Source organism: Aptenodytes patagonicus, chromosome 3 (assembly GCF_965638725.1).
Source record: "Aptenodytes patagonicus chromosome 3, bAptPat1.pri.cur, whole genome shotgun sequence".
NCBI lineage: Eukaryota > Metazoa > Chordata > Aves > Sphenisciformes > Spheniscidae > Aptenodytes > Aptenodytes patagonicus.
The window spans coordinates 127,977,171-128,119,050 of NC_134951.1; the positions used below are offsets into that span (position 1 = coordinate 127,977,171).

Here is a 141,880-nt window from a genome sequence, read left to right on the forward strand (position 1 = left end):
ACCCAGAATTTTCTGAGATATACATCCCTGTCTATTCCAAAATGCTCAACCCTTTCCCTTTCAGTCACTTAGAAGACAGTGGAAGGTGAATGGAAAAAAGAAATGTGTGAGATCCATGAGGAGTTGAATATTTTTGTCAGATGCTATAGAGCTGCTTCCCCATACTGGGTTTCTAAATCAGTTTCTCAAATCTTTGGCTTAAACCTTTGCTTACATCCAAGAAACAAGCTTTCTGTGTCAGTTACATTATGATAAATCTGAATACCTGTTCTTGGTGTCCGGCTTTCAAAACCTTGATTCTTCATAAAGAATATTTAGAAAACAGAAGAATGACCCGCTTGAGTAGCATGTACGTCTCTGGCTTTTGTTGCTTGTATTTGTAGATGAAAAATATGGGCTTGGATCATAGGTACAAGATGCAAGGATATGAGGCTACATTTATTAATAGGATTGGTATGTATCATACAATAAGGTGAGCTCACATAAGCCATATGATTCAGCACGGTACATGAAACATCTAGGTAACCTTAAGCAATGGACTGATTTCAGTTAGATCCTTATCAGAGTTACAGTAGTCAATTTAAGGAGTAGAAGCAACAACATGTAACTCCTGTGACAGATTTCACAAACTGAATAATTCATAATTAGTATTATGCAGAATTTTAAGAGGTAGAGCAGTGCACAGAGACTCTGGTCTCTTCTCTGTGCGTGAAATACTCAATACTTACAGTGAACCTTTAATGACTGGCCCGTATCCCACAAAAGTTTCGGTGAAACAGAAGAAGATTCAAAGAAATTGTGAATGCTAATTAACTACCTACAGCATAAAATAGGTTGCTTAAGTAAGGTTTTTGTGTTTTCTGTTAGTTAACTCATCTCGAAGATGTTATCTTAGGCTGGTGTGTGTGTATAAATGTGAGGGCATAAAAGTTCAAACTTATTTGGATTAAAAAAAAATCACACTAATTTAACAGATATAACTTTTTGTCGAGGTGGAAACGTTGGTGCACAAGTGCCCTGTTTCCCCATTGCCCATCCTTATTCCTTCATGGGAATAGCTGAAAGGGATTTGGCCTCAAGTTGCGCCAGGGGAGGTTTAGATTGGATATAAGGAAAAACTTCTATACTGGAAGAGTGGTGAAACATTGGAACAGGCTGCCCAGGGAAGTGGTGGAGTCCCCATCCCTGGAGGTATTTAAAAGACGAGTAGATGAGGCACTTAGGGACATGGTTTAGTGGGCATGGTGGTGTTGGGTCGACGGTTGGACTCGATGATCTTAGAGGTCTTTTCCAACCTCAATGATTCTATGATTCTAATGTCCCTTAATAATGCAAGGCCATGGCGAGGTGCCCTCTCCTGGCTGCCTCTATGCAGGCCGAAGGCTATCTTGCCCCCGGCTGCCGATCACCACTGGAGGTGGCTGGCAGAGCTGTGGAGGCAGCGGAGGCATCGGCACCAACAACCTCTCATCTGCTTCAAGCAAAAGCAGCCGGTCTATCTTAACCAGTCCAAACAGCTGGCTTGAACTCACCTGGCTGATTTGTCTGATGTGTGTTAGAAAGTGAACATCTGATCTCTTCTGCTGACAGAAGAGTGGATGGGGAGGAACAGTTCACAGCAGCACTGTCCTCAGTTGGATTGTGAAGAACTTTTCTGTCAATGGCCTCACTGTCTTCACAGGGTCTTTTGTGATACAATTGGAGCACTACCTCTTGTGTGTGGACAGGGCTAACACAGAGAAATAGATCTGCATCAATCATAGCCACATCTGTAGGGAGAAAGGTATTTCTGCGTTGGACAGCTGGACTGTTAAAAAACCCAGACAAACAAGTGAGAGCTCACTTCGTCTTGCTCTAAAGTTAACCCTTCATTCCCACCCTCTGCAACTCTCTGGTTCAAGCTGTTTTTCAGTAGGTTATCTGCAGAGTCCTTACATAAATCCCTTTCTCTCCTGTAGTTAGCTTTCAACTTTACAAATAGCATTGAGAAACAAACCATTGTAGAAGTAGTAGAGGGCACAGGAATTTCTTTCTGATGTCCTAGTACGTTCCAAGTCGGCTTGATACAAGGTATACAGAGAACAGAGGTGGCCACCAGGCTATGTGTTTTTGCCATGAGGGAAGAGACAAGTTCTCAAACCTTTTCCCTTCTGAAGACAGCAGGAGTGTGCAAGAAGCTTCTAGTTTTGGAAATTCCCAGCCCACCACGATCTGCCTCCTTCTAGAGATGACCAGAATGAAGGGGGAGATTGAAGATTTACTTATCCCAAAGGACAGAGCAAGCTCCATCTGTTTCACAACCCATCGTGATTCACCCAGCCATGTTTGCTTTCTTCTGTTTCATAGAATGGATATATTTCACACTGAACTGTATTCTGAACTGAGTTCAAAGCAACTATATGCGATGGGATTGATTATTTGTAAAAACTATTTTTATTCCACAGCTAAAGCTCCGAATGTCAGAAAGTTACTTCTCTTTCATTTTGGAAAGGCTACCTCTTTTTTTTTTTTTTTTTTCCGGCAGGAAACAAAAGCTTATGGTACAGAACGTGTTTCTTGGAACCTCAACTCTATAAATAACTCTTCTGTAGAGCACCTAAAATACACCAAAATACCAGGTCTAATATGAGCCATGGAGGAAGTTTATGCAGAGCTACTTATTCATCCGACATTTGCGTCAATGCTCAGTGTGCTTCTTCACAATATATCAGTGGAGAAGCCGCACACTTCTAAGTGTGGCATGCCTGCACGTTCTTAATGTTGTGTTCGCAGCAGGACTGGGGTTGTATATCTGAACCTGGGTTCAGAGAGGGGTTTTAACCTTTCTAGGCATGTACCTCCACTGAAGTTATAGCAAAAGGTGGAATAAGGCACAGTATTAGTATGCTGGACTGAAAAAAAATAATAATTAATGTATCTATATCAGTATACAGCAGCCACCAGGATAAAGGAAGTTGTGTTCCAGTCGGTGCATGCAGCAGCATCCTGTTGTGGAAAGAAGTGGTGACCACACTTCTCCGCCTTTTGGGCTAGCTACCTTCAGATGTTTTCTATCAGAATCCATCTTCAAAATGCTTCTTGTCTTCCAGCCTCCTCTGAAGTCTCCCTTGTCTTCAGGTTAGTTATTCTTCACGAAGTTCTTCTCCGAATTTCAGGAAAAACCCAGGGGATAGCTGGCAATCCACTGGAACTGAGGAAAGCTGAAATAATGATTTCACAATCTAGTTTTGAGAAACTAGTTTTAAGGATTTATTCCTTCCTACTGCGGGTGTCTGGAACGCAATCCAATAGGCATAAATGACATACAAGCAATGGAGAAAAGGTTGTACTCCGAAGATGTGCATTTTTCTTTTTTTTTCCTCTTTAAAAAATAGTGGCTGTAACAGGTTTTCAAAATCACTTATACAATTGTGGGATCACCTCAGACATTTTTAGCGTCCAGACGTATTTTTCTTTAAAAGCTTGTTTTTTCAGAAGATAGATGCTTAGCGCAGTTTTGTTTCTTAGCTCAGAAAAATGAGACATTCTAAAACACTTATCACTGTGTTCAGTTGCTCTTTTTGTTTTACCTGCTGTTTATAAATTCTGTGTAATATGGACTGATTGTACCTAACTAGTCAATAACATCTTCATTATTAGCTTCACTGTCAGTTCCTTGTGGATGTCACAAAAGCAACGAGTCCTGTGTTACGTTGTGGAGGAAGAACAGGGCCTTAGATCGGTTTATGGAGGGGGTGAAGGCGAGAGAGGACCTTCTGGGCATGTGGCCATTTGTGTGCGACGCTGATGACGGCTTAGTAGCAGAACTGAGGGTGCTGGGGCTGTATGCTAAGAAACAAGGGTGAGTAAGTGGCGAGGGGAAGCTGGAAGCCCAGAACAAGGCATTTGAAGATGATGTGATGAAACAGTGGGGGATGCTAGAGGAATTCAAAGCTCAGAGTAAAGTGACTGGGGCAAAAGGCAAGGAACACTACCTTCGGAATCTGCGTGGGGTGGAAAGGATCAAGAAGAGCCTGGAGGGAAAAGGTGGGCAGAAAGAAAGGTTATTGTGACATGCTGCCTTGGAAATAGGTGATGAATGTTTTATTCTCTGAAACCAATTACCTTAGAAGAGCCTAAAAGGATGGGAGTCATTTGACTAAATGTGGACGCCTGCCTTGTAGGTATTGATACCTCAGCTTATTATCTAAATTCACTGTATAGTAAATGGGGAGGGGGGAAATACTTCTAGAGCATGCTGTTTTCTCTTCAATTAAGTTGAGTTACACTTCCAAGAGGTTTTTTTCTTGGTCTCTAAAGTAGGCAGTAGCTTGGAGTGGGTGGGCTACTTGCATGCATATATATATACACACATATAGCCATAAACATGTGTCAGTGTATATATATACACTTATAAGACTACCTGAGGAGTGGTGAGATGAAGCCCTCAATCCTACCTGTGAAAAGAAGGCAGTATGAGTCCTGTGATAATTGATGTTTGCTCTAGCACCTTTGCACCCTGGCTGCAACTCAAAATGTCAGTATGGGCAGAGAGTACTTGTGCCCTGTCTGTCAATAGCACCGAGTGGCATAAAACCTAAACAGTGAGTGTAGAGAGTAATGTCTTTTGGGGCCTGTCAGCCACTGCCATAAATAGATGGGGCTTCTGAGGGAAGGGCCTTTACAAAACTCTGTGATAGTTCTGCAGTTTTCAAAGTTTCTCTTCATTCAGCGGGTCCTGTTGCACACAAAAGGTCCTGTAAGTTGCTGGTCAAGGTATGGTACCAGATTGTTTTGTTTGGCAGTGCTTAAATGTAAGCTGAGATCTGAAAATAGGATAACAAAACAAAGGTTACCTAGCACTTTTAAATAGATGGCTACTCAGACCCAAGTTTCACTAGAAGCCTGCAGCCTACCTGAAAATTAGAATGCAAGTGTCTCCAGTTGATAAAACCGAAACCGGAGGAACACGACACTGGTGATGGTAATAGTATGACTGTATTGTGTAATAACTATAATAGTGACAGTATCTGAAAGTGTAACCTTTAATTACTCTGCCTGTTTCTCCAAACTCTTTAGGAAGGAAAAGTAACACCTATTTCACACATGTTGTGAAAATTAAATTTCCCAACAGACAAGAGCATAGGAACGTCTCTACAATGTCAAACCAAACTCCCTTCTAACCCAGTATTTTGCCTCCAAGGGTGACTAATAGCAGGTGCATAAGGGAGAAAAGATAAAATGTGTCAAGCAGAGAGTGACACTGTCTGGATTATAATTTCCTACTTTCAGCAGCCTGCAGATTAGGAATTTTCTGGGTCTGAGGCTGCATTCAAAGCATCTTGTAATGGCCCAGAATGAACCTTTCCCTTATTAATGCATTTATTTGCTTTAAGATTGTTTCTGTATTCTGGCATCCAGGCCTTCCTATTCAGTTAGGCGTCAGGTGCAGTGCATTCCAGTTGACTTAGGAGCCTAACACCCTTTTTCAAAAGTGATATAAGAAACCAGGTCTTCTTAGAGTCACTGGCTGTTGTTGATAATGGGAGTTGAGTTCTGCAGCGATTTTTGGGAAAAATGTTGCCGGAATCTGTGTGGGGTTTTGGAAATGAAGGTAGTGAATCAATTTGAACACTGTTTTTGTTTGGAAAAAAAGACAGTAGAAATGGGATATGTTTAACTTGGAGCTATCCAGGATTTAAGTAGAGAATTTGACATGTGACACTAGAGAGAGAACTGAAATAAGATGGGCAAGTAACTTCTCACCTTTCTTGATGCAGGAGGTGTTTGGAAGCGCCACCTTGCAGAGCTTTTGTATCAATCTGCAACAAACCTTTGACCTGGGAAAAGAGAGTCCTGCTGTCTCCAGGAGAGCAGCAATGATATGGGGGGGTGTGGGGGTGTCACAATCCGATGAAAGAAATTACATAACTGGCTGGTTTGGGATATCAGAACCTCCTGATTCCAAAGGAAAAAAGCACAGGCAATAAGGATACATTAGCAGCACACTCATCTCGCATGAGCCAAGTTACCACTAACTTCTGGCACGGACAGTATCCTGATTGCTGACCAAACACTGACTTATCTGCCCTGCCTAGAAGCCTTTTTTTTTTCCTCTCCGCTGAGTATAACAGATATCAGATGGTGTCTCTAGCAACTTGTCCTGACCATACTTTTTCTGGTTTTTTTATTGTCGTTGCCACTGGTAGTAGATGTCTGTGAAATGCTTACGTGTTGGAGTACTCTAGTACCCCTTTTAGATGAGGTGTAAGCAAATGGAAACCTGTATCCTCTATGCACAAGAGCATAGTACTGTAAAAGATCATTATATATCAGCCAAAACTCTGGCCTGCTGTACCTCTGCCTCTGTTATAGGCAGAAACTTTAGTCTCTAACTTTTGTAGGTGGCTCTTGTCAGAGGACTGGGGGGGGGGGGGTGGGTCCTGCCGTTCCCCTTTTTTCTGCTGACTCTCCTAGCACTAGCTAAAAGTAGCACTGAAATCAGCCCAGGTCCCTCAACTTCTCCCGAGGGGGGATGTGGAGAAAGGTGAAAGTGTCTACCACAAATACGTAATTTTCTTTTCACTTCATTGTTCCCTCTCCATCTGACTTGGCAAGTGTGCTGAGTGGGAATGGTCTGCAAATCGATCCCGAGGCAATCAATGACACGGCAGCTAGCCGGAGCTGAACACCAATGTGTTGATCGCCTCCAAATCAATTCACACACTGCTCTTGCTCAGGTTACCTGCCATTTCAGAAGAGGGGAGGCATGGGGAAGTGAGAAGAAAATTGCACAAAAAGTATTCTGGAACCTTTCTAAATAGGCCGCTTACAACCCTTCCTCTCTCATACGTGCATTTATACTAGATGTAAGTATGTGATAAGGTTACAATGCAATGCCTTGTTTGACGACTTAAGACGCTGCTCAAAGGGAGCAGAGCGGGGCCCTGGAGAATGACTGGCAAATTGTGTGGAAGAGATGGAGCGGTCCTGCATCTTCACTGTCTTCCACCTTGCGTGTTAGGTATTTAAACTAGTCAAGCGTTGCTGTTTGGATGTGTGCAAGCTTAAATAATCATGCAGGGCACTGTGCCATGGGGAGCTGTGGCTCCTAATTTCTGAACACTCCTCAAGGTGAACAGTTTTTTTGTTTTGCTTTAATAAGCCAGAAGTTGTGCATGTCGAAAGTGCCTTTTATACAAAGATCTCAATTTACTTGGCAAACTTCCATGCATTAAGTCTCCCTGCTTTGCTGTCAAGGAGTTGAGGTATTGTTATCTCCATTAAGAGCAAGTGAGCCAGGAATAAATGCCTAGTCTCTTCGTACTGCTACTGCTTCCTTTTTTTCCTTCAGATGGATAGTAGCCCTTAACTTAGAGTGTAGATCATTGGGGCCAGAGATGGTTCTGGCCCCAACAGAACAGGGAAGGCACCTCATCCCCATGCCAACATGAGGACCTCTCCCTTTTTCTGCTCCTGCAAGTGGCTGGCTGTGACCCAATTCAGTGTCATCCTTAGGGATTCTCTTGTCTGTGCCACAGTTGCCATGGTCCCTAGGGAAGCAGTCAGCAAATAATTTAGGGGTAGGACCACCCAGCAGCCCCTTCTCTCTGCCTGTCACTGACGTGACTGTGCCTTTTGCCAAGGTCTTTTGCGTGGGAGCACAGATATGTATGCACAGAGGATAATCCAGCAGGGAACCCTATCCTACGCAAGGGTAGCCATGAATCAGGTCCTTTGGCTTCATACATGGTACTCGTCAATTGGGGGGGAAATATATGCAGTCGGCTGAGTGAATTGCTCAAAGCAATGCTGAAAGGCAATGGCAGATCTGCAAAAAGACTTGAATATCATATGCTCCAGCTCACGCTGCTGCTTACGATAACACCAGTGCTGGATGATTAAACATATTCAGAGACAGTCACTGCGCGGGGCTCTCTGTGTGTCCTTTTGCAGTTCAGGGTATCACGAGGCCTTACGTGGCATGGGAGCCGCATTCCTTTCAGAGCGGAAGGTAATAACAGCATGCTCGGAACAGGTACAGCCATGTCAATAAGGAAGAACTAGCATTCGTTATTTTGTTTATTACCGATTAATTTTAAGGAGTGCTGATGTGCTTGTCTATTTTCAGTAGTCCAACTGCAGCTAATCATAACAGCAAGTAAATATTGGCCACTGCCTTAAGAACATATTGGATTGCAGGCAATTTGTGGCAGAAGTTGTCTTTTTGTTCGGCACCTGATGTGATGAGGCCTTATTTCTAACTGGGGAAGGAGTTCAAAGGTTGCCTGTCACATGTCCTCTCCTGCTCCCAGATAAAGCTGGCAGGTGGAGCCAGCAGGTGACTGTATGGCAGGGCCTGATAGTGAGCTGTTGCTCACTGTGAAGTATTCTGAGTGCAACAGGGAAGGTCCAGGAAGAATTAAGTATCTGAAGCGACACAAGTACAATATTTCTTGCCATTCTAGAGAATGGCGTATTCTGTTGCTTTATGGAAGTTCTAAGAGAACACAAGATAACCTGCTGTTTGTAATCCAGAGTTATGGTGGCTGTTTGTGGTTTTTTTAATTATATTTGGTCATCTTCCATATACTCTTAAAGTTTTAAATCTGTAAATGGGGCATGTATTTAAGGCAGGCATGGCTTTGAATTGATAGGCTGCGCTAGAAGCAGGCCATCTTCACAAACATTGCATGGATAAATTCAAAGTTAGTGACTAGCAAAAAGACTTGCAAGAGTCCAAATACTGTAGGCGCACAATGCGTAGGAGCGGTGCCTGGACTGCGGTGTTGAAGGTAAGGAGTAGGAGCATGCTAATGGAGTGCTTTACTCATCTGGTACTTGTGATGATGCTTTCTATCTGTAACAGTCATCTCTGAATCCCAGATGGATGGATGCTAGCTGGATGTGCAAAGGATTAGTGATGGGCAGTTGAGCTTTCAGAGCCATCTAGAACTCTTTTTGTGTTGGCTTTCACGAGAGAATCCTGTCTATCGTGATTACATCTCGGCACGGGGCTGGCTGGCAGCATCTGGAGAGTGCTGCCATGGCGATGCTTTGAGTTATATGCCAAACTGTTCGCTATAGGTATGGAAAGTATATGATAGACATATATATGGCTTACAGAGTCTCCCAGCCCTTGGAGCACTCATGTAATAGCCCCTTTGGAGCTGGAATTGCAAAGAGGTTGGATTGTCTTACTAAGCTGAGAGTCTGGAGATGCTAATGACCATGGAAAACCAGGATTGGTGGCCTGACCAAAGGTTCTCACAATTGCCTAGTTAATGGTACTCTTTTTTTTTAATGTGCCAGTGTACTTCACACGTTGCTTTGTGTGATAGGGAAACAAAGATGGAAACCTTTAACATCTTGAGAATGGCTCTTGAGGACTCTTGTGTGATGAGACTTGCTCACATCTGGCTTTCATCCAGATAATTCAGGCTCTAGGGCATGTATCCATGCTAAAGTGCAACCTGGACCATTATCACTCTGAGCTGCCCAGCTCTGGTCTCTCAGAAAAGCCTATGGAACTTTACTGAGCAAGCCTAGTGTTGTCTGGAGTTGGGCCAAGGTCAGAGCAAGTAGAAATCTTGTCTTCTGGCCCCCTTCTGACTCTCATGGGCTTGAGCTGCTTTTCTGGGGTCTGCACACTGGAACTGAGGAGCAGCTCACCTGGCATTAGAGCTATTTATTGTAATCACAGTGGCTGTAGATTGGTGTAGGACACCCCTCAGAACTGAGGAACTCCTGTAGATGCTGAATCTAAGCGATGGAGGTACTGTCACGGGGGGGGGGGGGAAACATGGTCATTTAGGCAAAATGAGCACAGTGTCTTTCTGGTAGAGATACTGATGGGGTTTTTTTATCCTATATTGGCTTTCCGAGACATCACTTCTTAGAATAATCTTCTAAGATAGCTGAAGTCTCTCTTGAACTTGAGCCCTTTGGTTATGGCTTTTGTTGGGCACAGAAGGTCTGTTTGTATTTCCCAGCTCTAGGATGTGGGGATGGAAGATAATACAGCCTACTTGATTGCTACCTTCTGATTATGCCCTTAACCATTCCCATGCTTGGCTGTTGCTTGGAAGTAAAGGCCCGGTATTTCCTTGTCCTGGAGAACAGGATCTATTCCTTCCTTCTTGAATGTGGTTCCTCTGCTGTCCCACTAACACGCTTGGCTCTGACCCAGAAAGGTGGCTGTAGTCTTTGTATCTCTTCTGTGGCCTGATGGAGCCTCTCCTCTTGCAGGCCTTTAGTGAATGACTGGGGAAGGCAGGCAGGGAAGAAACGAAAGGAGAATGGGGGGGGAAGTAAAGCCTGATAAACTCACAATGTTCAAGTTCTGACTTTTGGCCTCTAATTTTTCCAACTGGGAGCTGGTCCTCGAACGCTCATAAGGGACCTCTGTAGCTCCTGGATTCTCTCATTATTTCCCCCCCAGGGCTTCTCGGCTTAAATTGCTGCATTTAATTCTTCTTGCTCAATCTGAGCACTGACACAGAATGGAAATGCAATGCCACCTGACCCAGCTGACCGATAATGGCTGGGAAAATTGTACATTCATGCCCATAATCAGACTTAGGAGGTGCGAGCAAATAAAACTTAACCTGCCACAATCCCAATTATTTCTCAGTCCAGTAATCTTACAACCTGGCATGGGAGGGTACACTGATAACTTTAATAGTCTTGCACAATGCATATAGTGTCCCCTGCGCACTGAAGTGTGAGGACCCTGCCAGGACAAACGGCTTAGGAAGTGCGTTGCATGGACTCTATGTAGGACCCCTTGGTGAGCACTTCCAGGGACATCTTCCATGTAAGCAGGTTCTCAGTGAGATGTGCCCAAGTGTGCTACGTTGAGGATGGAGGGCTGGCTCTGTTCTTCCTAGTAGCGCTGAGCTTTGAATCACAGCAAGGTTATGGCTGCAGGCCTGAGAGACCCGTTTGATCTACTAGTGTTTGCTTTGAGTGGGTTTGTGAACCTGAACCCAGGGTGGGAAATGGTCCCAGGGCTCCCTGAGCCCAGCCGTGGGCTATTGCACCATGAGAGATACACCCACATTCTGCATGAGTTCCGCTGGGAAAGGACAGGGTGCGCTGGAGGGGGGAGAAACAGCATGTCAGCGGAGCAGTGTCGATACAGCCTCCTAGTTCTGTTATACTGCTACAAGAGCAAAAAAGGTGGTGGTGGGAAGAGCTTTCCTTTGTAGCAGGACTTGGGGCTTGTTCAGCTCTGGAGGACTTTAGCTTGTCCCTCTGTGTGCCGCTCTCTGACCCGCGTCATCCACCGGAGAGGAAAATTCCTCAACGGTAAGAGCAGTAGTTAAGCGTCCACCGCTTATGCTGACGATTGGCTTGATCCAGATGTAGGTCAGCATCCCAACTTCGTTCTGTCCTGAACTGGGACGCCGGAGCGCTGAGCACTGGCGCTGCGGCAAGGGGCTTACGCGGCCGCGGCGGACCCGCCGTGCGGCCGCGGGCCGGGGCGCAGCGTGCTTGGGGCGCCGGTCCGGCTGCGAGGCAGGCTTGGGAGGCTGCCCCTGAGCCCCAGCCGAAAGCTCAGCGCCGCCCGAGGCTGCCGTTCCCCTCTCCCCGGCGCGGAAGGCCGGGCCGGGGCCGGCAGTGCCGCGCTCCCGCCTCACGGGGGCGCCGCCTGCCCGCGGACGCCGCGGCCGCACCGGGACAAAAGGCCGCGCCGCCGCCGGCCGCCTGGCACCGCCCCGGGCTGGGGCCCGGCCGGGGTTGGGGGGGGGGGGGGCCCGGGGGTGAGACGGGGCCTGGGAGGAGGGCGGGGAGCGGCTCTGGCCGGGGCCGGGGAGAATAGCGGGCGGAGGCTTCCCGGTGATTCGCGCCTAGCGTTTGCAGCTCGCCGGTTACGTTATCGAACCTGCACGCTGGAGGAAAACCCCGAGAGGGACGGAATATATATTTTTTTTTTTTTTTTTTTTTTTTTTCCGAGAGCAAACGAGCGTGATGCTTTTGGGCAGGATCCCATCAGCTGCTTTGCCAGGCCGGAGTGGGCCGGGGCGGGAAATCGCTTGCACTTTCATTCCCCTCTTTGATCCTAGCCGGTATGTAAAAGAATTACAATTATAGTTAGGCAGCACCTTTTACCCCACAGCATCCAAATTCAAATACAAACCTGAAGATCAGCTTCTTTTTTTTTTCCTCCCCCCCCCCCCCCCCCCCTTTTTTTTTTAAAAGAAAGTTACCGAGTTGGTGCTCTGGCTTTTCCCTGGTCTTCCCTTTGCGACCTCCCTTTTGTTGGTTGTATGGGCTGAAGTCCCCTGGGTGGCAGCCCGAGCTACTCATTCATCATCATAACAACCGTTTAGTGTAAAATTAACAACAACTTAACTACTACGGCAATAAACATGGTCCTGCATTACTACAGATTGATGAGGATTACTTAGTTACAATCAGCTGGGGCACAGACAGGGGAGGAGAAAGGCTGCCAAATCAATAGTTTTCCCAAAGTTTAAAACTTAACCTTCTCCCTTTAGTGTTGCTGATGCTCGGGGGCTGCTTGTGGCTGGGTTGGGAGGAGGAAAAGGGAGGGAGGGGAATTCCCCCCTCCCCGGAAAGTTGGCACTTAGACTTTGTCCTTTTCTTCCCACAAAGCAAATACTGTTTCTTAACGTGTGTATCTGTTCACACACTTGATTTCTTCAGCTTGTGTCTTGGAAAAGGTCCGATTGGTTGATTATCTAAATATATTTTTTCCTTTGATTCCTTCACTGTTTAAATTCGCAGCTTAACCTTCTGAAAGGCAGCAGCGGACCCCTAAACGAGCTGACAATCGATCCCAAAACAGCAATGCATGAGAAAGAGAGGCTCTCGGGCAAATCGGTCCGGACTCTGACTAATACAATATGTTGGGTATCTGGCTCTCATTTCCCATGTAAACTCAGAAACGCTCATCACTAGAAACAAAGGACAAGGGGAAAATAGTTAAGGATACCTAGAGCTGCATCCAAACCAAAGAAGAAAAAGCCTAAACAAACCCAAGGTTTTCTATTTCTCCCTGAGCCAAGTAATCCCTTTGATTACATCTAATACCTGCCAAAACCCAGATGGTATGCCCACCCATCTCACAGTGTGATAATGCCACATTGTGAAATCTACCCATTAATATTAATTGTCAGCTAGAGAATGTCTGAACTACTAAAGCTCGAGGTTGCCTCGAGAAAGCAGGGCATGATTTAGCAGGGATTTTAAGGTAATTCTTATTCTTTCATTCTCCATCTCACATACGTAGAATGTTAAACAACAGCCCTAGAACGCGATTCCAATTTCTGCCTCTCACAAATCTGGTCTTAAACCACTGCATAGTTGGGGTCTCCACCTGCTGACCAAAATATTACCTTAAATTACTGTGGGTGTGCGGGCTCCACGTAGGTACACTGTACTGCACTGACTGAATCCTGACTCCCTGCTCAAGACAGTTGTGCCCTACCACGCACATGTGACTTTTCTTCTTTCTTTCCATCGCTTCCCAAATACCCTCTCAATAATGGACTTGGTAATCCTTGAGAATTACTAGAGAAGTCTTTTGGAAACTATTTTTTTCAATTTATCATACACATTTCAAACTCAGTGGTTGAAGGCGGTGGGAGAGAGAAAAGGAGTGCAGAAAAAAGTGAGAGTGTAGCAATGGAGCTGCCCTCCTCAAATTTTGAGGAACTGCAGCTGGGGTTGAGACAAAAAGGTCCCTGTATCTTCTGAAAAAGAGAGAAAGGGAAGTGTGAGTGAGAGGAGGTAGAATGGATATGTATCGCCACACATCATGTTAGCTCTTGCCGGCTCATTTCAAGCCCTGTTTTTGGAATAATAGTCGTTACTTGTTATAATGCCTGGCTCTTGTCATTCACCTGTAGGCCTCGAAAACAGTTCTAAACTGTGGCTATGCAAGAAAGTAACCGTAAGATCCTGCTGTGGCCCAGACACAGCCCCGCAGAGGCAGGTTCTGGTCTTGGACGGCACTGAACTGTCCAGGAAAGCAGTGATAAATTTTGATGTATGCTGTTCTTATAATGGCAGCAGCTCATGGCCTGTCACTAGATATCACCGATTTTACCTGGACAAGGGACGGGCTCTAAATGTTGGACCTGAAGACATAAACATTTGTATTTCAACCCCTAGTCAAGCTGCTTTGTTACCAATCTCTAGTATAGATGCTATACGTACTAGTGGCTTGATGTAAGCTGGCACTTTCAGGATAGAGTAAAAAAAACCTATGCAAACAAGACTGTGGCAAAGCTACCGAGGCCTGGAAATTCAGGTTCTAAAGTCTGCTATTCTGTCCTTCCCTCATTCCTTTGCATCTGGCTATTCTGCAGCAATTTAGGTAACAAGGCTCTTTGAAATGGGAACAGTCAGACATATAAATTTATGAATATGTAAATCAGATTTGTGTTATCAGAGGTTCATATCAGTAAAGGTGCGCATGAGGATGTGTTTCTTTCTTTGTTGTTTTTCTTCCCACCGAAAAGCTTTGTGGCTCATTTGTCTCCTTAGAGTGGGACCTGGTGTTCTCAGGACACTACCAGAAGAGCTTTTTGGTCATTTTTTTGACAGTCGCAGCTCCTTGGAAAGGTACAAACTGCACTTACCCAACACCACCCAGAAAACACATTGACATGGGCTTCATATAATGCCTGAGAACCTGCATTGCTTTCTGTGCTGGTTTTGGCTGGGATAGAGTTAATTTTCTTTCTAGTAGCTGGTATGGGGCTGTGTTTTGGATTTGTGCTGAAAACAGTGTTGATAATTCAGGGATGCTTTAGTTACTGCTGAGCAGGGCTGACACAGAGTCAAGGCCTTTTCTGCTTCTCACCCCACCCCACCAGCGAGCAGGCTGGGGGTGCACAAGAAGTCGGGAGGGGACACGGCTGGGACAGCTGACCCCAACTGCCCAAAGGGATATTCCACACCATATGACACCGTGCTCAGCATATAAAGCTGGGGGAAGAAGGAGGAAGGGGGGGATGTTCGGAGTGATGCTGTTTGTCTTCCCAAGTCACCGCTCGCATGATGGAGGCCTGCTTTCCTGGAGATGGCTGCACACCTGCCTGCCCATGGGAAGGAGTGAATGAATTCCTTGCTTTGCTTGTGCGCGTGGCTTTTGCTTTACCTATTAAACTGTCTTTATCTCAACCCACGAGTTTTCTCACTTCTACTGTTCTGATTCTCTCCCCCATCCCGCTGGGGGGGAGTGAGCAGGCGGCTGTGTGGTGCTTAGTTGCTGGCTGGGATTAAACCACGACAGTCGTTTTTGGTGCCCAGTGTGGGGCTCGAAGGGTTCGAGATAATGACAGATTTGCTTGGAATGTGCTAGATCGAATTTATAGCTGTTATTGCTGTTTAGCTATTAATTGGCAAGCTCCCGTGCTTGCTATGGGGCTTGCTTGCCTTACTGTACGTTAGTCTAGTTCTTGTTAGGGGCTGCTTTTTGCTTTTGCTGCTTGCTGTACTGCTTATCATCTTACTGTGCTGTGCCTGGGAACATTTTGATAACAGCAATGGCGATGCGCCTGGGCTGGCAGATGGCCAGGGCATCGCTGCTGTTTCTGTGCTGCTGTACTGGACAGGCTGGAACTCCAGCGTGAACTCGAGTCAAAGGGACTGTGACCTGTGGATGAGTCCACGCGGGAGTAGGACACCCCAAGGTGTTTGTGGCTGTAGATAAGTCTGCGCCAGAGCAGGTACATCTCGAAGTGGCTGTGGTTATGTCTGTGCCGCAGTAGGTATACCTCTAAAGGGATTGTGGCCCAAGCATGAGTCTATGCTGGAGAAGGTACACCTCAAAGCATGTGTGGCTGTGGATAAGTCCATGCTGCAGCAGGTACACCTTGAAGCATCAGTGGCTGTGCATGAGGTCATGCTGGAGCACCTCAAAGCGTGTGGCCGTGGATAAGCCCTCGACAGAGCAGGTACACCCCTGGAGGGACTGCAGCCATGGGTAGGGCCATGTTGGAGCAGGTTCATTCCTGAAAGGACTGTGGCTGTGGGTAAGACTGTGCTGGAGCAGGTATATCTCTGAAGGTATTGTGGCCCATGGAGAAGGCCATGCTGGAACAGGTGCACCTCAAAGCTACTGTGGCTGTGGATAAGTCTATGCTGCGGAAGGTATACGCCTCTAAAGAGACTGTGGCTCAGGCTCATAAGGTTCCACTTGGAGTAGGTACACCCCTAAGGGACTGCGGTCCATGGATAAGTCCAAGCTGGTGAGGGGAGGAGCTCATTGCGATATTAAACTCTATAACCTGGCCCAAAGGGACCAGGGGTGGAGATTGTAATGGATATGCCTTTAAATTGTTGTAACCCAGGGTCTGAGTTGCATGTTATAGGAAGTACTATAGCAGGAACCCTTTGCTGCTAGCCAGTCAAGGAGCAAGGGGAGGAGTGCATTGCAACGTTAAACCCTATAACCTGGCCCAAAGGGACCGGGGTGGAGATTGTAATGGATATGCCTTTAAATTGTTGTAACCTGGTGTCATGCACTGTATAGTACCAAAAGAAGGGGGGGGGGAAACGACCACTACTCAGACTCCACAGTCAGGCGGGTACTATATGGTGACAGTTTATTATGAGAGTCAGAATCCTTAAGCAAGCATACAGGTTCACAAAATAGTAACATATGACACAACTACATACACAGGGAGGGTAATACGACCTGTCGATAAGGATCAAGCCGGTGGTCACAGACGGTTCGGGGATCTCAGTCCAGCTGAGAGGGAGCCCCAAAGAGCTTCCTCCAGTCCGCGTCCTTTATGCTTTTGTTGCCGCATGGTCTCAGTAGATAAGCCCTTGGTTGGGTCTTCAGGCCCTTGACATAAGTTTAGGCCTCAGGACTGCGAGAGGTGTGGCAGAGGCGGACTTATCAAGGATGACAGTGTCCGAACAGGCGAGAGCTATGGGGCCTTCGCTCCATCCTGTCCCCCGTTTCTGCACAGTCATTGCTCCCTTGTGTCCAGCTGCATGGGGGCACGGGCATCACACCTGGGACTTGAGTTGCATGTTATAAGAATTACTATAGCAGGAACCACCTGAACCAATGGAGGACAAGCCTTGCAAGAAGCAGTGCAAGTGCAGCAGTGACCTGACCTGAGCTGGTTTTGGTGCCCAATAACTCCATGCAACACACCACCGATCCTGCCCTGAGTGACCACCATAACAGATGGAGCCCAAAGTCATGGACTAAATGAGCTCAATGGACATTTTATGGACACTTATGGACAATTTTATAGGGGTGATCCATAGACTGAGGGAATGCTATCTGTGTATTGTATCTTGATGGGAAGGGGGGTGGTGGGTAATGAGAATGTATTGCATAGTGCGAGACCTGAGCATGACAAAAATGGTATGGAAGAAGGGGTGGAGAATGTGCTGGTTTTGGCTGGGATAGAGTTAATTTTCTTTCTAGTAGCTGGTATGGGGCTGTGTTTTGGATTTGTGCTGAAAACAGTGTTGATAATACAGGGATGTTTTAGTTACTGCTGAGCAGGGCTTACCCAGTCAAGGCCTTTCCTGCTTCTCACCCCACCCCACCAGCGAGCAGGATGGGGGTGCACAAGAAGTTGGGAGGGGACACGGCTGGGACAGCTGACCCCAACTGCCCAAAGGGATATTCCACACCATATGACACCGTGCTCAGCATATAAAGCTGGGGGAAGAAGGAGGAAGGGGGGGATGTTCGGAGTGATGGCATTTGTCTTCCCAAGTCACCGTTCGCATGATGGAGGCCTGCTTTCCTGGAGATGGCTGCACACCTGCCTGCCCATGGGAAGGAGTGAATGAATTCCTTGCTTTGCTTTGCTTGTGCGCGCGGCTTTTGCTTTACTTATTCAACTGTCTTTATCTCAGCCCACGAGCTTTCTCACTTCTACTGTTCTGATTCTCTCCCCCATCCCGCTGGGGGGGAGTGAGCAGGCGGCTGTGTGGTGCTTAGTTGCTGGCTGGGATAAAACCATGACACTTTCCCAAGAAGCTGCCACCACCCCCACCACCAGCTCTTATGTCACGAACAGCCAGCCTGGGCCTGCTCTGTGTTACTTTCGCATCCTCTCTCTGGTATCAGCTGAGCGACACCAGGAAGAAAGAGATGCGAAATAAAAAGTGGGACAAAGGACCCCTTTCCTGCTACCGCTGAAGCTGATGGCAAGAGTCCTGCTGACTTCAGCAACACTAATGTTGTTAAGAATAGGTCTATACTAAATCCACTGTTGTATCTGCGGCTCGTGTAGACTTATCTTGACTTACAACATGTGTGCACATGCACGGTGAGGGGAAATGTACAGTTTTTGGCAACTGAAAGTTTAATCAAAAGGCCACTTCTCCCGTCTGTTATTTTTGGGCCCAGCCTCCCGAGGGTCAGCTTGATGGCATTTCATGCTGCTTCTAATCAATTTTATACCAGGAAGCAGTGTGAGAGCTGACTACCAGAGAGCTGGAGTGGCATGGAGCTCAGCACTGGGAACAGAGCTGGAAAAATATGTTGGGGATTTTGGGGCATAAACAAATGTTTCCTAATCTGGACTGCAACTCTGTCAGGCATGTACTGACAAGCAAATGTCGATTGGAGCTGAAAACCAGCAGGTTCTACTACAGTGTAACCTGTAAATCCACATCTTGACAGGCATGTTGTGGTATGCAGAGCTATAGTCTGCGGGAAATAAGGTGACACAGGAATCAGATCATGGAATCATAATAGTGTGATTATCGCTGCTTTTTTGCTTTCTATAGCCAAAGGAAGTAGGTAGTAGTTAGTACTCATTATTTCCCATATGACTGTTTAGATCAGACTTGATATTTTGGAGCTTGCAGCCCTGGAGGATTAAATGATTTTGAAGACGTAGACCTTTTTTCCCTGGCCTGTTTCTCCCTCATACCCTTTCCATCCTGTGAGTCTCTCTTCCATGGCTGGGCAAACACAGATAGGTATGTGCTCACTCCCGGGGGCTCTGTTCCTTGCTCCACACACCTTGTAGAGAACCACGTATAAGACGAGGAAGAACTTAAGAGTAGCGGGGTCAGAGCTGGAGCAAGACTTCTCAGCAGGGCTGGCAAGACTGAATTTTGTTGCCTCAGCCGTGAGATCTTGCTGACCTTGGATCTGTCAGAGGTTAGAAGGTGGGGAAAGACTGCTGCTGTCAGAAGGGAGCTGCTTTTCCAACCTGGGCTGCAGCAGCCACCCCAAGCACTCATTCCACAGCAGCAACAGCAGCAGTAACCCTGGTTTCAGGGGACTTGACAGACCCTGACTGGTTGCTATTGTAGTCAGCTGCTGGTCCTGTCCCTTGAAATACAGGAATCTGTATTTATCTGAAAGACCCTTAAAATATCAGGAAGAATCTGCAGGAAGTATGGTTGAGCTTGGTGCTCACGCTCTGCAGTGTGCTTTTGGCAATGTGAAACTTCCATTTATGGGGATTTCTAGCACGTTTGCAGGCAGAAAATGTGAACAGCACAGCTCCATGGGCTGCACTGATCTCTGCCTTTCAAGTAGATTATCCCTACACGGTTCTCAGTAGAACCTGTAGGCTCGTAAGCTAAAGGAGTCCCATTAAAATAACAACATACAGTTTCCATCGCATGCAGTTGTGATTCCTCCTATGTCCAGGGCTGGTGCTTTTGACCAACAGTTGTTACTTTCTGAGGACAGGTTTCCCTCAGCACAGGCGAAGCTATTAGGGACGCTTACTGGCTGTATCGGCAGTGAGGGATCTGCAGGATGCCGAGTGGCTGACTTGATCCCAAAGCTCGTTTCTGGGGTAAGGAATGAGCTTCTTGAAGAGTTAATAGTGGGTGGTTTGGGATGGAGCTCGCCATGTTGCATCTATTTTGAAAATAAACTGTTTAATCTGATGGGGAAGAGGTAAAATATTAATTTTTATTTTAGCATATAAATGCTACTTTTAACAGTATAATATCTGAAGAGCGTTACCATCGTAGCCCACCCTGCAGGGCAGCTCTGTAGTGATGCAGAGTTCTGATGGTTTGGGCTTTTCTCAGTTTAAGGAATTACTGATTTGTCTGTTCCTCTTTCAGAGCAAAGCTGGGAGAAAGCATCATGTTCCAGCATTTCAGCTGCTTCAGTGCCAAGTATTAGACCAAACTTAACCTTCATCAGCAGTTTGATCTAATGGTGTGGTTCTGTAGCTGATTTAAATCAGTACTGCACTGGTTTGCTCTCTTCTCCGCCCTGCAGCTGTGTGCTCTTGTGTGCTGCTTCTGGCGCTCACCTCTCCCTTCACTTGCTCGATACAGCTTGCTAAACCAGCAGAAAACCATCTCGGCAAAAGGTAGCAAATATTTTTTTGTTGGCTTAGAGACCTGAATGAGGTCAGCAAGGTGGTGGTGCCAAAGCTGGGGTGGAAGCACCTCTTGTGTGGACAAGTGTGATTCCACAAGATGGGTGAGCCACCCTAATAGCTCACCGCTGCTGGGAAAAGTGTTCCCAGAAATGGCGAGCGGTGTGGTGCCACCCCGGTGGATGGTGGACTTGGCCGGCCTGTGGAGTCACAGCTTTCCATATGGAGACCCCCAGAGGATTCCCTGTCGTGGGCCTCAGTCACTTGCCGAAGATTACAAAGACAGACGGCGGCAGAGCCAAAATAACTGCAGAGGAACAAAACCTCATTCCTTTCTGTAGTTTAAATCAAAGTTTTATTTTGATTAACAGAAGCCAAAAAGGAACTCGATGCACCTTAGAATAAAGGTACTTGGAAAGCAACAGCCTGGGCTAAGAACTCTTTTTCCAAGCACCTTTTGTCGGGGTTAAGGTACAACAGTAAACCACAAAACACAGCCTTTTCGCCGGCGGGAAGGGATGCAGTTCCCCTGAACTTCCACTGGGCTCCTCTGCTGTTACAGTCAACAGAAGTGCCAATTAAACGCTTCCTAGTCTGAACCGAGCGAGTTTCCAGTTGAGATCCCAGCCTGTAGACTCGGTATTGTCTCTGTCCGGAGGTCTGTATTACCAAACTGACAGATGTCACGGGGGTTACTCTGTTCTTAGTACTATTTTGAATTAAAAAAATCCTGAAATATTAAAAATATCTGAGAAGAAAAGGTGTTCCTGAGATACTGGAAATCCTGTTAGGTGACACGGTTCTGTCCTCCAGGCTGTCCAGATGATAGGTTATGGATGATATTGAAGCGCAGAATTATACAATGACTATTGTGTTAGACTTATACAATGACTACAGTGTCCTCTGATTGAAGCAGGTTTCTTTTCCTGTTCGTGTTTATTTTATGTCTAAGTGAAACAAGACCTTAGTTTTATATATTTTCTCTATATAAATATTTCTCTATTTTTTCAAGTGTTCATGAAAAATGTGACAAGATGTCCACCAAGGTCACAAATGTAAGCGTAAATAGCTGCAAATTAACATCAGTAGTTGGCAAACAAGATAGCCTCGAGGTAAGGAGGCTGATAAAAAGAGGGCAGCGATGTATTAAAGATGCATTATTTGGGGGTCTATGGATATAATTTAGGCGTCACAATAAGGTCAGACTGATCTAATTCTCTCTGCAAAGGTCAGTCCGAGGCCTGGCTGTACTAACCTCTGTGCTCTCCATCTGTCTGCACTTGAAGCCAGACACTTTCAATAGGTGATTGTGTGTTGGCGACTGGCTACAAACACACTGAAATTACCTCCAGGTCTAGGCCTCCGAAAGTGTTTACTTGGAGCCACCGCTGCCCCTGGAGTAGCGGGTACCTATGGAACCTTACGTTTGGCTGCTGCTTTGAGGTGTTGCGAAGAACATCTGATATTTGCGATTTCCTAATGTTGCAAGTGCCGATGAGTATTCAGCTTCATAAATGTGTCGCTGTAGCGTCATAAACTTTTTACGCAGGTTTATTGTATGACCCTTGAAACGTGATTTTCCCCCCCCCCCAGCACTGGCAAAAGTATAATAAAGTTAAAAGTAAAGGGGAAAAAAAACCACCAAGCTGTACAGCATTCGCTTTCTCCAAAATGAGGAAAAATGAAGAGACCAGTGTTTGTGGACATCTTTATTTGATAGTTGAGGTCTTTTAAAAATCTTCCTCCATAAGCAGGGAATTCTTTAAAAATAATTGACAGGACAAAATAAATACGCAATGTGCTGGTATCTGTTAGTCATTTTCTTGCTGCTTTTTTCACTTCATGCTAAACGTTTCTGAATTCTCTTTTCATTTTAAGTAGGAAATGGGTTTATTAATCTGAATGCAACAACTAGAGAAAATGAGGCCAGTGAGTACTTTGAGCTTTCAATAAATATTTAGCTCACTGAAATAGCCACACGCAGTGAATAGCGCTTGCTTTCATGAAAAAAGACCTGTAAGTTTAGTGGAAGATACACTTACTCTTTTTAAAATTAAGAGGCCTCTTTTTTTACCTGTATGATTTGGACTAGAAGGGTATGAATTGATACCGCTTTCATTTTAGGTAGAGGGTATTACTATTAATGGTGAAATCATATAAAACGGTGTGAAATAATTGAATGTACTATGCTAAAACAAACGAGCAAAAAAGGCTCCACGCAGTGCTCTTTCCCTCTGCAGTACTGTCAGTCTTCCTTATGTACAATGCTTATATACGCCTGGTTTCAGTAATTATTTTACATTCAGACAGTAAACAGTTTCAAAAGTAAAAAAGGGGGGGTCTGTTTTTGAACCAACAACGTCCAAATCAAGGAATTCAGAGCTTAGGATGCAACTCTCCACAGAGTATCTCGTCCTGTGTTGTCTCGAGCCTGCCTACTGTAAAGTCACCTAAAAAGAGAGAACTGCAAGAACAATAATACAGATCATAACAAAGTAACTTTCAGTCGGATTTTCAGATTTCTGCCTGTGTTCCTCAGTTTAAACAACACCCTGGTAAACAGATTCTGATCCTAAATGATAAAGACTTTTTTTTCTTTTTTCCCAGGTATCTTACGAAATCAGCTATTGCTCTTGTGCATGATGTGTGCTGATGAATCAGAGATGGTATTTGGCTCTTGAGGCTGTTTCAGTGGCCCTGCTTTTTTAAATTAGATGAAGACTGGGAGACAATCTGTGTGGATATCACAAAAAGGTTTAGGAAAGTGGTACAGTGTAAAGCCCTATTTTTTTTTTTTGACTATTTGATGTCTGCCCCCCCACACCCTCATGCACACACGTGTGAGTGCGCACACCCCCACGTACACACTTCCATTTACCTTCTAAGAAACCGCACTGGTGGCCAGCTCACCTTTCCACTAGGTTCAAGGGTTCCTGGAATGCCTCTTCTCTTGGAAAGTGTGCTGGTGTGCTTGGATTAGCCATGGGGAATCGCTGGGGAGTGACACAAGAAGTCACCCCCCTGTGAGATGAACACACAGGCTCTGCGGGGTCCTGTCTCCCGCTGGCTGAAGGAGCTGGTATGTGAACTTGGGTTCTTTTCACTGAGTGGGTATGTTTAGAGTAATTATTGTTTGTGGTATTGTTGTCTAGCTACAGGAGTATTAAGGTATTCATTACACCAACTGTTTGCTTTAAAATACTTTGCGGGTGAGCTTTTATTGCTCAGGAATGGCACCAGATGGACAGTCCTGAGGAACAAAGTCCTCACACTATCTACAGAACCGGGTATGGCACAAGCAGTGGCACATTAAGTTTTCCTCCTCTATCTCCCTCTGCCACCAGCCTGATCTCAGGAGGAGGAGGGCATCCCAGAGTCTGTGCCTCTTCAAAGAAACCAAAATCAGGGCCACCTGCTGAGGTGGTGGATTTGGAGACATCGTATTTGACACACCTCTGTGGGGCTTCTCCCAGAGGCTATTTGCAATCAGGCTCTTGGCAACTTAAAGCATCTGCTTTCCTAGAAGCGGAGGCAATTTTTGGAGCAGTTGCTGTCTACTGCATGAATCCACACCAAACAGGCTTTACAAATGTTTCTGACTCCAGCTCCTAGAGCTGTAATATACCTTTTTGAATCGGTTCTATCCCTTCAATTAGGGGAGGGGCGCAGTTTCCAACAGAGATTGAGCACCTGTGAGGAGCTGGCAATGTCCGTCCTTGTGTCAATACTGTAGCTATTCAGGCAGAACAAAATACCTGTTGTGCGTGGTTCCTTAATGACAGTCCCTGTGCTTTGTTTGCATCTCACTTAGAGTGGCATACTGCTTATCAGATGTCTCTTGTGGACGGCTTTGTGATACAGAAGCACTGTCGTACACACTTTCCATCCTGAAGTCTGGCTGGCGGCTTGCTTTCCTGAAAAAGCAAGCTCAGGACAGGCTGAAAAAGCCACCGGTTCTGTCAGCTCTCAGGAGATGTGCTCATCTACCTGGCTGACGCGCTGTTTTCCAGAAAGCCTTAGTAGGGTCTAGGCCTTAGCCACCACTAGCAGAAAGCACGGCTTCTTGAAAGCTGAAATGCTTTCCTGCTGCAGCAAAACAGCCCCCCAGACCTCCTGTGATGAGTGTCCCAAGGGATGCGGGGAGCGTATGGTGAGCGTGGCATTGGAGGCACTGGGCGACAGCATTCTGGGAGTTACGACTGCACCCAGATTTGATATGTGCTATCAAACAAGGCTGTCATGTATCTGTGACAAACTCACACGGCTTAATTTTAATATCTGACTGATTTACTTATCTCCTTACAAAAACTCTGAAGTCCCTGGTTTTATGATGTGGATCCAGGACCTGGAAGAGATTCTGTCATTTCCATGACCCAGGAATACCCACGTGAGCCTCTAAAACCAACAAAGCCCCTCTTTGTTCCTACCTTTACCTAGTTCAAAATAAACAAACAAACAAACAGCTAGATAGAAGATAGGTGATTCCCTACTTGTAATATAAAATAAAACTACCTTCCCCCAGTCTAACTCTGCCTGGAGTTATTTTAACAGCAAAGAATAAGCCTCAAGTAAGAGGCTTTAGAATGGAAACACTGACAAACGCTTAATACGACGCTATTGGCAATTTCCACTGTAGGGTGGTGGTCTGCTGTGGCAACTTCTTCATCAGGGAAGGACCACTCAAAATACAGCACTGCTTCTCGTGCTTTGCTTACATTCTGCACGCTCAAAAAGGAAAACAAAAAAAAATCTGGGAGTGTTATAAAAACGTATGTTTTTCTCAGCGTACCAGGGAGTTCTGCTGTATGGATTGGCCTCACACTGTGCACTCAGGGGCCGTAGGAGTTAGTTTAAGGGTTCAGACTTACCTCATCTCAAAGCTCACGTTTTGCCCTTTGAAACAGAAAAATTTTTATGCCACAAAAATGGGCAGCTACTTTTTGATCATGCATTCGTAGCATTTTTTCATGTGTGAGACTGTATTCAAACTTCCCCTAATATATTTCATTTTTATTAGCGACGAAGGACAGGTGACTTGAATCTTAATACTACAGGGTGATCTGTATGTGAGGTGTAGAACACCTAGGCGTGCGCTCTGATACAGCTATCGCAATGAGCTCGCGCGCTTTGCATGTAAATCCCGAGGCGGTTTGCTGTGCCCAGCCCTACTAGGGGCATTGGTGGAAATTAAAGGGGTGCAGGCCACTTCTATGCCATTGTATTTCCCTTTCCTATTGTTAAGTTTTCGATTCCCCTCTTCCCTTGCTGTGTATTTATACTCCTGCCAAGTTCCAAGGGAGCAGAAAAGCTGCTCCTTGTATTGTTATTATTTTTAAGCAGTGCTTTTGAGAAGTCGGTCTTTTGGGGAGGAGAAGGCGTTAGGCAGATGAAGACAATTTCTGCATTGCAGAATTTGCGCTCGTCTTGTGGGACGGAACTGTAACAATTCACAGCTCCTCCTGTCCTCGTGCTCCTTGCGAAACTTGCTCCAAGTCAAGATCTTCCAGTTCGCGTCCTCCACATGCCTGAACCTGGCCATTTGGTTTGAATGGTGCCCTGCGCTCCAGAAACGCTCTCCCCTCCGATCCATCACTGGTAGGAGCAGAGTGTTTGGGGTAGGTTAGCTGAGCTGCTGTTAGGCAAGAAACGGAATAAACAGGTTAAAAAAAGTCTGGGTTCCCAGGTGCATAAAGCTGAAGGACAGCAAAGAAATAACTCCAGCTAAGTAGGGAGGAAAAAAAAAAAGTTATTTTGTTCTTTCCGTTGTAGCATTTGCGTGGTGAGCCGAGTCTCGGGGAGCTGCAGCTGCCAGTACGGATGGTTTCCCTAAGTGCTCGCAGGGAGTCCTGCTCCCGGCGTAGTCCAGGGCAGGCACTGCCCTGCTGTGGGGCCTTTCTCCTGCGACGGGCAGAGGCCTGCCTGCGCTCCGAGCTGATTTCAGAGCTGTGACCCCCACAGCACGCGGGGCGGTCATGGAGCTTGCAGGCACTGGAGGAATGTTCTTTCGGCACTGGCAAAACTCGATACCAGAGGAAGTGGTCCCATTCGGTTCCTCAGTGACCTCCTTGGTTTTCCTCTGCAAAAAGGGGGCAGGGGCAGAGAGAGGACAAAGATGAATTTCTCTTGTGATGGACACTAGCGATGCAAAGGGCTACATAAAAGCTGGGTAACAGAAACCCTTCCCTCTTCCCCTCCCACGCAGAGAACCAGAACGAGTCGCGTACGTCGCTTTACCCATATTTTGATGTCTCAAGGCACGCACCGATGTCAGGCTAGCTCTCTATCGGGGGACAGTTTCCAGAGTATGGTGTGGGAAGCAGGATCAAACTTTTAATCCCTGAAATTAAAAAGGGCATCTTGTTTAATAGGGGGGAAAAAAATACTTTGGGACATTTGCAGATAATGAAAAGAAACAGCGTTTAACAGCGTGGATAAAGTCCTGACCTGAAGCGTGATGGACTCTACAAACGCCTTTCGTACAGCTAGAAGTTTATAGCGTTCTGGAGCATTGTTTATGTTACTATAAAAAAAGGTGAGAAAATAGATTCAGTTACTTTCTGTTTCCCCCCATTGAGCAGATGGCAATTCATAGCTCAAATTGTTTTTTAAGCCATTTCACATTTTACTAATAAGTACAATATGCTTTTCAACAACAAACCACGCTTAGGTACTTCTGCAGAGGTTACGTGATTGCTCAGGTAGCTCAGGAACCAGAGAGTTTATGAATCCTGCGGCATTATAAGGGCAAATGTTTTCCGGTTACTTCTCACGTGGTGGAAAACACAAGCTAAAAACTCTCCTACTTCTGGTTTCAAATTATTTCTAATTTTGGAGGCCACAAATAATACAGCGTGCTTACTTTAACCGCCTAGATTTGAGATTGTTCCCACCAGCTATGTTCCTGGTAGAACAAACCACGCTTTTTAAGGAGCTGCATATTCTTTATATTTTAAGTGTATAATAATATGTGTAGACGGCCATTGGGAAAAGCAAAGAAATATTCGGCAGTTCTATTTTTGGGAAGTTTTGCTGCTTTAGAATGAAAACTGTTAATACTGCACGCATTGGAAAATTCTCACCAATGCATCCGTGGTTTTATCAAAACCTGTTAAATTATTTGAGTGCAGAAATAAGGAAGAGTGGGTTTTGTTATTAATTGACACTCATTTTTAGCTGGCGTGTGGTGGCAGGTCCTCCAAACAAACCCGAGACCCAGATTAGAGCTGAAAGTTTTAGAAATGTTCTAAATCTTCGTAGCATTGCAGAAAGGAAGTGTAATATTAAACTGACAAATGGAATATATCTATTTTTTCAATGTAATTCACAGTTTCTTCCTATTATTTTTTACTACCCGTGGAGATAAAGCAAAACAAATTCCTCAAAACAGAGAGAAATAGATTTCCAGGTACCTTTTCCCATTAAGTAATATATCTTTCTCATACATATGTACTGTCAGATATCTATCCGTTCCTTTTCTCCGCCGCGTCTACAGCCAGAAGTGTTGGCTAGGCAAACATTGCAGAACCGACTCTTAGCATATGTGCCGTGTGCCTAGCTATAGATACGCAGGAAACTCTATATAATAATTAAGAGTCTGCATATATTATCTTGTCATTATAATTTTACATAATCTGTTATACAATCTCAAGGCTGGTATGCGATGAAAAAACGTGGTTATGTCAGAATTCTTAGGAGGAAAAATAAAATTGTGGCTTGTAAATGCCCCGGCAGTGGAGGAGCACGCAGGGATATTAAAGCACGGAGTATCTCTCTCAACGGCGAAATCCAGGCGGGCTGTTATTGAAGATACAGCTCGCACCCTCGGAGGGAACAGGAGTACCTCGGCAGCACCCCTTCTGCTCCGGCTCCGTGCTCCGGGGGGTGGGGGGGGGAGCCCCGGAGCGCTCCCCCGCGCAGGTGGGCTGGGGGTGCCTGGCCTCTCCGGCCCCGCAGCCCGGCAGGGGCTGGCTCCCTAAACACCCCCCCGGGTGAAAAAAATAATCGTATTGGGAGTGGGGAGTCTGAGCGCCGCGGATCGGCGGGGCTCCCCCCCCCCCCCCCCCCGCGGCAGGCAAAGCCTCGCAGCCGCTGCCGAGAGGCGAAGTTGGCGGGGGGGGGGGGGCGCCGGAGCGGCCCGGGCGGGCTGGGAAAGCCGCCGCCGGTTGTGCTCGGTCGGGGGCACGGCGGGGGGGGACGGGGACGAGCGGGGTGCTTCTACTTAGAGGGGCTGAGGGGGAGCGGGGAGCCGAGCGCCGGCGCGGGGAAGAAAATGAAGCAGAACTAGGAGGATGACAAAGTGGCGGGCGCTGATTTATTGCAGGAGCCGCCGCTCGTTTCCAGCTATCGAAACGCGCCCGAGCGGCCCCGGCCCCCGCCCGGTGCGGAGCGGGACGGGGGGCGGCCAGGCGGGGCGAGGGCCGGCTGGAGCCGCCACCGCGGGGGGGGGGGGGACTGAGCCCGCCCTGCGCCTGCCTTCGGCGGCACGAAAGCGGGGGCTAAAACAACAGCGGCATCGAACCAGCCCTTAGCGGGGCCGCTGCCACCGCCGAACCGGGGGGGGGGGGGGCACACTGTAAAAAAAAAAAAACACGCAGGAAAACAACCGAGTGAGTTGCAAATAAATAAAATGCAAAGCGAATCAGATGAAAGCGCCAGGCATTCATTTCCAATAAACAGCAAGCTTTATAATTTCCAGGTGTTGGGGAAAGCCGCTGTCTTATAGTTTATAAATCCCCGCTGGGGGGAGGGAGGGGGAGAATCTTTGGAGGTGAATGAAAGATCAAATCACGAGGCTCTGTGTAGATTTATGATTGCATAAGAGGCTCGATCATTTCCATATATTGAAATGTGCTGTCCTTTCCGCGACTGCCCAGCCCTTGGAGGGAGAGAGACGCTCGATTCCGCCTTGATCAATGCTGACTGTGAAGCAAGGAGGAGGAGAAGGGGGGGACCAGGCTGGCACCAGATGGAGCAGGGTCTAGGGAAAGGTCAAGGTTAGCTCAGGCTGCTATTGAATCGGTTGCAGCCTCACAGATAGATCTCTGCCTCGGAGGCACCCACTGGGGCTTCTCAGAATCAAATCTAATAGAAAAGGCAGTCACAGAATGAAATCGCTTCATCTGAATGCTAAAATTGTTATTAGGCTACATTAGAGAGATACCGGGCACGTGATTACCAAAAAAGGAAGCATGCCTAGCAGTTTGTGACTGAAATAAAAGCTGTGAATATGTTGATACCATCAGCAGTGTGCAAGGATAATAGATAACAGGAGAGAGGGGCTGGGAGAGACGTGCGTGTGTGTAACGAACAGCTTAACACATTGATGCGTATGTATGTAACCGCATAAAATTATTTGTATTGCGTATATGTGTCTGCGTGGGGGTATATTTGTATGTACGCAGAGAGCAGCACTTGACTTCTGGCGAGTCCTGCAGCGGCCGTGGTCCTCAGCGCTCTGAGGACGTTTGTTAATTGATTTGGACGGCAGTTACGGACCAAGAAGTGGGAGCCGACTTGGAGGCGAGGTTTGTTGGTGGGTCCTCGCGGGACTCGGCCTGCGGCCACCCTCGCCTTGCGTTGCGGTGGTGTGCCGTCACTTTGGGTTTCGATTTTAAGTCCTCGTGGAGGCACAGGGCTCAGGCGTTGTTCAAGGCCTCTCTTTTTCTTCCTCGTCTCAGGCAAAACTCTGTGAGGAAATGTTATTAGGCGCGTACACGTGTGCACGCGCCCCACACGCTGGACACAGGAGCGTGACGCAAGCACACGCGTACGTGTTTGGGGCAGTGATGCTGTCAGCTGGCTTTCAGAGATCAAAGCGAGCTCTTCCCAGTTACCATCTCCCCCACATTACTGATTCTTTAACCTACAGCACGGCCACGTCTTAAAGAAGGCTTTAGTCTCGTAAGATAAATGCTGGCTACACTAGATTAAACATGATGACTGCACTCCAAGGGTTAATAAATTTAGAATTAACAGATCATCCCAGCTTGATACAGCTACTATAGATGATTTAATATGCAGCCTAAGCAGGTTGACAGTCAGCTCACAGATGCAGATAAGATCAAACAGCCTCTTGATTCAATAGATTGAATGGTTGTACTGAGTGTCTGGAAGGTGAGTGACAGTACGTATATGGCAGGGGTTCTGGTAAAGAAGGGCTTCGATTCCCCACTGCTGTGCACCGCACTGGTTTTCCTTTTCTAGCAGTCAACCTTTTCCAGCAATCAAACCTGGAGTTAACATGAAAAAAAAAGTCTCAAATATAGTTCAGGAGTTATTTGAAGTTTTCAGTAATGAAAAGCTCTGCGCTTTAATAGTAATCGCCGTTACTATTACTAGTCTGCTCTTCAGATTCCTTCTCCGCGGACAAGGCCATCGCCACCCACTCCGTCCCACAGGGAGTCCCATCTGTCCACAGCCTCCGTCTGTCTGTCCACACTAGTCCCCTTGCCTGGCAGACCTAAATCCACAGAAAGAAGGTCTTTGGGAGGCAGAACAGCGACACCTCGCCCAAGTCAGCCCCTGGGGCTTGGCGAGTGCAACCTTGCCCTAACGTGAGCCGCCGTCCAGAGGCTTCAGCTGTAGGAAACCTCGATGGGTGCGGAGTGACGAAGACAGTTCCCCCCGCTTTCTTTCTAAGCTCTCTTGCTTTTCTGGCTTAAGAGCTAATGCCTGTAGTAACTCTTCCGTGGTTTATGTTTTCCTTCTTGCTCTCCTGTCTTATTTAAACGGGAACGTAAAACAGTTCTCGTGGAGGCTGGTGAGCAATGAGATGACAGAATGGTCTCTAACAGTTTTTATTATTTGATCAAGAGTAAAAGCTCCACCTGAACCGTTAGATTTTACCCTATGAACACGTTTCCAGGCAATTTTAAAAATGCCTGTTATGTATTCGATAGACCGTCACAGGTCTGAATTGTATCTTACTGCGTTATATGGGGCCACCACCATACTGATTGAAATATTTGTGTTAAAGTTACTGCACATCTGAACGCTTATAAATTAGCTCTATTGTTTACTTTGGTGGGTTTTTTTAAATACCCAGACGCTCAGTCCATGCTTTTGACGAATGTCCTGCAAAATGTTGGTGTAATAAGTGACGCTGCTTTGAATTTACCGGCAGAGCGAACCCAGAATCCACGTTAAGATCACCGTTTCCCTTTGTGATTTTTAAAGCGGCCTCATGTACTTTTGTGAACGTTTACCTGTGAATTACACTTCCCTTTTCATTTGGAAACCAGTGGTTCCTTTTAATTCCTCCAATGCCGAGTTAGAAAAGAGAGGGCCTTAGCACGTATTTCGGATCCATACGTGAGCGTCCGCAGATTTTCCCGAGCGACACCGCGCAGGGATGAGCCGCTCCTTTCCCCACCCCGCGCCCAGGAGCACCTCTCAGGTGAGCTGGAGGGGGCACGACGATCCTGACCTGGCGGTCAGAGAGAGGGGGCATCAAACTGCCAGCGCTCCTCAGGGCGAACGAGGGGGACCCGAACACCCCGCGCGAAAGTAAACGAAAAGGGGGGGAAAGCCCGCAGACGCACACAAAAAAAGGCCGCGTGAGCGAGCGGGAGCGCAGGCAGGAGTTAAGAGAATCAGTGGGAATCAAAGGAGCGCTTTCCTTGCTGGGGTGCCCCTTGCCGAGCCCTGCTCCGGGGGCCCCGCGGAGGCTGGGGGGGGGGGTGTGTCGGCCGCGGAGGGGCCCCCGGGCCCGGCGGATTTCCCCCCCCCCCCAGCCCCGCGGCGGCGATGCCGCTTCCCAAGGCGGAACCAGCGAAACCAGTTATCTGGCGGCAATTTGCATATTTATGGTGCCTCCCGCCGTTCTCCGTGATTGCTTTACAGGCAGGAAAGGTAACAGAAAAATACGCAGCCCCCTCTAAAAGAATGGCAAAAAGGCTCAGACGTGCACGGGGGCTCTGATGGAAGAGTAAGCCTCGTAAAGCCCGTGGCAGGGAATTTGTTTACCAGACAGTTTTTTGTCTTAGGATTTGAAGGCAGTTGTGGGTTGTTTGGTTTTTATTTTTAAGTTGCGAGGCTGAAGATGCGAGGTCCGTGCTTCTGTGCAAACTGCTAGAGACGAGCACTGATTATTTCAGGGAAGGATAATTAGCCTCGTCATACTCGCTGAATGTATACGTCTAAGGAGGAGGCAATCCTTGGAGAATGGGAAAAGCGTTCAATAGACGCTTTAAAAGTGTAGTGTCATGGTACATATATTTTTTAGTCCCACTCATAAGCAACGTAGAAATGTGCGGTATGGCTTTGAATATAAAAGCTAATTAGGTCTCAATAGAGAATAGTTTCATTTTTATTGGCTCCGAGTACAACGGCTGCTTAAGATACACCTCGGCTCCGAGATGCTTTCGGCCTTCCTCATAGGAACCGCCGCAGCTGCGTCCCCATACGTCCCTGTACGTTTGGATACTTTCAGTTCTGGGTAGCACGGACCAGGGTGCCAGGAGGCCTGTAGCTCACCTCTCCCCCCGTGCTGAGGAGCCCTTCAGAGCTGTTCAGGAGGGGGGGGATCGCAGTGGACCGCATCGCTCCGGCCACATCTAGACCAAACTTCTCCCTGCTGCCGGCGGGGAATAGCACTTAAAGACTCGTGCTATGACGTGGCCTGTATTTACCCTGCGTGTATCTACAGCGCCTGTCACCGTAACGTCTGAGGGTGGTGTATTTCAGCATGGATAGTCTGTGGATCTCTCTCCGTGTGTTTACATCTATTTCTCTCTAGGCACTCAGATGCTGTGAAACGTAATATGAGAGGGCAAATTAAAATCTAAATCGTGAATACATTAATTTCAGTATGGTAATATCAAACATTGTACGTCTTTCTGATTTCTGTATTTAATTTCCCTTGCTTTTTTTTTTTTTTAAATGCTGGGGAATAGTTGCTCGGTTAACAATAGCATTAGTACAATAACTCCCCCCAGCCCCAGCATTCGTACTTAATGCACATCAGCTTTCTATGTAATACTATACAATATACTTGCATGTTATTTTAATTGAGTGAAATCTTATTCATACTGGTGGTAGAAGGCATTCTTTTCACTGTAGTCAGAATTCATACTGTACTGTAAAAATTGTATGTGCTGACAGTAACAAATGGTGGCAAAACTGTCCAAACTGCTCAAAGAAGTGGGCTCTTATCACGGGTTATTCACCACCACTCCCGCTACCTCTCAGCACTGCATCTTTCTGTGCAGCTTTGGGCTATATAATAATATATTCTTCTGACTACAGAGAGTCGCATTAAAATATTATTGTAAGCATTCTAACAATTAAGCTGAAATTTTGCACGCAATAAATATGGCAGAGAAGAAAATCCACGGTAAAGCTGTCCTTATTTCTAAATGCAGAAACAGATCTCTGCTATCCCAACAATTAATTTTCATCTAGATCCTCACACAAACTGTGTCACGTTCTGCAAAGTACGTGCATTTCTTTTTTGCTAAAGCTAAAAGCTAAACCTAAATGTCACCTGAAATAGTAATATAAAACGAATATAGAGAATGATGATTGTGTATGTTAAATTTCAGTTCAATGCTTTCTAAGTGACTAAAAGTTGAAGCTCTAAAAAGCAATGTAGTAGAAGTTATTTACAAAGGATGTTAAGGCGCCAATCTAACAGCATGCTTGAGTACCTGCTTACTTTAAGCATGTAAGTACAGCTGATGTGCCCAAAGATAAATATGTGCTTAAGAATTTCGCAGTACCCAAGGCCAAGTAGATTCCTCTGGTAGGGGATGTATCGAGCAGGGTTAGAGGAGGAAAATCCTTTTTTATTGCGCTGTCCTTCTCTATTGTCCCTCACGCCAAGCGTGCTAGGAGGAAGAAGGGACTGTGTTCAGCAGCATACAAGAAAACAACTAAATCTTTCCTCATCCTGCATAGCAAAACTAATTTCTCAATGGAAATAACTTATTTTTGATTGCCAATATTGGGTTTCTCAGATTGGTGAATGATTTTTGTTGTTCTACTTTTTTTTTTTTTTAAACTGATTTGAGGTGTAGTGGGATTTATTCTTCAAGACAAAATGTTTGCAATTCCTCCTGTTCCCGCCTGCCACATCCAGAGTGGGGCTTTCCAGATCTCCTCATGAGGAGAGTTTGAGCCCCATGGATCTAATCTTGCACAGAAGTGTGAAAAGCCTCTCCTTATGATCCTGAGAAGACCCTGTTCCTAAACAACCGCTGTGCTAAAAGATCAGTAGTCGCCCCACGTATTTTATTTGGTCAGGATCAGACCGAGTCTGTCCAGCTCTCCTGCCCTCCTTCACTGATGAACAGGCACCGCGGAGATGACGTGTGACGGCGCCGTTGTTGGGTATGCTGCTATTTTAAACCTCGCGTTACACGCTGTTTGTTCCTGGTTTGAACCTCACCAAGAGTTTGCCCCTGCAGGGCTGGGAGCCTGGCTTAGGCTTTCCTAGCCGTGCAGCTTGCTCATCGCTTCTGAGTGCAGCTGCCTCTGTGCTGGTGGGTGCTATCTCCCCGTGGCCTGACTTGGCTGTAATTCTTTACCTTGTGCTAGCTGGGCATCTCCCCAAACTTAGCAGCTAAAGTCAGCAAACGAATCAAAAAAGATGTTTGTGTCAGTGACCTGTCTTCCTACTGCTCATAGGCTTGAAGATAGCGACCTGCTTAGGTAAATGACTTGGGATCTCAGCAGTGACTCCGAAGGACCGACTTCTCTGTGCATGTGCCATCATCGGTTTCTGTGAGGCCAAATAGAGTAGCCCTGATCAATGGGGGATTTGGATGTGCGGAACATCTTGCTGAGGAGAGTCCAGCTTCTCACAGCGCTTTGTTTCGGAATGACTTGCACGCAACAACCCTGCAGTGAGAGAGCCCGATGCTGCAGCCTGGCTTGGTCAAAACTCTTCCCGAAACCGATGGAGATGCTGCTTATGAGTTCAGGCTTGCAGCATGGTGTCCCTGCTCTGTAACCGTTCGGTGAGGTGGGCATGGAAACTCTGTGGGGTCCAGCTCTGTGAGAGCAATCTGTTTGCTCATGGCCTGTGGCTCACGTTTCTAGCCCTCCGGGCTTGTCATCGTTTTCTGTTAGGGTCAAGGAAAATTCCAAGTCCGCAACTTAACCAACCATGCACGCTCCGGCTTGGTGTGATTTGAGGGGATAAAAACCACCCCTGAGAAGTTTAAAACGAGTGAAAAGTGTTATGGAGAGCAATTCTCAGTAAAATCCTTTGTAACAGAAAGTGGTATTTAAGCTTACCCTCAATGTTCGAAGTTGAACGGCTCATCCCTTTCAAAGTGATGCCAACGCACACGTGGGACCCACTTCCACACATTTGGGGGGGGGGGGGGGAGATAAAGCCCAAGAAAATGAAAAGATTCCGAGAAACTGTTAGCAAAGATAACAAAGCGCCCAACGCTCTGCCAGATCTTTTCCCGCCCCTAGCTGTCCTTGCTGCATCTGTAGGTAATCGAGTTGACCTACACACTGTACTGTAAGGTGCCAGAGCTGTATTTTGGGGTTGCGGGTTCAGTGAGCGCCTTCACTTCCCGGCATGATGGTTGGTATAACGGGGCCTGAGAGCTGTGCGACTGGCAGCGTATCGCCACGCAGCTGATGTACAAAGCAGACACGTTTTACGAGCTTTAGCTCCCTCCTGTTTGAGGCATTTAGGTTCTCTTTATCTTACACATTTAGGACTGTCTTTTGAGATAGATTTAAGTGCCATTTCTTGTTCACGGTCTGTTATCGGTGTATGGGTATACATAGGCGCGTTAAGTGTGGCACGTGTGCCCCGTGAACTCCTCTGGGTAGCTGTAGCTTTAACTTGGGTACCTACATATACGCTGTTCAGTATGGAGCTTCAGAAGAGCTGGAAGTACCAAATTCATACCCTAGATGTCAGTAAAAGAAAAAAACATTAAAACCCATTAAAAATCATTTTATAAAGGTCTGTGAATCAAGCAATGGGTTAGCCAATTATTCAGAAGATAATTCCCTATATGGACTGACAGTTTGAGTCCCAAGTTTCAGCTCAATCAAATTTACACAGCCCAAGTTATAACCTCTTCAAGATGGGGATTGTAACAGGAGTGCTGACAGACCTTAACTGCTGTGCCTCTTCAGTAACGAAAGCTCAACTCTTTCACTCGTGCGGTGGCTGCTGGTGCTGCTATAATTAAGACTGTATGGATTTGCATTATAGGTCAAGTTCTGGGAGGTTTTAAATGCACATAGTTTAAATCATGCTGGCTTGAAACCTAGGATAGAAACTGTCAGGGGCATGTTACGTGTTTACTTATAAAAAGATATATAAATATTAAACATACAAAATGACAAATAGCTAAGTAAGTACTAGAGCAGTACAAACTAAAACCAGTTTGGCTGAAATCAAACCTTTGATTAAAAATGAGATTTTATGGGCATTTACTAGTGCCCTCCTCTGCCTGCCCGTGCACAAGCAAAACTGTTTGTATGCTTCAAAGGAGGGGTTTTGCCATTTGAAAGTCTGTTTCCCGAGCGCCTTGTGTCATTTATTTTATAGTCATCCCCAGAAAGTCCAGTCAAGGTTCAGGGCTCCATCGTGCTAGGTTGCTGTGCAAGCAGAGGCAGGCTGAAATCCCACACCTTGCTGAAACCCATGGAAAAAAGTCTCCCCCAGTTCAGGGTTTTGTTCTGGGTCCTCCCTAGGGCAAGCCGATAACGAAATCTGTCACCTGGCACTCAGATGTTTGTGATCCTGCATGGACGCGCTGCTGCGCACGCTGCGCTTGCTAGTAAGCGCTTGCAGAATCGGAGTTTATTTTGAGCCTTCATTAAAAAGGGAAGGGGGGGAAAAATAAAAGAGAAAAGGAAAAGCAGCGTGCCCAAGTTTCTCATGCGGGAATACTAATGCACGTACTATTTCTAGAACGTGCAAGTCCTCTGCTCATTCACGGGGAGTCAGCCTGGTATGGTAAGACTTCCACCCACGTTGCCTCCGCCTGATTGAGACTATCAAGACGGTGTCGGAAAGCACCCCGTGCGATCTGCCGTTACATAATGCAGCCCAGCTCCGGAGAACTGGCAGAATTTTGGAATTTGTATTTGGTCCTAATGTTCTGTACCGAGTTGGCAAGTGAGATTCCTGCTCTGAATGAATGACAGTTGGAGCTTCGAAGCAGAAACATTTGCCCACCAAAGTTGCTGAACTCACCCATTGCCAAGTCCGTCACTAAATTAGCAGATAGGCAGGGACAGCAGCACACGGTGTGAACTGTGTCGCGCTCCTTTGCGCTTTCGGGCCCCGATCCTGCGCGGGAGGACCGGCGTGCCTGCCTGCGAGATGGAGGAAGGCCACGCTTCTCAATTTTAGGCAGTTTTATGTCCCTTTCTACAGCAACCTCCAAGCATCTTACATGCTCGCATGGAGGCAGGATCACGCTATTTCTCAGGCAGAGAGCTGAGGCATGAGGAAAGGGACAGATTTAAATGTTGGCAGATTTAAATGTTAAACTAATTTTTGCAGTGTAAATGTTCTCACCTGGGCACTTTGCCCTGCTGCTGCAGGTTACTGCCCCTGCCCTGGGATGGCAGAGTGGGATGGGTGCCCACCTCTGCCCTCAGCTGCTCCAGGGCGTTAGCTGGAGTCTCAGGGCTCTGGTTTGCATGGGACAGATTGAGGCGGGACGGCCGCTCAGCTAACGAGGCAGACCCTTCTCCGAGGTTGGCTTCCCCTTGGTAGGCAGCCCGAAAGCCGCCACGGCCCTGGTTTCAGCGCGTACCTCGGAGTTTGCCCACACACAGCGGAGGTGTGGGGCCACATTTCCTCTGGCTGACTTTGCTCTGGGGCTGGGAGTCGCTAGCCAGAGAGCAGCTGATAAGATGGCTGAGGGTGACAGCAGCTCAAACCCCTGCAGCGGGATTGCGGGGCATCCTCCACTGCTTGGGCAAAGAAAGGTTGCGGAGGAGCAGAAGGTGACCCACAAGTTTGCGTGAATCCTCAAAGCCTAATCACTGGGTCGTCTCCAGTGCTGGCCTGGGTTTGTTTTCACCTGCCCTTCTAATCTACCAGCATTTCTAGGTGTTAGCAGTCAGTATTTGAGCATTTCTAACTGTTTTTACCTGCCACGTTCACTGGGTTCATTGGTATAACTGAGCAAAGTGACACCGCTGTGTCATAGGTACAGACAAGGCTAAAGGTGCTCCGTCTGTGGGAGAGGTGCTGCGGTGGCGGTTGCGCTGGAAGCAGGGAGTAGAGGGGACGATGCAGGGGGAGCCTAAGGCGTGGGGTGCAGCAGGGCAACGGCGGGGCGCGTTGCCCTTGCTCCCGGGGCTCTCCTGAAGCGCTCTCGCCCCCACCTGCGCCCCGGGCTGTGCGCCCTGGCCCTGCCTTTGCCACCGGCGCCGGGGCGAGCTCGGAGGCCGCCCCCCCGCTCCCCCACCCCCCGGGACAAGCCGGGGACCGTCCCCGTGGGGCTGACCCCGCGATCGCCAGCCTCTCTGGCAGCGCCGGGGGCCATCCAACCCCCCCTTTCCGCGGGATGTCCGGGCCGAGGGGAGCACCCGGCGGCTTGCGGGGGGGGACCCGGCGGGGGCTGGCGCTCAGCCCGGCGAGGCTCGGGGGCGGCGGGGCGCGGAGCATCCCCCCCCCCCCCCAGCGCGGAGCGGGCGCTTCGGGGCGGGCTGCAACGGGGCGGCGTTTCTGGGGTTAACGTGTCTCGGGGAGGGGGGATTAGCCCGGTCCCGCGGCCGGAGGTGGCCCCGTAAAGCCCCCCATCACGAAGGCAGCGCCCCGGCGCTGGGGCTGAGGCTGTAGCGAACTCCCTCGCAAGAGCTGTTTGTTGACCACGTTCACGTTCAGAGCCCTGAAGCTAAAAGCACTTTACACCATAAAATAAAAGCACTGTCTTTTTTTCTAAAAGGTTACGTCTGGAGGCCACGCTGCTCATACTTCATACAGAAAACTACTGAAAGGGCTATGAAATCCTCTATGATTTACACTCCCTCTCAGTGCATTAGGATATAGATCTACTCGACTCTAAAAATACTGTGGAGTTTCTAACCGACGTGAATATATGTGCATTATTTCAGAAAGTCTGTTAGAAAACTTGTCAACACATTATAAAGCATAAACCAGGACTTGGCCATTAAATACAGAGATCAGAGACAGAATATATACTGCAGGAAGTACGGAGAAAAGTCCCTCCATTCAAAAAAGGTCTATTAGCTAAAAGTTTACACACAATATACACCAAAGGGTTTAGAGAGAGCCCGTGGACCGTAATTACAAGGCATAAATGGAATCAGTAAGGGCTTTACGGTCCCCAACGCAGTTAACTGGGCTGCCAGAAAATAATTTTAATATTGTCATAATTTATTACCCACCGAAAGCCACATCAAGGATTGTAAATATAGTTACTTTGTGTCCACGACTGCTCGTTAAACAGCCTCGTTCCCTTCCCCTAAAAATACAATAAAATACAAACCCACCTGCATTATTAATCTGCGGTTATGCCGTGTTAAAAATGTCTTCTGACTCCTTTTCTTTCTTGAGGTTTGTTATCTCCCTCCAATCACATGACAATGCGAAGCGCTGGGGGGGGGGGGACAACGACGGACGGGGGGAGCACAGCACTATTGCGATCAAATGCTAACATTAATAATTATCCAGCCAGGATGAAATATTGTTTTTAAGGCAGCGAGTTTCCATTTAATTCGAGGCATTTTACGGTGCTGGAATTAAGGGCATGCTAATGGTAGGAACATCCTCGCTGCCATTCATGAGAGCATCTGTAAAATTAGCTCCTGAGTGTAGGTTTTAAGATGCGGTCTGGGAAGTCACCTCTGGAATCTCAAACACGGTACGATAATAAAACAGATTTAGTTGTAACTAAGTGCTTAACTTGCTATGATTTTTTTTTTTAAAGAAAATCAATGAAACGTTGCCTGTTATTTATTGGGAATAACCACAGGTATTCTGATGCAGGTTGGCTTCAGAGAGCGCGCAACTGCGTAATGAATTGTAATTCAGAGGACTGTTAACTGTGAACCACAGAACCTTTCAGGGGTAATAAAGTCATTACTTTTTACATTGCAGCCACCTTGAAAAGCTTTATACGTGCTATTACAGATAAATCAAATCCCATATATGCATCTCTCTCCCGTACACACGCATGCCTGTGTATATACGTTTCGCACAGGAACGTACGCACGCCTGGGGACGGCAGCCAGCCCTGGAAGGCGGCGTGAGCCCAAAAGCCAGGAGCCGTTGGCTATTGTCACCTGCGGCTGGGTCCCCCCCCGGCAAGTCACGCAGGACAGGCACTGGCTTTCCACCCCCCCCACCCCCCCCCAGCAGCCACGGGGCGCATCCCCAGGCGCTGAGGGGGCAGGCGCAGCTGGGCTCGCCCGTGTCCACGTTATGTACGGAGGAGGGGAGCGGCGGGGCTGACCGGCGGCGGAGAGCCCGGCGGCGGCAGCGGGCGGAGCCGCGGGCGGGGTGTGTGTGCGGCGGGGGGGGGGGGGGGGGGGGGGGGGAGCTGCTGGCGGGAAGCTGAAACCGTCCCACGCCGGAGCGACTCGTCCCGGCCTCTGACAGCTCCGCCGCCGGCGCGGCCGGGCTCGCCGCGCCAACAGGTCCCCGCCGGCCGGCCGCCGAGCCCCGGCCCCCGCCCGCCCCCTCGGTTCCCCGGGCGGCGTCCCGGCCATCGCAGCTCTGCGCGTTAAAACCTTTCTGACGGCGGCGGGCAGCTTCCCGTCCCCCCTCGCCTCCCGTCCGGCTCTCTCCTCCCGCCGGGCCGCCCGGCGCTCGGTCTCTCAGCCTCCGTCCCGGGCACCGGTTGTCCCCATCGCGCTCCTTTCGCGGCCGCACTTCGCTCCAAACCCCCGTCCGCCTCCGGAGCTTATTTCTACCGCAACCTGATCCCTCCCCGTGCCGGCAGCGTCTGCGGCTCTCCGTCTGTTTTCGGCGAAGTTGCAGCCGCCGCCGCTGCCGCATCCTCCTAACTCCAGCCACTTCTCGGTGCCTCCCGCCGCCTCGGCTCTCCCCCCCCCGGTGCCAGCCCGCTGCCCGCGCCGCCCCGCCGCCGGCAGCCCCGCGTTTCGCTTTCGTTAAGAGGCTGTCGCTGCGGGCAGGGCTCGGAGCGCCGCCGGGAAAGGGGGGCTCCGGGCTGGCGGGCGAGAGAAGCCCGCGGGGAAAGCCGCCGGGTCCCGCCGCCCTCCTCTCCCCCCCGCCGCGCTCCTGCGGCTTCTCCTCCCGTGCCCGCCGCTTCCTCGCTCGCGAAACTCCGCTCGCTTCTCCCCCGGCCCGCTCCGGGGCAAGGAGCCCGGCCCGGCGGCGGGGCGAGGCCCGCCGCTCCCCGCCGAAGTTTCCCGCGGGCCGGGGCCCGGGCCGAGCCCCCGCCGCCCCCCAGCTCCCCGCGGGGCCGCCGCCACCGTTCCCCGGGGCCGGGCCGCAGCTCCCGGGAGGAGGGGACTCCGCGGCTTCGAGGCGGGGGGGGGGGGGGGGGGGGGCGGCGAGCGGGGAAGCCGGGAGTCGGATGGCCCCCCCCCTGCTTTTTGGGTGGTCTCCGGTCCTACCTGGCTTCCCCCAGCTCTCCCACCTCCTCGGCACATCCCGAGGCTAGCCTGCCCCGCAGCCCTCTCCGCCCGTCTTTCGCTTCATCGATGTATTTGCTTTTCCAGCGGGGGTGTGCGTGCGCGCGCTGCCGCTGCCTGCCTGCCTGCCTGCTTTCTCCCTCTCTCTTTCCTCCCTTCTTTCTCCGCGTGTGCGTGTTCAATTCCCCCCCCTCGCCCCTCTCCCGGCTCCCCTCCCGCGCCCGCTCCTCCGCGGCCACTTGCGGGTCCGGCCGCCGCCCCCTCCGCCCCCGGCCCCCCGGCTCCATTCGGCGGCGTGCGCCGGGCGGCCGGTGCACCCCCTCCCGCCGCGCCCCCTCCCCTCTCCCCCCTGCGATCACTGTCCATTGGCTTGTCCTGCTCTCTTTTTCATGTCCAGCCCCTGATGAGTGTCCATTGGTGTTGCCTTCGCCTTCCCTCCTCCCCTCTCCCCGGCTTGCCCTGCCCATGTTTTGTATGTCTCTGTCCATCCAGGCTCCTGACGTTCAAGTTCGCAGGGACGTCACGTCCGCACTTGAACTTGCAGCTCAGGGGGGCTTTTGCCATTTTTTTCATCTCTCTCTCTCTCTCCTTCTCTCTCTCCCTCTCTCTCCCTCTCCCTCTCTCTCTCTTTTTTTTTCCTTGCACAAAAAAAAAAAAAGCCATGACTGCTATCCCACAATTCATCTTCCCTGCGCCATCTTTGTATTATTTCTAATTTATTTTGGATGTCAAAAGACATTGATGAAGATATTTTCTCTGGAGTCTCCTTCCTCTCTAACCCGTCTCTCCCGATGTGAACCGAGCGACTCACAAGCCACCGAAGCCACCAACCCACCATGTCGCGCCGCAAGCAAGGCAAACCCCAGCACTTAAGCAAACGGGAATTTTCACGTAAGTAACCCGGAGAGCAATTTATTTAATTTCCCCTTCACGGATTTAATTTTTAATTTGAGCGAGAGCAGGGGGAAGGGGGGGGGGAGAAAAGTGCGAGCGAGTGAGCGAGTCGGGGAAAAAATGAACTCAACGCCGGCTCGGGATTACCAGCATTCCGGTTAATTTCTCCCTCTCTAATTTAATCACCTTGACCACTTTTCTTCTCTTTCTCCCCCTGCCCCCCGCCCGCCGGCGCGCACTCCCTCTGCCCCCGCTCCGCTCCCTTCTCCCCGCTCCCCTCGCCTCCCGCTTTCCCCGCTCTTTGGCGGCAAGAGCGGCGAGCTCTCGCCCCGGCGCCGGGAGAGGCGGCGAGCCGCCCCGCGCGGGCTAGGTGCGGGGCTGCCGGGGGCGGAACCGGCCGAAAGTGCGAAGAAATTCCTGCGGGAGCGGCGGGCTGGACGCCGGACACCTTGGCCGGGCGGGCGGGAGCTGCGGGCGAGCGGAGCGGGGAGAAAGTCCGGCGGCCGGAGCCCCTCCGCTGCCGGCGGGCTCGCCCCTTCGCCTCGCCCGCCCCGCGGCAGCCTCTCGGGGGGTGGGGGGGGGGAGAGAGAGCCGAGCCGGGCCGCCTCCCTTTTGTTCCCGCCGCGGGGTGCGGGGTGGCGGTCCCGCCGACCCCCGCTCCCCGCCGCCCCGGGCCGGCGCCGTGCGGGGCTCCGCCGCCCCGACCTCGCCCCGCGCCCGCCCCGCCGCCGCTCCGGCTCGGGCTGGGGCGGGGGGCGGCACCGGGCGGCGAGGGAGCCGAGCCGAGCCGCGCCGCGCCGGGAGGGATTCCCTCCTCGCCCTCGCTTCGCGTTCTCCCGCTCGCTTACTATTTTTTGGAAGATTTTCAAAAAAAAAAAGTGGAAGTGGATTTTGATTGGGAAAAATCTCGTGTCTGAATGTTTACAAGCACCGCGTGTGCGGGGAGCCTCCTGCCAACAAACACAGGCGAGAGCGAGCCCGGGCTGAGCACACACACGCACACGCACACGCAGACACACACACACACACGCTCGCACACACTCGCACCCTCACACCCGCGAACGGCCCTTTCTCGCCGCCGCATTTCAACCCCAAACCAAATCCGCTCTCCCCGGGAGAGAAAAACCGAACCCCGAGCCCCGCCACACCGTTCGCAACAAAAACTCTCCGGCTCCCTCCCTCCAGCCGCCACCACACACACCAGGGCTAGATGCAAGATAAGCGGGAGCGCTCTTTGCACAACAAAAGGCAACTCGAGCTGGAAAGGTTTGGGGCGAGGGGGGTGGGAAGGAAGGGAGAAAAAAAAAAAATCCCCTTTTCCTCGGGGTGAGCTGGGGGGGGAAGGGGAAATGCTGCATGCTTCTCCTCGCTCCTTTCCCCCCCCTTCTCTTCTTTTTCTTTATTTCTTTCCTTCTCTTTCCCCCATTACTCCCGGCGGGTTTTGTTCCCTCCCAGGGATGGCAGAAAACCCAGGGCGATTTTTTTTTTTTTTTCCCCTCCTGCCAGCGATCCCCGGCTCCCTCTTCCCTTCGCAAAAAAAAAAAAAACAACAAACCAAACCAAACCAAACCAACCCAAAAACAAACCCCAAACTTTACGCTGCGATTTCTCTCCCCCGCGGCTGCACAGACGTTTCCAGCCAGGTTCGCACATGGAGCCCCCTGAGCGAAACGCTGCCTCTTCGCAGGCAGCCGCTCCGCTGCGGGCAGGGCCGGCCGGGGAGCTCTGCCCTGCCCGAAGTTTTCCCTAAAACCCGGGGGGGGTGGTGGGGGTGTCGGGGGCTCAGTCCCTCGCCCCCCCCCCTTCCCCCCCCCCCGTCGTTTTCTCCCTCTTTCCCCGCCACTTCTCGGGGCTTTTTTTCTTTGAATTGCCCGGCGCTGCCTTGGGGCAGGGGTTGCAACATCAGTGGCACGCTTATGGGGGTGCCATCCCCCCTCCCGAAACGGGGTACGGGTGTGTGTGTGTCCTTTCCCCGCGCCGGGATGCCCGGGCGGCCCCGGGAGTGGGGTGTGGGGAAAGGGGGTGCCCGGGAGGGTAGGGGGGGTAGGGCTTCGACTCGCCCCCCGGGGGCAGCGGAGACGGGCGGGATCCCCGCGGCTCCTTTTCGCGGAGATACCCGCGGGCCGGCGCGGAGTTTCCGCACGTGTGGGGCGGAAGCGACGGCTGGGACGGGCGCGGGGGGCTCCCTCCGGCGAGAGCCGCCCCGGGGATGGGAAATGGGGGGGGGGGGGGCGGGTGGGTGGGCTGGGAGATTGGGGGGGGGGGGAAGGGAGGCCGGGCTGGGGGAGCGGAGAGCCGGGGGGATGCCGTGCCGGAGCCGGGGCGGGCGGGCGGGCTGCCTGCCCGTTTCGGTCGCTAGGAGGCACAGCGAGATCAAACAACCGGGCAGCCCCGCGAACTTGAACCTGGCCGGCTCCTCCGCTGCCTCCCGGCCGGCGGGAGGGGGAGGGCGCCCAGCTCCCTCCCCTCCATCTCCCCCCCCCCCCACTTCTTCTTCTTTGTTCTTAATTTTGCGCGGAGTTTGCTTGCTCCGGGAGGCAGCGGGTGATGCTCGCCTTCCTCCTCCCCGGGTTCCCCCCCCCCATAACGTGTTGGCGGTCCCCACTGTAGCCCCAAGTCGGCCCCCCCCCCCCCCTCCCCTCCTTGCACCGCACGATCCCAGGACGCAAACTTGGGATGAAACGGCTCCTCTCCATCCTTCCCACGGCGCGGTGCGGGGAAATGCCCCGGCATTTGCGCGGATGCGCTGCCGGGGCATTTCCCCGCACCGTGCCGTGGCATCCCTCCCTCCCCACCCCCTCCCCCCTCCCGCCCCATCACCCCCGGTACCTCCTTTCTCCCGACACTCCAAAATCCATCCCGCTTTTGCCGGAGAGACGGTGCGGTTGTTTTGGTGACTGGGAACGGGGAAGAAGGGGGGAGTAGGAGGGCGAAGGGGGGAAGCTGAAAAGACATGTTGGTGGAAGGGCAATTTGCATGAAAAACAGGGACGGATGATTAGGGACCCAGGCAGGGAATTTTGATTGCCCCAGAATTAAAAGACGCATCCTGCAAATCAGTGGCGAGACCAGGTGAATTGTATTTTGGCGTTTTCCTTGTAAACCCCGTATTTTATATTTTGTTTTAAAAGTAGCAGTAATAATAAAACCGTATTTTTGCTGGCTCTGCCTCCATCAGGAGCCAAATGTTTTGCAGTGAACACGGTGCCAGCCGTATTTCATACATTAGTATATAATTCTTGTTAATTAGCAATAATTTACGTTAAGAGCATAGAAAATGTTGAGGTTACAGGTTTTATATCTGTACATTTGATCATCTTGTTATTTTCAAGAACTTTGCCTCCTATAAAATTAATTAGGTGAAATGTGGAGGTGTAATCAGCAACCTCTGAATTACCACTTCATTTCCTGGTTTTGATTGTAAATCAGCCCGGTCGGTACAGACTTCAGCAAAGTCTATTTTTGTTTAGCGCTACTTTTAACTGTCTGGTGTCGAAGCAGCGGGTTACCTTCCCCTGCTAAATAATAACTGACAGCGTCAGAAAGAAATCGGGCCGCGGGAAAACATTATAACTGAGTAATGATTATGCAGAGCTCCTCGCTAAGCCAGTTGTAAGGGGAATACGGGTCATTTTGTGTCTTTTGCTGCGGAGAGTTGGTGAGCTAGAAGTTAGATTTGCAAAATACCTTTGTCTGCGGCGTGCAGCGAGCTACTGGTGGAATTAGTCCCGCAATAATTTACTCCCTCGGTCCGAACGCGAGGAACGGCTGGGGAGAAAAACGCCATGCCCAGCAATCCCGCAGAAACACCCTGCTCCTCTCCCGGCTTCCCGAGGAGCGCGGAGTGCACGTTGTGTGTCTTATCTTGTCGGTCTGTAAGTTTAGAAGAAAACCCCAGCGATTAAGACATTGTTTTTATTAATACGAATGTAACCTTCATATTCCTGTGGTTGACCTTACGTTAAATTAGAAGTAGTACTAGAGGCGAGAAATGATGGACTGGATCCCTGTGTCCTAGTTGGAGCTGAGGTACGGCGAGGTAGTGTGCTCTTTCAATATTATTTTACGCAGCACAACTGGGAGCTACTCCAGATCTTCCTCCTCAATATTCAGCCTAGGTAGGGTTGAAATAAATTTAACCTGAGTTCACTGGATTTTTGCACTTTATCAAAATCTGTTCCAATATCGTGCAGTCAAATTAAAATCTATTTTTTGATTCTCTGTGGCTTTAAGTTCATTAAATGTGAAATTGGCAGCCAGCTAAAGAAGGTCAGGCTGATTAACTGTTTAGGAGTTGTATTCTGTCTCACTTGCGTTACCTGGCAGTGTTTTGAGGTGGGTTGTAGTTGTAGTACCCTCTCCTCCTGCTCGCTGCTGCTAGCGTGCGTGTTGTATTGCGCAGGTAGAGGAGTACCGACACGCTGCTGGTATTTATTTTTATTTTTTTTTCCCCCTCGTGAAAGGCAATGGTGATGGTGACTGCACACAGATTGCCAAGGTATTTCTCTGCTAACTTAACAAAAAAAAAAAAAAAAAAAAAGCCAACAGAAGAGAGAGCCGCGTCTGCCTCGTTAGAGCATCCACTGACGATTCTGTGAGCAGAAATAGCCTCATAATGAAGCTTTTTGGAGCTCATTCAGAAAATTTGTCAACTTTGACAACATTAGGCAAGGTATTTTGAGTCTAAAGAAGGCACTTCTCACTGTTGCGAGGAAATGTGGCAGTCGCTTGGCCACGCTGATTTTTAGATGCTGAGGGCCACCAGTGCTAACACGTTGAGGATAATTTAGGCATTCCTTTATCTCAGGATGAAAAAGGAAAAATGACTAATTGCCTTGTTTCCTTAAGTACTAAAAAATGTCCCATCTAGCCAATATCTCTGGGTGGAATCGGTTGTGAATTTGATATTTATTTGAATCCTGAGGAGTAGCTGAAAAGTGAGAGGTGCCTCCCCCCGCCCCGCAGGCATTTCTGCTGCACTTGCTTTTTATCGTTTCGGTTTCTGCCATTTATTTATTTATTTGTCTCATCCCCTCCCTCCCCCACGAATAACTCCCGGCTTTCGAATTTTTAAATTGGAAGCCGCAAACGGCCTGGTAGGGATAGCGACACAAATACATACGTATACGTACGCACGTGCGTTACAAGGGCTAGATGTGTCGCGTGTGTCGGTGCCTGGGTGTGTGCGGCCATGCGGTCTGGCTCTCCCTCTCTGCTCTTTTACACACACGCGTGCTACCTGCACGGCCCGTATGGGGAATATGCAACGTCTATATGTTGAAACACCTTTTGCCTGCACCCGCACCCGCGTAGGTCAGGCTTCTGAATTTTAGAAACTAGGTCTGGCTGGTGGAAAATACACACCCGTATGTGTGTGAGAGAGTGTGTGCCGTGCTTTTAGCCTTGAATTCATATACATAAATAATACATCTGGCAATAAAACACCATATTTGCTTCTCTTCGTAGTGCCACAGGAGTTTTGCAGCGTATTCTTTCAGCCTATCCATTTAATTTTACCACTGAATCTTTCAGTCGAGTCAGAAATTTGTCCTCGTGTAGGAACACAGAGCCAGTTGCAGTGCTCGCTCTCCGAGTTCTGCGTGCTACAGCTGCTTCTGCAAAATCTCTTCCCTGTAACTGATGAATTCATCTCCTCGCTGCCGTGCTAATAGCCGTGTTGCATGGGTTTAGTTGGGGGGGGAGCAGGCGGACGTTGTGAGCAGGGTGTAATATTCATGAAGAGGGGGCTCGGCGCGTTCCTTCCCCCCCCCGTGCCCGGTGCCTTTCCCGAGAGCTCTAATGATTCTCCTTTTGTTTCTCAAACTGCAGCCGAACCTCTTGAAGCCATTCTCACTGATGACGAACCTGAACATGGCACATTGGGAGCTCCGGAAGGGGACCACGACCTCCTCACTTGTGGCCAGTGTCAGATGAACTTCCCGTTGGGGGACATTCTTATTTTTATTGAGCACAAACGGAAACAATGCAATGGCAGTCTCTGCTTAGAGAAGGCTGTGGATAAGCCACCTTCACCCTCACCAAGTGAGCTGAAAAAAGCATCCAATCCTGTGGAGGTTGGCATCCAGGTTACGCCAGAGGATGACGATTGTTTATCAACGTCATCTAGAGGAATTTGCCCTAAACAGGAACATATAGCAGGTAAATTAAAGCAAGGAGAAGTGTTTGCGAGTTCATTTCCGTTTCAGTTGCAACGTAGCATGTTCGCAGTTGTAAACTGCTGTGTCTGTCTCTCTGTTCTGCTCGCCGTGACGGCCGACGTGTTAAATACCCTGCCTTCGGTTAGCGGTGAGCGCACGACCGGTATTTCCTAGTGCCTGCGCAGAGGCAGGATCAACAGGCACGTGCCGTGCCAGCCGGTATTTCTAACAGTATTGTTTGAGGCCGCTCTCGTGATTTGCCTGTATTGTAGTCACCGTCTCCCAGTGTCTCGCCTGCCGTAGCGCTGCAGGAGGAGATTTCAGAGCCTGCCACGCGATAAAGCGAGGAGCTTTCGAGTCTTTGGCAAAGTCAGGGGTGAAAGAGTTAACCGAGCATCAGCCAGCCTTGGTTCCATATTGGCTGTCAGCGTATGGACTGTAATTAAACACAGCCCCATGGCAAAGTGACACCACCGACCTTGACTTTAAGATGCCATTTTCGACTGGCCAGGCCAGAGTAGAGAGGGCAGTTGCTGAAGCGCACAGACATGCTTATTCGAAAAGTTTAAGGGCATGTTGGAAATTTCAAAAGGTTGGTTTGACAGGAAAGGCCGCTCTCTGCAGCCTGCCTCCTCAGCCAAATGATAAATGCTTCGCTGTGCTCTCTCTTGTCTCTGATGTGGTTTTGACAGATGTATCTTGATTTTGTTTGCGGTTTACACAACCACATGTCAGCCGTACAAATGTCCAAGGCAGAGTTCTGTTTTGTGCAACAAACAATATAAAATGTAATTTAAAAAAAAAGGGTAAATAATTCCATTTCTTAGCATTTTTTTTTTTTTTTTTTTTTTTTAAACCGGAAAGCCATTTGCCGTGCAGATACTTTCACAAATAAGGTTAAAAAATAGAGCGTACTACGTGAAAGAAAATCCCAGAGCCCTGGAAGCGTAACAAGGCACGCTCTGCTTTTAAAATCCTGCTAGTAAACAAGAGTACTACCCATTTGCAGCGAGCGTTGCAAATCACTTCAAACCGCGCCAATGCTACTGGTCGAAAAAGGCGAGACCGCAGCGTATCAACACCAACAAATGCCTGAACCAGTTTCAAACCCCCCTTCCCAGCGATGTTTGGGATGCGGCACTGCCGGTACCCCTCTTTGGGGAGCCCACAGGACCGCTCAGGGTTGTCAGAGGCGCAGTACATCATCACACGATGTGCTGGAGCTTGTCTTGGGCTTGCTTTGGCCACGAAGTTAAACCATAATAGGGCAGTAGGCGCTGGGAGGTTCACCGCGATACTCCCGCAGCCTCCCCGGCCTCCAAACCGGCCGGCAAATCACGCTGGAGAGCTGTAGTTTTGAGGCTGTTGCGGTGGCAGCAAATACGTATCGGTGCGCCTGTGTCTGTGCGCATGTGTGTATGCAAAGCCATGTGCGTCCACACGCATACGGCGTGTGAATGAATATATACTGTTTCCGCGGAGTAATAGGTATTGCTTTGAATACATGTATATATGTATGTTTAAGAGGAAACAGAGGCTCAGCTACTGCTAAGCTGTGTTTTGAATGAGACTTAAAAAACCCAATAATTCCGCATATTGCACTTCCCAGCCATGGACGTTAAAGGTGTTTTTTTTTTTTTTCCCCCGGAGTGGTAGAGGGCAGTGCCCATTTCCATGTGCTGCCTGTGATCTGATGGAAAACGAGCAGAAGCGTAGGGCATGATTAATGAAGCGGGAGCCTGGCGGAAGGGATTTGTAGTCTTCCGAGCTCTGGAGCCATACTAAATCACCAAATATGGAGGAGCGGCGGTATGATGTAACGCTGTATTTACGTACGGCGCCGCTCTGTTGAAAAGACAAAACACAGTATCTGTCAAGCAAGAATTAAACCCGCTCTCCTCCCCGTGGTCCTGAATAGGTCCCTCGGCCGGAGGGATGGCCACGGCGGCGAGTTCTGCACGTGGGGAAACCTCCTCGGCTGAGGGTTTTGCTCTGGTACTCGTTTGGCGCGGGAGACTCGGCGAGCCAAATCACGCTTTCGCGTGGCGCGGGTGATGTGAAGTGAGCAGGATTTGGCCTCGCACGGTGTCACGGGGCCGTTAATTCAGAAAAGGCTGTGGTTTTTAACTGACTTTAAATGGTTCGGTGAGCGGAGGGCAATGGGTAAGGAGAGGGGCACATCGGCAGGGGCCTGATCCTGCTCGCTCTTACACGCAGGGATCGCCTTTGCTGTGCAGGTGGGCCTGGCTGGGAGCGGGCTCGGGTCCGTGGTGCAAGCCACGAGCGCTGTTGTGAGTAGAGACTGAGCTGCGGTCGTCCGGGCATCTCCGGCCCCAAGTTTTCTGCGCGGTGGTGCCCAGCCGTGCCCGTGGACGAACGGTCCGAGAGCACAGGTCTTCTCCTGCGCGTCCCCGGCCGGGACGGAGCCGATGGGCGCTGGGGTCCCCTGGTTGTTCCCTGTGGTGGGAAATGCAGCCTGGCTGTGGGAGGCGGGAAAGGAGCACTAGGAGTTACGGGGTCTCGCGCTGTCCCTCCCCTTCGTGTTTTCGTCTCCCCTTTCACGTGGATGAGTTTAGCTCCCTCGTTATCCCAAAGAAGTGTGGCAATAGCTGGAGTGACCCCTGTCCAGGAGTTTGTGGGGTCTGGCAGTAAAGTCACCGGTGAGGGTCTTGGAGTGAGCTGTGGAGTTCAGGTTTCTGGAAGGCCCCTGCAGTGAACCTTGGGCTCTTCGAATGCTGATATTTTATATCTGACTTCTGTGCAAGAATGCGAAATGCAAAAAGATACGAGTGTGTAATTAATGAAAAAAAAAAGGACAGAGGCTGCCTTTAGAAAAATACACAGGCGTTGAGGGAACTGATTCTTTCTGGTGAAAGACCAGAAAATACGTATTCAGTAGCAACGTAAAAATGCCCCAAATCAGTTGTTAGGCTGAAAGAGGTGTTACGGGTTAGCTCTGGATACGGAGGTGCTCTAGGTTAGCTCTGGATGCAGCATGTGCTCTGTCTGCAGTTTTGTAGTCAGTAAGTTGGTGTGTTACAGTAAAAGATCATCTTAAGATAAGTAACGGTTAAGGATCGGCTCATCTAAAGGCAAGGAAGGAGGCAGCGAGTCATTCAAATGCAGGGAGAAATGATGTCTATTTTAACCGTCGATAGGCTGTTCTTTATCCTCACCGTTTTCCAGAGACGGGGATGACTACAAGAGCTTATATGTATGTGTGCAACCTGTGCAGTAGCTGTGAGATCCATATAGGTGCAGGCATGCGTACCTGTCTCTTCCGTGTGGGTGTCTGCCTGCGCGTCGCTTTGACTTGCTGTAAAATTTTGAGTGATGCTGATCCAGCGCTATAGCTGAAATGTCATAAATTTAACTGAAAATTAATAGGATATGTTGTGTGGGTCCAATGAGGCAGCTTTCATCAATATGTATGTCAAAGCCTCACCACCAGACACCGGCAGCCCGTGATTTGCAGTGAGTGCTACGGCAGGGCTTTAGTTATCCGCTCCCATATTTTACAATAGGGGGAAATATTAACTGAAGTATCTAGAGATCAGTGAATGTAAAATCGCTGTTCACTTATTGAAAAGGCTGAAGAAATATTTATCGTCCGCCGGTGTCAGGTTTTAGCGGTTTGTTTGTTGAATGTATAAATCCGAGGGAATTAATGAAAGGCTGTTTTTTGGGCGAGGAAGGATCCTAAATGTTACTTGGATTCAGTTGGAGGAACACTTTGGAGTGCTGCTGCGTATTCCCCTTTACAATGCCGAGTGTGTATCTGCGGATGCCGTAGTTACTGTACAAAGAGGGGAGGAGGAGGGGAGATCATTTTTACTGCTCCCATCCTTTATTCTCGGGCTGCTTGTGGCATTCAAATAAAATACGTGGGAAAATAACGTAAGAAAAACCTCTGTCTGCAGTAATCGGGGGGAAGGTGGACATAATTTGGTACTAAATTTTGGACCAAGTACATTTGATTATTACAGTTCTCAGGAGGCAATGTCTTTGAGTAGTCATTACACCACAGAAATTTTCTTGGGCTGTTATTAGTAGTTGCCATTGTAATTCTGTAGGTTGTAAATTGCGATTCCTTATTATTTTGTTTTGTTCCGGAGACAAAAAAATTATTGACGTCTGCATTGAATAGTTAGCATTGCATCTGGACAATAAGATGAAAGCTTAAAAAAAGGGGAGGGGGAAGGAATATGGAAATATTTCGGAGTCGGATTCTGTCTGCCTTCCCCATACAAAGAAACAGAGAGCACAGGCTGGGTAAAACAGCCGCAGGCAGGAAAAATAGTGAGGGTGCTACCCAAAGGCTCCCGCTCCTGAGGTTCGGAGCCCTGCGTACAAGCTGTATTTGTAAATAAGACAGAGAAAGGTTGTGAACTGGCAGCTTGGCTGTTTTGTCAAAGTACAATGTCAGAGAAACTCTTTCTAAGACAAATTGTAAATAGAAGTGTCACGATGATTGCATGATTGAGCTCCAGAAGTGTCTTGCAATTGTTGGCATTGTCAGAAGACTTTTGAAAGCTTAATTAAAGGCGGTGGCCTGTGCGGCTGTGAAATCTACTTCTCGGGGGGGGGGGGGAAATGTAAAAAATGTAGGGGATCAAAAAGTTGCTCTAACGCTACTCGCGCGGGGGTACGGGGAAGAGTCAATCGTTCCTCTGCTTTCCCCGTTGTCTTTTATAAAAAACATTTTTTGAAGAAGCGAACACGTGACACCAATATCATCCTTTGTACGAGGTAAAGATTGTGTTAGTTTTCCTATTCCCTGCTGTTACAGACAGTTAATGTAAAAATGGCTCTTTACTGGAAACACAAATACGAGTTCACTCGAAGCACAGAAGCAGGGTAGAAAGTTTTCCTCTGCATCGGCGTGATCCTTCCAGGGGAGCATCAGAATGTTGCAGTGCCCTGAATCTTTCTGCTTTTTTGTTTCCTGCAAATCAGATCTTCTGGTTTAGAGGATGAGAAATAATGTTTTGCATTCTTTCTCCTATTGTATGGAACATCTAATTGTGGAGCTCACCATGGGCTGAAGCATCGCTGCGTCCAAAATACTTGTGGTTGAAGAGGCAGCCCGGCACGCGTTAAACCTCGTATAGATCTGAAAAGGCGCACGTTAGCATCACGTGCCGAGAGCTTTGAAAATAATGTGCGTAATAAACGTAAGGCTCTGTGCAGCGAGTCCCAACAACGAATGCCGGGTGATGGAAACTGAGGCAGGGAGTAAATTAAACACCTTCAAATTAGCCCGGTGGGAGAAATAAAGTCTTCCCTAAATGTTCCCATAATTTGGTAGTGCCTCTTTTAAAGAGGAGGAGGCCTATTAGCATCACCCCGTTTTGTGTATGCAACCCTCAGCCCACGAGCTCTTTCTTACTTCATTCAAATAATGGAGACGATTAAAGAGGCAGGCGAGGCAGTGTCAGGCAACGGGAGTTCAGCCTCCAGTTGTTTGCCTGCGCGCATCCTCATTACGGAAATTTTCTGGACAAAATTCCCTTCAAACTTGGGTCTGTTTTTATATCCAATAGTACCAGCTTTGTGCAATAAAAGGCGTTTAGCATCAAGCTGGACACGGCCTGGCACGTTGCCACTCGGTTGTGTTGGGGTTGTTTTGGGTTTGGTTTTTTTTTTTTTTTTTTTTAGCTAATCGCTGAGGAGCTCTCGTTACCTTTCTGCTTGTTGCGATTTTGTTTGGGTCGTGGTGCTGCCAGCGATGTCGCGAGTCCGGGGAGGTCGTCTTCTCAGCCTGGCGGGCGTCTGAACGCCGCTTCTGTCCGGGAGGGCTCTGTTTTATGTGTCAGCTTCTGGGATATTGCACAAGTTCATAAAATACACCGAGATCACATATTTTTAGTACGTTAAGACCTATATTCATACTGGTAGCATGGCCCTAAAATTAACCATTGGTTGGTTGGTTTGTTTTTTTTTTCCCCCTGGGCTAACGAACACATTTTATCTCGCTTTATACAAACGCAGTAGCTCCAGCCTGCCTCCTGGTAACGTCGGGCATAGCAGGTTTGGGCCCACGATGGCTGATATCAGTACATGGATTGCTGTGATTTATTACCTACTTTTAAAAATAACAGGCACGTTAATGGACCCACAAGCCGCCCGAGCGGTTGGGATGACCTGTTTTCCATTTCATCATGAATTTCCATGAAACTCAAGTTTGCTCTTCAAGGCCCCCACCCCGGGTGTGCTTTGCCCTGCCGGGCACGGACCGAACGGCACCTGCGCACTTAAACGCTTGCAGGAGCTGGACTGGCGACTGCGGACCCTCATGGACGGGCAGACCAAGCGCTCCCGTTATTCAAACCCTCCTGTGTTAACGCCAAACCCATTTTGAAGCCCATAAACATCCTCCCCGTCTTCCTAATCAGGTTTAGTATGCAACGCATCCCGCGCGGGGTTCAGCGAGTTTATTTCCCAGCCTTTATTGGCCAGCTGCACTCGCTGTGCATCTTTAAAATATTTCAGCGAGGCTTTTCGCTCTTCTTCCGCGAGGGCTGGTAACTTGGTGGCTGCTCCCCGGCTCATTCTTCATTCGGAGGTGGCATTGCCTCGGGTTGGCAAGGGAAAGGTTTGCGGTGTGGGGTGTGGTGAGGTCAGCCCCGATCCCAGCAGGGAATTTGTGTTCTTCATTTGCCTTTACAATCGGAGCACAGCTACTGTACCTTGGAGCAGCTCTCAGGTGTGAGCTCAGATGGGCACATGTAAATGTGCTGTCAGATGCAACACAGGAATATTAATGTTTCCTCACCACCACGCTGTAATAAAGCTGTACACAGCCAGCTTAATATGCAGCCGGGCTGGGGAATTGTATAAAACTTCGATAGCCTGGTGTGAATGACAGCAGTGGAAAAAAATATTCAATATGCCACAGTTTGCATTCTTGTTTGCCTTTGATCTAAAGCAAAATGAAAACATCCACTTCTTTCCCTCCTCGTTCCGTATAGGTGTTCTTCCTCTGCAAAATTGGCTAGTAAGTACGGACAGAAAACGAAGTATGGGGCACAGTGCAGAATTATTTGAAGCGCATTAATGCCAGCCTGCTGGGGCTGTAATTTTCCCAAGTATTAGCAAACATTTATTTTTTTCTATCTGGGATCGTTTGCTTTGCTTTTCGTTCCTTTTTAGTATCTGGGTCTGGTCGAAACAAAGAAAAGAAAGACAGCACAAACAGGGGCTGGGGCTGCCTTTGCCCCCCCCCCGGCTGCAGGCACGGCCCAGGCTGTACATCCTCTTCACAGAGGTTTCATTTGCATCTTCTTCTGGGTTCAGATCTTCAGCTCCATCCAAAGGTGTCTGTTTTTCAGCGCGGCTACGTTAGAGGATTTTTAATAATGTGCTCATTTAACTGAATCAACAGCTGTCAGGAGCGGTTGTAGTAAATCCACAAAATGCACAAAGAAAAATACATACGTTTCCTGAAACAAAACACTTGAAACAAATTGGCTGCCAAAAAAAGCTGCTGAATTCTGAGTTTGCAGACAGTGCACCAAAGTGTTTCTTCTCTCTGCTCTCCCCGGAGACCTCTCCCCGCTTGCCTGCTGCAGTTCTGCTGGAACTTTTTACCTGAACATGTTGCTGTTAAAAAAACCCCACCGCTTTCCCCTATTTGATGGGTATGGAGCTCAGCTCGAGCTCAGATTTTTGTGTTTCACACTAAACAGCTAAAACACCAAGACTGGAGCAAGAAGCAAAAACCAAACAACTGCATTACCGTCAAGGAAACGAGGCTTAATATCCCTGTGAAATAGCTGTCGAGGAGAAGGCAGTGCTTCAACTCTGCCCTTCCAGGTAGGCGTTGTCAGGGTGGTATTGAGGTCTGAAGCAGCTTCAGAGGGTGCTGAATTGGCACCGGAGCGGGTGCTGGTGGAGGGAGACCCGGGGAGCTTTGGTCAGTCAAAACCAAGGACTTTCTTCTTCTGTCCTCCCCCTGCTTTGCCTAAGTGCTGAACAATTACACCTACGATTTGATCTTAGCTTCAGATAGAAAAACCTCTGCCTAAATAAACAATGGAATTACTGCTGAACAACAAAGGCTTAAAGAGGAGCCCTGCCTTCAGTGGTGTTATTATTGTTGTTGTGGATATTATTATTAATATTATTATTACTACTATTACTACAACTATTACCTTTTTAAAATAAACACACATTACAGTTCCTCACTCCTTAGGAAGTAAGGAGTTTAATTCCGCATTCATTGCTCAACTTAATTGATTTAGCAGGCAGCAAAATATAAAATGCAAAAATAAAAATGCCTCCCCCCCCCCCCCCCCCCCAAATTCTCAGCAATTAATTTGTCACCCAGCGTTACTTTGCTACAGCATCACAGCTGGTTTTTTTTGGACATTGCATGAATCATCTGGGTTTCGTTGCATTTTAGCTACTGAGTTTATTCTTTCTGGAGTAAGAGAATATATCAGCAAAACTGCCGTGCTTCAGCCAGGGCACCGCAAGTGCGTGGAGCATTTACTGCGTGAGGGTGGCCAGGGGCTTTTCGCTGCGTTTTCTCTATTATCGATGCTGATTTTCATATTTAGGAAATAGTTGTTGCGCAAAGAGAAAGAGGAGTTGGGGAGCCTTGTTCTCTTTGAGGAGGTAAAACACAGTGGGATGCATTTGGAAAAAGAGAGTATTACCTCCCGGAAGATTATTTAGAGGCTGTATTATTTTGTAATAAACTGTCCTGTGTTAAATTTGTGTTACCTTAGAAAAAAAATCAATGAGGAAAAATTAAATTCTGATAAAGATACTCTTGGATCTTTGAAAACAACTGCTGTCCTTTTAACTAAAACATTTGAGGAGCTTCAAAGAGTATGTATTTCTTCTGATCTTAGAGCTGTGTGACTGGTAGCAGGGAAAAAAAAATCTTATTCTACATACAAGTGGATTGCTTAACAAGTCAGCACAGACACATACTTGTTTGTACAATAGAGATAAAAATTCCTGTATAAAAATAATTCAGTTGCTGACAGCAGGCATTGTGCTGGGGCTGCCTCTTTTGTGTTGGCCGGGGGTCAAGGGACCACGGCTCCCACTTTCTGCCGGGGGGAGGCTGTCACGATCGCTTGCTGGAGCCTGGAAATAAGTTAATTGCTTTATTTTAAGGAATACTCGGAGCCCAGTGGTGCGGTTTTTACGTCTGTGTGCCGTCTCCGGAAGCAGTGAAAGAAGGGGGGGGGGGAGGGAAATCTCCTCGTGGGGGAGATGACTTGGAGGCAGTTTGGGAGACATGGCCTCGAAGAGCTCGGCGACCCGGCGGTAGTTTCTAAACTTTTGTTTTTAATCTAATTCTGATTTATGCTGTCACATCCCGTATCGGCCCTCGCTGAACTCTCCTCATGTGAAGTAACGTTGATGTCGGGGGGAATCGGTCAAAACCGGGGACTCGTGGCTGATACAGATGTTTGCTGGTGCGGCTTTCGCGTGGCGCCAGGTCCTATTCTGTCTAATAAATGTTAAAAATGTGGGGCGTTAGCACGGCCCCGGGCATCCTCTTTTTTGCTCTGCAGGGGCGCAGGTAAGATAAGCCGCGAGGCTGGGGAAGGCTGGGGAGGCGGGAATAGAAATTATTTGAACGTTCATCCATCCTTCAAAGTCGGGGCGCCGGGGAGGCAGGTGGAGCAGCCTTCCTTCCCCAACCGCCTCCTGCCCCCGGGGTCGCTGGCAAAGCCGGGGCTCCCCTCCTCTGCGCCCATCGGGGTGCCACAGGAGGTGCCGGCAGGATCAGGCCCCGACGGGGCCGGCCGAGAGCGGAGCCAAGTTCGCGAGCGGCCGCCGGCGCTGAGCGGTCCCCCCTCAAACTCCTCTCTCTCTCTCGGCGGCGGCTTCGCTCCCTGGGAGCGAAGCGACTTTCTCGGTGGCACGCTCCGGTGCGGAGATCTTTTCATCCCTCCTTTTTAAATGCAGCGAGTTCCTAAAATTAATGCTGCTGCACTTTGATGAAAATAATGTTTTTATAATACATTTGCTGTTTACACGGAAGATGTGACTTGAGGGGAAAAAGGCTTTTTTGGAGGGTGGCGGAAATCTTGTTAATCTGCTCTCGGAGAGCGGCACACAATACTGCCTATGAGCAAGTCTGTGCTGCTTTTGATAAATTACCATGTTTAGAGATAGGTTTGGCTCTTAAGGGCTTAGTTTTCTGAACAAAGTCCATAACAATGTTTTCTGCCTCTGTTTGTCTCCAGCCCCTTTGGCTTGACTCGGAGCCCTGTGTTTAGTTGGAGCTCGGTCTGGAAGATATAACAATTTTGCATTAAAAAAATAAGGAAATCACAGGAAGAAAAACCCTTTTGCTTTTTGGATGAATCTTACTGATAATTTGCTAAAGCTCATTTGAATTTTAAGCACTTCTTTAATCTTCAAAGGCTAAATTGCTTTATGAATATGCATGGTGTGGGCAGACTTTAGTTCATTACCTAGTTGTAAATTCTAATGACCATTAGGTCCTTGCAGTAATTGCGAATTGTTTTGCATTTTTGATTGGCCTATTAACATGTGCATTCGGCACACATCAGGCCAGCCTGTCAGGCTGCTGAAGGAGAAAAAAAAGGTGAAAATTGTTTTATAGCACCAAGATTCTTAGATTTTCAATCTTGGAAAATTGATGATGTAAAAAAATTAAAGCGGTGTTTTTTCTTCTCAAGATTGAAAGTTCACCAAGAGATTTGACATATTTAATTTACATGATGACTTTGCACTCCTTCATTAATGCAATTTGCATATGAAGCTGTTGTTAATCACTTTTGATCATGTTTTGTGTATTAGCTGCCTCAGTGGCTCTTCTCCCTCAGATGCTCCAGTAGAAAGCAGCAAAATGATGCATCTTCTTGCCAAGTTTCCTTTAGTGAATTGAGGAATTAGGAGTCTAACCTTGAGTAATTAAATATGTTCTATCAGTTCTCTTTTAATGTTAAGTACACTTGGTTGGAAGTGTAGAAGGAAATTGTTCCCATTTGGGGGAGACATTCCTTTAAAAAAAATTTCTGTACGTATAGATAGAATTATTTTCCGTGATCCGGAGTTGCCTGGGCAGAAGGGAGAGGTGACGGCAGGGCAGGACACGGCAGGGCCCGGGCTCTTCTTTGCACGACTGGCCTTGAAGACACGTGCCCTGGGCCTGATCCTGCACCGTACACGTGTGCAAAGCTGCTCTTGGCGTTCGGGTGGTGGTTTTGCGTTCGGGGGACGGTGGCGCCGGGGAGGGAGCGCCCCCGTTCAGAGGAGCAGGTCGTGCTGTTGGCGCTGCTCCTCTTCCAGTCAAGTCTTCCAGTTGCCTCATCGCAAGGAAGGGTCTTTTTCTCCTTGCCTGCCCGGGCAAGGCGTTAATCATCCAACCCTCGTTGCGAGCTGGGAGGGGAAACTGGGAACAGCCTGCCCAGCTTTCGTAACCTGCCCGGGTGTCTGCGCCCGGCCACCGCCGGGAGGCCGTCCGCCAGCCCTCCCGCCTGGTTGGGGCTTTGCCCTTGGGTCCCCGTCCGGCTGGCCCTTGTGCCAGCGGCACCGCGGCTCTCGGCTGTGGCATTGGGCCCTCGCCTTCGCTTCATCCATTCGGTTGTTCGTCTTTGGTAATTGATGCTCAACTTTGGTTTGAGAGTTTATCACTGGGTAAGAAGATGAATTGGAAGGGTGAAACGGATCCCCTGATTAAAGGCACTGCTTAATGAAAGAAAATAAATGGAGAGGGAAAATGACCATTCTGGAAGGAAGAGAAGTATAATTTTAACCTCGGAGGAGACCTAGTGCTGCCCTTCCATGACTTCCACCCATACCACACTGAAAGCATGGTTCAGTTCAAAGTTGTTAATATTCAGCTGGGAAACAGTATCCAGAACACAAATAAATTATTAAGTGCATGAACTTTTTCGGCAGTAAGATGAACTGATGGGGTCCATCTGCGAGATCCAGGGGCTTTTTATTTGTGTGTGTCGAACGATTCTGCCCTCTCCGACTTCATAGCCTTTGGTCCCTGGCCAAGTGCATGCATAATTGATTCCACACGCGCTATCATTTTCTTGATGTAATTGCTTTAGTAAGATATGATGAAATCTAATGGATAATTTACTATATGAAAATGACAAAAAAGTAAATGTTCGTGTTTTGCGCCGGGCGCGGGGAGGAGAGCGCCTTCACCTACACAGTGAAGGAAAACCCGCTTGTACCATCTCCCATGGGCAAAAATGGGGGTAAATCGCTGGAGGAGGTCAGAGCAAACTCTCTGTAATTAATGGGAGTTTTACAACACAGGTGAAAGCGAAACACTCACGTTGTTTGGAAACGTTGTTTATTTTTTCTTGAGCGATGCCGTATTTGCTTTTCTAATTGCCAAAATGCAGACTCAGAAAAAAAAGTTCTCTGCACAAGGCAAGGAGCAGTATTTTTAGAAATAAATGTGTCCTGGACTTGCTGACCTGTGCTACAGATAGTACTCACACTGATGCCTTGCCTGGCAAAAAGGCCTTCTATTCTAGCTGCTTAAATAATGCACCAGATTAAATTCAATGCATCGGTTTGGCTGGATGTATTTTTAGATAGTTCAGAAGTGTATAAATATCAAATCCACATATAATTCCATACACATCCAAAGGAAAATATTCCACTTCAAAATTTGACATTACATTGGTCTTTAAGAAATGATTTGTTAATCTCATTTCCTTTTCCCCCTGCTTCCTGCTTCCCAGTCCTGGAATATTGTGTATTCCTTTCTGTAATTTTTTTAAATAGCTGTTTGAGGTAACGTATAGACACAAAAACATTTTCTCATTTGCTTCCCCCCCCCCCCCCCCCCCCCCCCCCGTGCTGTTTTCAATGTACTAAAAGAGGAAAAAATATCCAAGGCAAACCCACGTAACTGTAGCAAACTGTTTCTGAGCAAGTCATAATAATGAACAACACATGATCTGAAATGTGATCAGCAAACATATACTTATGCCAAGGAATTTTTGCCATTCACATACCGAGGTTCTGTAAATCAGCAAACCGCGGCGGAGGAGCCCCCGGCACGGCGAGGGGAGGAGCAGGAGCCAGGAGCAGGAGCAGGATGGGCCGCCCCAGCAGAGCCCTCTTGTTCACGGAGCAAGGAATGGGAACAAGTTTCCTCTCTTCCACCTTCCTCCTCTCTCTCTGTCCATGCACCAAAATGTAAAACCAGTGAGCAGACCTTTAAAGAGTAGAAGTGCAGTCTGAGGTATCTTCAGATGCAAAAGCAGGCAAATAAGTAGCAAAGGAATGAAATTTCATTGCAACGTGTTTTATGGGATTTTCCCCCCCTTCTCCCCCCTCCCAGTCTTACACAGAACCAAAATGTAAATTACTTTCTGGTCCTAATTGGATTTAATTATTTCTTTAGGAGAGGATGGGTGGGAGGGGGTGGGAATGGCACACAGCTGTCCTAACAAAACAAAGGAGCCAGAAAAACCTCACTTTCCCCCATGTTGGCTGATAAACGGTGCAGAGGATCTTAGTGCTGGCAAGCAAATGGAGCGCTGTGTGGACCTGGGGAAGGGGTAAGAGCTGTCTGCAGCCAGGAGCATCGGAAGAAGGCCACGCTAGCTGTTATGAAGTGCACCTTAAATGGTGATTTGTGGTTTCCTATTAATTCCTGTAACTGCCCTGTTTTTTAGAGCACCCAGCCTGGCCCTTCCCTTGACCTAAATTGCCTTGCCCGGATGGCATGGCCCCGTGGCAAGACCCAACCTCAATACTGGGCTGTGAATTCCACCATCGCCGCTTGCCTGGGAAGCACCGGCCTTCCCGGAGTGCTGGTGGGAGGGACAGGGAGTGGATTTGGGTCCCCGGCACTCGGTGGGGTGTTCCCTGTGCGATCGGGGTCTCCCAGCCGGCAAGGGAGCTGGCTGTGCCCCCCGACCAGGCTCTGGGGCACTTGGGCGATGGCAGCAAGGTCCGGGCGAGCTGATGTTACTTTGTAGGTTGATGGCACGTTGCACCCGCGGATCTCAAAGCGCTTTACAAGCTTTAATGAATGTGACCACTAACATGATTTATAGTGTGATTCATTATTGGCATTGGAGGGACTGTATTCTTATTTTGTCATTTGCTCTTAAAATTAATACACTCCATGCTGGCTATAAAAGTGTATTTGCATTTAATTGCAAGTCAGAATGAATTAGTGGATATGATTTAAACCCGAACTCACTCCTTAAAAAGAAGTCTTCAGGGGGGAAGGAAAAATCAAGCTCCGTGCTGGATTTCTTTGGTGGACGTAGGGATGGAGAGAGGAGTCGGGGAGGGGAGGGAGCAGGCAGGGGCTCCGCTCCTTGGTTGTGGGTTTTTTTTTTTTTAATTCTTGAGGTTGCTTTCAGCGAGAAATGCCTTTGCCAGGAGGGGCTTAGGCAAAGTGGTCAAGCACATCTGCTCCTGGGAAGGTAGGGAAGAAAAGAGGTTACTAGTAATAGGGCAGCAGCACAAAGGGAAAATTGTACACTGGAAGCATTAGTCTCCTCCGCGGTGGTGTGGCCAGACTGGTTTAGCAGACAGGATGATAGATTGCTTTGTCAAGGGTCCCAGGGTGTGCCCTGAACTTGAAGCACTTTGTTTATCTTGAATAGAAAGGGAAAAGCACAGACATAATCGATGTCTAGTTTTTTAGGAGGGAGGAAGAGGTAGAGGAGGGAGCGGTGGGGGGTGGGGGGAGGCCCTGGCTGTGGCTCTCCATTAACAGATGAACTTGGCTGGAATCCAGAGTTTGATGAGAGAGTGTCACAGCCCCGGAGCCGGCCAGCCTTTTCAATAATTTTCTTTTTTTTTTTTTTTTTATACCTGCTGACTGTACATCAAATGCTCCCAGGTCTTTTGGCTAAAGGCAAGAAGAGAGAGAAGGGCTAAAAAAATAATAATAAAAAAAAAAAAGACACAGTTCCATTTTTTTTTTTTTTCCCTCTGAACCAGTTGAGACCAGTCTCTTGGCCACGCATGCAGGTTCTATCATCTTTCCTGGCTCGCTGTTGGGAAAAAAGAGTTGTCGCCGTGCCAGTAACCTGAGGGCCCAGGACAAAAAAAAAAAAAAAGGGGGGGGGGGGGGGGGGGAGAGAGAGTTTGGTGTTCTGAGAGGCAAATTAAACTCCGAGAGTGTGTGAGAGCAGGAGGGGCGTGCGTGTGCCTGGGAGATTTCAGAAATAGCAGGAGTTAAATTCAGGGGTAAAAAGCATCTGTAAGGCAATCCCTGCCTGGCTGGGGAGGGGGAAACCGGGGGACGGACCGAGCGCAGGTCCCCAGCCTGTGAACGATAGCACCTTTACACGGTGGCTCCCACCCATTTAAATAACTTAGGAGAAAAAATTCAAATTGACCCCCTAGTGCAGACCTGCACTTGGTGCGAAGGTGGCTGCGCTTCCAGCCTTCACGCAGGCGCACAAAATTGCCGGGCTGCGCGTGACGTGGAGGTGCCTTCTTGTAACGCCGGGGTGGTGAGAATAAAGACAAATCGGGGATCTTTACTGTGTTACCGTTGTTTTTTCTTAAAGTTACTTGCTTTGCGAGAGGTGGATTTGGCAGGGGTGTAGTAAATGGGGCTGCGGCGGATGCTACCTGGGAGCTCGCAGCGTGGGCGCCAGGTCGGAGCTTCCCAAGAGCACCTGGCTGGGGGCGTAGGTGGCCCCAGCGCGCCTGCGACTCGGCAACGCGGTCTGAATTCAGGGTTGTTTTGGGTTGTTTTTTTTTTTTTTTTCCCTGGTTTCCGATTATGCTGTCTGTTTCTGACAGTTGTTCAGCTACTTACCAGTCTTGGCAGGAGGCTGAGCCTGTAACATCCTGACATTTTTGCTTTTTAACAGGCCAGTCTCATCGTGCTGGAACAAACAGCAGCTTAACTGCATTTCACTGTAGCTGATTTGAATAACGTGTACTTCGGTCAAACAAGAAACTCCTCAAAGGAAGATCTCGGCACCTTGTTTTCCGTCCTGCTGACACCAGGTGGCTTTCAAAATGCACAGAAAGGGCATAGCCGGGAAAACACAGGCTCCCCCCTGCCGCGAAAGGTGGCATTTTCAGAGACGCAGAGGGTAGGTGGGAGCGGGTCACCTGCCTGTCCTGTGCCCCTTTGATGGGCTCCCAGCGTCGTGCCTCGCTGGGGATTGGGAGGCTCGCTTGGCGCTTACGACTCTATCTCACGCGGCCATCCCTGCTGGAAAGGGGGTAGGTGCAGGGATGGCCTTGGTGGCAAAAGCTTCGCCTGGCCACCCAGCTACGTGTGGGGCATCCGGGTCTGTGAGTCCTCGTTTTTGAGGAGGCTGGGATTTTCAGACCACAGTTGTTTCCTCTCCTTCCCCTTTGCGTTTTTAGCTAGCAGCTGATGATGTGCGGCGCGCTGAGCTCTGCTCTCTGGAAGGAAAATACAAAGGCTGGGAAGAGGCTGTGGGATATGGCTCCACGGTGTTGGGTGCCAGGGCTCTGGGTCTGGAAGTCTCCCTCCTGAAACTGGTTTTTCCGTTGCTCTCCGTGTTGCGTGTCAAACCGTAACTGGTTTGATTGTGAACTTCCCAGCGACTTGGCACCCCTGTATTTTTTCCCAGGCGTTTGCCTACGCACATGTGCAGCTGCCGTGTGTAATGCCTGCACAGGACTCCCTGTTATCTGCTGGTCACAGTGTTTACCTCGATTATGTGAGGACCTGAGTGCTTCGGAGATGTTAATGAATACACCCTTGCAATACCGGGGCGAGATAGGCAACTGCTGTTTTACAGCATGGCACAGGTGGGGTCACTCGCCCCGGGTAAGACAGGAGAGCTGCGGCAGAGCGGGGACGAGAGCCTGGGGCCGTCCCCGCTGTGCTGCCCTTCCTCCCTGCCAGCGGCCGGGCAAAGCTGGGAAGTAAAGAAAAGACATGGTCGCATCTTCAAACCAACCCGCTCTTTGCCATGACCTTTCTCCCTGCGAGGGATCCACCCTGCTTCTTTGGCTGCTTCGCCTCTCACCCCGTGTTCGAACTCCGTGGAGACGCAGGCACTCGGTCTGGGGGGCGCGTGCTTGGCTGCGGTTGTGCAATGCCCCGTCCCTTGGGGGAAGTTCACCCAGTACGTCTTCGGGGAGGTAGCAGGCTTCGCGGGGGCTCCCCGCATTTGGGTAAACGGCATCGGTAGCGAAGGTAGGTTGTACGTCCAAGAGACAAGGCGGTGACCTTTAGGTCAAGTACCTGTATCTGGAGAGCCCGCGATAAATATTGTACGGTGGGAACAATGGGGCTGTAACAGAGCTGCGACCTGAAAGGCTACGGCCGAGCAGCCGGCTGGCTAAGAGGCTGCCGGGGGAGCGGTGTAGTGTTTCTACTTCAAACTGATTGAAACGTCGACTAAAAATCAATGTTGTTGACTAGTGATAATTTACAGTTTTCTCGGTACTAAGTAGCTGTGCGCATAAGGATGCGCTTGCCACGCCGGGATGAGCGCCGAGCGGTTCGGGTGCGGTGCTGAATCAGATGCGTTGTAGGTCAGCCCTTTATTTGTTTCATCACGACTTTTACACAGTTGTCATGTAATTTATGGCTGCTTTCACGTTGTCAAACATTTTCATTGCGGCTTCTTCTTAACACGCTCCTGACACAAACACGGCTGCTTTAAAGACACTGTATTGTTTCATAATCTGGGAGGAGGACTATAAAACATGAAATTACACTATCTTCAGGCTAATCTAAATGCACTACAGATTGAAATCAGAGCTCATTTGTCCCTGATGCAAATTATTAAGTTCTAATTATAAATATCCATTTAATTACCCCATACATTTTTATTCCGCAGACCCTTCTCAGCAATTCTGTCTGAGATACAGTAGATGTATAGGAGAAAATCTGCAGTAATTAATGTGCATTTCCTAAATAATAAAGAACAAACACGAGCCACTTTGTTCATGGATAACATATCTGCGCACACATTTTTAGCTATCCGTGTCGTGGCGTCAGACACTGAATGCTAATTCAAAAACAAGTGGAAAAGACAAAAATTAAAAGTTTGGGGGTTTATTCCCCCTGCCGCCCCGCCTGTTATCAGAAGAGCTGGGTCCATCAGCACCTTGTGCCCTCCCCAAACCTTTGCCTGTACGAGGGATGAAGGTGGCTCGGGGGAGCACAGTGTCGTGTCCCCAGCCCCTGTCTCGCGGAGGTGCTGGTCTTGAAGCCTCCTCATACTGGAAGCCCCACAAACCCAGATGTGTCTTGCAGCAAAACAAACTGAGGGAGCTGCTTTCTGCCATGCCAGCTTCTTCAACTTTTCGGTTTCATGCCCAGCAGCAGCTGAGCAGGTTACAAAAGCCCTTTCGAGCAGCGGTGGAGGATGCTTGCAGTCCCCTCCCTGCTTCTGCGCTCGTACGAAACCCGAGGGCAGGGGCAGGCGTGAAGGAAAGCGTCTGCTGGGGCAGATCCTGCTCGGAGTTACCCCGGGCATGAATCCCGAGCGGCTCCCCTGCAGCCAGGAGAGTCACTTGGTAGGCACGGCGGCGTAAAGGAGCTTGGGATCAAGCCCCTTATGGTTATTTATGTTCAGATTAACAGAGAGCCTCATCTAACATCCACTGAAATCTAGGAAAAAACTCAGAGAAGGCGGCAGGCATCGACTCGAGCCCAGATGCAAGTGATGTCTGTCAAAAATCGCCAGAGGAGCGCGTGTGCGGGTGTGTGTGTGCGTGTACCCATATACATATATGGGGTGAAAATCTGACTGCACGGCAGTTAATGTGAGCATTACCACAGGCTTCATTGCACTCCGTGTTTATACCCATATTTGCATCTGCTTTCTGGGTGATAGAGTAGGCTTTCTGGAAAGGATACTTGCATGGTACTAGTAATTATAAACAAAAACTAGCTTTGAATTTTCTCAGACATATATTCCACTAAAGCTCCATTCATTTTGTCAGTTAAGAAGATGAGGGACTGCAGCAGCGTCCTCAATTCCCAAGTAACTTTGTCCTTACTTATTATAATTGTTTTATCTCAAACTTTGTCCTAGAGTCACAGGGCACTAGGAAGAAAATCATAAAAGTGGAAAAAGTGCTGGTAGGAGCCTAAGAACCTTTATATTAAGAAACCAAACCAGACCCAAGCCTGGTTTCCTAAATAAAAGAATAATTATCTTGGCTTTTCTAAAGGCAGTATCATTTTTGGAAAGATTAGCCTGCCTTTTGGTTTTGTTTTTTTTTTTTTCTTTTTTCAACTTGCATCACGGCTATTGTACTGCTTTGAAACATGGTTTTTATTGTGATTCCTCTGTAGCGCGGTCACCGTGCAGATGAGATCCTGTCTGAGATTTTGCATCTTGTCATATCTATTATGCAGAAACTTAAACTACAGCCTAACCTGGCAGTCAAATGGTGAGCGTGCCACGCTGCAGGCGTGCGAGTGCTTTAATTCCTGCACGATCTGCTTTTACCTGAGCAGCTGAGTGTGCCTCTCTGCTCGTGTAGTTACTGTCCCGAGTAGGAAGTAAGCTACGTATCCCACCACCCATACTAGCATTTCATAGCTCAATAGTCTTTATCTATTATTATTATCACTATTATTATAGCCTACAAAGGCATCGGTCATTGTATCGCTAATGTATGGTAGGGTGCTCTGGCTAGGACAGGCTTGGCTTGCTAATGGGGTCACTCGTGTCAGGGTGTGATGTATGGATTATGTTTACCGTGGCATGTTTCGTTTGTGAGCGAGACTGTGGGAGTGGGGCAGATAATGAATGAAGATACTCCACGGTTTCACGCTCGTCCCTGTGGTCGCAAGTCTCCAATACAATAAAGAGCTTCTTGCGATGGAGAGATATTTATGTGCCCGTCGCAGACTTAAAGCTTTAGGTCTGTGGCTGAAGTTCAAGGTGTCCACCGCTTTGGTATTTTTGGTTGAAGCTCTTATGTGACCTGGATAAATGCTTGGAATTTGTTGTGAAAACCTTGGAAGTGTGTGAACCATCCAGTTAAATAATTTGTCTGGCTGAAATATTGGTCTATTTTCCATCTTTGGGTCTCCACGCGTCAGCTGGGTGATCTTCATCGCCAAGACACAAACAGCCAAATAGGTGTGTGCGCATGTGCTACTGGGGACCCCAGTCATGAACGCCTTAACCCTCCAAGGTGCAAGTAAAACATTAATTCTCTTAGAAATCAAGGTTACCCGGGTGCCTTCACTCCTTGATTGGGCAAGCGGGCTGCAGAGGCGGGAGTCATGGGCACGGCAAGGATGGCCTTTGCCCTCCGGGCGGCTGGCTTGTCGCCGCCGTGGCAGAAGTATGCTCAGAGCTTCTCGCTGGTCTTTCTGGTGGGTCCTGTTTTCCTCCCCCCTCCCCACCCCGTGCATCCGCTTAAATGGACAACCGTGGTCTGTACGCAGGTTCTTCTTACTTATTTTATCTCCTGAAAGAGATGGAGTCCAACAAGCTTTTACCCACTCAGTCTATAGAGAAAACGGCCAGGCAATTTTTGTTTCAATCTAGGCGTCTCTCCGGAGCGCTAGTTCCAGAGACTGATCAATAGGTTTTATTGTAGACCTCACTGTCTCTAAAAGCACCGTGACCTTATCCCGTCTAAAAATAGCGTTTGCTCTTGCTGCCTGCAGAACCTTGACCTGTGAAAACCCATTTGGAGCATAACTGACACGTGCAGTCAGCTGTGCATCCAAGACCCTTGCACGCCCCGGGAGAAAGCTCTCCGTGCTCCTTGTAGCCCTTGTTGGGAGGAAGGAGAGAGAGAGGGGTGCGGGGGTGGATGAGGTGCCCTGCTCCCTCAGGAATCCCAAGGTGGATGAGGGATGGTCTTCCCTAGGTCCTGAGCAAGCGCTGCTCCAGCTGTGGGCAGCATGGTCAGCGGGAAGTGAGCACCTCTGAGGATCCGTCCCCTTCTTTTGGGAAGAGCCTTGCATGCAAGCCCAAATACATGTTCGCACCAGCACCATGTGCCAAGATCATCCCTTCCGTGAGATGTGGCTTTGCCGGTTCTGCTGGGAGAGTTGCTGAGCCCCGGCAGCTTTGGGAAGCGCTGCTGTGGAAAACATGGTCTCCTTTTCTTCTAAACTGCTCTTCTTAAGATTGGACAAAAGAAGGTCGCCTAAGTTAAGCCAGTTCCTGGTCAGTGGGTGCATTTTATTCATTAAGGCAGTTCCGAAGGGCAGGGTGAGGGGGGAGAGCTCAGCGTGGGTTTTGGTGACCTACTGATGCACCGGAGGGGCTTGAAGTAGCTACCAGGTACTTACTGCCTACGGCAATGTCTGGCAGAGAAGAGCCCTCTTGCACACCTGCATCCTCCACCAGAAAGGGCTTGTTTGGTGTTTTCCATGCAAATGAAGAGATGTGGGAGAAGAGGAGCCTGGGGACCCTGCCGCCCCTCCCTCCCTGCTGTGGCCGGGCTGCCTGGCAAGGGTTAACCAGCCTCCCCGGTGAGCAAGGTCTGGTGCCGAGCCTCTGGGAGATGAAAAGGGAAGCGAGCTATGATTGCAGAGCTGTAAAAGGTGGCATTTTGTTCTCCTGCTAACAAAAGCCAGGACTATTGTTGCCTCCGAGCTTGAAAGAGAGGTCACCGGTGGTATTAGTGCAGCTAATCACATAAGAGGCTGGGTGGGCTCGACGCACGGCGTCTGCTGCTGGTGGGGCTGAGACCGGCCACCCCAGGCTGTTCCCAGGCACAGGTTCCTCTTTGGTTACACAAAATGTCCGCTCCCACTCTTCTAATGCGTAGGCTATTATTAGCCGGTGTCACTCAGTTATCTGAGAGTGGCGCTTTTAGCTGCCATCTAAGTGCCTGACACTTGGGTTTACAGCAGGTTAAATTAAATTTTAGGCTGGTTTGGCTTTAGTGGGTGTAGACAAAAGGAGCAGCTGCCGTGGAAATGTAATCTGGCACCGGCGAGGATGGGGAGCCCTAGCTGGTCTTCTCTCTCCGCCCGGGCTTGGAGGGTCGCGACATGCAGGTGACTATTTTGGGAGCAGGTACCTAAACCACCATCCCTTGGAGAGTGGGCACCCGCATCCCCAGCTCAATGCCGGGCCATGTCCTTATCAGCCAAAGCGTGTTGAGATGGAGAGCGTTTAGACGTGACCAGCTGGCAAGCGCACACCCCAAACCGGCGCTTATCTTTAGAGTGTATGTCCAAACGCTGTAGTGCAAAGCCCATAATAAATATTATTTACTTATTGATGGGTCTGTTGGTGCAATCCATTCCTTAGGCTGCTGGGCACGTTTTTGTCTTATTTGTTTTTGGCTAAAAAGCGCAGGCCTACAAGAAGATTCTGCACAAGTTTATTCTGCCCTAAAAGCGGATCAGGTCATGGCCAGGTGCAGAAATTTGTCAGAGATGCGACCGCCTTAATCACCAACTGTCGCTGCGGGTGGGTGGCACAAGGGGTGGTCATTCCGAGTGGAGGTGTGGGGGGAAAGGAGTTCAAAATCGGGGTCCGCATCAGAGACCGGGTTCTTCTGGGCCAGCTATGGGTGGAAGAAAGAGCTGGTAGGAGACCTCTCCCCAACATCCCCTGCTTGAAGGGCATTCGTAGACATCGGATCTAATATCGCCTCTATCTTTAAAGTTAGATTGATAGGGATCAAAGACACCTCGCAAGATCAAGATGTGGCTGGCCCTGCTCCAAAACTGCTTTCTCAGTAACCTTCCTCAAGAAGGGAAGGGTAGCGGCAGGCCAATAGTCGGCAAGGCTGTTCATGTCAAGAGATATTTTTCTCTTTAGCAGGACGACGCTGTTCCGGGGCGGCTGGCGCCTTGCCCTCCTGAAGTGAGGCATCAGACCAGTCATCGCCCCAAAAACCTGAGGCGGTGGGCTTCGCGGGGCAGGAGAGCAAGGTTCAGCCCAGAGCTGGTGGGAGCAGCCGCTCCGCACGTTGCGTTGAGTCAAGCTGGGTGGAACTAGCAGGAAAAAGCAGATGTTACAAAAGGTAATTGCCGGATTAAAATGCAGTTCCCCTCTTGAATTTATTGGCATCTTTTCTTACGGCTTTGGGTTCAACGACTGGCATAGGCAAACATCATTTTTCCTGTGTATCTTGGTATCGGCTGGCGTGCAGCTCCGGCAGGCTGGCCTGCTTCCCCTTGAATCCTGCACCCTGTTTTGTCACCATCCTTCCCATTTAATTGTCTCTCCAGCTGTGGTTTGTGTGCAGGGTACATTTCAGGGGAGCACGCACAGGTGCGGTATGGGCATCTCTGCACCTATGGTAGGAGGTGTGGTCTTGGAGGCTCTGGAACCAAGGTTTTCATGGGCAAAGGGCAAAGTGGAAACACCTGCAGTTTCTCTGCCCAGCCCCACTTTTGGGTTTGAGCCAGATAACTCTGATTATCACGTTAAATTTGCCACCTTTCAATATGAGGTCGGGGCGGTGGTGGGAGAAGGGATGGAGCTGTGATGCAGGTGCCGTGCAAGCCTCGGCACGGGAGGCTGGTTGCCCCTTGCAGCCCCTGGCAAGCTGAAGACTTCCTTGAGCAGCCCACAGGGACGTGCAGCGAGTCCGGCCAAGTTTTGGTCCTGGCGCTTGCCCTCATTCCCTGGGGGACTTTGGGAGAATCACAAATAATTCAACTCAGAGTGGTGTTTGTTTAGTTGCAGGGGTAGGATTTGGTCTCTTAACTTCAGCACGTGGTAGTGTGTTCATCTGAAAAATGAGAACCTTTTTTGGGCGGGTAATATATTTGCTGGAAAGTGTGATTGGGTGAATTTAGGTACAGCTTCAGCTGGCAAAAAAAAGAAGAGAAATTCAGAAAACTTGTGGTCCCTGAAACAATATCTAAACATCTTTCGTTTCATTTCCGTGCAGTTTTTCCCTCTGAATTTTCTGTTTGGAAACCAAATGGAAAATCTGTGTTATGTCCTGCACTAATTAGGATACGGACCCCCAGTGAAGAGGGTTAGGTTTAAATTATTAATGACTGTGCAGTGGTTTGACAGCCTCCGCTGAAAAATAGTTACCTGCTCGCCTTGTCTTATTTCGAGTTTTGTTTAGTGTTGTGGCAAGATCGATTGCCCTGCGCAGGTCTGAGGTTTCGTATGGATTTCTGGACACATCTATAGGTATACCTCACCTATACATTTTGCCAATAGGAGTTTTGCAACACGTGGGTAATGTGTTTTAATCATCCCGACCGACCAATGGTAGCGTTGCTTTGAAATGCTTGTTGTTGGTATGGTAAAGCCCTCCTTGCCAGTGGTATTTTGCGAGTCTGGGAGTTAGGAGGAGGATTTTACTGAGTGCTGACCGTGCCGTGCTCCGTCTTGATGGGGATGTCCAACGCGTCTGCCAAGGAGCTGTGTTGGCCTGGCTGTGGGGAGGGTTGTGGCTGCTGCTCTTTCTAAGAAGCTCTTGGAAACCCGGTTTTTGATTCCATAACTCTCAAATTTACATTAGTTGTTGGGCCTCAGTATGTAAACAGCCTAGTCAAATTGGAATTGTGTTTGCATAATTCACACCTCATGTCTGATGGGAGAAAAAGTGAAGTGTTTCCTTAAATTAACAAAAACCTGTAATTATTTTCTTCTACATGTTGAAATGGGAGAGAAAGGCATCTCCTTGAATTTTATTCTTTGTATAATTTGTTTTTGCTGTTGTTTCAGAATAATTTAGTAATGCATTTGTTAGGAACTGGCAGCATCTGCTAATTTTCAGAGCTATCACGACGATGGTAACATAAAAACTGGAGGCCAGAAGTGGGGCCAACACCTTATTTGCAAGCATTCACTTTTATTTGGGTGCTAACGCTGCTCTGCTAGCAGAGGAATATGGTGTTCAGCATAATAAGAGTATGAAAATTTGGCCCTAAGCAATCATTTCTGCTGCTCTGGGGTCAGATTGCGGAGCCTTTACTCATCCCGGTAAGTATTTATTAACCTTCGGAGAACAATGGCTGTAATGAGATTACCTGGGTAAGTGCTTATCCCGTCGGGAAGGAAGTTGCGGAGCCTGGACCCACTCGTATTTTAGGAGAGATAAGGAGGGCTCTTTGCTCCGCAGGTCGCTTTCCTACCTGTGCTGGCTAAGGGGAAGGTGCCCGGCAGGGCTGGAGGACAGCGCCGTGGACCCCAGCCCGGGCTGGCCAGGAGTTAAGGCCTTCTGAAGCGGTAGTTTAGCTGTGTGTTGTCTTTCCAGGATTAGCCATGCTGAGAAGGGGAAAAAGAAAGAAAGGAAAAAAAAAAAAGGTCGGTGCTTGAGTGACGTGAACAAAGTAATTGACTATCAGTATCAAGAATTACCGCACAACTATGCAGGGGACAAGTCAGAACATACCTTGACAAAACCCTGCAACAAAGGGCTGCTCAAACACACCCTTGAGTCTAGGGAGCTGTAAATTGAGCTTCAAGTCCAATGAAATACACTTAGGCTTTGTGTACGTTTTTGTATCTACTCGCAGCGATTGAGTGCCACACAGGAGGTGACTGGAGTCTCCAGAAAGAAGCAGCAAGCACCATGCTCTGCCGAGCACTGAGATCAGCGGTTCATATCGGTCCATGGCAAGGTGGCTTTAGTCTTCACAAATCACATGGGATTTCTCTGATTGCCACCTCGTTTTCCCATCCAGCTGTACGTACTTTCCTGAAAATTTGGGGAGGTGAAAGAGCTTCTCGATCATCTTTTAGTCGCTGTTTTTCTCACAAGGGAGAAACAAAGAGGGGGACCTTGTACCCTGCCATGTGAGTGCAATGATCTTTCTGTGAGCTGCTCCACACCCATTTCTTCCTACAGGTTAGAGACACATTTTTGGCACTGGACACGGTAAGCGTTCCAACATGTTTTTAATCTGCAGCTCTCATGTCTTTAAAGGTCTGGTGTCGTGGCTCTGGTTGCTTGCACGTATTTCAAGGTGCCTGAGTAGTGCAAAATGTGGGTAAAATACGGCGACACAAATTTAATTTGTTGGTAGGAGTTTGTTTGGTGTTTGTTCTGCCTGTCCTTCGGTGATGCTTTCTGCGTCCTCAGGTTTTTCCTTGTGATGCTAGATGCCTCTTCTGGATTTCTAGGCATCTAGCGAGAGGCTAATGATAGCACCCTGCGATACTTTTTGCATTTATTCCTAAATGCCGAAAGCTGTCAACTGCATTTGCTAGGCACGCAAAGTCAAATGCCTTCGGTTGTTCACTTTCTAACCAGCGTGCACTTAAATGATGAAATGTGGTGCCAAAATCCACCAAACTCTTTCTGTTGACTTGGGTTTTGGATCAGGCTCCGAATTCTGATTTCATTCCTTCCCCATTTGCTGGAGATGTTGAGCATGCCAATTTATTTTTCCCCCCTCCTCTCCGGATGGCATTGCCACAGCCCAAATTCAACCAGCCTCTTGATTTCTCAGATGCTTTCTCTTACGGGCAGAGCTGTAGGAGCAAATGCCCCGGGGGGACCTCCCAGGTCGCCGGGTACGGGCTGCGGCTGTCACACGATGCCTTCGACATCCAGAGATGCTGAGGTGGCTGCATCTCGCCTCGTTTTGCGTTTTACTCAAATATGCTGAGATGAGAACAGTGCCCGTGGTGGAGCGGCGGGTGGGGAGGAGGGAGGAGGAGATAGATGATCCCTCTCTTGTTCTGGAAAGATTCAGCGGTTGCCCTTGGTCCTTTCACCTCTGCGGGGCCGTGTAAGGGTTACAGCATTTTAGACATTTCCCAAAGTGTCAGCGTTTGGAGCACCATTACGAAGAGACTAGATGAATGACCAAAATGTAGGGGCAAAATAAATTAGGCAGTTCACAAGCTGCAAACAAGTCATTTGTGGGGAATAACGAAAGCTTGCGGTTGCGAGGCAGTCTCTTCTCCAGCCCATCGCAGCGATGTTTATAAATCAGGGTAACAAAATGGGAGCCCTTATTAGGCCTGTGTGACATTAAAGGTGCATTTAGCTGCAAAGTGTAACACTGGCTGCTATAAAATCAGACGGATGCTCGAACTACGCTGCAGCTCGCTTGGAGATGACAGCAAGGCTGTGCCTTCGGGACTGGGTCAAACCCTCCTTGGGTATCGCGTTTCCCGTTCTGCAGAGAGGGGCTATTCGGCTCCGTAGGTTCAAGCCATCTTTTTTCCCATTTGTGGGTCTCTCTAGTTCTGCCTCCTGAGGCGTTGCTCCTTTCTCCTCTCCCTGCCTAATGTCCCCTGCCCTCCATTCCCTCTGGGATAGCGGCTGTGGTACCCGGCACGTCTCCTTCGAGCGCTGGTGCCTCCCGTCCCCTACACACAGGCTGCCCATAACCGGCAGGGTTTCGGCATGGCCAGGGACCCCACAGATGAGGTTATCTGCTTCATCCATCGCACGCAGGGAAGCCTAACTGGCTGGTGTAGGTGCTCGTAAGTGAGCGGTATTATATTACCCCACATAAATGTCACATTAATGGAGCATTATAACCAAAAGATGCTCGTAGATCACTCTAAACCATTTTAGGCATCTGTTACGCTTCCACCACCTGCTCTTCATCCATTCATTTGTGTTTGGGATGGGAAGGATGCTGTCGGCAGAGCCTGGAGAGGACTGGGTGGGGAAGCGAGAGCGGGCCGGTGTGATGGAGCAGCCCACCTCCCCGCCGGGAGCTCCACCGGCGTGAAGCCCGGCTACACCGGCCCGATTTGGCTGTGCCGGAAGAGGCATAGCAGCGGGATGCTGGGAGGGCGCGCCGCGGCTTGGCTTCGAAAGGGTGTTGATAGAAAGTGCTGACTTATCTGAGCTGGCTCAACGCCTTCTGAAAGTCCGGTGTAGGCAAGGGGGGAGCCCGAGCATCGGCGCAGCCGAAAACCCACGGTGCCTCATCTGCGACGGCTTTCCAGATCACACCATGTAACACAGCCCAACAAAGGGCCTTTAAATCCTAGTCAAGAAGACAGACAATAGAAGGTCAGAGTTTAAAAGAGAAAGTGTGCCTCAGACTGATGTAATTCCCCTTCTCCCCCCTTTTCTTAGTGTGAATCCTTTGATATTTGAGCAGGGAAATCCTCTTTATCGGGAAACTCCACCTCCTCTTATCTCATACTCTCTCAAAAATGCTATCTGCTCTCCTGCCTTTCGTGCCTTCCAACCTGGTTTGCGGTGGAAACCTCCCCGTGCGGGCGTGCTGCCCTTCCGTCCCTCTCGCCCGGTGGGCGAGTAGTTTACTTACTACTGTAAGTAAACACCCTCTGGCTAATGACTCCCTCCGGGAGCCATGCTCACCCGTCACGGTCAGGATCCTAAGGGTGTGGGCGACTTGCCACAGGAGGCTGAACCTCCAGGTAATGTCGTTGAGATGCCCCGGCTGGTTGTAGCGGTAGCCGGGCTCTGGTCAATGTGGGAGCAACCTTAGAAACATGGGGGTTTATTTTCCCAATCATGCCCCTCTGCTCAGCCAGCGTTGAGGTGGATCGGAGCAGCCTCCTCCTTGGAGCTGGAGGAGTCCGCAGCTGCAAGCGAAGAGGCAAAAAGCCATTTGCAGACCAAGCACGGTTGTGCTAGAGCTTTGCAGAGGATGGAGGACTGCAGTGTGCTGGGCAGGAGTGACCCCATGGAAGGAAAAACCCATCAGATATCAGCCTGCCTTCCCCCACGTCTCTACCCATGCTGGAAGAGCCTTTGTCACCTCCTTGGTGTTTGCCATCTGATACACCGGCCACCGCCATGCAGCACCGCTTGGATGTATACGGTCTGCAGATGAGGCAACCTCGACCCGTTGTGACGCTGCAGCAGTGGCGACCAAATGACAAGGCATAGGTGGTGAAGCCTGCCCATGTTTATGTGTCAGCCCAGCAAATAAAGGTCTCCCTCACCTACTTGTACTGTAGAGCAATCTTTTTCATAAAAAATATAAAACTAGCCGTGTTGGATCAGACCAGAGGTCCCGCCTGAACCAGTGTCCTCTTTCTGGCCTGGCCAGAGTGGGACCTTGGAAGGAGCAGACGACTTTAAAGCAGGCAGGGAATTACCCGTCCCCTGCTGTGCTCTCTCGTCTTTCCTCTCATGCATCGTGGGTTGCACTGGAGCATCCCCTACTCTCCCTCGAGGTTATACCCATCCCCTCTGGTTACTTGCATATATTTTGCCTGAACTGGGACTTGGGAGGTTGCATTATGTTGACTATTGCATCAGATAAGCTGTGTTTCTTAACCTGCCTGCAATGGGCTCCAGTAAGACTTGTTAGCGCTCTTAATTTATTATAATAAACAATTGCAAAGCTGGGGAAAGGGAACATCCCTGTGTGTATGCTCAAAAGCCACTGGGTATCTCCACGGAGCTGCGACAGCTCTGGAGACCAAAGGGCTTCTGTTCTCCTGCTCCGTGGAAAATGATCGTGGCTCTGACCTGTGCTGTTGGTAGTCACAGAGGACCAGGCTCTTCTTCCACACGAGCAGGTTTTTCACCTGCTGTAACTTGGTGGATGTCAGTAGGAGTATTCTCAGTGTATGCTCCTGTAAGGCAGCGCAGAGACGTTGGGCGCTGGGTACCCGTGCAGACGTCCAGACAGGGCCAGTGACTGCTGAGGTGATACCCAAGGAGTTTTGTTCTTTCCGCGTCCAGAAGAGTTGGTGAATGATCTGTAGTCACACCTGGGGCAACCCTTGGTGTGTAAATCAGGTGGGACCGGCCTGGCCAATTTGCACCAGCAGATGTTCTAGCCCTGAAGACTCATCCCTTAAGTCAAATGGCAACGGCCACTGATTTGTTCTCCTTTAGCCATTATAAATGACTTTTTGAGTACGCCGGATTTCCCATCGTACCTTCCCTCCCATCAGCCCTCAAACACACGGGGCTCGGGCAAGAATTCATGGTACTTTTCAGTAACATCTTATCATCTTCCCAGGCTACTTCTGTGCTCCTGCACTTCCAACTTCTTATAGCCTGGAAAAGAGCTTGCCTGTGAGAAGACTGTGTCCGCAAAATGGTACAGAGTGGAAGGAAACGGTGTCATTAATTGTGCAGCTTATGTAAATTGTAATTCTTACAGCCTTCAGGTCCAACCCAGACTAGCGCTCCTTTAGCTTAAAATAACAAAAAGGGAACTGTCAGGATCAGAGCGAAAATATTAGCATGATGAAACATGTTAACAGGTAGCCATTAGCACTTTATGTCTGCATGAATAGTGTCTTTAAGTGTTTTATCGGTAACGGAGCTGGGAGGATGGGCAGAAAATGGCATTCGTTTTCAAACTGGCATGTTGCTTTAATTGCAATTTTTTTATTCTTGTCACTTGTCAGGGAAGACGTCTTCTCAGTCAGGGTAAGCTCTGAGCTGGGGAGGTGGCCTTGGGACAGGGCTGGGTTTCGAGTACAAGCCTTTTTGCCAGAGAAAGAGGAAAGGAGCTGATAGTCTGGACAGCACCTGTTATTGCTCTTATTTTGCTGTTACAACGTGTGTGAGATACCCGGCTCTGAAAGACGTGTGAGGGATACCTGTGGTGTGGAGCAAAATGTGAGTGTAACGTCCAGGGAGGTGCTGGTCGGTCCAGGTGCGTGAGAGGTTCCTGCTGCCAAATCACGGAAAAATCACAACACCGAGCTCAGCTCCCGGTTGCACCAATGCTTTGCTTGTTGCTGTTTGACCGATCATCGATGGTCACTCCTTAGCGGCAGCATCCAGCAGTTGCTTAAGGGAATGGTAGACATTTATTTGCAGAATTAAAAGAAAAAAGCAAAAAATAGGGGGAAAAAAAAAAGGGGGGGGGGGGAACTGGCAAATATTTGCACCAGAAATTAAGGAAAATCCTTTTGGGTTTGTTGATAGTGTTGAGGACTGTGGAGGAGAGGCCATTGCCGCCCCCCACCAAGCAGCGGCACGTGCCAGCTCCGACGGCTGGAAGTGACTCCCGCACCGCTTAAGCTGCGTGGTCTTACCGAATAACCCCGAGACCCAGCGCAGCCCTGCCCGTCTCTATTTCCGCCCTCTTTTCCCATCTCGTTGGGGCTTCCCCCCATCGCACGGAGTTCTCCGGCATCCCACTTCTGCCGATGTGGAGGTCCTCGGAAGAAAAAAGATGCGTGCTGTCGCCCGCTCCTATGGACCCTTCCTGTTGCATCCCTTGCATAAACGTGCCTTGTGGATGTTTTGTTTGTGTCTCAGCAACTTGGCAGCCCTTCTTGTTCGTGGAAATGTCAGACCCTGCCTTGTTATTGACTGCGCGGCTGGGTCTACATGTCTCACCGCTGGCGAGGAGCTGGCCTGGGGCGAAGCCTTTCTTCCATGTGCCTCTCTCTGCCTGTTTTCCAGCCCACGTGTCGATGAACATGAGTTGCCTCCTATTTTATATTTATACAAGGTTTTTTGGGGGAGACAGCCCGCCAGCAGTCGGTGGTTTAGGTTGCTTCGTGCTGAAGAAGCGCTTAGCGGTTGCTCAGCTACTTTTGTTGGTGATTTTGGGTTTCTCGTGAGGTTTTGCTCCTGGGTGCGTGTGCGGGCATGGGTCCTGCTGTGGGGAGGGACATCGGTGCCCTCTGTGTAGCCTGAAAGCCTTGAAAATCTCCGCCCTGGGTGCAAAATGTGCCTTTTGTGCACCAACTTTTCATCCTCCCTTCCTTTCTGCTTTCCTTTCTGGCGAAAATATAACAGCGCTGGCAGTCGTAGCATGGTGCCTTGTTCTTTTCTTACGGGAGCGCTAGCTTAATGGCAAAAACATGGCCTGGACGCCGCTCTACGGTCTTCAGAAAAATCTGTTTGTTTGTTTTTCCCCTTCCGCTCTCGTGCAGCCGGTGCGAGGACGGTTCCCACCTTTCTGCCATATGTTTTCGGATGGCTGAATTCTTGCAGGACGGTAGCGGGGTTTGCACCTGGGCAGCCGAGGGCCATGGGCGGCTTTGTGGGTCCCATGCCGCCCTCGGTCCCAAAGCCATGTGCCTGCGGCTGCCGCAAGCTAAAATTATATTTCCCCTCCCCTCTAGATCTTACAAGGTTTTTAACCATATGCACTTCAGTAGATTTTAACTTTTTTTGTCTCGAATCTAAGCAGCTTTAATCAACATAAACACTTGCGGTGGGTATAGGTTGCTGCAGTTAATGAAGGGTGAGCTTCTCCCTCTCCCCCCCCCCCTCCCTTTTTCTTTCTTCTTTCTTTTCATCCCTTATTTTGCATTCTGCCACGCTCAATGAGCGTTTAATCCCTGCCCTTCTGTCTGTTGAGATATTATGTTTTTTTAATAGTGCTTGTTTATGACTAAGGTCAAAGACAGTATTTCAGAACAAAAATTAGAGTTAGCTCATAATTGAGTACATATGTATGTTACTGTTTATTTTTATAGTTTGCTAATTTATTTTTAAACAGCTCGGTTGAGCCAACATGTTTATAGGTCTGTTTATCACATGTCTTGCCAGTCGGAGTGCTAAAAGACACATGCTTTTCAATAGCACAGATCCAAAGTTAAATTAGATAATACCGCCAGGTAGCAATTTAATTACATTAATTGAATGTTTAGGTTGAAATGTAGTTTTGCAAAGGCTATAATGGAATACATTTATAAGTGTCTGCATATAAATCTTGACATTTAAAATGTTATTCGAGCCTGCCGGCGGGGAAATGAAACTCCGTTGAGTGTTTTTGAGGGAGAAATGGGGTACTTCGCCACGAGTGCCGAAGCGCCTGTGCTTGCAGTCGCTTTGGGTTTGCGCGCCATCCCGGCTGTCGACGCGAACATCTGCGGGTGCCCCTTCCCGTAGCAGGAGCTCACGGGGAGTTACCTGGCCGGGCGGCTGCGTGGCCTGATGCGGTATGCTGGGGTCAGAAAAACAACCGCCCATATGAGTCCTGATGGAGAGATAAGGGGTGAGCCGGCGCCTTGCAGGAGGGCAGAGAGTCGTACGTTAGCCGACACGGAGAAAGTGTTTGTCCGGCTGAAACCAAGCCCTCTCGGTCGTGCACCGAGCGATTTCCCAAGCTTCCAAGTACCGGATTGTACCCGCGGGCTCTGGCCGTGGGCTGCCTTCCCTGGCCGGGGAGCTGCCGAACAGCCTTTGAAAGCCAGCTCGGAGGAAGCACCGCCGAAGAGCAGAAGCTGTGAATGAACCACGCTCTCCAGCCCGGATGGGGATTTAATCCTCAGTGTAAACATTTTCAAATAATGTATTGTCAGGAGAGGGAGAGGGAAAATTCCTCAGTTTGACGGTGCCCAAGAACAGCAGGCTTGGTTATGACAGGACGGGAGAAACGGCTCTCGTGCTGTTTGGTTTTGCTTACACCAGCGGCTTCTGCACGCGCCCATTTCCAAGCAAAATATTAAAATCCCGGCATTTCTAGCGGGAGCGGGGCCGGGCTCTTTGCAGTTCCCTTTTAGTATCCGGAGAGCTGAGCAAGTCTAGTTTCAAAAGAAAAAAATAATATAAATAAAAGGAGCAGGAGGTCATAGGTTGATTTTTATCGGGGCTTAGGGATAGATAAGGGGTAACCAGAGGAAAGTCACAGCTTGTGCAACATTCTTGTGCCATGGTGGGCGATCTCCTTTTGGGTGCCTGCATGCTGGGAGGGATGGAGGAGGAACAGGGGGAATATGCAAGACCTAAACACCCAGGCAGTGAGAAGCGTTCGGAAATAAGCTGGTGGCGAGCAGGCCCCTGGCATGTCTCAGGCTCTTGTATTGCAAACAAGCCAACAAAAATGCATCGGGCTCAGCACTGGGATGTTTCCGTCTGTTTTGTACATATACTTGTGTGGGGGGACTCGGAGCCTCTCCCTGGTGCTTATCTGGGTTGGGATGGTCAACTGAGGTGTGGGTTTTTTCCCCAGATCACACCTTTGCTGAGTAGGTGATCTCTCCAAATACTCATGCCCAGACAAGGCATGGCTGAGGCAGGGGCCTGGGGGCAGCAGGAATAACTGTGCAGGTCCAGGTCACCACAGACCTTCTCTGAAGGACCTAAGGCTTTAGCAGGTGGCTGAGGAGCAGTCGTGTTGTTCTTCCCAGTCTTACTCATTGCTTTCTCCAGCACGTAGCTTTTCTACTCGGGCTTTGCTTGGACCCAGGTTTCATCCTGCGGCCTTTCGTACACCTGGGATTAGCTCCCAGACACTGTCTTTGGGAGCCCTACTCCATCCTTGCTGTGCTCTGGTGGGTGGCCCGAGCCAAATGTCCCCACCAAACTTGTTCAAGACTGCCTACAGGACCCGTTGCTGCTTTGGGCTTCTGCACTTGCAGTGGGGCTCGGAGCGCGTCTGGCACGCTCCGGGGTGAAGCCTTCTGCTTAGTTTCCCTTGCAAAGCACCTGATAAAAATGCACACAAACTCTTCGCTGCACTGAACCCAAACACGGCAAGTGGGGCCAACCGGGGCATCTCCTTCAGGCGAAAATCCTCATGTAGGTACAGCCAGTGGTGCTCTTGTGCTAATGCAAAACACCCGCACAGATGAAAGGAAGGGATTTTTCTGGTTGTGGAGACTAGGTGAAGTTTCCTGATCCAAGCAGGAGGTTTCCATGCCTCTGAGAGAGGTTTTCATGAGTGTGGCTTCAGTACTGGCTGGAATTGAGGCGAGACGCGAGTACAGACAGAGCCTGGAGGAGCAGAAGGGGATGCCACGGTCCATGCTTGCACAAGCCAGAGGAATTAGTAGGTAAAGATGCGTGCGTGAGGAATACATAGGAGCATTGGCAGAGCTCCCGGTGACTGGCCTCACCGTTTGGGTAGTGGGTGCCTGCTTTTCTCTTTCACAAGCTGTAACAGTTTTTGCCTCATCACCTGTACTACACCTCTTGTTTGCCCCTAGTCCTGAAGGGCTAACGTCCGCTTCCAGTCCCATGCCAAAGGACAAGTAATGTTGAAACGCGGGTTCTCAAGTCGAGGTGCCCGCAGTGAACCTGGCATTTGGGGCAGTCGTGGGTGGCGTTTTCGAAAAGTCAGACTTTCTAGAAAGCCCCCAAGATGGAAGAACCCAAGAGCTCCAGTTTCTTCTCCATCTTTCAGATGAAGGGTGTGTTCCCTTGTGTGTCCTGATGGACCTCCATGGTAGGGCCCGGCCTCACGGGCCAGCTGGCTTCTGCTGAAAAACCACAAACCAAAGTGATTACTGGACATGTTCTGAAGCCCGTACAAAAATATTTAACTCTGTTACTAGCATTTGCTTTCTTTTCCTCTTGCTTTCCCCACCGATCTATAAAGCGCTGGTTCTTTGAGGGCCTGATTTGCATGCGAACGTGGGGCGGCCGTTTATCCCCTCGTTTGGTAACTTGTGACTAACTGTCTTAAAAAGCTCTTGTCAGTGGGGTTTTCTCATCCTCTCTCTTTTTAGCTGAAAATGAGTGACTGATTTGGGTTTTTTTTGTCTTGCAAAAGCTCACCTCTAGCCTGAGACCAACCAGGGAGAGTTTCTGCTGCAAAGAAAAAATAGTCCAAAACCAGAGGGTTTCAATGAAAGTCTCAACGTAAAACTGAAGTTACAGCGGCCACCACCAGGTGATTACCATAATGCCGGGTGCTTATTGCTCGGCTTGAGGTTTCCAAATGCTTGGGAACGATTCCAGCTTGTTTGGGCTCGGGAACAAAACCTCTCTGAGATGCCGCAGCCAGGGTGGAAGGGATCCAGGGAGCTGCGGGAAGCGGCGCAGCACCGTCCCTGCGCTGAAGGCTTATTTTAATGGCTAAAGCTAACAGAGCATCCCATAGCGTTGCGGTAGGAATGTTTGGAGGCTGAGTTCAAAACGCTTATTTAAAAATGATCAGTCATGGCCTAAAAGCTGCCTTGCTTACTTACTTCAGGAAGGAGAGTGAGAGGTAGGACTGCTGTGTTAAGGATGCTGAAGTGGTACCTGCTTTAGGATCAGATTGCAGCCTTTTACATTGGAGGGCACCTTCCTTCAGCCCCGATTCTGCTGGCATCCTTGTGAACAAAACCATCGCTGTCTGGGCTATGACTGAAAAAATTGGTATAATAGAGAACGGCTACATACACCCTTTTTGGGGTTCGCAGAGGTTTATGCAGCCTAAGGCGTGAGAGTTGAGCACGGGAGCAGATACACATGCTCTGCAGACGGTCTTCTGCTCTTCGTTTCGTTTGCGGTGGGATCTGTGTTTGCGAAGATCTTTTTTTTTCCCTGAGTCTTTGAGGGTAGTCCACTTAAAGGACTCACGGAGCTGTATTTTCTTTACAGTAATGAGGCAGCATGACATAGCAGTCATGGGAAATCCGATAGACTTGGGAGACCCTAGGAGGGTAGAAAATTACTTAATTTACTTTGTGTGCAATAGTCTTAATTTTCAACTATTTGAACAACTGATTGCTGGGGCAATCATCAGATCTTCAGAGTTAAGATGTTTCCTGCTGGAACGGAGCATTAGCTAAATCAGCGATGGCTGGGGATGGTAAAACGGAGCGATTGCGCGTGTCCATCTGAGGGTAAAGAGAAGATTAAAACCAAATCCCTGAACCTGAGCGGCATTGCTTTTTCGTTTTTCGGGAAGGGTGAGGCAGGTGAAGCTCACTTGGTCTGGTGGTTAATCACCCGCGTAGGTCCGGCGGTGGCTCCAGCCGTGGCTCCAGCAGATAGGAGCTGGGTCTGGTTTGCTTCTGAGTGGGTGAGAAGCCCTCTGCTTGGCGATTCCCCTGGTATTTGCTCACTGTGAGTAAAAGCAATAAAATCTAGCGGTGGAATTACGTTATGTCTCGGGTGCTTTCTTTCCAAATTAGTAATAATCCTACGTGTCTTTGACCCATTTCGCAGAGATGGAGGGCTGGATTCTGCTGCTCTTTTTTTGTAAGCAGCCAGCTGAAGCGAGTTGACCTCGAGTAAAGGGATTAGAAAGTGGTCCTTCGTTAGGGTTAGGTGTTGGAGTCCTTGTGCTGTGAGCGAGTCCTTCCTTGAATGAGTTTTCCCATTGATTTAGACGAGAGATGCCTTGCGTAGGTACCTACTCATCAAGAAACTCGCCGTTTAGCTCACAGGGACGGAAATAGCAGCAGCGTAAGTGCAGAGCGAGGCACCCGCTCACATGGGGAAGGGCAATGGGACCTGCTTTATTCGTCAGGATAGAGCTTGTACCGGAGCAAAAATGATAGAGGACTTTTCGTTATGAAAACTGTATATTCCACTGAAAAAAAGTATTTGTTATTATTTAGAAAGAAAAATGGGCATGAATATTAAGAGACCTCCTCCTGCCTTTCCGTGCCAGCAGAAAATGAAAAATTCAGTGTGAAAGTATTTTCTTATTTAAAAAAAAAAAAATCTGGACTATAAAATACAATACTACTTTCTGAAGGCTGAGGGCTGCATGAGTGAGAATATTTAGTTACAATGGCAAAGTACAAACATTTCCTAGCGAGCATTCATTGCGTTAATAATAATTAATTAATTCCTTGGCTAAAATGTACGTCCTGCTCCTGTTCTTCTAGTGGGCTGGGAATCCGATCCCACTTTTTATTTCATTTTGCTGACAGCCGCCCAGCAAGTAGGGAGGGTAGAGGATGGAGACTATATAAACAGAGGCTTTATGTTTCGCTATGTAGATGGTTACGTCGGGGTTGCACGGTTTTGGATAGCAGACTTCTGCAAACGGAGGCGAGGACTTGAAGCAGATCAGCTGATTCAGGGGGACCGCGTATCTGACTGCTACAGCGATAAGTGTCTGTACAAATATTTATACAATCCTGATAGTCTTTTGAATTGCATTATTACAACACAAAAAGCTGTCAGATTTCCAGGGTTTCTGAGGCGTACTTCTTACGGCTTGCATACATTTTGCCAGCGGATGCGAGCGAGCTCTGCTCGTGCTCAGAGCTGGCTGGACTCGCGCCTTTGCCCAGCCAGGAGCAGGGTAGGTGCTGAGCCCATGCAGCACCCAGCCCGAGCTGATAAGCCCTGCGGAGAGGCTGGCTATATTAGTTCAGGCTTAGCACTGAATTTATGCAATCACGTGGCATGGGGCTGACTCAGAGCAGCCGCGGAGTGAGATTGTGGGCTGAACAAGCTCCGGGCCACCTGCAAAGGGGGGTGGAGAGGTACCCCCTGCATTTGAGAGCCATGTTTTAATGCCAGGCTGCAAATTCCCACCTTATCCTGACATGCCGCTCCTCCCTTGGGTCGCTCGCAGAGGGTCTGACCCCAAGTCCGCAGCCGATTGTGGGAGGCTTCCTGTCAACTGAACGTCGCATCAGGCCCCGTATAGGAAAATGACAGTCGTCACCCAAAAGGAGAGATTAGGAGGCTGTGGTGGCTTATGTGCAGGTGGGGCGCAGGGCCAGATGTAAATGGATTTGGACTAGGTGTAGAAGAGAAGTCATCTTGTGCCTTTTCTGCTGGAAGTTAGTCCAAATATCCGCGTAGGTAGGTAGCCCGGCATTGCCGACGTGTATGGTTTGGTGGTGATTCTCACCGCATCTGTGGTTTTTCTTAAAGCTTTCTTGGAGCCATGGGATTACGGGATCCTACTGGCACTCTGGGATAAAACTGGAAAATGGGACTTCAGTCCCACTTCAGATCAAATATATACAGGCAAGGTTCACACCGCTTGCTGCCATGAGGCCAAAGGGCTTTTTCCAGATCTACAAACCCAACAAGAGTTTGAGTCAGTGGTAGGGAAGGCTGGAGGCCTCATGAAAGTTATTTGAATAGATCGAACGCTTCCAGTGGAAAGAAGTGGCTGTCCCAGAGTTGGGTCGGAGCACATCAGTAGCTGCCCCAGCCCTGGTGGAGAAAGCCCCATATTTTCACATGCTGATAGCGGCTGTGTGTCCTGTTGCACACTTATTTGTAAGATTAGGAGTTTGGAAAACGTTTGCAAGGTTGTGAAACTGGAGTCCGGGGCTGCTGTGGGCCTCCTGGTGTCCTTCAGCGTCACAGCTCAGGATAGTTTTGTTTTTTAGGGGTGAGTGTGTGTCTTCCAACAGCTGTGAGTGTATTTCCAGAGGTTTCAAAGGAGTGGGCTCTTTACTTCCAGTGCAGCATTTGTTTGTTTTTAGGGCATGTTTTTCCCCAGGGAAAGAAGAGTAGCAATCCCATGATCAAAGAAACAAAACAAATTGCTGTGGAATTTCTGCCTAAGAGTATTTAAATTAAAAAAAAAAAATACATGGTATATAATTTATAAATGAGTCATGCATGCCTCAGCTCTGGCCTCCTGGAGCAGCGTCCGAGATGTCAGGTTCAGCAGCCGGTGCTCCAGCAGCCTTTTACGTTAGGTAGCGGAGAGCAGCATCTGTCCCTCTGTGGCAGCCCATCGCCTGGGACCCATAGCTGTGCAGCGAGAGCAGAGCCACGAGGCTATTTCACCCACACCCCCAGCGATCCCCTCCGCTGCTGCAAACACGCTGGCTTGGATGGATGAGCCAGATGCAAGAAAAGGATCCAGTGAGTCAGGGAGGGAGAAATCGCCTCCTGGTGCTCCCGGTAAGGAATAAAGCCAGGTTTTCCATGGTGGCTGGTTAATTCGCTGGGGCTGCTGTGTTGGCCCTGCGCCTGCGGCAACCGGTGCCGCAGCATCCCTCTGCTCACCCAGCTGGCCAGTATCGCTGGACGAACCACGCACAGCGCAGCAATGTGGTTAGCCAGATAACGAGGACATTAGCCCTGTTTTTCTGACTGCGTTCTAACAGGAATAGCCCCATTCCTGAAATATCACCTGCACGTGTTAGGTCAGAATCATCTCATTCGGCCGTGAGATGCGGATTGCTGCTGTGCCCGGCTGTGGCGGATGGGATGGGGTAGCTCCCCTCCCTCCCTGCGGAGTTGTTCGAGCTGCTGTGGGGCAGCGCTGTGCTCAGAGAGGCTTTGCCGGGGCAAGAACGATTAGGGCTGGTTTTCTGGAAGTAGCGGGGTTGCGCTTAAAAATGTCTAATCGGCTCGGGAGGGCTGCACGTGTTTCCCTGGCAGCCTCTTTTAGCTTCCAGCAGGGATGTGGTCTTGCGACTTCAGCATCCCAGCTTCAGAGCAGGCAGACAGAAACAGTAAGTGCTAAGGGCAAGTTTAAGGCAGCATTATTAATTTCACAAAAACAAAAAGAAAAAGTCTGTGTAATGTATTGCTCAATGTATAGCGCAGCTCTGTTGACCAGAAGCATTTTGTTTCGTGTCTCACGGGCAGTGTCGCTGGAGCGGGCAGGTTTTGAAGCGGTCAGCTGTCCCCCTTGCTATTTCTTCCACAGTAGCTCTGTCCCTCTCTGGGTGAGTGTAGTGGCGTGGGCCATCCTCATCTCAAGTGCCAGAAGTGGTGACTGTAGGGAAACGCCGATTTGGCGGGGTTTTAAAAGCTCAGCTTTAGAAAAGATGGGAAAGTAAGCGCTTAAAACTGTGGGATGTACAGCGCAAGGCACATGCACATCAGCTGTGTTTGTAGCCCTGCAGCTGGTTACAACCTGCCTGGGTCTGATCCTGGTCACCCACATGTCCTACTGAAGTGGGCAGGGAGCTGCAGGTGCCACCAGAGCTGCTGCAAGGGGATGGGTCCTATCCCTCGGCTCCCATTTCAGTGTCCTCCAAGGCTGTCCCTTGGCCACGGGGAAGCACGGCGGTGGCGGGGATCTCTGTAGAGCTGGAAGTTCAGACAGCAGCAAAACTGGCAGGTAGACAGAGTCCAGAGGGCCTCATCCTGCCCCAAAAGCGAGGGACCGGCAATTTGCCCCAGGATTGGGGCTGTAGCCTTGGTACTCCATGAACAGTACCAAAATCTACATCTGAGTTTTGTGGTTTTTCCCTGCGTACTCTTAGCCCATAGACACCTTTTTACAGCATCTGCACAAGCACTTCTGTGGGGTGGAAATAAAAACGTACACATATGCTTGCAAACATTCATATACGTGAGTGGCCTCAGCACCGAAATGGTAAATACGCTTTAGAAAATTTCCTTTAATCACAGCGAGAGCTTTTCTTCTCCTTACCCAGGGACTGGAGCACGGGTGCAGGGGAACGGACTAGAGCCGCTTTGGCCGGTTTCTCCATCTCTGCCTGGTGCAGAGGGTGGTGACGTGCGCTCCTGGGGATGGCTCGGTGACGACTGAGCTGGGAAGTGCCGTCCAAGGGCCGAGTATTACGACTTTGCGATGAATTTTAATATATCTGTGTTTATTACGAGCGTCTTCCAGCAGTAACGCGTGCCCGGGTGGACAGACGGACAGGCGGTAGGATCCCGCCCCCACGAAAGCCCGCAGGGAGCCTGCAGCAAACCCTGCCGGCCACCCGGCCGCAAACCCAGCTGCTGCCCAACGCGTTGCCTAAACGGGCAGATGTCAACGTTGCTCAATGTGACGAAGACCTGAACGTCTGTTTATTAACGGATAAGATGGTCAGGCTGGCGCGTACGGCACGCGAGCCGGCCTGTGCAACCCCTGTGGTTTCCAACTGTACTTATCGAGGGAGGGGGCTGCCTGCCCAGCGAGGGTGTTTCCTCTAATCGGTAACTTCACATGCCAATGGCAGGCAGATGTGCGGGGGGTGAAGGCTCGGCTTTTTCATAACAGCCGCTTTTGCCGGGCTCAGGGGAATGAGTCACCTAAGGCAAGGCTGGGGAGTTTGGAAGAAACATTTTGCTCAGAAAGAGTAAATATTCCCCGAGAAAGGGTAGCAAGCGAGGACCTCACAGCCACCCCCTTGGCCATTAATTTTCACCATCCAACGTAGAAGGAATCGACTCATCCCAGTATTTCCTAGCAATAAGTTTAGCTCCAGAAACCCTTCCCCCTTCCCTCTAAAAAAGTCCTTTAGAGGCTTCTTCTGTTGTCTGCCCTCCGTCCCCGAGATGCTGCGGGCAGTGCGCGAGATGGTTGCGGGCTCAATTTAATGGCATCTCTCCCACTTATCAGACTATATAATAAACATGGCTTTTAGGGGGGATTTTTTGGGGAGGGGTACGAGGCGGGCGGTGAATGGGGAGGCCAGACACCATTGTCTGGCAAGAATGCGAGTCCCTGGGGGCGAGCACGCCTGGGCTTGCCTTCCAAATTGTCCCAGCATCAATCCTCCCTCCTTTGCGGGATTTCCTTCTCCAGCCGGGGTTTTGTTTCGGAACAAGCGTTGGTCAAACAAGCTTTTGTTTGTGGTCAGTTGCTTGGCACACATACACCATTTCTGGTGGGGGACAATGAGGAAGCTGTTTCGGGGGCAGCTGCGGTGGGACTGAAAGGGAATACTGATGGAAAAAGGGCGCAGGGAGGAAATAGCCGGGTGGAAATTAATGGGGAGTATCTTACGAAGTCCAGGTACTGCAGCTAGGTTGGGAGGGCGGAGGGGAGTCCTTCAATCCAGCTGCCTTGCCCCGCTCACCAGCTCGTGCTGGTTTGTGTTGCTTTTCCCCCAGGATGCCCCACCTCGGACCTGTTTGTATGAGCCAGCGAGAAAGTTGGACAAAATACTTGTGACGATGCGTCTAAAAAGCTTTCTTTCAGGAAGAAGTAAACTATTTACGGCAATAACAGAGTTTAAAAGGAATTGTATAAGTGAGACTGACTTCTTTGTCAGCAAAAATTGCAGCAAAACCTGTTCATAGATGACATTACCTAAATGACATTACGTACGTATGTCCTTTCTTTCACATTTCCTGTAATCCTGTTACGGCATTGTCCCATTACCTCAAGCACTGTCATCTTTAAATGCTGTCAGATCTTAACTGGGTGGCCAAGGACATCAGAAAAGGATCAGGGTGAAGCTGATGGCAATTTCAGACCTGCTGTATATACGGCCATTTCCCAGCCTGCCCCCGGACGGGGTGTTTTCTGATAAAACATTCAGGTAAAGTGATGATTCAAGGACTTTTACATCTTTTATGGAGCTGCCGCCCATCACCACGGCGTCCAGCATTCTTTTTGGGGAGTGCAGGGGGAACAGGCGCAGACCGGGTGTCGGAGACGCTGGGGGTGCCGGGTACGAGCCGAGTGCTCGCCGGCGCTTGTTGGAAAGTGCTCCCATCCCCGAGAAACTGAGGACCCGGAGGTAAACGGCTGGAAAATGCCCCTGCGGGACCGCGGGCAGCACTTCCACTCCCCGTACAGCTTTTGTGGCATTAACGGCCCTTTGCGAAGCACGCTGAGCTCCTCGGACTTAAGCTGTGATTAAGTGCAACGTCTTGGTGTTAATTGTTTTTAACATTATTTCTCTCTTATTGTATTATTGCTAAAAAATTACGTGAGGCCAATTTCTTTTACTCCAACCGCAAATGTGCCGCTGTGGTTTTTCAAAAGCGCTACGAGACGTGGCAGCAAATGGGAGGATTGCAACTTCTGCCGTTTACCTGCTGAAATGTTCAGCGCTCTTAAGCCCGAGGAGTGGGAAGCGCTGGCGTCGAAGCAGTAGCCTGTTTAAACTGGCAGCCCCTCTCATCAGGTTATAATAGCGATGATGATAATTGCCGGCTCCGGGGGCAGGAACTGTCGTTTCGTTATCTCTGGGTGCAGCGCCACGCTCTGAGGGGCTCCGGTCCCCTGTGGCGGCCGCCGGACCTGGCTGCAGTGCAAATAGCGGCAGCCCTGAACCTGAAACGCTTGCTGCAGACAGAAGTCTGTGGTCAGGCATGCGGAGATGTCTCTGGTTGCCCGTCTTTGGCCCTGTGGGCTGGTTTTCCCGAAAAGCAGAGCTGCCCTGTGGGAGACTGTATGTTGGCAGCAAGGGAAGTGATGCCAGCAGGGACCGACACGTGGCTCCCCGATGAGTCGTCCCGGCTCCATGGATGTAGAGGTGCTGCTGGCAGGTCACAGTGTGCCCCGCGTCCTCCTGTGCACCGGGGTGTACAGCAGCATACGTGGGCTGACTTTGCTAGCGTAAGCAGATGGATGACGGAGGTCCCAGCTCCCTTATCCGATGCGTCGTCAAAGTAAAGAGGTGAAGAGCCAGAAAAGGAAGACTCATGGATGAAGAGCAGGAGGGTGGCTCTCTTCTGAGTGGCAGCCACGTTCATTTGGCCCAAGGCAAGGGTTAGACAGCAGCAAGGCTCAGAGTTTAGTCCCAATGATGCTAAAGAGCAGGGCCTGGATCCCCAAATCTTCCTGCTGAAAAGTAACAGCAGAACAGTCCATGGAGTAAGGGGGCATTTGTCCCAAGAAAGGGTATCGTGATATGACGAGGTAGACTGCGCAGAAGATTATTCACTTAATCAGGTGAGGTCAGGGTTTTTTTATTGCTATCTGTTACTGGTATCTAAGTGCTGGCAGTTACAACACTTAATTGCATTTTCCTCTAAGAAAATGCTTATCTTGCTAAAAGATGGGATTCTCTACAATCCGTTTTGTCCGCTTAAAAACTCTTGTTTCCATTTCGTTCTTTACCATCAGTGCTATCTTAATCCATCCTCCGGGGCCGGTCCTTCTGGTCTTATCCTCCGCCGATCCGAGGCCGTGAGCGGGCAAAAGTCTCCACGCCTGGTCTTCCCAAATGAGTGCCGTCCTCACCTGCCGGTGGCTCTGCCGAGAGCATGGGGGGGCATGCCGAGAGCATCTATCCCTCCTGCATGGGAGACAAGTGACCTGCAAGACGTGCTGGGGCCATCTCACCTCCCCTTGCGTCCCCCAGCCCCCAGCGGGGCTCTCCCTGGAAAGGTCTCAAGCCGGCGCTCCTAAACTGGCCACGGTTTGTGCATTGCTGCCCTGTCTGGCTACTAAATTGATGCTTTTTTGTATGCTGGAGGAGGATTTTTCTCCCCTTTCTAAACCTCTTAATAACTGAAGATTTGGGTGTAAAAGCACTAACTGCACTCAGTTCACTGGGGTTTTTTTTCAGTCATAGCTTGGCTTTTTTTCCCCCTATAGGCACAGGAACCATTTATAGCCGAGGTGGGCCGAGTTTGCAACTTATTAATCTCTCCCTTGCATGTGGGTTGAAAAGAGACACCATGCCTTTATCAAAAGCCAGGCTAGCACAAAAGCCTATGCAAAATCATCATCAAATCCTATTAGAGGTGGAAAATATCTCTTAGATCATCTCATTCATTTCCCTGCCAATGCTAGACTGTTCCTGAGAGTTAATTTTCTAGTGTCTGCCGCCGACTCCCTGTGTGACTGCAGGTCTGTCATCTTGCCTTTGGGTTGTCACTGTAACTTCCACTCGTTTCCTTGCATTTCCAAACAAGCCTCGTTTTGTTCGGTGGTTGCCTGTGTTAGTATTTGCCCTGCATTACGTATTATCGGTGGTTTCTACTCGGAGAGCATTGCTTGCGGCTGGGAAAGGCATCCCCATAGGATGGGGCGTGCTGGGTGCTTGGGGAAGCTCCGGGAGTGCCATCCCCCGGCCAGGGGCTCCATCCCCTGCAGCCACCGCTGCCTGCCATAGGTATCGGGGAAACAAACATCTCAAAGGGAGGTTTCTCTCCCGCAATCGCGGCCGTGGGTTCAATGCGAGCAGGTTGTCCCCCGTAAAGCAATTCTCTTCTCCCAACCTCTGCTGGCGCCGCCTTCGATAAACCCCCACCCCGAAGCCCTGGGCTGGCTGTGACATCCACTCGGCAGGGGGGAAAAAATAATAATAATTCAAAGCTGGAGCTATTTATAGCATTAAGCAAATGCAGATTTCATCAGGGTTTGTTTCAGAGGAGGAAACGGCGTGTAGGAGCGGAGTAACCTTACTTGTAACTTCCTGCCGGCGCTGGTGGCGGTGATTGAATTCCCCAACACGGCGAGGGTCTGGGCAGCCCTGCCAGCGCCGGGAAGGTCAGTCCGGCAACTGTCACCCAGAAAGCATCAAAACCACGAGCTGTCGATAGCGACCCGCATTTGCAGAAAATCTGAGGGCTTTCTAATTAACTGAGGATCTCTAAATTAGAGCGAAGCCGCTCGACAAGCCCCCTTGTACGCCTTAAGTGTCAGGGCTCAGCTGATCGCCGCATCTAACAAGCGGCTGATTTTTAACAGTAGCTCCAAGACTCAATCAGCTCCTAATGGCTCCATTTCAAAACGTTTCAGTGCATTTTTCATCTCTTAGTCTGGAATTTATGCTCTTTGTTCCCTGCTCAAATATTCTGGCGCTTTTCCTTAATTTCAGGCTTCTGCCTTGCGACGGCCTCTCTGCCCTAACTAGGCAGCTCATCGCTTGCCTTTCCCCGCACGCGATCCTCTGCCGCGGCCGCTCGCTCTGCTTTCTAATCAGTTAAGTTTCAGAAATTCCTCCTTTCTCTCCCCCTGACATATAGGCAGTGCTGTGGGGTCCGGAATTTCATAATTAGAAGGAAAACCCATGTTTAAACAGACCCCTGTGTAATAAGAGCTGAAAAGTGGTTTTATTTCAGCTTTAAACCCCCTCCCTTTAAGATAGCGAATGCAGTTTGCAAGTGCACCTGATCTTGACCTCCCTCCCGCTGCTTTTATGCAGCGCTGCAGGTCTGGGCGCCGGCGCTCCTGATTTACACCATGGCAAATGAGATCAAACCCTCATTTCGGCTGCATTCACAGCGGAGTAAGAACATGCACATTTAAACAGAGGGCTTCGAGCTGCTGGGAAAACGAGGGGGGGGGGGATCTTTCCCGACGTGTGACTCCCGTCGCCGGTAATGAGACCCACGCGAGGCATCCTCGGGAAGGCAGCAGGATAAACTCCCAAGTAAGCAGTGATTAGGAACAGATAAATTCCATTCAGGAAGGTAGAGAGTTTATCAGCAACTCTTAAAGACTTCTCCGCGTGTGTTTATGTTCAATAGCTTATCCATATCTTGGCAATTATTCATGTGAAATAGAATATAAATCCCGCTGCCTAATTTTTCTTCGAAAAATTTCACAAGGTAATCAAATCCTGAAGTGCATATTCTATTCCGGTGATTTTATCAGTAAATCAAATTTTTATCATTTATCAGCAAAAGTTAGATTTAAGCATCCTCACTGTAATGTTTGAAAGATGAACATTTGTTTCAGCGGGTACTGTGCCAATCAATAATCTTCCAGCTTGACTCAGCTATCAATTATTGCTGCAATTATTTGTCTAGTTGGATATTTAAAATGTCATCAGAAAGAGATGATTACATATTCCAGAAAGCAAGGCACTGTATAATCAGATGAACTGAATCCAGTTAAATGTAGTGTGGTACTAACCTGTCCTTCAAAGCTGAATTCTGCAGCCGCGACTGAAACAACAGCTTTCTGCATTATTGTAAGGAAACAGATCTTAACCTTGGAACAGTGCGTGTTATTGGGGTCGGGTAATACTCGGCGAGAGGAGACCTTGCAAGCCTGGAAATTGAATCAGCCTTACTGACATAAAGGAGGGAGGGTTTTTTTTTTGGGGGGGGGAGGGCTGGTTTTGTTGGATTTCATCTGCAAATCTATAAATAAGAAAATCCACTCTTTATCTGCCTTTCTGGGAATTTAAACTCCTGAGCTTGAAGCGCCAAATTTTCGTATGCCCTTTTTGCATTCCTTGACTTGATGTATGTACGGTAAATACTCTCTGTGCCCCGAGAATGCAATAAAGCTGTAGCAATTCTTGCAAGTCTTACATCCTCCAAACTCCAGATATTCGGAGTATTATATCATTTTCAACTTCAAGGATATCTCAACGATGGAGAGGAGACAGAATAAACCGGAGGAGACCGGACAACTTTACGACACCTTTTGGTCCTATTTGCAAAGCAGGGAGGGGAAAATATATATATTATCGATTCTACTAATACTCGCTCGTGCAAGTTATGAAACTAAATGTCGTAGGATCTGGTTCAGCACTTGCTGTGCTTGCAACTCCATGGTGACATTGAACTTGCTCAGGGACAGAATAAACCTTTGCCTTCCTGGCAGATGATTTGCAGGCGGAGGTGTCATTTGGGGGGACCTGCAGTTCCCCTGACCCACTTTGTCAGGATGGTTTGCTGCTGGCTAAATATCATTAATTTGAAAGCGAGAGGAAAGCGAGCCAAAGGGGAAAGCTGGGGAAGAGGAGAGTCTGAAGAGGATCTATTTTGGAAAGGAAAAGGTGGAATAAGGCTCTGAAGGAGAGCCCCTGTTCATGCACGTCCCCAAGCTCATCACTTGGCTGAGGGCAGGGGCTTTTCGGTTCCACCGACACCCAGCCCCTCGGGCACTGGTGGGAGCAGGGGTGCTGTGGGATGGAGAAGGGGACCTCGGCACTGCCTGGCTAGTGAGAAGGGCCCACGGGGCCTGGCAGGGGCCACCACATCTCTGCAAGGCGATGGTTTAAATGCATGTGCTTTACAGAGCTGGGCACGTCAAATAGAGATGCTAATATGTGAAATGCAGCAAAAATAAAGCAAAGCCATAGGTGATGAGGAGACTTGACGGCCCGGCAGTGCCCTGGCAGCAGCGTGCCTGCCGGTGAGCAGTGGTGGGAAGGCGCCAGCCCCCGTTTCTCCCTGGGAGAGGGCTCACAGCCGTTTCAAAATGCCAGCGCGCGTCGATCTCTCCAGGAGTACCCCGTGCTGTAGAGCTGCCGCATCCTCCAGCGAGGTCCCGCAGTGCTAATTGGGTCACCAAGCATTAGCGGCTCTTCTCAGGAAAGCAGCATCCTGGCGTCGCGGCCGAGAGTCTCTCTGCGTAAGAGATATGTTCGTGTAGGATGTGCATTGCAGAGCAGCGTCCACGACGCACGCTCACCCGTGCCGGGTGCCGGCTGCAAGGCTGAGCGATGCCGAAGCTGCGATACAAACCAGGAGAAACATCCCACCGCCGGCACCTGCCAGGGCTTGGGAGTCTTGTGCCGCGTCTCTCCCCACACCGGCAGGGATGAGCTGAGATGTCATGCTAGAGCATCTCCTTTCTTTCCTTTGCAAGGAACTTTTTGAAGTGCGCTCTGCCTTTTCTTCAGATGCCGCCGGCCAGGGAGAAAACAGTAGAAAAGAAACAATTCATCGCATGGGTGTGCGAGAGTGAATAAAATGATTTGGAAGCTCTCTGTAGCTGTATAATTACAACACTGCATTTAAAAAGTGAATTATTGACTTGATTGTCCCCAGCAGCCGCTGGGTAAATGCATAATTACGGACTGTTGGAGCAAGGTATCGTTTGCTGGGTAGTCAGGTTAGGCTTTGAAAGGGCTTTGAAGCTCTTCTCGGGGCAGGGCTTAGATGAGGCTTGGTCCTTGGTGGGTCACAGCCCAGGTGGACCTTCCAGCAGGGGACACACCTGCTGCCAGGTAGGTCCAAGAGGAGCTGATTCAGCAGGCGTCATCCCAGCGATGTCACTCCTGTTTGAGTCCAGTCATTTACAATCCCCGTGCCCGCGCTCGGGAGAGGCAGTCCGGGAGAGGCGGGCGGGGAAGCCTGCGCGTCTGGGTTGTTGGTTACTTCACTAATGATATTTTTAGCGAAACGAGATGGTATCAGTGAGGAGTTCCTCCTATGGGGCTGACAGCGCTGTGTAGTTCACCCTTTAGGTCCCGCCGCCGGTGTTTGAAGTTAATGGAGCTACTACCCATGTGATGCTGCAGTCTGCATCGCCTGTATTTCTCCGTCCCCGTAGCGTTACTGCATAGGGTGCATACGTGTGCGTGATCAGCTCTTCTTTGCTTGAGGGGTTTCTTTTAAAAACTTCATTCAAAGCTGAATTTCAAGCACAACGTTATTTTCCGACGGCAGGTTTCTTCTGTTCCTCGCTAATCAAGACGCGACAGATTTCCACCCCCCTTAAGTTTTAAAAAAGCACAAAATCAGTCGCAGCCTGATACCTTACTTGCCAAGTTGGAGCTCGAAGCAGGTTTTTTTGGTGGCCAAATCGTAATCGCCTTGAAAATGGCGACAGACGTTGAGGTCAGGCTGGTATGCCTGGCAGCGCTGGCGTGCTCCGGCGGGACCCCAGCACCCCGCGCCTCCCCACCGAGGCTCCGGCAAACCATGCATTTTTTTGCTTGTCGTTAACAAAATATTTTTTTTGCGGGGAAACTAGGTGTTACGGGTTCGGTTCTGCTTAAAGAATGAGTAAATACACAAAATATGTTGAGGCTACAACCAAAATGGTCATCCATGAAGTTCGCACTTCTCCTGCAAGGGCCAGGTCTTCCCCAGGGTTGCGAGGAGCGCGGCTGCCGGGCTGTGGATGGAGCCCTCCCCACTCCCGCCTGCGTCCCCCGCCGAGGATGCTGCACGTTGCTCTTCTGCAGGGAGGAACTGGCCTCCCTGTTTCCGTCCCTTCCCACTCGCTCTTTCCTCAGGCCCAAAAAACTTCTGTTTTGTGGAAACCTGAGCAGTGCTGCAAAACCCGATGAAAATTTGGCTTTGGGAGAAAAAGGTGAATTCATGGAGTTCCTGACTCCAGTCTAAATCTTTGAATGGCAAGGCAGTGCCAGCTGTACCTTTGTTTTTATAATTGCTGTTGCTTGGGTTTCTTTTTGAAGTTTGGGTCATGGCGTTAGCGTTTTGGCCTGGTTCTTCTTCAAAAGAAGGGCTTTTAAAAGGAGATGTAATGAAAAAACGGCATTATTGATACTCGGTTTAGAAAATATTTGGCCAGTTTTATTCAGCTGATTTCAGGGAGTTTGAATTTGCGGAAAAAATAATTATTTTCAGGAATATCTGAATATAAGTCTTTTATCAATAAGTTGTAGATAAGGAGAGGCTGGTAAAGATGGCAAACGGGGTGCCGAGGGCTCCACAAAGCAAAACATCTTCTAGATTTTTGACATTTTCACAACTAAGCCGGTCCCAGGACCCGCCATCAGGCCTGTTCATAAACAACGTGGACTTGATTGGCAGAATTTGATTCTTCAAATGCACAACAGCAACGGTGCTTCTCGTTTCATAAGCAATGCTACGTCGCTTCCTAGAGAGTTTTGGGGACATTTTCCTTTTCCAGTGTTTCTGAATCCGGTTCATCTAGTGATAAAGAGAAAAGATTAGAGAGAAAGTACCCTGTTGTACATAAATGCAGCTACTGCTGTTATTTATTATTATTATAATAATTATTATGACAACAACAGTGACAATGCTGATGCTAACAGTGCTAACAGCTACTTATGACTGGTTAATGACGGACCAGGCTAATAACGCGCCTTTTGCAATCTGGAGAATCGGGAGGAAGAATTAGTGCAAGAAGGAAAAGTTTTGTTTGGAAAGTTACAGTTTACCATCTAAACTGATGCTACCGACTACCAGGAAAAGGTGAGTCACGACAAAGCAGCTATTTCTTACCAAGGGAGAAGTGGGCTGCTGCAGGCGTGGAGTGGACCCACTTATCTCCCGGCCCTGCGACGCTTCCTGCGTCCCAACCGTTTCACTTCTCTAGTTTTCAATTGAAAGGAATTTCAACAGTACGGATTTCCAAAAGAGAGAGAGAGGAAAAAAAAGAGATATTTGACAAGCCAGATGGAGAAGAACTGAAGCAAGTACAAGTGGTAACAATTAACTCAATTTTTTTTCTTCCCCCCTTTAAATACCATAACAACTCCAAATTTATCAGTCCAAAAATCAAGCAGTCAGTTAACATTAAAGCTGAATAAAGAAGTTCCTGGGTTTGGCTCAGGCTGTTCCTCTGATAATTGTTTGGTGGCGAGCAGAAGAGAGGGGGGTGCTTACTGCAGGTTGCAGGTGTTTGAGTCGCTTTTAACTTTTGTTCTCTGCAGTTTGATAGCAAAAGGTATGTACGTGCCCTGTAGGTGCAGGTGGTCCGGAAAAGACGCCTTGGCTTTGCTTACACGTGCGGGTTTTTTGGGGAAGGTGAAGGAGAACACAGGAGCTAAGCCACCGAGGCTGGTGGTGCTGGCTTGCGGAGAGATGCTGCCGAGAACAAGGGCTGGACCGACCGGGCAGCGAGGGCCAAATCTTGGTCAGCTCAGAGATTTCTCTGGCACGGGGATTTCTCCGAGGGAGTAAATCTGCAGCTGTGAATGAAATCCTTGCTAACACCATTGGCATGTATGCAGTCACTGCTTATGCTGCCGTTTTGTTTGTGAAAACACTGGGAAAACTGGGGTGTCTCTAATACTGCGTGTTTGTGGGCAGCCCGTACGATGCCCTGCGGTAAAACACACGTTATATTAATATCTCGCTCCTTAATCTGGTGGTCCTTCCCAAACGACGTCCTGCGCCATGGGCTGCCTGTTTCGGATAGGGGCACTGAGAGGATGCTGCACGTGGTGTTTCAGTGTTGCTCTTCCGTAAAGCGCTGGTGTGTCCGGCGAGCAGCTTTCCTGGATCCAGCCCTGACTTTTGAGAAACGAAGGAAGCTCTTCCAAAGCACATTGGCACACACATGCAGATTATTCCATTACTCACTTGGCAATGCCTGAACTTGCATGCCTAGCTCCAGAAATCCTTCCCCGCCGCCCCCCCGCCTCCCAGCAGTGGCATCTAGCTGACAGCTTCTCCTCCCAGCTGGTCTTCTCCCCAGCATCTTGTCTGGCTTTGCTGCTGGTGGCTGTGGACGTGGCTGTGGGTCTTGCTCGGAGCCAGCTATATTGTGCCTGGAGATGTTGGCTTGCTTCGACTCGGACTTTGAGCACGCCGGGTGTATCTGTGAGCACAGTCCAGAAGAACCAGCTTTTTTTCTAATATGAAAAAAGCCCCTTAATGCTGAAAGCAGCCATCTCTTCATATTTTACTGAGTAATTGTGCCAACTGCCCTTAAAGGCACTCCAATACCTTTAAGGCACTCATTTGTTAATATTTTTCGGATCAGAAGCTAAATCTGTCACTCGTGTGTCACTGGTTAAATCACTTCTTTTGGGGGCATGGCAGGCAAGAGCTGTTCTGCTGCTTTTTTTTTCGGCAGGAGCCAATAACTTGAGAAACACTAAACATTTGTGCTGTAGTGAAATGCCGTGCCCTGTCACTAGTCCTTTGCTGGCCGGGATGTCGAAAAGGAATAAATACGTAACGGTGGGTGAGTCTTCACTGGGTGAGACCAGTCAGGTTTCATATTGGCCCCGCGTTTGTATTTGGTACATGGTATCCCCATGTAATTCTCTTAAAGGGGTAATTTCCCAAATACGAAGAAAATGAGCAGTAAGATTGAGTGGGAGGAAAAATGTACAGGCAAAAATGCAAATGGTAATTGGAAGCTATTTGTAAAGAGTTGATGAGCTGTCCAGGAAGGAGAGGGCAACTTTGGCCCAAATCCAAAACCCACTTCACCCGCTTCAGTGGTGAGATGAGAACAGCAATTAGATATTAAAAAAATCAATATATGACAATTAAAAAAATGGAAAATAGATAGCCATCAATCGCAGTGAGAAACGGTGATGGGTAGAGAACTGGTCAGGGGAGCTGAAGGTGCCGAGGAAAACTCGTGCTTGGCACGGATGGAGGGAGGAGGAGAGCTTCTCAGGGTCCTAGACAAAAGAGAAACCCTAGAAGTGATGGATGGAAGAAGCAGTAAGGTAGAAATTTCTAATAAATATTTCTGCTGTAGACCTGGAAAGCAGCAGTGTTATATTTCTGTATCATAGGCGGGTGATGACGGTTTTTCTAGCTCATTAGTAACCAAGGAGAATTTTATACAAGGTCCAATGGAGATAAACATTTTTAAATGAAAAGGCCCTGACAACTTGCACCCAAGAATCCCTAAAGAGTTGTCATGCGATGTTGGTTTTTAATAAAGCTTACGGACTGGGAAGATGCTGTCAAGAGCTGGTCGGGGTAACGGTGGGAGAGTTGGCAACACTTTGCTTATCTCTTCTGGGCAAAATAATTGAAGAGATGATGTAAGATTCAATTGATAAAGAATTAAAGGATAGAAATTCATGCCACTCAACTTAGATTTATGGAATATAGATCTTGTCAAATAAACCTGATTTCATTCTTCCAGATGACAACTTTGGTTGATAAATGTAGATGAAATAGACTCTGCAAGGCGTTGGATGCGGTGCTGCGTGACATTGTGTGTAGGAAGACCGAGCACTGGGCGGTATCGCTACCACGGGCGATTAAGAGCCGGCCAACAGATTTGGGAATGCGGGGGCTTAGCTGGAGAAGCTTCGGTGGATGGGAGAGGTCAGCAGGGGCTCCTGGGAGCCGCAGCGGTGGGTAGCATTTCGTTGGTGGTTTAGAAAAGAATATGCAATTATGACTGATTAGTGTTGTGGATAAAGCAGAGGCGGGTGGACGGATGAAGAGCAACAGGGATGGGTTTATGGGGTGGTTTGGAAAGACTGTCAGGCGGGGTGTGTTGAGAGCACGGTTGGGTACGGCCTGCCGTGGTGCCTGGCTAGAAGAGGGGAATCGGAGCTGTGCGAACAGATCCAGGGTGCGGTACCCCAGAAGGCAGCAGCTCTGCGGGAGGCTTAGTGGAAAACCAACTCCTTCCCAGCATGATGCTGGGCTGAGAAGGGCTAGGCTGGTCCTTGTGTAGTGGAGGAGGATGGAGGGGTGGCTTCAGGATGAAAAAATAACTGTATTTTGAAGCGTGCCTTGATTTCAGGGTGCACAAGTACCCTTGGGGTGTGTGTGGGGGCACACTGCCTACTAAGGGGCTTTTCAGTGTGTCGGCCAAAAAAAAACCTCAACAGAAGAAGAGAACGGGTAGAGGCTGGAGCCAGAGAAATTCGGGTGGACCCCAGTACCCATCTGTGAGTGTGGTTAGCTGTGGGAACTGACTGTGGTGGCAAGCAGTGGGTGCTCGTCTTGTCTTCTGAGCTGGTTTGAACGGTTTTCACTGGGATTTCATGCTTTGCCCTAAAGACTGTTTGCGGGGCTGGAGGAGGTTACACTTTACTCAAAGACACATCGTGTTGGCCACGGCACAGGACAACTGAGTGACATGTAATGCAGGAAAGGTCAGAGAGTAAGAGCTGGCAGGCCCTTTCGCCCTTAAATTCCTTGATGCGAAGCAGCCGAGGACATGGGCTCCAGCCCCGCTGCCGGTGGCTGAGGAGGGCTGGTTCAGAAGTGACCCTCTTCGCATCTCGATCTGAGGGATTCCCGCCAGCCGCTTGGAAATCGGCCGAAAGCTCCGATGGCGTCGCAACGCTGCTTTGGATAACACGTCCCATCACATTGCCCCGGTGGATGATGAGGCACCAAGAGCCCCGTGGGACCTTCTCCGGCTCTGTCCTTGGCCAGCACCGGCTACTGCATCTTCCTGCTGTGCTTTCCTCGCTTGCCCGTGGTCTTGCCCGGATGCTTTAGCTGGGAAGCCTGTGTGGACGTAGAGGCTGGCCCATAGCTAGGAGACATCAGTGGATCCACAGCCTTCGGGTCCTACAATCCCATCCGGCTTTTGGGGGGACCCGAACGCTGTACCAAGAAGCATGGTGGTGGGATGGGAGGAAGGAAAGGCGAGTCCTTTCCAAAACCAGGGGTTGCCGGGGTGGTCTAAGGACCCGTCTCGCCGCTGGCGGGCAACGCGTGGATTAGCGCCGTAATTCTTGCAGTTTGGCAAGGCTGCATCAGACTGGAACGTATCTCTAGGTGGTGATATGGTCAGTCAATAGCCTTCATAATTAATCAAGCACTAATAGACAAATTAGAAATCATGTCTCTTCAAAGCAGGAGGTGGAGGCAAATAGCTGGTGGATTTTAACTGTTTCGCTGCTTTATTTTATTGCCTGGTTTTATGTTTCTCCCTTGAAAATGGTGGGTTGTTTAGGGAAGTTTTGTACATAAACATGATTTTAAATTTAAATTATTATCTTGATTACCAAATGCGGACACTGAATTGAAAACTTGTTTTTCAGGCAAACAAATGAAGAGTAATATTACGTTTTACACTCCACTAAATCAATGTAGCCCTAATTTTGCCATGCAGGAAATCAATTCCAGTCTTTATAACAGTCGAAGATGTTATGAACAAAGTAATTTTGCAAATGATGGCAAGTAACACATTTATTGATGACTGTAGTTTAGGAATTTAGAATTTGTGAGCGCTGTAATATAATAAGGCTGTACTGGCAGGAGCTGAGTGAAATACAGATTATACGGTGAAACTGTAATGCATCATTTGCTATTAGTGGACTGGTAATAATTACCAGTTTCAAAGCAGCTTTTTCCATGTAATCTTTAGTCTCAGTCGTAACAGCCCTTCTCATTGACATTATGATTACACAAGCTGCCCTTATGATCTAGAATATCTAGTTGATGGGAATACTAAAATGTGGTAGCGAACGCTCGATGTTGTATCCTCATTATAAGATAAAATGCTATTTTCTCTGACCTGATCTATAAGGTAGAGAGGTGAGGTAGCGTTACATTGTTAGCTCCTACCGTGGTGTTAAAAACTTCCACTTCATTACGGTGAAGCAAGATGAAATTTTCCTATTTAAGATTTTTTTCCCTGGCTCACAAATGAGCATAGGAATGTGAAAGTCCAATTGAATTTCCCTCTAATTTCAGCAGATTTAAGTATTTCTCTGCGCTCGCATGCCTGGCACATACTAAACACCGCAATGCATTTTATTCCGACACCGGCTTCAGGATGAAACGTTAACTATTATTCCGAGGGCTTTTAAAGTGATTAAAGTGTTAAATGCCTGCTGTAGACGGTCGAGTCTCTTTGTACTCGCCTGATTCAGCTTGTCAGGCCAAACGTAGAATAACCACAGAGCTGGGAGGCAGGGAGGAAAGCTGCGACGGGGCGCTACAGCCGGCGCTGCGGGCTGCCTGCCTCTCGTATCCCCAAATCGCCATTCAGCTCGCCGGAGAACAAAAATGCCCACACGAAGCTTTTTTTCCCCTCCTCCCAAGTGAGATGGGAAGCAAGATGGGCGCAGAAAAAGCGATGTTTTCTTTCCAAATCTGCCTCATTTCTTTTTTCTTTTCCTTTCCTTCGTATCAGGCAAACAGGGGAAACCTAATGGGGGCAGCTCTCAGTGCAGCATGTAAAGACGTTTACCCAGGAGTGGTGCCTGTGGAGCAGATGCCTCGTGACGTAGATGTCGGGTCAGGGCAGGGGTACGTGGTGCGGGCAGGTACCACCCCAAGCACTGATGTCTTTGGAGGGCTCCTGCGGTTTATTCAGGCCTCAAGAGCGTGTTTTTTTGTTTCAAATATCACTAAACAGCAGCTCTATGAGAACTGCTGGGCAGGGCTGGAAATGAATTTTTATCCTCCTCTTAGCTCCGGTTTCAGTTTACCAGCATTTAGTAAAAGACATCCATAGGGGGGTGGAAGTGAATTATTCGCGAAATTACAGTAATCAATAAAAGCGCACTCACCTTCGCCATATGTCACGCCACTCCTTCCTCGTGGGCAGCCCTCAAAAAGTTATTCATCCCCCTTGTTTTGCCGTATATTAGAAGGGGCTGCTTTCTGCTGTCATTATTAGCCGGCTTTTTGTTTAGTTATTTATTAGTTGGTTGCTCTTTTATAATGTCCGTGTTATCTCCAAAAATAAATTATCATGAAATAGAGTTAGCTCGCTACTTGCCAAAGTGGCATTTACCATCCTCAGCTTCTTTTCAGTGCAAGAGAAATAATGCGGCTCCGGCAGGGCGCTCGGCCAGGCCTCCTGGCCACCCTCCAGCTATTTCCCTGGCGGAGCTGCTGCTCTCTCTGCCTTCCCCTCTCCCTGTCCCGCACACTATTTTATTGCATTTTCTTTTTCTTTTTTTTTTTTTTTTTTTTGGCCCCAGAGTCGAATCTCTGCTAAGGAGCACGAGATGCTGCCTAATTTTGTACACATTGTTAGTCTCTCAAAATAAGGAGAAGGCTAAGAACGTGATGTTGCCCAGCTTGCTAGCAGTTGTGATGCTTTGGGTTGCTGCTTTGAACCGATGTACGTGGTTTTCTGGAGTGCTTTTCAGAAGGGGATTTATTTATTTTATATCTATCTATCTATCTATCTATCTGTCTATCTTTATTTATTTATTTATTTATTTATTTATTTATTTATTTATTTTCTCCCCAGTTTAAATGTTAGCAGCCTCTTGCAGCATCAAGTCTGCCGAGTCGTAGCTGGCATCAATTGACTGAATCATCTGTCTTTTTTTTAATAGCTTTTTTTTGCTGCGGTTACCTGCCAGGGTTCGGTTTTGAACCCAGGACTGGGGATGGCGGGAGGAGGTGGGCGCGTTTCGGGTGGGTTTGGACCTCCCCATCGCACCCCTCGCCTCCTCCCGTCCCCCTTCCCCTGCCTGCGCCTGAGCTGGGACGTCCCTTCCCCAGCTCCCAGCTGAGCGTCCCGGAGGAGAGGAGCTTAGGCGGGGAGGCGAGCTCTTGCCCGCCGGTGGGCGGCTGGAGATTGACGCTGCTTGTTGTGTTATCTTGCAGGTAAAGACGAGCCCAGCAGCTACACGTGTACGACTTGTAAACAGCCTTTCAACAGCGCCTGGTTCCTCTTGCAGCACGCACAGAACACGCACGGCTTACGGATCTACCTAGAAAGCGAGCACGGCAGCCCCCTGACGCCACGGGTTGGTATCCCAACAGGACTAGGTGCAGAGTGCCCTTCCCAGCCACCTCTCCACGGGATTCACATTGCAGACAATAACCCTTTTAACCTGCTCAGAATACCCGGCTCGGTCTCGAGGGAGGCGTCGGGGCTGGGAGAAGGGCGTTTCCCACCCACGCCGCCCCTCTTTAGCCCTCCCCCGAGGCACCATTTGGATCCGCATCGCATTGAGCGCCTGGGTGCGGAAGAAATGGCTCTGGCCACCCATCACCCTAGTGCCTTTGACAGGGTGCTGCGACTGAACCCCATGGCGATGGAGCCCCCCGCTATGGATTTCTCCCGGAGGCTGCGGGAGCTGGCCGGCAACACCTCCAGCCCGCCCTTGTCCCCGAGCCGGCCCAGCCCTATGCAAAGGTTGCTGCAGCCCTTCCAGCCCGGCAGCAAGCCCCCGTTCCTGGCCACGCCACCCCTTCCTCCTCTGCAGTCCGCTCCTCCTCCCTCCCAGCCGCCCATGAAGTCCAAGTCCTGCGAGTTCTGCGGGAAGACCTTCAAGTTTCAGAGCAACCTGGTGGTCCACCGCCGGAGCCACACCGGGGAGAAGCCCTACAAGTGCAACCTCTGCGACCACGCCTGCACGCAGGCCAGCAAGCTGAAGCGCCACATGAAGACCCACATGCACAAGTCCTCCCCCATGACGGTGAAGTCGGACGACGGGCTCTCCACCGCCAGCTCCCCCGAGCCGGGCACCAGCGACCTGGTGGGCAGCGCCAGCAGCGCCCTCAAGTCCGTGGTGGCCAAGTTCAAGAGCGAGAACGACCCCAACATGATCCCCGAGAACGGGGACGAGGAAGAGGAGGAAGAGGAGGAGGAGGAGGAGGAGGAGGAGGAGGAAGAGGAGGAGGACTTGAACGAGAGCGACAGGCCGGACTACGGCTTCGGGATGAGCCTGGAGGCGGCCCGCCACCATGAGAACAACTCGCGGGCCGGCGAGGAGGGCCGGTCGATGCCGGACGTCATGCAGGGCATGGTCCTAAGCTCCATGCAGCACTTCAGCGAGGCCTTCCACCAGGTCCTGGGGGAGAAACACAAGCGGGGCCACCTCCCCGAGCCCGAGGCGCACAGGGACACTTGCGACGAAGACTCGGTGGCCGGCGAGTCCGACCGCATCGACGAGGGGGCGGTCAACGGCCGGGGCTGCTCCCCGGGGGAGTCCGCCTCGGGAGGCCTGTCCAAAAAGCTGCTGCTGGGTAGCCCCAGCTCCCTGAGCCCCTTCTCCAAACGCATCAAGCTGGAGAAGGAGTTCGACCTGCCGGCCGCCGCCATGCCCAACACCGAGAACGTTTACTCCCAGTGGCTGGCGGGCTACGCCGCCTCCCGGCAGCTGAAGGACCCCTTCCTCAGCTTCGGCGACTCCCGACAATCGCCCTTCGCCTCCTCCTCCGAGCACTCCTCGGAGAACGGCAGCCTGCGCTTCTCCACGCCGCCGGGCGAGCTGGACGGAGGGATCTCAGGCCGCAGCGGCACGGGAAGCGGAGGGAGCACCCCCCATATTAGTGGCCCGGGCCCTGGCAGGCCCAGCTCAAAAGAGGGCAGACGCAGCGACACTTGTGAGTACTGTGGGAAGGTCTTCAAGAACTGTAGTAATCTCACCGTCCACAGACGGAGCCACACGGGCGAGAGGCCGTATAAGTGTGAGCTTTGCAACTACGCCTGCGCCCAGAGTAGCAAGCTCACCCGGCACATGAAAACACACGGGCAGGTGGGAAAGGACGTTTACAAATGCGAGATTTGTAAGATGCCTTTTAGCGTGTACAGTACCCTGGAGAAACACATGAAAAAATGGCACAGTGATCGAGTCTTGAATAACGAGATAAAAACTGAATAGAGGTATATTCGTACCCCCCCATCCACCCCCATCCCTTCCCCATCCCGCGTCCCCGTAGAGGTTTTCTAGTCCCTTGTGATGGAAATCATGGAAGCTAAGGATATTCGGAAAGTGCTTGTCACCAGCACACCCTGTTTATTTTCTTTTTGTTCTCACCGTTTGAATGCATGATCTGTATCGGGGCAATACTATTGCATTTTACGCAAACTTTGAGCCTTTCTCTTGTGCAATAATTTACATGTTGTGTATGTTGGGTTTTTTTTTTTTGTTTTGGTTTTTTTTGTTTTTGTTTTTGTTTTTGTTTTTTTTAATTTTTGGATTAGACAGCATGTATGGTATGTTATGGCTGTTTTTAAATTGTCCCTGATTAGTTGCTGAGCAAACACGTCGCTGTTTCCAGTTCCGTTCGGAAAAAAAAAAAAAAAAAAAAAAAGGAAAAAAGAGGAGAGGGAAAAAAAAAAAAAGAAAAAGAGAAAAGCGAAACAAAACCAAACCCGAGAGCAAACAAAACCGACCATGCTGCATACATCCTGTAATACATATCATGTACAGTTTTGTTTTGTGACGTGCGAAGGAAAACATGCTTTGGGTAACCTTCTACGGACAGGACCGATAGCACCGAAGAAGCGTTGCGTTAGCTAGATTGCTGTCTTAAAAGAATAAACCCACCGATTGGAGAAAGAGTACCCATTAGGAAAAAAAAAAAAGGCCTTTAATTGGAAAGTAACCGACCGCCACCAGTCAGAAAGAGGTAAATTTCTATTAGCGTTGGGTGTAAAACAGACACACACAAAAATAATCTGAGTGCCTTGGATCTGTCGCAGCCGATGCCGATGGCTCCTTTCTGCTCGTCCTCCACGCGTAGCTCGTCTCCACGTCGGTTGCGGTGGCGAGCCTCTCCCACCGAGCGTGCGAGTCCGTCTCGTGTCTCTTACAACGCCGGCTACCTAAGAACGAAGAGGAAAGAGAAAACTAAGGAAGAGAAAGAAATGACCCGCTCAGTCCTAGTTAATCATCATTCTCCCCTGCCTTTTATTATTATTGTTATTTTTTTTTAAACCCGAACTGATCATACCAGTCTAAAAACCCGCTTCGCTCCTGGAGAGAGCTTAAAACGAAATATAGGACCTTTTCCCCCCCACAAACTTTTATTCCCCCCCCATTGATGATTAAATAGAATGTGAAATGCGCAGAGGCCCTTCAACGCCATTAAATACACAAGTAAGGAAATCCGTTTTATGAAGATATTTACTTTTAATAATACCTTTTATTGATTCTGACACCAAAACAAATAAATCCGGAGCCACTTGGTTGTCAAGCTGACAATCAAATTATAAACTTTAAGACCTCGTGTATACCGTATAAAAAATAAAATAAAAAAAAGACTGGCAATAATATTTTACCGAGTGTAACGGATAGAGGAGCAAAAAAGAAAAAAAAAAAATTGTGATTTATTAGCACAATGTGGTACTGTTTGCCATTTAAAACTAGAACAGGTGTATAAGCTAGTATCGACACAGTGATGATTAACTATGAACTATTAAGACTTGCCTTTAATGTGACGCTCGGAAGAAGCAACGGCGAATTTAAAAAAAAAAAAAAGAGGGAAAAAAGCAAAAGAGTAGCAGTATCTGTCTGTGCTCCCTAAAAGTTGTCCTTCATTTTTTTTTTTTTTCCCATGCTCTGTGTGCTATTTGTGTTGACGTGGAAGAGGATTCCTTGTTTTATTCTTAAGCTAGCGCCCGCCCCGGTTGGTGTTCAAATAGCACTTGACTCTGCCTGTGATGTCTGTATCTTTTCTTTAATCGAAGGTACAGAGGTTGAGTATAAAATAAGACTGCTCAGATAGGACAATTAAGTGCACTGTACAATTTTCCCAGTTTACAGGTCTATACTTTAAGGGAAAAGTTGCAAGAATGCTGAAAAAAATAATAATAATAATAAAAAAAAAAAAATCGAACGTGATCTCATTGATGAGCATAAAAAAAAAAAAACCACAAAAAAAAAAAAAACAAACTTTGCCAGCCATTTACTTGACTAATGAGCTTATCTTCTCGGACGCGACATTACAGCGCTGTGAATGGAAACAGACTCTACACTCACATAAAATGAATGATTGCTTTCGCTCCTACAGTGCAAGGATTTTTTTGTACAAAAAAAAGAAAAAAAAAACAAAAACTTTTTTAAATATAAATGTTAAGAAAATTTTTTTAAGGAAAAAAAAGAAAAAAAACCACAACACTTCATTATGTTTAGGGGGAAACTGTATTTTAGGGTTCATCGTCTTGGTGGTGTACAAGACTTGTTATTCATTTTAAAATGGTAGTGGAAATTCTATGCCTTGGATATACACAGCTCTTCAGGTTGTATAAAAACATGCATTGGGGAAAGGTTTAAGATTATATAGTACTTAAATATAGGAAAATGCACACTCATGTTGATTCCTATGCTAAAACACATTTATGGTCTCTTTTTTCTGTATTTCTAGAATGGTATTTGAATTAAATGTTCATCTAGTGTAGGCACTATAGTATTTATATTGAAGCTTGTATTTTTAACTGTTGCTTGTTCTCTTAAAAGGTATCGATGTACCTTTTTTGGTAGTGGAAAAAAAAAAAAACACACACAGGCTGCCACAGTATATTTTTTTAATTTGGCAGGATAATATAGTGCAAATTATTTGTATGTTTCAAAAAAAAGAAAAAAGACAAAAAGACAAAACAAGTGTGACATTGTACAGATCCGAGGCCATATAATGGCTCTTTGGGGGAAAACTGTTAAGATGTCACGCTGCTGGCCGTCACAGAGGGGTGTACATATCTTTTTTCGTTCTTTTTTCCTGCTGCCATACTGTATGCAGTACTGCAAGCTAATAACGTTGGTTTGTTATGTAGTGTGCTTTATGTCCCTTTCCTTCTATCACCCGACATTCCAGCATCTTAACTTCATATGCAGTAAAAGAAAGAAAGAAAGAAAGAAAGAAAAAAAAAAAAAGCTAAAAAAACAAAAAAAAACCAAACAAAAAAAAAAAACAAAAAAGAAAAAACCGTTTTGCAGTTTTTTTCATTGCCAAAAACTAAATGGTGCTTTATATTTAGATTGGAAAGAATTTCATATGCAAAGCATATTAAAGAGAAAGCCCGCTTGAGTCAATACTTTTTTGTAAATGGCAATGCAGAATATTTTGTTATTGGCCTTTTCTATTCCTGTAATGAAAGCTGTTTGTCGTAACTTGAAATTTTATCTTTTACTATGGGAGTCACTATTTATTATTGCTTATGTGCTCTGTTCAAAACAGAGGCACTTAATTTGATCTTTTGTTTTTCTTTGGGGTTTTTTTGGGGGGGGATTTTTTTTTTTTAATTTTTTTTGGTTTTGTTTTTGTTTTTTTTTTTATTATTTGGATGACCAAAGGTCATTACAACCTGGCTTTTTATTGTATTTGTTTCTGGTCTTTGTTAAGTTCTATTGGAAAAACCACTGTCTGTGTTTTTTTGGCAGTTGTCTGCATTATCCTGTTCATACACCCATTTTGTCCCTTTATTGAAAAAATAAAAAAAAAACCTTAAAGTACACAGTGTCAGCTTCTCGTGTCCTCATTTGACACACGCTGTAGATGGCTTCCAGCAGCAGGCTGTAGGGGAAGGTCCCGCACAGGGGCGTTTTGGGGTGCGCGCTCCTAACCCCGAGGAGCGCCCGCCGCCCAGCTTGTCCTTAAATAAGCCGCCTCTGCCGAGGAAGAGGATTTTTGGGCTGATGAGTTAGCTTTCCGGCCAGTGGAAAGCCTTCGCAGTCTGGACCTGTAGTTTTGGGGGTATTTTTTCCCTCCTTTAGTCAAGGACTAATCTGTGACACCCCCCCCTTGATAACCGGCGGCATCTCTGGCTTTCACTTGGCGGCCTCGGTCTGCGACAGGGACTTCCCTCCCCGGTTTGGCAATGCTTTGGCAGAAGAGGTGAGCAGAAAAAAAAAGCTCTACAGGCCCCCTTCCCTCCATCCCCCCCCCCCCGCCCCGAGACTCCCCCATCCCCGGCTGGTTTTGGGGGCGTGGGGTGAAATCAGCCGCTGGCGCACGCGGGTGCGTGGGCAGGAGCTGATTTCTCTCGGGGTGGGGGTACGCGCCGCGGCTCCGGGATCGCACCGACCGCAGCCCAAAGCTCCCGGCACCGCTCCCGGCCGGAGGCTGGAGCTGGGAGCTCCCCTCCCTTCTCCCGTGGGCTTTTTTTTTTTTTTTTTTTTTTTTTTTTTTGGTGGGAATCGCAGGTTTATGAAACGTTTTATGTGCATTGTCTCTAAAATCCGGACTCCAGTTCAGGTCTCCCCCGTCCCCCCCTTAGGGGTCTGTATATGTTGTCAGTTTGACAAATACTGCATGTTGCAGCATCTCTTTACTTTATTAAAGCACGTACCGCTGTGATACTGTCTCTTGCTGTTCCTAGTGTAATGGATTTAATACTTTTTTTTTTCCTTTTCCTTTTTTTGATTTCTGTAAAACCTTCCAGTTGTTCTGTCGTCTTCTTGTGATGGCATCGTTTGTTGCCTGTATTTTGCCCAGCGCCTTCTGAAGGGGAAGTTTGGAATTTAAAAAAAATAACAGAAATCTATATCTAAAGAAAGAATGTATTCCTTTTCTGAGAGAGACCAAAAAAAAAAAAGAAAGAAAGAAAAAGGCGCCGTTTTAATCCCGGGACAGGAGGAATGAAGGTTGCGTTTTCCGGGCTAGTGGGATGAGCGTGCAGGGGGGCTGGAAAAGCGCCCCTGAACCGCACTGCCCTTCGCCGGGCCGGTACCCCCCTGGCTGTCGCTGAGGCGGATGCCGTGCCGGAGCCGCGCGGATGCGGGCGCTGCCGGAGGGACCCCTAGCACAGCGTAGGGGGAGGCGGGGTCCGGCCCCAACGTGGTGGGCTCGGGGTGAAGGGGATGGACGTGGCGGCTGTCCCCGGGGAGTGCTGGTGTACGCGGGGATGCGCAGAGCGCTTTGCAGCTGCCGTGACAACACGACTTTTGATCCCATGCCATGAAATGTCCGTACAAAGTCCAGTCTCTCCCTCCCTCTCACTATTTTCGTTGCCGGTTGTTCGCACCGTGGTCGAGACGTTGTCTAGAGGACTCGCGTTGGCTGGTCTTCCCCGGGGTCGAGCGTAGCCTGGCTGTCTTTCGGAGCGGGCGCTGTACCCTGTGTCTATCCTACGGCGGTCGTCGTCCCACTGCCTTTCTCTGTACTATGTTTTACGTATGAAGTAATCATATATACGGGCACTTATACGGGCATCTGTATACAGATCTATGTACAGGCAGCTCTAGGCAGATCCGGGCTCCATGCACTGCTGCAAGATGTAACAGGTGGAAAGCATGCAACGATTTATTTTATTATTTTTTTAATTGCGCAGCGATGCATTTGATTTACGGGTTTCAGAAAGCTGAATTTTACAGCTTTCGGAGAGCTAAATGAGCCGTCCGGGCGCTGCGTTGCCCTGCGGCCGCGCACACGGGGCTGGGGCGGTGGTTTGGAGGAGCTTCAGGGGAAGCAGCTCCTGCTGTAGGAGAAGTTGTCTGAGCACCGGCTGGCCGGCGAGAGCGTAGCTTGTGAACAACAGCGCGCCGTCGCCTCAACACCAAAGCAGGATTCGCTAACGTGACGTTTTTCTGCCAGTGGCAGATGAGTTAATGGCGTGAGAAACCCGTTGCAGTTTTTTGGGTTGGGGCGTGGATGTCTAAGGCCCCATCGTGTGCTCTCGAGCTGCTTTGGCATCCCGCGCACGCTTGACCCCCGCTCCGTAGAAACTCGCCTGTTTCTGTGCAAAAAGGTGTCTCTATAAATAAGAGCGATATTTGGGTAACAGTGTGTCTATTGTTAAGATCTCAAACCCCATCAACTTTTGAGGAGGAACGCGTTTTTATGGCACAGACCCCTTTGCCGTTAGTATTTAATCTCCTCCAAATTGAATGATTAATGTAATGAAGGCGCTGAAACAGTATCCAGAATTTAGGCTACAGATGTTTCATATTTATTATGGTTCCAGGGGCTGAGATAAATACAGGAATAAGTGTTACCATGTCTTTGGTTGACATTCAGGAGGCTTTGGTGTATCTGATGAGATGCAGTTTCGGGGTTTATCTAAGTGCAGAGCTTGTACAAAAAAGAAAAGAGATACCAGCCGCTCTTTTAGCTCCCTCCCTCTTTTTTTTTTTCCTCCTGTAAAGGTTGAAAACCATTTTTGGCGGATGCATGGGCAAATCGTAGTATTGACTAGGAGAGTGATACTGCCCGGCGGGCTCTTTGTTGGAGTTGCCGGAGAGCCGCCGCTCCTCGAGTCCGGATGCTCGGCTGCTGGTTTCAGAGGAGCCGCGGGGATCCAGGTGCAGGGTCCTCTCCCTGCCGAGGGGCAGGAGGTGCGGGGGACACCCCCCCCCCCCCCGGGTTTTGTGCCCCTCGGCGGGACGTACGCTTCGCAGTGCCGGTGTGCTGGTACGGCTCCTGGCTGGGATGGCTGCGGCGCTCTTGGCTCCCTTGAAAGTCTCAGCCAGCTTTAACATCAGCCTGAAACCTGTCGGGCTCAGACACGAGCAGCAATGAGCCCTCCCTGGGGGGACACCGGGCACGTGCTCTTGACTTCGGGGGAGACACTCCAGTTTGCACCTGGTGAAGATCTGGCCTAGGAGCTGCTTATTTAGTCCTGACGGCAGCTCGCGTGTAGCCCTTCAACCTCTCTCTTAAGTATTAACGAAACAATTTCCATAGAAACCGGCTCCCCGGTTGGGTGTGCGGAGGTGGATTCTGAGGGGTGTGCTGACGATGCGCCGGCCTTGCCACCGCCGCCACCTGCGGTGTAGCCCTTAGCCTGCCGTTCGGGGTAGCGCGGTGCTTGGTGATTGGCCTCGAAAGCGGGGGCTCGCAGCCGCTCTCCTTCTCCGTGTAAGCGGAGCCGGGGACGTTTGCTGTCCCGGCGCCCCGTCTCGCGCTGCCAGAGTCAATGGCGAGTTGCCCGCGCGCTTCGCTGGGCACGGGCTGGGGCTTTGCAGCTCGAGCTTCGCTGCTGCAGTGTGCGCTTGCATGCCGTGCGATATCCCACATGTAACGAGTTGGGGAAAGCCCTCCATGAACCACCCGCCGTGTGGCATATTAACAGTACCGATGGCTTTAAGAGGGTCTTCAGCACCCAGATGCACCGTGGGTGCTGGGGGAAGCCCCTGAGGTTTTGGGAAGGAATAGGAGGAAATTTTCAGGCAGGCTGGCTCGGTCCTTGCCCAAACAGAGCTCCTGGCGCAGCGCGGGTTTCTCAGTAAAGCCCGGAGGTTTCTCCTCCTAAACGATCCCTGTGGTTCCTGCGCGGTGCCGAGCGATGCCGGACGCGAGAGTGCGGCCTGAGAGGAGGAAGGGCTCCGTCCTGCCGTATCCCTTTGCGACAGTTGGGCGTCCTAGTTGTTAAAGGAAAAAAAAAACCCCAGACAAAAAAAAAGTAAAATAAGAGAATAACTCGCACCGTGGGCCATGTCACACCTGTTCTCTCCTCTGTCCCCATGCTCTCTGTAGGTTCGGCGTACCCCCCCAGCTGGCGCAGCGCCCAGGGAGCCCCGGACGTCTGGCAGTTTTCGGATGGAAGTTCAAGAGCACTTAAATTCTGAAAGGAGGTGAAGCTGGGGCGAGCGGCCGGCGGCGTCTCGGCGTCCGGAGGTGGCCTCTGTCCTGCTGGCTCGCCGCGTCCCCGGGAGAGCCTGAGAAGTCACCCGCCGAAGGCAGCGCTCCCCGGGCTCCTCCTGCCTGCAAGACTATCGTATTTATATTTTGTAATAGAGTACACCACTTCTTTGGGGTTGGTTTTTTTTGTTTGTTTGTTTCTTTTTTTTATTTTCTAAAAACAAAAAAAGCAAACCCACCCACCAAGGTCAAGGGCTTATTGATGGCTTCGACCGGCTCCTTTCCCCGCGGAAAAGACTGTCTTGCTCTCGTGGACAACCCGGCCTGTTGGTTATCTCCACGACGTGCCATTTCTCGGAAGGCGCATCTGATGTGACAAATTAAAAATAAAATAAAACACAGTGTAGGTCTGTGGGTGGGTGGGAAATTGCCATAATAAATGTTGGAGCTTTAGGTTTTGTTTGCTCTGTCTTTAATTTTTAATGCTAACAAGGGCCAGGCGGCCGGTATGACTTTGTATTACCGTATCGGCTGCAGAAAACCGAGTGCTGAGTTTACAAAGAGAAAGCCGGGGCTGGTGTCCGCGCGAGGGTGTGCACGGCCCCGGCAGGCAGACGTTTCCCGCAGAGCTAGCCCGGGCGTCAGGCTTACGGCCGCAGCACCCCAACTCGGGGCGAACCCCCATTGGCGTTCGGTGATGCTGAAGCAGGGGGGGTGTCTCCCAGCTCTTGTCCATCGCCCGCCTCCTCTTGAATGAATGCCGGCTGTCGTATTGCATTTCTGCTGTTAAACTACGTACTTTTGGGGCTGGTGGGATCCGTAACGTCCCTTAGCGTCCATCCAAGGAGACGGGAGGCCAGCCGGCGGGTTTCGGGAAGAGCAATAGTCTTGCTGAGGAGACGCTGTCAGTAGCAGGGGATGCAGAGCCCTGCCCCGAGCCGGGGTACCCGGGGGGAGCTGCTGTCAGGTTGGTGTCCCGGTGTACCCCACCGAGCGCTCCAGCCCTTGCACAGCTTTCTCGCTTGCCAGTGACACTTGTCCCTTGCTCGGAGCTGAGCACCCGCCCAAGGAGTTTGCTGGTTCGGGGCCCAAGCGCTTTGCGGAACAGAAGATGGGTTACGTGCGTGCTTGTGTGCTGTCTCCGATGGGATTTATAGGCTGTAGCTACTCGTGCTGGCGAGCGGGAATGGACCTTATTTGGTGAAAGAAACCAGCTGGGTAGCGAGCTGAGTCGCTGGCTGGCCACGTCAGGCTGCCAGGACACCCGCTGCCAGTCGTGGTGGGACGGAGCCGAGCCGCGGGGCAGGGGCCAGCTGATTTATTTGCTTCGTGTATTAACTTCATTCTCACTTCTGGTTTTATTCATCTCCTTTCTTAAAATCTGAGCCGAGACACCCGGCCGGGGTGACTCTCTCCTGGCGAAATGGCCATAGGGAAAACGATGTTGCCTTTTCAATGGGTGGTGGTTGCTCTTTTGTTTTTTAAAAACCCGGGCTGTAGTTCTCACGTCAGCCGGGGCATAGCACAAGCACAGACACTTTTGTACCTTAGAGCTCAGCAAGGGGCTGGGGCGGGCAGCAGAAGCATCTCCACACACGGCCGTAGGGTCAAGCCGGGAGCCGTGGGAGACTTGGTGTATAGGCACGGTTTGACCCAAAGGGAGCTATTGCGGCTTCTTTTAAGGCAATTTGGTCTTTGAGGTCGAATTACCCGAAAGCCTGCACACACCCGAAGCTTTTTTTATCATTTGGAGATGTCTTTGAAAGGTTCTTCCTATCCCAGCCTGTGCTACCACCTCTGTGTCTGCTTATAAGGGGGTTTTTTTTGAGCCTTGGAAGAGCGAACCCTGTTGCGTTAAGCTTCCTATTGGTTGCAACCACACCGTTGGTAAGGAGTTAGCAGCTCCCATTAGCTGCTGGCACCCCCGCGCCTGCCCTGGGGTCTCTCTGCACCAGGCAGCTGTGTCAGATCAGGGCTAACGGAATTATTACTTGCAAAGGGGGTTGCTCTGCTCTCTCCTCCAAATTGCAAACCAGGGATCACCTGGCACATATCTACAGCAGGCCTGTAATGCTTATAATAAAGGGCAGCTGGGAAGCTGCTTTATAGGGGTTTTTCAGCGCGCTGGCTGGCTTTGGGGGTGTCTTTACCCTTGCTTTGTCTGAGCGCAGGCAGAGCTCGGTGCATAGATGGCTTCTGGGGCAGCTGGTCATGCTTTTGATGCTCTGCCTGGTGGGAGAAGCGCGATGTGCTCTGCTTTCTCCGGCCGTGGCCCGTCTCTCCTCCAGCAGCCAGTGCAAGGCCGGTTGTTTCTCCCAGGAAAAACAGAAAATAACAAAGCAGTGACAGCTAAATGTGCTCTGCCAAGCAACAGAGGGGAAAAGTTATACCTGTCCTTTCATGAAGCGTTGAAGGTAAAGTGAAATCGTCCTTAAAAATGTATATTTTTTAATACAGGTGTAAGCCCTCCCCAACTCTTAGGACTTTAAAACATCTGCAGAATTGATGTGTTGCCTTAAAGTTACCAATACGTGTAATGACTGTGCTGCGAGCCTCTTGTCAGCGTTAGGGCTGCGCTGGGGGCTCCTCTCCCCAGCTGCAGGGCCTGATCCTGCTCACAGGCTCCGGGGTCCACGTGGCTCTTGCAAAACAACAGGGCTGCCCCAGCACAAGTTTTTGGTGGAGCTTCGAGGGTTTCCACCGCCTTGCGTGACCTGGGCCGCTGCGTGCTTTAATTAGGGGTATTGTTAGGATCCTCTTTTGTCCGGCTGGGACTTGGCTGCTGCAAAGCCCTTTGCTGTATCTGGGTGCGTGGAGGATCGCCGGTGATCGCGTTACAGGGGCTTAACGAGTTTCTGCCAATTAACGGGAGTCGAGGGTTTCCTGCGAGGGGAGAGCTGGAAACCTGTTAGCCTCAAAGCTGGAGGCTGCTCTGTTCTCAGTGCAAGAGGGGCGATATTCCTAGGGATTTTGTATTTAAGCATATTCCCAATGTATCAGTCCGCACATCAGAGTCAAAAAAAAAAACTAAGTACGTTTGGTCTTTATAAAAAACCAAAGCTCCTAAAGTTTTGGAGTTTTTAATAAGCAAAAGAAAAGCTCTTTCTTTCCCAGTCCGCGGGGCTGAGATGAGCAAGGTGCCTGGGAATTAGTTAGCTTAGCTTTGATTTTTTTGGGTTTAAAAAGCTGCTTTCAAACTTGAAGGCAATTTGACTGTGCTGTACTTTATTTCTAAGCGCACTTTCACGACACTAAAATGCAGCAAAGGTCAAGTCTTCTGTGAAACCTAACTTAAATTTTGCTTTCAAAATAATATATATTTTGGATTCGCGATGCGTTTGGGCCGTGGGCTTTTACAAGATGAGAAAGCTCTCTCCAGAAGGGATCTGAAAACAGATCTAAAAACAGATCTAAAAACCTGTGAATGAGATGTCAAGCAACGCTCCCAACCCCGCTGCATTTCATTTCAACCCCAGCTTCGTGTCGGGTCCCACTAAGCGACCCGTGGGGCCAGCAGCAGCGTGGGGCTCGGGAGCATTGTGGTGGTGGTGGGCAGCAACGCGACTGTGAACTCAGGGGGAAGGCGGAGGGAAGCACCATCCTTCTTGGGCTGCTGGAGGTTATTTTACCAACTGTGCTGTTTACCCCATGCTTTTGTTTTGCATCTCGCTTGTTCCATTGCTGTGTGTGTGTTTGAGCTGTCTGGATGCCGGTGAAACCCAGGGGCGAGCCTTTACCTGCAGATTTTTGGGGGTGAGGTGGAGGACACGCCGGACGTAGCTGCCTTTCCAGGGCTCCCTGCTCTGGCATGATATTTCATGTGATCGCACTATAAATTGTTATCGAGGAGCGAGCCGAACAGCTCCCCGAATGAGGGTGGTGCCTCATTTGCTGCTTTTTTTATCCTCTGCTTCCCCCCCCCTTAGTTTTTCCCATTTTGGGCACGATTAGGCATCATCACTCAGTTGTATGTTGTATCTGCTTCAAGTCGATCAAACCTTGTTGCCCCTCCATCCCAACATCCCCTGAACCTCCTCTCCCCGCAGAAGTCACCCTTTTAACAGTCATCTTCTACAGGGGTCCAAATAATTAATTATTCCCAAGCAAAGATGGAACTGGGGGGGGGGGGGGGGGGGAACACAACAACACCCCCCCCCCCCCCGTGCAAAATATGGCCCTTATTCCTTAATCTCACTGGATAGAGTTACACATCTGGTAGAGGCTTGTTCGTTGTTGCTATTACTTTTATTGTGTCTTTAGCGGTGATGAAGTTCAGATGGCAGAACCAGTGGGCCCCAATTTAATTTCATCTGGCCTCCTGTAATGAGCACGATGTGATCCCCAGGAAACGCTGGCTCGGCCGCAGCTCCGGCGGGCGGGCGCTCGCGTGCCATGGTGATGGGCAGGGGTGGTGCGGACAGACAGCCGGACAGGCAAAACCCCGCGGCAAGGCTGGGAGGGAGGGGGGGGGGGGAAAAAGGACGAATCTGGAAATAGGGATGATAACGGGTGGGTGGAGGTGTCTGTGCTGTGTGAGCATCAAATACTGCAGCGAGACGGATGGATGGACAGACGGACAGATAGCTTTTCATGTCAAAACCCAGAAGCAAGATCACGAGGTGGATTTCCACCTCTTTTGGTGGCTGGGGTGTGCACGCCGTGACTCTTTCTGAGGTTGCTGTAGCCCTGATGGCTCTTCCCTGGCGATTTCCATGACCCTCCGGGTTTCCAGTGGCAATGTATAGAAGCTCCCACCTCTCCCCAAATGTCTGCAAATGCATGTGTCTAAGGGCTATACAGGATTCATTTACGGGCCTCCCGTTGGTGGGCTATGTGCATGCAAAATGAAGGTTGTATTTGGCTTCTAATATTCAGATCTATATTCCATATTGTGTTGACCAAGAAAAACAACTCAGCCCCCGTGCTGAAGAATGTGATGGACTGATGACTTTCAGAAACATACTGTAAATCAAGGAGGCTAATAAATACTTGCTATTAATAAAATGGGGCTACTGCCTTTCAAGTTATTTTCACGTTTTACCACATCTTAAAATTTAAACGGAATGAAAAAGGCAATGCTTCTGGACCTTCCCTCTTCCCCCGCCATGGTTGTTGCTAAACTTGACCTCCTCGAATGCCCAGGCAAGATGAGTTTTTCCTCAATGAGAAGGTCTAGATGGAGCAATAAGACCCCTGCCCAACCCCGTGGAGCTGATGAGGGGCTGGCCCCAGCAACGGGGGTCCCCTTGGCAAGAGGTGGCCTCTCGCCAGGTTGTCCCTATGGTCTGGCAGAAGATCCCTAGAGCTTGTCCAGAGCAATGCATCAAAGAGCCTGCAGCTACAAGCTGTACCACCTGCACCAGTTCATGCCAAACCCTTAAGGCTTCCCAGTTGTGAGCAAAGCTGCTCCAGGTGGTAAGCGCACAGGCAGAGCATCCCCAGGCTGCTTAACCCTTTCGGTCGGGTTTCTCTGGGTCTGCGCTCCGTCCATGGCAAGAGGTCGGGTGAAGGTGTTGGTGGCCAGGGGCCTCCTGTGAAGCACACCTGCAGGCAGCGGAAAACGGGGCTGTGAGCCTGCTTCTTGGGTATCCGCAGCAGAGCTCATAGCGCCTATGGGGATGCCAGATCAGACTCTTTAAATAGCTGTGCCCTTGCAAACCCAGGACACGTTGGGTAGGGAGGGAGTAGAGGACAGAGCCCTAAATAAACCTTTATTTTTTTTTTTCTTTACGTGAGTCTCTGTCCTTTCCCTGACCTTCTCTTACAGCCCTCCATCGGCGAGCAGAGCCCGGTGGCTGTGACATTTCGGTCCCCCTTCCCCGTGGGCCAAGGTTGTCCTCTGGCAGCCCTTGCCCCATGGCTCGTCTCCAGAAAAGCCCCCATTGGTGGGTGGTGTGGGCTCCGCCTGCCTTGCTCTCCCCAAACACCCCTGCGCCCCTCACTGCAGTATGGATAAAACTATTTTTTTTTGTATTCTCCTCCCAACAGACCTCTTCCCTGCTGCCTCCCCGGCACGCTCCCCTGGGGTTCGGCTTTTCCATTCGGAGGCATCGGGGAGCAACGTACCTTCGGGAGCTGCTTTGCACCTGGCTGCTCCTGTTGGCTTTTTGCTGCCTAAAATCCCCTTTTTTCTCTTTTTTTTTTTTCTTTTTTCCCTTTCCCTCTCTCCCCTGCTGAAGAGATAGCACCTTCTGCAGCTGTAGTGATTAAAGGGGAGGGGAAAAAAAGCTTATTTAAAGTAGAGCCTGGCAATATAAAATAAGGTGTGGAGGTGATGAATGATCCCGGGGTATATTAAAGCAGGGGCTGGCATTTTCGACATCTCTCCTACCCGCGGCATGTTTGAGCACCTCTGAGACCGGCTGTTTTGAAATGCTGAGCATCCGCCCCTGGGCCCTAATTTGGGCAAGTTTAAAAACGTCCTCTGGGATTTAGTCAAGTCGTTGCTGTTTTCCTCTCGCGAAGACCCCGGCGCTGCCGTGTGGATGCGGGGCTGGAAGGGGACAGGAGGACAAATCCCACCCCAGCCCCGCTCCGCCTCCCGAGGGCGAGGGGATCAGAGAATGGGCTCCCCTGGAAAGTGCGGGGGTGGGGAAAGACTCCCTGGCTTTTAAATGCTTTTTAAAGACTCTTGGAAGCATCGCTGCGAGAGGCAGTCGGGAGAAAGGGGGGAAAAGAAGAGAGCTCATTGCATGCGAGTAGCAGGGCAGGCACGGGGAAATTATGCATTTTTCTGGACTGGCTTATTCCCTTCTGTGTATTAAACATTATTTTAATATTCAAGTGACAATGTTTTATAATTAAGCTAAATGTAAGAGACGGAGTACGCTGGAGAGCTCGGCTCGGTGTGAGGAGGTGAGGAAGGTTTCCACCCGCTGCCCAGGATTAACCCCAGGTTGCGGCATCCTCCGCGACCGCGCTGGCAAGTGCGGTGCCTGGCTCTTGAATGCCAACACACCCACACTTCGGCAAGTAAAACCTTTAACTCATAAAGGTTGTAATGTTAATACGGAAGAAAAGCCTTTTAAAAAATTACATTAGTTCACAGACATCTATTGAACTCATGAGGGGAAATCTAGCCCCTGAGAGATAGAAACTAAAGAGCTGAGCCATAAACCAGTATGATAACATCCTTATTATAAGATGCAAATTAAGGGGCCCAATTCACTTTAAAAAAGCATTATGAGTATTTAATTTTTCTAGTGGGAATATCTCTGAAGTTGGCCTGCGTGTGGTTTTTTGTGCTGTGTACTTAAAAAAAAAAAAAGAAGAAGAAAGTAAGTGAGGCCATGAAGAAGCTGCTGAAGGCAGAGTTGAGGATGCTGAGCGGTGGTTTGGGTGTCGGAAGAACTAGCTGGCGCTTGTCGTGGGCAGGAGAGCATGTGTTCGCACCGGATTCGGATGGGGCGACCGCGGCTAAAGCCAGCAGCGTCGCGGTGGGTTTCCGAAGGTGTAAAACAGGGTCTGAACCTGCCCCGGGACTTAAGTGTTTCACCTCCGGAGCGGCTGGCCGGGTCCCCGTGCATCTCTGGCCGTCGGCTCGGTGCTGATGCTGGTGCCCTGCGGGTCAAGGAGAAGTGCTCGGTTGAGACCCCATCTGAGGTTTTTTTGGGTTTTCTGGGCAACCTGCTCCCCACCCTTGGCGTTGCATCTCCTTTTGGGGGAGCGGCTGGGCTGCCGCGACACTGCCGACAGCGTTATTGGTTATGGGTTATAGAAAGCATACGGTCTGGCGAAGGGTCCACGGGACTTTCGGGTGCTTTGCTTGAGGCACTCACGCCGGGAGCGATCCGAGGCTTCACCGTATCTGCCGAGTTTGGTTTTCCTGGCCATTTCTTGTTTCATGGAGCCTTTTAAAATTATTTTATTTTATTTTTTTCCCCCCCTTTGAAGTTGGAAGACGGCATAATTGCTGCCCTTGCCTTCGCCCTTGCTGTTTGTCAGACGCCGGAGGTTAAAGTCTCGAGCCAGAAGAAGGACTTGGCACGCAAGGTGGGGACAGCTGGGATAAAAGGGAGAGAGCCTCTGAGTGTTTGGTCCGCTCTCCATCCAGCTTTAGGGTTGAAAGGTCAAGACTTGTTCTAAAAAGCAAAGAAAATGCAGTACCCTTAATTCGCATCCTAAAAGACAAAAGGCCTGGTTCAGCCGCCTGCGTGCTGGAGCCATCGGGAGGCTGGAATTGTCTTTTCAAATGTAGAAAATAAAAGAAAACCCGTACCCTGAAAGATTGCTTTTCAGGCGGGCATTATACAGCTCTCCTATATAATGCGCGGAGGTCAAGGGTTGAGTAAAATAGGGAGACCAGGTAAATACGTTCATTTGAAACCCAGGGATTAGATGATTTTATTTATTTTGCGGAGTTGTAGAGCATCTCTCCAATTATGGGGATGAAAACCGGGACGGGACGGGGGTTGCCGGCTCTGGACCCAGCCCCGCAGCTTGAGTTTGGTGTCGTGCTCCGCTCCCACGCCGCAGCCGCTGCCTGGGGTTCGGGGCATGAAAAAAACGGGGTTTTCCTGAGATCGGGTTAATCGGTTGAGGAAAACCCTGGTCTCCAGCTGGACCCCAACGGCTGAGCTCAGACCAGGTCTGAGCCAGGCATCGAAGCCTGTTTTTCACCCCACGGCTGCCTCCCTATCCCCTTTCTGGCAATCGAATACTAATTTGTTTCCAAACCACTGTTTACAAGGAATATTGCTTTTTAAAGCTGCATGGATGCACGCAGCCAGCGAAGACCATAAAATAGTGGTAGGTAACGCCCGCTGTCAGGCGCTGGGCTGGCCGGATCCTTAGAAATACAGACTCCTTGCTTTGAGGTTTTTTTTTTTTAAAAAAAAGAAAATAAATCCAATATATCCTTCTTTTATCTCATTTAGGAATCATAAATTTAGCATGTAACAGGGTTAGCGGACTGGCTAGGCAGCTGTATGGGGCCATAGGTTAGTTAGGCTGGAAGTATTTATGGGGCTGTTGCTCAGCTGATCCCTGGAGGGGGGGGCTGCGCCGTGGGGGGGCTCATCACTTGTTGCATGTAGCATTAAACATCTATTAAAAAAACCCCCAAACAACCAAAACAACCTTTTCTGACAGAGCAGGCCATGCCACAGTAATCCTCCCGCAGGTATCTATAAAAAGGGGCGTTTTATGCGTGTTTTTCCCCCACCCCGTCCTGAATCCACATAGGAGCGCCCAGGGCACCATACGCACACGCGTGGCCGAAAATGGCCCGGCTGCGGAGACAGATGGGGAATTTTGCTCGTCATTTACAAAGTGAACTCTGTGGGAAGGCGGAGGGTAAATATCGGGATGATACAAAGCTCGTGGCCGAACCCCGGCGATAATCTCTCAGCCAGGCAGGCCGGCGTTTTCCATGCCGTTTCCCAGCTTGCAGTGCACCCTCTAAACTTCCCCCTCCCCTCGATTTAGGAATAGGAGCCTCGTAAATCCTTCCGACCCGGATGCTTTATCGGGTGCCCCAGCTTCTCTCTGCGAAACCACGGCACGGGTGGCAGGGGCGAACATCTGCGCAGGGGATATCCTCCCGCTCCAGCTCCTCCGCGGCCGGCCGCTATCGCCGCCGGGAAGGCAGTTGTGGTTTCATAGCTTTTTAGCTGCGAAATGAGGAAGGATGTTCTTCCTTGCGGTTTGCAATTACGGCGTAGAAAGTAACAAACGTATTTCTGCATCCCACCCCAGATTCGCTCTCCTGCAGCCGGGCTGAGATAAGGGGTGATGCGTCGGAAAGCAAAACCTCGACGGTGAGCGAGTTATGAAAGTGATTGTAAAAGCTCCCTGGGAGACTAATTGTGGGTCTGTGCCCGTGCGCGGCTCTAGCAACATTAGGAAATAGTGTTTAATATCACACAGCACCTTGCTTTTAAAAAAAAAAAAAAACAACAAAACAAACCAAAACCCAAAAAACCCAGCCTCCCGTTGTGCCTGGGTTGCAGTGGTTGGGAACCTGATACCCTAAATCCAGCCTCCATCTCTAACCCCAAAAAACTCTTCAGCTTTTGGGAGCTGGCGATGTACTCCTGTCTCGCGCACACCCCTTGCACGCTGATGTTTGCACCACCAAAGCCTAGGAAGGCCCCAGGATTAGCACCAGCCAAGGGTTGGCCTCTCCCACGAGTTGGACCGGTCCGTCACTGGGGATGCTCCGGAAGGGCTGCGGGGAGAGTTTGCTCCAGGACGGAGTGATGCCCAATTTCGGATCTGTCATCGCTCCAAAGACGGGTCCTGGTCCAGCTTGATGGCGGCTCCTCGGGAGCTGCTCGCGGGGATGGATGAAGCTGGAGCGTACTCGCCATGCGTGCTTGAAGTGGTTGGGGATAGTAAGTTGAGAAGTAGCGAATTATTGATTTGCAAGCAGCACAAGCGTCTGGCTCGTACCCGGTTACGGGTGCTCCCTCCCAGCCAGGGGCCGACCGCAGCGGGTCGGGTGGGCGAGGGCTCCCTGGCGCACATCCAGCTGCAGGGAAGATGTTTCTGGGCGCACTTTTTTTTTTGGAAGAGCGTGGCAGGGGTCCTGCTTGGGGCCAGATGTCTTTTCAGAGGCGCTTCTCCTCGCACCTCCCTTACAACTTACCATGAGGACGATGCAAGGTCTGATTTCTCACCTGCTCTGATAATCCCTGGTCCCAGGGCTGGAGCAGCAGAGCTGTCTGCAGACCAGGGCCATCTCAGTTTTACTTTCATGCACACCTATATTCCTCTTCTTTAAAGGAAGAGACTGAACCCCTCCCTGAGTTGCACTGGGGTGGATTTAAGGAGGGAGAAAGAGCAGCGAGCAGCCTCAAAAATCAGTGGGACTCCTGGAAATAACTTGATGCTACAGGATTTTTTCTTCTTTTTTGTTAATTTTAATGTTTCTTGCACTGCAGTGAGAAGGTAGAGGTGAATCCTCCCCGGACAGGGAGGTGGAGTCGGGAAGGGGATGATCTTTGCCGATGGCCCCAGCCGGGACGTGCCGCTCCCCCCCCCCCCCCCCCGCCCCGCTGGGACCCCCCGTGTCTGGGGCCCTTCTCCCTGCCCTGCTTGGCAGGTTTTGGCATGACTCACTGGAGCCTGGGACAAGGTGGGGTGTTTTCTTCCAGGTCAGGATTTAGGTGGATTGGCAAAGGGCTGTGGGAATGCTTTTAAGGTGTCTTCTTGCATGTTGGTTTGTTTTTTTTCTTCTCCTTTTTGTTTCCCTGCAAGCAGTGTCAGGCTCTCCCGCTCTGCCTTCGCCTGGCAGATGAGCGAGGAAGGGTTCGGGCTGCTGGAGATACGCTTTTAGCCATCGCCTGCATCCCGCCCTGTACCTCTGCTCAGCATCTTTCCTTCCCTTCTCCCCACCACCCCCCAAAACTGCTCCCCATCTCCAAAGAGGTCAATGCTTTCTCTCCCAGCCGGGGGCCAAAGCACCCCCATTGCCTCCCTCCTCACGGGGTGCGTTAGTGATGGGAATCGACTCATGCTTACATGGGTATTGCCGTACTTGGAATAATAAAAATAACAGAACGAGGGCGATGGAGCTGCCACCTATCTTTGTAACGCACTTCTAAGTCTTTCAAGACTCGGAGCTCCAAGGCTCACGGAGAGATAAATAATAAGCAGTAATTAAAGATGCATGCACTGTACCGCTCTGAATTGCAAGAGGTTTTGCAACGGTTGGACATGCCGTCGCGCTGGTCGAGGTCCTCGCTGCAGGAGTTTCGGATGGCCGCGAGGGTCTGCAGCGGAGCAGCCGTTTGCGTGTGAGAGATGCCCGGCGTTCGTCTTACTATTATTATTTAGTGTACATTAATCACTGCAGCTCCAGCTCTGCCGACGCAGGGCCTACAGCCTGGCTATTGACCACCCAGAGCCAAGCCTGGCTGCGCCTCCCGGTACCCCGCCTGCTGCAGATTAAAGATCTCATACCACCGAGCTGGGCTAAACGTGAGGTTTTTTGCCACCGGTTCCCATCGTAATTATGTATCTGCATGGGATAGACCCGAGGGCAAACCGTCCTGGCACTCCATCAGCGCTTTCCTACGTGCGTTTCTGGGAAGCGGAGGGACAGCCACACGCATGACCTGTTCTTCTGGCCTCTCCTCAATCACATTGCAGCCTCAGGTGCATTTTTAGCTCCTCTGAAATATTTTGGGGGTGTTTTTTCACGTTAGTGCCTCGATCACTTTTTTTTTCTTTTTTTTTCCCCTCCTTTGACATGTCCGAACCATTTCATCCCATTATCAGTATTGACACGAAAATGCAGCTGAGAAAACACTGGAGCTGTTTCAACAACTGCTGTGCTAAGAAGTAAAGTAAACCAGAAAATAGTTATTACACTGAGAGTTTCCTCTTTAAATCAGCTGGGGGGGGGGGGGGGGAGAAGTGAGAGTACTTGGTAATTAGATTCTCTCCCTCATCCTAATTGCATTACCAATAAATCAGCTCTGAAGATGTTTCTTTTTAAGTTTTCTTGAATTTAGCCTTTGTCTGAGAATCTTGGAACAACAGAGCCGCAGTAAATATGATTAACCTATAGTTAATTACTGGGGTATTTCGGCTCTGCCCTGTGGATGCTCAGCCCGCGATGGGTAACCATCGGCCTCTCGGAAACCAGCCCCTCTGCCAAACCCGGGGGAGAGGACCAGCGGAGGGCTGAGCGTGGTGAGCTGGTCCCTCAATACCGACACTGTTTACGTAAAAGTGCAGGAGGCTTTACATTAAGGGATAATTTGGCACACGCAAGAGTCTGATGGAAAAAATTAACTTTTCCTCAGCGTGCCTTTTCATTCTGCCCTTTCTTCCCCTCTCTTTTCAGGGTTGCTAAAAGGCCGGGGAGTTTTAGTTTAGCAAATACCTCTTATAAATACCTCCTATAATTTCAGAGTCCCGGACCCTGAATCCCTTTAAGCTCCGATTAAACCATATGTATATTGTATATTTTCTTTTTTAGAAGAAGAGAGGATGTTCAGTTAATATATAATTACGTGCTGGGTCCGCGGGCTGGGGATGGGCACAGGGAGAAACCCACAAGCCAAGAGAGGGGAGGACAGGGAAAAGCCCTCCCGAAACTGCGCGGGGTGTCCCCTTTCCCTTAATTGAAGTCAGGGCAGATCTCTTTTAATAAGAGGCGAGCGACCAGAGCTTATCGGTGATCTTCCACCGCAATCTCGCGCTGTTGAAACCTGGCGGTTGCACAAGAGGTGAGGCGGCCATGCGCGGCATGCGGTACTGCGCCGCGGGACTCCCGGTGAGTCGGTAACAGATCACAGCTCCCAATTCACCGGCGGTTCATGTACACCGTTCACTTTGATGCACTGGTTCACGCGTACCAGGTTACGTCCCCACGACACGCGGCCAGATGATTTATCAGAAAAATCGATGTTGATGGTTTAAAAAAATAAATCCTTGGTGAACACAACGTAAATTCTGGATCGAATGAGTTCGTCCTCCCCACCACTCGACTCAAGTCCACGCTTTGCAAAGCTTTATTGATATCACGCATGAGTTTCTTCTGGGTAGGATGACAAGGACCGTTGTGTTGACAACGCAATCACATTCAGTGGGAAAAAGAGGGAGTCACGCCCCCGAAACACAACCACCCTTGGATGATTTTAATTGGGAAACTTGGGTAGGAGGGACACGCGAGCATGCTACCTCCGTTAGGAGAGCATCAGTGAGACTGGAGCTGCTCCACGATGGGGGATGCGCTGAGGTTGATGCCAGCACTTGATGTGACCTCACTGATGGGGCACTGTCCCGTAGGGTCTGACCTAGGTGGGCAGAGCGACGTGCAGGTCACAGGCTCCACTGACAGCCCCAGGCACAGCCAGGGGACGGACCAGGGCCAGGAGCCATCCAGGGAGCCCAGGCAGGAGCAGCAAGAGATGGGGACAGAGATGGAGAGGATGGAGGAGACAAAGCTACATCCTTTAGGATTCAGAAACCTGGCCCACTAACCCTCTTATGCTGCTCAGAAAGCATTCAGGGCTGCCCTGCTGGGCCAGGGATGGGAATGGCCTTCAGCTGTGGCCATGCTGCCCCCTCCACTAGTCACTCACAGGTGGGGGCACCCAGCCCACTTCTCCTCCAGCCGTTCCTGATTACAGAGGTCTACGAGGTAGCTGATAAAGGCAGGGGCTAACAGCAAGCTCAGAAGCAAAGGGTTGGAGCTGAGCTTGGAAGGAGGAGCAGCATGTTGTGCTCCTGTGGGGAGAGGCTCGTGTGTTTTTGGGTTTGCCTTGACGTTCTCTGGATGTCGTAGAGGGTCCCCTGCACTGGGTGGGCTGTGAGTGCATAAGGGGGTCCCAGTGCTGGCCGGCAGCACTGCGATACCAGCCTTCACCCGGGGTCTGCTCTGGCCTCTGCAGCCTCGTGCTCGCACCTGAACTGGCTTTGGTTCTTTGGCTGTGATGCAATGCCTGTGGTCTTCGTTTGCGTTTGGCTAGCTCAGAAAAACATCCCTCTGGGCTCAGAAAAAACCTCTGGGACTGTGCAAGGTCTGTGCTCAGAAGTGCCAGCTTACCGCAGGTACCCAGCACGCTCTGGATATTGGGGAGCCAAAGCTGCGTTGCTTTGGGAGAAAAGAGAGGATGTCCTCGCCTAGCTGACAGAGGATGGAGGCTTTTACAAGGTGCTTCCTACTGAGCTTCACCTGTGTGCCATGCTGAGCCTTAGGTGGCACCTCATCTCGACTTGCTCACCCACGTGACCGTCTTGGATTGCTTCTGGTGGGGAGGACTGGACGTTCACCGGGGAGATGCTCTCCGTGGGGCAGGTGAGTGGTACCCGTACGTTGCTCTCTGCTGACGCTCTTTAAAGTAATCCCGTCTTTATGATTGTAGCTCTTTGCAAATAAGTGTTACCTCTCGAGGATCTCCCCGTGCCCCTGGTACGGCATCTGCAATACATGTTAGATCACACCGTCTTTCTCCTACGTTTGCCAGAGGGGAAAGCTTAGCATGGACTATGCGTCAGGTTTTTGGATAGCCTCTATGCTCCCTGGCGCCACGGGCTCAGCTTAGTCCTTCATCTGTGCAAGAGAAATACATTGGCTATTATGAGCGTGCAGGATTGTGTAGTGCTTTTTTTGAAGACATACCTCTAGAGCTGGAGGCCTGGTCTGTGCTGGTGTATTAATTACGAGAAGGTGCATTGCTCCATTATTGTGGTAGAAATACATTTTTCTTTCCCGTACCTGACAATTCACGTTTTTGGGAAGGGCTGTATTTTAGTGCTGCAGTGGACAGAAGTCTTCAGGTTTCCGGCAGGTTTAGCTTGGGGGTTTTGAAGTTCATGGGAGGTCCCTAAGCACTGCTAAATTAATAAAAATGACCAAGCTATGTTGCTTGGGGACATCAGTGTCTCTTATAAGTGCTGAAAGGGAGGGAATACTCAACCTCTCTGATGAGCGGCTTTGTACCATGACTAGCATTTCCCTCGCTGGTGAGTCAGGGATGAAACCACGACGGGTTAATTCCTCTTTACCTTGGGGAAGTAGCAGGGGACCTTGCAGAAGCAAATGTGGTGACTGGAGACCAGATTATGTTAAATCGCTGGATTTTTGCCATTGAAATGGCCTCCCTCTGCCGTTCTGCAAGTGGCGTGAATGGGGCTGGGGCTGGAGGGAGGTGGGCAGGAGGATTTGGAGCTGGTGGGACCCCCACAGCTGGTTCTCCCTATAACTGGGGTGGATGAAAGAAGAAAGTACAGCAGATGCTGGTCCTGCACCAAAGCCAGACCAGCTCCTCTGGTCCCAGGTCCTTTTATTCCCTTCCCCCCCCCTCCCTGGGTTTGGCTCCAGGCAGGAGACCCAGCCCAGGAGCCACCTTTTCTTCCTTTTTTCTGTATCACAGAAGCAGTGGGGCAGGCTTATCCAGTGCCAGCAGGTGTATGTCTGGGGGCTGCATGGTGCTGAGCTCAGCCCGGGTCTCCTTGGGACACAAGGGTCCATCTCCAACACCTCCAGTCTTTGTGGTCCCTCCCTCTCCCTTGGTGAGGTTGTATCACCTTGTACTTGAAGACACCACAGCCCTGGTCTATCCCCCGCCCCCGCAAACCTCCTCTCTGAAAACCCCAGCAAAGGTCAGCTTTATTCATTTTTTGGCAAACCCACACTACAACTGGCTGGACTGGTTTGAAAATGCCTGGTGGCAGCTGTGGCCTCGTGCAAGGTTGCTTCAGGATTGCATTTCCCAGGCCATGAGTCACTTACCGGGATGGCGTGACTTTGCACTGTTAGGTGTCCATCCCGCTACGCACCCAGCCAGAGCAGCCCGGCTTCATCTGTCATGGTCTCACCATTGCCTAGCGGTGGCCCGAGGTGAGGTTGGTGGTGTTAGCTTGGAGGAAACGTAAGGGTATCTTGAAATTATTTTGGCCATCCCTTCATCTCCCTTTGCATCTCCGTCTCTGGCATGGGGTACCTGGCTTTAGCTTTTGAGTAACTCCAGCAGCCAAGGATTTCAAAATAAAGACTTACCCATTAAAACATCATCCTTGACTCCTGCGGACCCTGAGCCGCTCTTATCAGTTCTTGTTTGAGCTATTAAGGATTGCGCCATTAGTCTACTGCTTAATGAATATTGAAATGCTGTCTGGAAACGAAAAGGCGTATGTTTTCACAAACAAACCAGAAATATTTTCCACTGTGGCACGGTCCTGTAAAGTGTTGAGTGTCACCCCGCTGGAGCTCCGTTGGTGCCCTCATCTTTGAACTAAATCGAGAAGTGGGGATCTTGTGGCTGGTAATAGCAAGGCCGTTATTTTAAGGATACAAATGTTTAATGTACAATAACGAGTCACATAATGAATGTCCAAATGAGTGATGTTTTCTTCAGTTTTACGTTCCCAGAGGCGCAGAAAGTATTGGTCACTTTGACACGGAAAGCAGCCAGGCAATTACACTGGCGTGCGCTGAAAAAAGGAGATTTTATTTCATAACACAAAACTTGGAAAAAAGGCCCAGAAACACCCTGTGCTTCCTGGTCGCTGCTTTGAATTCAGTTTGCCTCCGCTCCACGTTAAGAAGGGACACGGGGTTTAGGGCTGTATTTAACTCCGAGTACCTCTGAGCTAGCGTTGGGTCTTTGGAAGTGAGGATGGGGAAAGGAGAGCAAGAAAGCATCTGTAAAGGGTTTCTTCTTTCCATGGAAAGAAAAATTAAAACTAGTGCAATTTGGTTCCCTTTTGCACCAAGGGGGATGCTGTGAGGGGTGGAGGTAGGGTACCACCAGCCAGGAGCAAAGCTGGCTTGCTCGAGATGGAGTGCTTGCTCTGGCTTGGGCGTGCCCGCGGATGCACAGGTTTGGGTGATGGTCTGACTCCCCCGCCGCTGCGTTACCGAAACTCCCCGTGGCTTTGGCGTAGCAGGGTTTTGCCCAGAAGCTTTCAGTACCTTTTTTTTTTTTTCCTTATTCATAAATGAGTTAATGAGAGAAGCTTTGCAAGATATTTTGAGAGCTTAGGACTTAAGGCTCGATTCTTCCCTTACCGAAATTTCGGGGAAAGCAGCACCCCCGTCATTTTAGCCAGGCAGGACCAATTAATTATTTGTCATGCTACAGAAGACAATGAAACCTGGGTAACTTCAGCAATGGTAGAAAATTAGTCTCGTGCATGTGCGTGCGGGGGAGGTCACAAATGAAATGTTGCCTTGGAAAGCAAAGTTCTAGTGTTCAAAGAAAAAAAAAAAAATCCAGGTTTTATCTATTTCACCAAAGGCTAAAATGAATTCTTATGTATATTTTATAAGAATATTTGTTTTGTTTATAGCCCAGCGTTAAGGATACTTTTTTCTTAATAAGCTCACGTCAGAGCTCCCGTAACCATAGCCTGAAGGATATATTTTTGCAAAAATGAAAAATGAACATATTATTTACCTATCAATACCACGCAACATTGATCAATGCAAACCAGCGGCACTCCCCCCCCCCCCCCCCCCGGCTCCCACCATTACAGGAGGCGGGTCGCCCTGTCTGGGCAGTGCTGGGACTTTATCTGTAATATGGAGCTTTCAACTGCCGGGCTGACAAAATGCCTCTCTGACAGCCAAGCCATTAATTACCATCATCTGAGCCTAATTCATTCATCCCTTTCCCTCTCATGCAGAGGGACAGGGAGGGCTGAGGGCACTTGGGGAAACGTAGGCATGATTCCATATTCGTTATGCGGCGAGCACTGCCTGCGACTTTGTTGGTTGCAGTGGCTTTAATTGAATTGGCTTGCCAATAAAGCTGTTGTCATTCAGTAAGTGAATTTGTTGTACTACTCGCACCACAGCTGCTGCATACAACCAGGCGTTTCCTGAAGGCAAGCCAACCTTGCGCTACCCTGGCTGGAGATTTTTTTTTTGCCTTTCCCCAAAACTCATCCATAACGTGCTGCGTAATATCCTTCAGGTGCTGTTTCCCAACAGGGAGCAACGGGGCGTCCCCTGCCTGAGCCCCTTTCGCAGGGGTACATGGCAACCCCAAAAAGCGGTGGCTGTCGGCTGGGCGCTGGTAATCCATCGGGGTGTGGGACTGGTCGGTCAGCCCATGTGTTTTTTCAATTAAGGAGCTCTGACCTCCGTTACCCTGTGCTGGGCATGATAGAGCATCATTGTTCCTCGCAGTAAAAATAAATATAGAATATGACAGATAATATATCTTGTTAGTCAAGAGCTTAGAGTCCCATTAAGAAGTCTAGCAGTATTGATAAAACAAAGCAACGTTAGGAGAGGCATTTATTATAGGATATGTAGGCTGTTGGGCCAAAAAATATTCCAACTTTCTGCAGTTTATAAAATATCAGGGAAGGAGAGGGAGGGGGGGTACCGCTTGATTTATGGTGGCTGTAGAGTGATGCTGAGATGAAGTAAAATATCCAGAGGTCTGAGAAAGCATTACCTTTTGTGTTTTAATGTGTGGGATGAGCGTATGCGCGATAGCCCAGAGAGTGGTCCATGAGGCAGGCAGCCTGGCGGTGGCCAAGGACCAGCACTCCCCGTACAAACACCTCATCCTTCTCTCGGGGCAGCTGAGATGCAAGCCTACATCTGAACGCTACCTCTGCCCCCTCTTCTCTGCCGGGTCAGAGCAAAACCCCATATTTTATCACCCCTGAAGAAGGGGGGGGGGGGGGACCAGATCTGGATCCGTTTCAAGATGTTGTGGCCAAGTCCTAACTCCGGTTGGGATGAATTACTTTTTCTTGGTGCTACGCTGAGCTGGGGGAATTACCCCAAGAAAGAAGTTTTCTTCAGAGATTTTTTCTTTTTATAACCTCATAAAACATTGCATTGAAATCTGAGTTCATCCCATCAGATTTCTCCAGATTTATGCTTATTGTAGATTATTTTTAACACATCCAAAATATGGGTAGGTAGGGTATTTCAAGCTCACTGCTCAAATTGGATCATGCTCGGCTGGATGCCTAACCGAAACTGCAGGAGCTGAAGTAATATTTTGGGCGTTGATCTCACTTGAGGTGAATCATAAATTTGAAGAGATAAGCTGGCAATTAGATGGTTAAACTAGTACACGAATGCCTGTTTCTAGACATCCAATAAAAAAATAAATTTTGCCCCATATAGGCTCATGTTATTTGAGTAGTAACTCATGAAAAGAAGTCTAAACTTGATTGATAATGGTAAAACTTTCCTTGATTTCAGTACCAATGGACGTAGCCTGTAATGGGGACCTGTTGCCTTCAGTGCTGGGAGCCTGCTTGTACAAATCCGTGGAAGTGGTTTTGGCAAAGGCTGTGGTGCCTATTTTCCAGCCCGGGAAGAGTCACTTTTTCTGTTAGTTTGGGAATAAAAGGATCTCAAGCATAAAGCTTGAGGGCCTTAAAGTAGTTGGCTTGTCTCATCTTTGTGGGGGATCAACTCTAGGAGTAAAACCATGATGGCAAATGTCCCACTGATGTCCATAAGACCATGATCTCTTTCCCCCTCACTGTTTCTCGGGATGTTTCTTGGAAATTAAGGTGCTGATCTACATCTCTAGGAAATACCTGTGTGGTCGACCTAGACCCATCAGCCAAAATGCCTGGTGTTAGGCAACGTGTCTGGAGGCATGGGGAAATGAGGGTATTGTCAGAGGGTGCATTGGTAAAGCCTGGGATTTTAGGGCAGGACCACGCGAATCCACAGTAGCCACCTCTCCTAATGGTTTTGGGGTGATGCCGGGTCCCAGCAGGTCTGTCTGGCAAACAAGGTCTGCACCGTTCGCAGCCCTGAGCTGACGCAAAGGCAGCAGGTGGGTCAGTATCTTTCTACTGAATTCAGGTGCTGAGTTAGTTAAGTCGGAAGTGCGTGGATAAAGTTAAATAACCCAGGCAGGATCTGTTGTTTGCCGCTGGGAAGAAGATTTGTGATGCCTGGAGGAAGCAGTGGCAGCACTGGGGTGCTGGGTCTGGGTTTCCTCCTGGCTGGGAGGGTTGGAGGCTCCAGGGTACGGTGAAGCTCCCCAGCTGTCGATGGGGTCTCTTCCCACATGGATGAGTTTGTCCTCTTTCCTGCTGCACCAAAACTCACGAGTTTGGGTGTCCGTGGCACGGGACAACCCGTTGGGTTGGAGCACTGTCTGCTGGAACGTCAGCTCAGCTGGGGGCAAAGAGGATGGGGAAATCTTAATGGTGAATAACCTGTGGTTTAGGTTACTCTAAGTAACCCAATTTACCTTGAACACTCCTCTTAGAGCAGTAACGCTCAGTAAGTGTCTGTGTCAGTCAATTATAGACTTACGGTAGCTGACAACGTTTTCTCCTATCATCTCTTCCCACCACTCCCCAAGCCTCTGCCAGAGAGGACAAGCCCAGTGACAGCAAGCACACATGAACCTCAGCAAGCAGTGGCAAGCAGCCAAGATAAAAGTTCGGGATAACTTCATATTGTCTCTTCCTTTCCCTGGGTATAATATTATGTATGTGGAATGCAACTGCTTTACTGTTTTTTTTTTTTTTTTTTTTAAAAGACCAAGCTGACGAGGGCTTTTGTATGCCTGTATCCCCCACACTATTAGAAATAAATTTTCAGTATTAAGAGCCATGTAGTTCTCAATTAGCAGCTAATAAAGTAGGCTGTTCTTTATTTAGAAGGGTTATATTTTTCTTAATTCTTCTGTGCCCTCCACATTCATGGTTTAAGAAAATTGTGCAGACATACTGACCTTCCTTTAGAATGAGATTTCTGCACAGAAAACACAAATAAAGCGTAATTTTTCAGAGATTGGGTTGAATGATTGGGAGAGCAATGACTTGGAGAAAGCAGACTAGAGTGGAAGGGAACTGACCACTGAAACCAGACCCTAGAAGTGTCATAAATATAGATTGGTAGCAGGCCAATGTTTATTTTTCTTTCTCTCTGGCAGGCATTGCTTTTGCCTTTGAGCTTAGTAGGGTTGGCAAAAGAAAAAAGTTCATCTCGAAGCATCTCGGGAAGGGAAGAGGAACACGGTGAATAAATGGTCAGATCACAAACCCTGGTTATAACTGAGTGGTTCTCATCGAAATCTGAAATAATTTTGTGCACCTTCAGCTCTTTGAAAGTACAAGCTTAAAAGCTTCATTTCATGTGCCAAGTTTGTGTCCAAGTAACCTACGCAAAAAAAAAAAAGTAGTCGGGGCGTGTGGGAGCTTTAGAGTCGGGGGAAAAAACCGAAATTCCATTCAGGCTTATGAACACCCGATCAGTAAAAACTAACTTGTGTCTCTCCCAGCTTGTGATACAGGGCGCTGGTGGGACGTGCATCTCGGTGCCAACCGGTCTTCGTGTCTCTGCTAGCTGCGGGAGGGCTTGGATCCTCTACACCCAACCCTCCGCTGGCTGTCGAAGGTGTAATTAACTGCGTGGGTGGTAAAATGGCCCAGGGCTCCCCGTTTGCATTTTGTGCAACTGGAACGTACCCTCCTTGTTCAGGTAATGTGGCAAATAAAATCCTAGCAGGGCAGCGGCGAGTGTTGATGAGGAGTTTTGAAATAGCATGAGAATGGGTTTTATTACAGTATATCGCTTGCTGAAACTGCAGGGCTGGCGCAAATAATCTATTAAGAGAAGGCTTTTGTGAAGCTCTATGGCTTTTTCAAGAGGTTTATGGCTTGGCTGGCAATCATTTGCTGTGTGAAAGTCTGGAGGTACGAGTCTTCACGGGGCCACGTTGGCACAAGCGCTGCCTTGTGTTGCAACGGGTGTGGAGGTACCTGCAGCTGAAATGATGGGGCAAGATCCCAATCCTGCTGGAGCAGAGTGCCTGCACGGGGGACACCGGCCCGGCCCGGGCTTCCCCAGGGCTGTTACGTGACCCTGCCTTGGGTTTCCTTTGTGTGTGCAATTTCCACCGCCAACACCTGGGCTTAGTACCCTGCTGCGTACTAAGTCAAGCAACTTCTTTGCATCTAGGATGAGTACTTACAGCCTTTTTTTCTTAACTTAAGGCACTGCTGTAAGCAAGGTTGGGCACACGCGCCGTTTCATGGATGAGGCAGGGGTCTTGACTGTTGCAACTCTGCTTGTGTTGCAAGAGAGAGACGACGAGCTCCCTGCTGTGCTCCCCAGAGGCCAGGATTAGACCTTCCTTGAGCTCCCCTGCCTGCCCGTGTGACCCGAGACGCAGCCAGAGCTTCAGTGGTCCAAACCTGCTGTCTCCAAAGGGCAAAGCTAAAAGCCGGGTACACGTGGGAGGGGATCAGCTGAGTCTAAGGCTCTGCCCTCCGACAAGTTTGTCCATACTCTTCCGCAGCTTCTTCATGGGCTTGGTGATTTCGAGCCTCGCTGCATGCAAAGTTTTATCTGCTTTCCATGGGTTGCCTGTGCTCTCATGTCATTTTTGGAAAAGAAATCTAGGATAATTCAGATTTTTTTTTTTTTTTAGAAGCACGTTGCAGAAAGCAGCCCCACTGCTCTTTTCCCTGCTGCCCTCCAGGTTTTTAAGTTTTCAGCAGGGAAGGGAAAAGCACCTCAAGGCTTCCTATGGGCATCCTCCCTTCCTCCTGGGCAAGCAAGGGCAGTGCAAGGAGAACCATCTCCCCATAGCCTGGCAGGTAGAAACTGCCTTTATCTGAGAATACTCTGTACGTGGTAGAAGACCTTGTCTGAGGTCTCCTATGCCCTTAAAGGCACTGGTCGGAGCTTGTGCATGCATCCCGGTGCACAAGGATGCTCCTGCCTGTTTAAACGATGCGTCAAGTGGTCAGTCCTGATCCCAGCTGCAGCTTTTGTAGACCGGTGCGGTACAGGGGAGTGTGGCAGTCTCTCTTTAACGGGGTGATTTGATGTCAGTAGTTAGAGACTCCGTGTTTGGTTTGAGTCTGTAGTGAACTATATGCTACCTTTTACTTTTGCAATGCATATTTAAATCTTGCTGGGTACAAAGCTCTTGCGCATGAAGCATCTTTCAGATCTACAGAACGTCCCGGTTGTTTTTCAGTCCCATGTCCAACTGACTTGTTGATGAGGAGATATCGCTACTGCTGCTAACAGTTAACCAAGTTGCACAGCTGAGACCTGGGTTTTGCCGGAGGACATCTTGTCTTCACCCCAGTGGTAATCTGAGCTTGATGCCTTGCAGCTCAGTTTGGGACAACCCCCTTCAGAGCTGATGTTTGCCCTTCTCCAAGAGGTCTTTCTTGGGTGGACTTGGAAGTCTGACGGGAGTCTTCACATAGCTGTGCCCTGTGACAGTAGCTCTCCATTTGTATTTGTATAAAGATTATGCACCGAGATCCTGATCCAAAACCCTTTGAAGCTGCTGAAAATCTTTCTGCTGGCTTTAATGGGCTTTGCTCCAGCTCTGCAAGTGCAGAGAGTTCAATGAAATCAGAAGTCAGAACTTAAAAAAACGTGTGGGTGAGATGCGGAAAGGCTGAAATTAGCCCTAGACAAAAAAGGAGGGGAGGAAAAAAAAAACCACCCCCAAAAAACAACAAAATGCCACACAGGTGCTTTTCTGAAACGTTCTCTTCCGTTTATTTCAAAGTACTGTAAAACTGCAGTTTCAGTATTACAGGGCTTTTCATGGAGACAACGCTTGCTCTGAACAATTCATTTTCAGGTGATTCATTTCAATTTGCTCATGATCACCAGGAAGGGAGGATATCCACTTTAAAGCAGCCGGGCTGTGTGGAATTCACAATGATGGGAAATATTCTGGAGCTGGGAGTAAGACCGAGTGCCGTGCTTTACCGCAAACTTTTGCACGAGCTGGATGTTGCCTGTCCAGATCCTCCCTGCAGCTGGAACTACTAACACACAGTTAGGTGGATAGGGCTAGATCTGCGTGCCGTGGAAGGATGGGCATCTGTAGCAATTTTATTGAAGTTGAGAGGTGCTCTAGATTTACTGTGAAATGACCAAAATCTAGCCTGTAATGGCCTAAGGATATTCTGCAAAATATAGAAAGCGTCATTAAGCTTATGTTGCTGTGGAAGATACCATGGCACGACAGGGGAGGGATGCAAATTTTTCCAAGGTCCTTGATTAGGTCTGAACGTCCCAAATCTGATTTAGCTCCGTGCAAGCTCGCCCGGCTCCCTCCCATCGCTACCGGGCTGAACAAGTGAGGACAAACCCTGCCTACAGCTGCTGCCAAGCTTCTCTGGCTCTTTTCACCAGTTTGCCCGAGTGCTCAGGTGATAAGATTTGTCCTGCCCTGTTTTTGCAAAGGGATTTGGTGATTGCAAAACATGTCACATTATTGACTGGAAGTTGTTACCATCTGGTGGCTGTTTAGATGGTCTGGTACTAATGAGTAGGTAATCTCAATCGAGTTTCTAGGGGACAGCTGTCCTCTCTCGCTTTCTTCCTCACGATCATACACATCATCGTTGTACCGGACACTAATTGGCGTTCTTATTTGCAAAGACGAGTTATGAACGGTCATGGAAGCACTTTCCACAAGAAATGGGTTGTGGTGTGTGGATGGGGTAATAGGAGGAAAGCTGCCTTTCCAGCAGCTGTGTTACGCGTTTTATGTGCAGAAAGGATTTCAGGTTTCTAGCAATCTTATACAAGCCTTAAACTCTCTAAAAAAGGAATCAAAGGATGTAGATGAAGTAAGATGAATAAAACCGCACTGCTATCCCCTTGGCTTATTTCCTAACCCTCCCACAAGTCAATAGGTGCCTGCTCCAAAGTGCCTTGTCTTGTAAATGCATGCCTAGGAAATGCAACTTAAAAAAAATAAAAAGTCTAGTACATATTCAGAATTGTGATCAGGTGGAAGCTCTTCAGAGGCAGAAGCACGTAATGGTTGCTGTGTTCACGGTTGTTATGGGTTTGATGGTATTCGAAATGTTATTCAAAATCATGCAAAGTTGGGTTCTGCACATGGAGATTGGTGCTGCAGGGGATGTCCCCATGGAGGGTGGGGTGGTGGGGAGAGTGCTGGAAATCATGTGGGATAGTAAACCCTGCTCAAATATAGCCTGAGAAGTGTCATGGTCTCACACCGCACAGAGGAAAGTGTGAGCA

General features: G+C 49.3%; 1 protein-coding gene and 1 long non-coding RNA gene across 7 annotated transcripts; one reads left to right on the plus strand and one right to left on the minus strand.

Annotated features, from left to right (window-relative positions):
• Positions 1-24,588: 24,588 nt before the first annotated feature.
• LOC143158771 (uncharacterized) lies at positions 24,589-45,639 on the minus strand. The gene is made up of 4 exons (XR_012995061.1): positions 45,570-45,639; positions 26,736-26,811; positions 26,554-26,628; positions 24,589-26,367 (listed from the first exon to the last, which is right to left on the minus strand). It is a non-coding gene; the product is annotated as an uncharacterized LOC143158771 (long non-coding RNA).
• BCL11A (BCL11 transcription factor A) lies at positions 42,214-116,905 on the plus strand. Of its 6 annotated transcripts, none has more exons than XM_076335161.1 (4): positions 42,214-42,737; positions 48,569-48,898; positions 106,810-108,689; positions 116,350-116,905. In XM_076335161.1, exons 1-4 carry the CDS (start codon positions 42,683-42,685, stop codon positions 116,449-116,451), a joined length of 2,367 nt encoding a protein of 788 aa, XP_076191276.1. In that variant the 5' UTR covers positions 42,214-42,682; the 3' UTR covers positions 116,452-116,905. The 6 variants fall into 6 exon arrangements, with proteins under 6 accessions (XP_076191276.1, XP_076191275.1, XP_076191277.1 ...); XM_076335160.1 differs by having other exon boundaries at positions 106,810-108,817; positions 116,350-116,412; XM_076335162.1 differs by having other exon boundaries at positions 42,215-42,737; positions 106,810-108,537.
• The last annotated feature ends 24,975 nt before the right edge of the window (positions 116,906-141,880 follow it).

Bases quoted from the DNA above. Each gene is read 5' to 3' on its own strand.
- BCL11A (XM_076335160.1), top strand. From the start codon at position 42,683: ATGTCGCGCCGCAAGCAAGGCAAACCCCAGCACTTAAGCAAACGGGAA. The intron at 42,738-48,568 runs GTAAGTAACCCG...CTCAAACTGCAG, and splicing joins AAGCAAACGGGAATTTTCAC to CCGAACCTCTTGAAGCCATT. The intron at 48,899-106,809 runs GTAAATTAAAGC...GTTATCTTGCAG, and splicing joins TAAACAGGAACATATAGCAG to GTAAAGACGAGCCCAGCAGC.